At 36.4% G+C, this 144,179-nt stretch overlaps 7 protein-coding genes and 3 pseudogenes across 7 annotated transcripts; 5 read left to right on the top strand and 5 right to left on the bottom strand.

Moving 5' to 3' along the window:
• Positions 1-25,113: 25,113 nt before the first annotated feature.
• On the bottom strand, positions 25,114-27,439 carry LOC116128604 (pentatricopeptide repeat-containing protein At1g12775, mitochondrial-like). Its single transcript, XM_031414352.1, has 2 exons — positions 25,819-27,439; positions 25,114-25,201 (listed from the first exon to the last, which is right to left on the bottom strand). Exon 1 carries the CDS (start codon positions 27,347-27,349, stop codon positions 26,507-26,509), a length of 843 nt encoding a protein of 280 aa, XP_031270212.1. The 5' UTR covers positions 27,350-27,439; the 3' UTR covers positions 25,114-25,201; positions 25,819-26,506.
• An 8,920-nt stretch (positions 27,440-36,359) lies between these two features.
• LOC116128486 (pentatricopeptide repeat-containing protein At1g12775, mitochondrial-like) lies at positions 36,360-43,119 on the bottom strand. The gene is made up of 8 exons (XM_031414202.1): positions 43,062-43,119; positions 42,812-42,984; positions 41,138-41,335; positions 37,674-37,732; positions 37,439-37,538; positions 37,207-37,310; positions 36,575-36,716; positions 36,360-36,488 (listed from the first exon to the last, which is right to left on the bottom strand). Exons 1-8 carry the CDS (start codon positions 43,117-43,119, stop codon positions 36,360-36,362), a joined length of 963 nt encoding a protein of 320 aa, XP_031270062.1.
• Positions 43,120-48,048: 4,929 nt separating this feature from the next.
• On the top strand, positions 48,049-51,042 carry LOC116128626 (12-oxophytodienoate reductase 1-like). Its single transcript, XM_031414380.1, has 5 exons — positions 48,049-48,212; positions 49,137-49,277; positions 49,393-49,523; positions 50,012-50,188; positions 50,272-51,042. Exons 1-5 carry the CDS (start codon positions 48,142-48,144, stop codon positions 50,862-50,864), a joined length of 1,113 nt encoding a protein of 370 aa, XP_031270240.1. The 5' UTR covers positions 48,049-48,141; the 3' UTR covers positions 50,865-51,042.
• Positions 51,043-52,430: 1,388 nt separating this feature from the next.
• On the top strand, positions 52,431-53,143 carry LOC116128485 (annotated as a pseudogene).
• A 2,321-nt stretch (positions 53,144-55,464) lies between these two features.
• Positions 55,465-58,548, top strand: LOC116128621 (putative 12-oxophytodienoate reductase 11). Its single transcript, XM_031414372.1, has 5 exons — positions 55,465-55,606; positions 56,234-56,374; positions 56,465-56,595; positions 57,449-57,625; positions 57,799-58,548. The coding sequence occupies exons 1-5, from the start codon at positions 55,530-55,532 to the stop codon at positions 58,389-58,391; spliced, it is 1,119 nt and encodes a 372-aa protein (XP_031270232.1). The 5' UTR covers positions 55,465-55,529; the 3' UTR covers positions 58,392-58,548.
• Positions 58,549-60,990: 2,442 nt separating this feature from the next.
• Positions 60,991-82,476, top strand: LOC116128484 (annotated as a pseudogene).
• Positions 82,477-82,744: 268 nt separating this feature from the next.
• LOC116128643 lies at positions 82,745-84,690 on the top strand (annotated as a pseudogene).
• Positions 84,691-97,225: 12,535 nt separating this feature from the next.
• Positions 97,226-98,764, bottom strand: LOC116128483 (LRR receptor-like serine/threonine-protein kinase FLS2). The gene has a single exon (XM_031414201.1). It carries the CDS (start codon positions 98,762-98,764, stop codon positions 97,226-97,228), a length of 1,539 nt encoding a protein of 512 aa, XP_031270061.1.
• A 22,916-nt stretch (positions 98,765-121,680) lies between these two features.
• Positions 121,681-122,210, bottom strand: LOC116128482 (probable inactive leucine-rich repeat receptor kinase XIAO). The gene is made up of 2 exons (XM_031414200.1): positions 121,990-122,210; positions 121,681-121,888 (listed from the first exon to the last, which is right to left on the bottom strand). The coding sequence occupies exons 1-2, from the start codon at positions 122,208-122,210 to the stop codon at positions 121,681-121,683; spliced, it is 429 nt and encodes a 142-aa protein (XP_031270060.1).
• A 1,999-nt stretch (positions 122,211-124,209) lies between these two features.
• LOC116128481 (receptor-like protein EIX1) lies at positions 124,210-127,308 on the bottom strand. The gene has a single exon (XM_031414199.1). It carries the CDS (start codon positions 127,306-127,308, stop codon positions 124,210-124,212), a length of 3,099 nt encoding a protein of 1,032 aa, XP_031270059.1.
• Positions 127,309-144,179: the final 16,871 nt, after the last annotated feature.

The following is a 144,179-nucleotide window of genomic DNA, read 5'->3' as shown; positions in this document are numbered from 1 at the left end:
ATATGAAAATTCGGATTTAATGGGCTTAGGGGGTTTGGTAACCCTGCTTCTGTATTTCGACCATAACTTGAGTTATAAAAATCGAAATGAGATGATTCTTGAAGCATTAGAAAGCTAAGACACAGACCTATAACTTTTATGTTTATGCCAAGAGCCAATTCGTTTGAGAAAAGGATGGAAAATGGCCTGAAGCATAAACTGGTTATTAAAGTTTAAGATTTAACATAATCAATTCTTATGATTATGAATTGATTATTAATGTATTATTGTAATTATGCCATGTACTAATGTTTACCCATTAGTTAGATGATCTTTGAAAGATATACATGGTCATGATGTCAATGCAAGATTAATGTTTTGAAATGGCATGAAGATGCAATGTAATACATGTTTTAAGATGATGTATGTGAGCAAGAGGTAATGTAAATGGATTGATAATCCATAGATGAATTAAAAGTATTAAGCTCACCAAAATATGTATTTACATGCCATAAGATGTTAAAGATGCATATAGACATGATAGAGATGCATATAGACATGATGGGAAACGCGTAAGCATATCCTCGTATACCGGTTGAGGATAGATGAATATATGCTTTAGATGTTAAATAACGCGTAAGCACGCCTCTTGATGATATGAGCTCTAGATGATATGAAGTGCTTAAGACGCTAAGAAAAGTCCGATCGGCTACACGTTAAATGCTTCATATGCAATTAGTTGCACTACATGAGTTATGATGTTATTTACATCATGAGATGATTTATACTCATGTTAGATGATATTTAGATGTTATGTCATGACATGTAATGTGTGTATACTATGTTTACATACTTATTTGTATGTGTATGCATTGATGTTTACATAGCCATGGGATAAAATGATAAAAGACATATGAAATAGAAAGGAAAAAAAAAAAGGAAAATATCCCTAGATGTAAAAGATAAGTGGTGTGTTAACAAATATGTTTAAATGAGGGTCAAATAGCACATTTAGAATGCAATGCGATTAGCGCTCACCCTTTCATTGTTGATTGCTTTGCAGGTAGACCAGAAGCGAAGGATGCTAGAGATAGCGGGGCTACACGTGAGGGGAGATGATTTATTGTCATCTTGATGTTTTTATCTTGATGTAAATAATGTACATGATAAATGTTTGTGAAACACCTTTGGAAGCTTCCACCCTATAAATATGTTTTGATTGTGTAATTTCCGAATAAATTCTTAAAGTTTCTGAATTATAAGTTTGGATCCTGCGTGAAATTTTATATGCATGTTTTGGATATTATTATTATAATCCTTACATAGTTTTTTTCTAAATACAACTTGTTTTCCAGACATGTATCCCTGAGATTCTCATTGAGGGATATTCAGAGGATACCTGACTGGAGGGGGGTTTTTACACGAGCGTTCATGATTATTGGGCCGTTCATTTTAAATGGACTTCCATCCATATGAAAATAACAATGGACTCCCGTCCTATTAAATGGACAAGAGTCCATTTACTATGGACGTCCGTCCATAATATGTATGGGATTCTATTTATTATGGATGGGTGTCCACCTATAATGGACACTCGTCTATAGTTTAAAATATAAATTTTATAAAACAAAAATCATGGACGTCTATCCATATATTATGGACGGGCATCCATATTCAATGGATGAGCATTTTGGAAAAAGATTTAGATACAGTCAAAGCTACTGAGATATTTATTTGGTGAATGATTTTTCTTAATCTATGGTCCATATGTATATGTACCTGATATTATTTTTATTCATAAAAAGGTCAATGGAAAGCTAGCTGCTGCAGAAGAAGCTATTGCACTCTCATTATGGACAACCGCAACCATTTGTCGAGTATTCTCAATTGAAAGTGTAAAGACCTATCTAATCACAATTATTTTGGCTTTAGTTGCCCTTTTTCTTTATATTTTGAGACTGATGTGTTGCATCTTTATTCAGAAGAAATGGGAAACGTTTTCATATTGAGAATTGAATATGGATGCCCGTCTATAATATATAGATGGGCGTCTATGATTTTTATTATATAAAATTCATATTTTAAAATATGGATGGATTCTAAGTTGCATGCTCGTCCATAGTAAAGGACTCTCGTCCATATAATAGACAAGATTCAATTGTAATTTTCGTATGGACGAAAGTCCATTTAAATTGAACGATCACCAATATCTTGGATGTTCGTCTATATTTGATGGATGACCGTTTACTCGCGGAATAGTTTTAGCATGCTATGTGGCTGTGTTTGACTTAGGTGACATGTCGGTCGATGTAACAATTTCTGTGTAGTTGTCTATAGCGTTATTGTAGTATTAAAGAATGGTTTGATATTTTAGTTTAGAATTTTAGCTATTTATTATATAATTATTTGATTAGATTTAAATATTACATGTGTAGTATAACGGGACGGAGATTTTGTAGGTACAATGTGAGGGGGGACGGCTAGGAAGGGGGTCAATATTTCCTGCAAGGCAGGGATGATGTTCATCATCACCCCTGTAGTGGGGACAGGTAAAAATTCATCTAACGGTGATGGGGACAGAGAATTCGAAATCAGCCCAGCCCCGTTGCCCTCTCTGAACCCCACCACAATCCCTAAATTAAATCCCCACATCCTCAGCACGAATAGAGGCAGCCTACAGGTACCGAACGAGTAGGACCTTTGTCATCCTTAGCAAAATCTACAATATAAACATATTTTAAAATCTGGACGGGAGGACAACCCGCTCTGCGTCCGGGTCACAAGTCAACGGTTTCAACTGGTTGGACCGGTGACATCATCATGCTAATGTCAGCACTACAAAAAAAAAAAAAAAACCTGTTTTTTTTTAGATTTTAAGATTTCCATTTTTTTTAATAAAATAATAAACACTTAATTATGCCCAACATGATTCAAAGTTCAAATTCAATAACAATCCCAATATAATTTAAGTATTTAACAAACACTCCAAAGTCCAATCCAACATGATTTGTGTTCATCCATTACATATTAAATGACAAAATCATAATAATTAATAACAAATATTTGGTGCAAGTGTTTTTACTTTGATCCGTCCCATGCTGATTGAGCTTCACACACTAGCATCAAAATTCATCATCCATCATCACCATCATAACCATCACCATCATCTACATAAATTTCAGTAAAAAAAATAGAAATAATAAGTTAAACTTGTATTTAATTTAAAATAGATACTAAGTTGCTTAAATATTTGAAACCAACCTTTTAAACCATCGGTTAAATCATAAAAAAAAACCCAACAAATGTTGACAGGTCTTTTTTAATCTTTATCTACCTGTCACACAAGAAATAACAACAATTTAGTATATTGACATATTAAACACCAACATATTATGGTGCATTCAAGGATTGAATCTAATTATGCAAATTGCATTGAAAAGAAAGGACAACATGATAAAAGCACAAGGTCATAAATTAGCCAAATAAAAAGGCTGTAAAATTACACATAACATTCTAGAAAAAATTTCTTAATATGACTCTTAATCTCAGTTTATTGAGCTTTAAGGAATTTCAAAAATTATTCTATGATTTATTCTGTTAATTTAATAATGAATCATAAACTTAACATGTGTTGAGTAAAATCTACCATGAGTAATATGGGCTTTAACTTGGTGATTGATTAAAAATAAAATAAAAGTTTAGCCTTTAGGCATTGACAATATGATGTGTTTTTTACATTATATAGGTTGTTGTGTTCAAAAAATCTGATTTCTGTAAAGGAATGATTGAACCTAGGTTGTCATCGTCAATGGAGCATCGGATCTATCAATTGATGAAATGTTTTAAGATTGCCATCTGTAAGCTCTTCCATTGTTTAAGATAATGTATTCCTCAAATTGTGAGTAACAGCATTGGCATCATTGTTTTAAAACCCAACCGAAGAGTAACCTCTTTCATTGCCCAGGTCCAGGTGAACCGGTCCAATCGATGGGACCGGCCGTTAGACGATGATGTCAGCGACAATTTTATTTTAAAAAATTACATTTAATCCCTTAAACTTAATATACTACAAAATATCCTAAAAAGTTTAGTCCCTCAATTTTTATTTATTTCAAAAATACCCAATAAAATTACCAATAAATCCCTAAACTTTTGACATTCTTCAAAACATGCCTATACCTTATAATTTTGAAATATGCAAAAATCCCCCTAAGACTTGAACCGGACTAGAAGTTGTCGGTCCTGGTCCAACCGACCGGTTCGGTCGGTTTTTAAACAGAGATTGCATTAGTCAAATGCCTATTCTCATCCGCATATTTAATTCAAGATAGGCATGACTGTGAAACAATCTGATAAGCTATAAATTATTTCTATATCCTCATCATAACAAAAATAGATACATCAACTAGATCTACAAAAATGGAAAGGGTCGTGACTCATGAAAAACTTACACTTTCTGAATGGAGTTGTGTGTTGCGATTTCTAGCGGGAATTAGTTGTCATCTCGTCGTCGTCGATTTCCAGTGAGGAATGGAGCTTCATCGTCGATTTCTGATGAGGAGGAAGCGCCGTCGTCGATTTCAGAGAGTAGAGTTGCGATTGACACAATGGTTGTGATTTCAAACTTCAGAGAGTGGAGTTCATTGAGATTGAGTGGCGATTTGAGTGGGTAGCTTAGATTCAGATTTTGAGAGATTTTCGATAGAGTAACTGAGAAAGTAGAGAAACTGGAAAGAGTTAGGGATTTTTTCTCTCTTTTGAAACATTGGTAAAGTTGTCCGGTTGGACTGGCGGTTCGCACATTTTCCCGATTCAATGGTGGTTCATAGGCGGGTTATTGAATATGACCGGTTTATATTTACTCGAATCGGACATGTGACTGGGTCCCAGTCCAACGGTGGATCGGCCGGTCCAGTCCAGTTTTTAAAACCATGCATAAAATATAAAAACACAAAGGTATATACAAATTTCAGTTTCCAAACAAAAACCCACTCTCCTCCTGTACCTTCCCACAACAAACTAAAGTTTAAAAGAAAAGATCAATTTTTCATCTTGTGGAAATCTTTAATGAGATAGCATTGAGATTTTCACACCATATTAATTATTAAGATGGCTTTGTCTACAAAATTTTAAGTTCTAAATTAAACTTTGTAGCCATAATATCTCTACACTTACATGAGTTAGGCTTTGATACTCAGTTTGAGTTGACGATCTAAAATGTTATTGGTTGCTTTTCCAACTCCAAAATCTCAAGTTCCTCTCAAATATACACAATATCCAGAGTTGACCTTTATCATCAAGGTCAATTGCCTACTTACATCTGACTAAAAGACCATGATCATAGATCGGTTAGATCTCTAAATTTCTTTTAATTGCCTCCAATTTATACAATGGTTTTGCATTAATAGGCAAACTTTATTGATACAATGAGATATCTAAGTCCCGGTTATAATACATAATCAACAATCTTACGTCAAGAAAGCTTTTTTCAATAGGCTAACCTACACAAGATGCCAGTTTCAGCGAAAGCAGATTGAAATCATTTGATCGTAGAGGCTTTTTTTGATAGGGTTCACAGAATAATGGCCAGAGAAGTAAATACAAAGGGACGAAGCAGGCGGAGTCAGAGAATTTTTGGACACCATTGATGCAGTTGGCGCTTATATTTTTCAGCACAGCCGTTGGAAGTTCCAGGATGGGTGTGAACGAGGAAAGAATTCTGTATGATTTGAATGGTGAAAGGTAGCTAAGGCTTATTTTTGTGTTAAAATCCGATGATCACACTCTTCAATGCACTGCCATTGCATTTCCACGAAGATTGCTAGTTATTTTGCATTCAGCGAAGATTGCATAGTTTTTGCATTTCCATGGGCACAGAAATGCTCTTTAAATCATTCACTCTTTACATTGATATTAAAGTTATACAATAAGAACACAATCCGAATCGTATCTTCACATTTTTCATCATATCCTTTTTTTTTTTCCGAAGCCTTCTATCTCCACCGGATGGGAATAGACGGCAAACAAAACAGTATCGTGTAGGAAATTACATGCACTGTCCCAAAAATATGAAGAATAGGAACAACGCTTGTATCATCGATTTACTCATTTACATTATTTAACGGCTTTCTCAGCAGCATCCATCTTCTGCTGTTATTAGTGTATAAAAACTTTCCTGCAGAACCATTAGGAAAATGAAGCTTTCATAACAGAACCTTTAGTTCAGAAGTGTTATATCAGATCAAAATTCTCATTCAAAAGAGGTTTCATATCATCTCAATTCCACATTTACCTCAAGTATCTCTTTGCCTGGTCAACATTGGTGCCTTCAAGTCGAACTCCCACTGGTATTTTTAGGGCGATCTTGTGTACAAGACCAAACAAAAAATGCTATTATTGTAACTCCTGGAGACAATTGAAATATTCAACGCTGGACATCACCAACAATTTCCGTTGTTCTTTCCATTTTCACATTAGTGGAGAAAATAGCCCTCTTCCACTTATTCCAAAGTTAGCATTCATAGAAAAAGTTTGGAATAAAAAGGTGAAAATTGTAAGCATTATCTAGAAGATGAGTAAGGACTGAGAATACAAATTCAGGTGCTGAAAAGGGGAGATAGTTTAAAGGGTTAGAACCTAAAATAGTCCAGTACAATTTCATGCATTTAAAATGGTAACAATTGGTTTACTAAAATCCAAATAATTTAATCCACTCTCACCTGTTTGCAGATTACAATTCTGCTCACAATTACATCACACCCTTCATTATTCCTCCAATTGTTTACCAAAATTGCTTAGATTTTCTCCATGGAGTTAATAACAAATGCCTCAGCTACCTGTTCCACATAATTTGTGAATAAAAATGAAACCCAGATGACAAAAAAATAAAATAAAAACACATTACTATGGATGGTCAGACAAGCCTGCTTGCTCAAAATCATTGACAGAGCGGATAGTAACACAATACAAGCAGTCAAAACAAGTATTGAATCATTACTCCTGCGTCAAGAGAATTGTACCATTGCTATCCAGCACATCACCATACATTAAGTTTATGCTCACTTCCTTAATGCGCCCTCCACAAAGAGTTAACAATTTCTTTCACTAGTTCAATAGCATCATTTCATCAGCAGCCTGGGTGCTACATATCTACAGCCTTTAGCATTATCTTCATCAGTGGTTCTTCTGAAGACATCAATGGCACCTATCAGAACAAAGATGTGTCAGCTACATAACATATAGTACCTCAAGGGTCATGCTAAGTCACTAAAGATGAAGACACACCCAAGACGAAGATGAAACTGAGTATCATTAATCTAACCTAATATCATATCAGAATTAATTACATTCAGAGTTAATACACTACTTTGGGTTCACGGCTACTGTGAAACATGTTATCCAACAAGAAAACTACATACACTCAACAGAACAAGTACCTAAATGCTTCAAGAATTCTGATATTTCAAAATAAAAAAGAGACTGCCACCAGCATCAACAGACAAGCATACTAGTGAAATGAATGAACATATTATTTAATATACCACCCCTCTCATGGTTTATGGATTGGAGGAGAACACAGTGGATACAAAAACGAATGAAAAATTCACCATCGGCCATTCATCTCGCAAATTTACTCTGATTAAAAGGATTGATATGTGGATGCAGTCGATAAAACAGCACGATTTAATTTATCCCATCAGGTTTTTTAGTTAGACCTATCTCTAAATAACTTCACATATTGGACTTCTTCATTAAAGGATTCATTAAATCAATTACCATATGATGATGACACACACACCTTTACATGGAAACATTGATAACTGACAAGGCTCCCGTCATAAGTTGTACCCCCTGGAAATACATTTACTTGACAATCAACATCCTGTTGGTCTCGGGTAGAGAATGACGGAAGCAAATTTAAGAATTCCTGATAATCTTCATCCTTTCCCAGTTGATCTACAATTATTGAAGCTATGGATGCATCTGGCTTCAGATTCTCTCATTCATTTTGTGAAGAAGTTCAACCACTTTTGAATTCTCATTATTCGCAAGAAACCAGACATAAGCGTACCAATATTGACTCATTTGGAGCACAACCATTTTGCTCCATATTTGACAACAATTACTTGCCATTTCCATGTTCCCCTCTTACAAAGCCCATCCATCAGAATGTTATATGTCACAACATCTGGAACAAAGCCTTTATTTCGCAATCTTGAACAGTTCCCAAGCAATTTGAGTCTCCCTGTTTACACACAACCCATCAATGAGACAGTTGAAAGTTGTGATGTTAGGTGAATGTTCATTTTTTAAAGTATGAAACAGTTCAACAGCCTCCAAAACACAACCATTTTTGCAAAATCCATCAATGAGAAATTATACTAATTATATCGGGATGAACATTACTGCGTTGCATCTCACCAATAGTTTCCTTGCATGTCGGACGTTACCAATCATAAAAAGGCCAGTCAGCAAGGTGCTATAAAACAAACTGTTGGCCAAACTGCCTTTGAAGTCATTTCCCTATAAAGACTCATAGCTTCATCAACTTTTTTATTCTTGCAATACCAATTGATCAGAGTATTGTAGCTAACTACATCAGGCATGCATCCCTTATTCAACATCAAGCAAACAACTCTTTAGCATCATCAATTGTATTTGCCAAGCAAAAACCATCCATCAAAATATTGCAGCTAAAACATCAGGCTTACACCCCTTACTTGCCATAGAACCAAATAGCTTTCTTGCATCGTCAATTCTACTCCAAGCAATAACCCCCAAAATTGTGTTATAAGTGATTGTGTTGGGATGAACACCTCTAGTATCATCAGTTGGAGCACTCTATTGGCTTCGTCCTCTTTCCATTCTACAAAGATCATCCATTACCACACTAATGTCTTCATTGAGGTTGTACACCTCATTCCAAATCTCCATAACAAAGTTTTCGCCTCCTCCCCATTAGATGTATTACACAACCCATAAATTAGAGACTGTAAGTAACCACGTCTGGGTAATGCCACTAGTTTTCATTTCTGAAACGTCCTTTTGCCTGTCTATTAACCCATATTTGCAAAGACCACAATAATATAGTATAACAAACAAGATTAGGCTTACAAATGACACCAAATTCACCATTCCCATTAACCATTTCTTCAAATAACTGAAGGGCATCAGTGATATTGCCTGTTCGACAATACCCAGTAATCAAAGTCCCAAATGTAATTACGTCAGGCGTACAACCAAAAGAACCCATTTTCCTAAGCAACTCAATCGCCTTCTTAATCTTACCCTCCATACAAAGACCATTAATGAGACAAGTAAAAGTCACAGCATCTGGGTAAAAACCCCTCCTAAAAATACTCCCAAAAACAACAAAACCACCGGAAACCCTACCTCTTTTACATAAGCAATTAATAACAGTGTTCAAAATAATCAAATCAGGCAACAACCTAGCTGAAACGAACCTCGAGTACAGCAAAAGAAGTTGATCATAATGTTTTTTCTTAGCGAGTGCAGTAAAGAAAACACGGAATGATGAGATAGGAGTTGTTGGGTGCACATGAATCATGTAATCGAAGAAATAAAGAGCTTCATCAAGAGAGAAGTTACCAGATCTGCAGTTTACATGGAGGAAATTATGAAGTTGAGGATGGTGTTTAAAAGTAGAGGTGTGTTTGGGTGATTTTGTGAGTTGATTTTGGGAAACTGAAACTGAAAATGAAGATGAAAATCTAAGTTTTAAAGCTGATTTTGAAGAAACAAGTGAAGTTTTAAGAAACATTTTCGACTGAATTTGTGAGTTACTGATTGGATAAGCAAATCCTTGATGCTCATACGGTTATGCCCTATGTGCTGTTAATATAAAAACGTTTTATTAAAATAATTATTCATAATATATTTTTCATATAAATATATATTTAACTTCAAAAGGAAAAGAAAACAATAATTTAAATTTTAAACTTATTATAATCTTTAATTTAAGAATTTTAATAACTAAAGGAAGAAATGTGTGAAAAAAAATATATATATATTGTTTGGCACATTATTTGAGAAATATTAGTATATTTTTATCCTTTTAGTCCTTTTAAGTTTATTAATTTAATTAAATACCCCCAGAAAAAAATTAAAAATTAATAAAAACACCCCCACCCACCCATACTTGCCAGATTCCGGCAACCACCATCGGTGGTAGTCGGAATCTATCATAACGGCCTAGATCACGACTAGAACTGGTCGATAATTCACTGATCTGACCTTTTTCGACCAGATCTGGCCGTCTGCGACGGCCAAAGATTGACTTTTGCAATCGTCGACGGCTAGATAGGGTTTAGGGTTTGAAAAATATAAGAATCAATTAACATATGTGTGTACTGAAGGATTTTTTAGAGGGATATCCAACTCATTTGACTATTGAAGTACCTGATTTGCCCCCTACAATTTCTTTCATTTTTTAATTATTTTAGACAAAAAACTTAAGAAAAATATCTTTAAGAAATAATCTTAAATATACTTAGTTGTGTGTTAAAGTTAATAGACAAAATTAACGTTATGGGGCTACCCTCTTATTTTTCATAGTAGTGGGTGGCATAAAATTAACAAAACTATGGGAGTTTACTTGAAAGTTGAAATATCCCTCCTGAACATGAAGAAAGAAGATGGAAGAAGAAAGAAGGTGTTGATGAATAAAAGTTAAAATAGAGATGGTCATCTTCATATTATTAATTTAGGGGGCTAAAAGTTTCACTCATTATTATAATAAAGTTTTTTAAGAGTAAAAAAGGTTTGGTACAGGTCAAATACTAGACGTTGTACATTAGTTTGGTACTAGAAATAAAATGAATATCTAAGTCCGGTTATAATAACATAATCAACAATCTACGTCAAAAAACGCTTTTTTCAATAGGCTAACCTACACAAGATGCCAGTTTCCAGCCAAAGCAGATTGAAATCATATTGATCGTAGAGGCGTTTTGATAGGGTTCACAGGAATAATGGCCAGAGAAGTAAATACAGGGACGAAGAGGAGGAGTCAGAGGAATTTTGGACACCATTGATGCAGTTGGCGCTTATATTTTCAGCACAGCCGTTGGAAGTTCCAGGATGGGTGTGAACGAGGAGAGATTCTGTATGATTTGAATGGTGAAAGGTAGCTGAAGGCTTATTTTTGTGTGAAAATCCGATGATCACACTTTCATGCACTGCCTATTGCATTTCCAGAAGATTGCTAGTATTTGTGCATTTCACGAAGATTGCATAGTTATTTGCATTTCCATGGGCACAGAAATGCTCTTTAAAAATATTCACTTCTTACATTGATATTAAAGTTATACAATAAGACACAAATCCGAATCTGTATCTTCACTTTTTCATTTCATAATCCTTTTTTTTCCGAAGCCTTCTATCTCCACCGGATGGATAGACGGCAAACAAAACAGTACGTGTAGGAAATTACATGCACTGTCCCAAAAATATAAGAATAGGAAAACGCTTGTATCATCGATTTACTCATTTGACAATTGATTTAACTGCTTTCTCAGCAGCATCCAGATCTTCTGCTGTTATTAGTGTATAAAAACTTTCCTGCAGAACCATTGGAAAATGAAGCTTTCATAACAGAACCTTTATTTCATGAAGTGTTATATCAGATCAAAATTCTCATTCAAAAGGTTTCATATCAGTCAAATTCCACATTTACCTCAAGTATCTCTTTGCTGGTCAACATTGGTGCCTTCAAGTCGAACTCCCACTGGTATTTTTTAGGGCGATCTTGTGTACAAGACCAAACAAAAATAATGCTATTATTGTAACTCCTGAGACAATTGAAATATTCAACGCTGGACATCACCAACAATTTCCGTTGGTTCTTTCCATTTTCACATTAGTGGAGAAAATAGGCCATCCTTCCACTTATTCCAAAGTTAGCATTCATAGAAAAAGTTTGGAATAAAAAGGTGAAAATTGTAAGCATTTTCTAGAAGATGAGTAAAGGACTGAGAATACAAATCAGGTGCTGAAAAGGGGAGATAGTTTAAAGGGTTAGAACCTAAAATAAGTCCAGTACAATTTCATGCATTTAAAATGGAACAATTGGTTTACATAAAATCCAAATATTTAATCCACTGCTCACCTGTTTAGCAGTATTGCAATTCTGCTCACATTACATCCACCCTTCATTTTCCTCCAAATATGTTTACCAAATTGCTTAGATTTTCTCCATGGAAGTTAATAACAAATGCCTCACTACCTGTTCCACATAATTTGTGAATAAAAATGAAACCCAGATGACAAAAAAATAAAAATAAAAACACATTACTAGTGGATGGTCAACAAGCCTGCTTGCTCAAAATCATTGACAGAGCGGAAAGTAACACAATACAAGCAGTCAAAACAGATTATTGAATCATTACCTGCCTGCGTCAAGAGAATTGTACCATTGCTAATCCAGCACTATTCACCATACAATTAAGTTTTTGCTCACTTCCATTAATGCGCCCTCACAAAAGAGTTAACAATTTCTTTCACTAGTTCAATAGCATCATTTCTATCAGCAGCCTGGGTGCTACATTACTACGCCTTTAGCATACTTCATCAGTGTTCTTCTGAAACATCAATAGGCACCTATCAGAAACAAAGATGTGTCAGCTACATAACATATAGTACCTCAAGGGTCATGCTAAGTCACTAAAGATGAAGACACACCCAAGACGAAGATGAAACTGAGTATCATTACTCTAACCTAATATCATATCAGAATTAATTACATTCAGAAGTTAATACACTACTTTGGTGTTCACGGCTACTGTGAAACATGTTATCCAACAAGAAAACTACATCACTCACAGAACAAGTACCTAAATGCTTCAAGAATTCTGATATTATCAAAATAAAAAAAGAGACTGCCACCAGCATCAACAGCAAGCATACTAGTGAATGAATATGAACATATTATTTAATATACCACCCCTCTCATGGTTTTTGGATTGAGGAGAACACAGTGGATACAAAAACGAATGAAATTCACCATCGGCCATTCATCTCGCAAATTTACTCTGATTAAAAGGATGGATATGTGGATTGCAGTCGATAAAACAGCACGATTAATTTATCCCATCAGGTTTTTAGTTAGACCTATCTCTAAATAACTTCACATATTGGACTTCTTCATAAAGGATTCATATAAATCAATTACCAATATGATGATGACACACACACTTTACATGGAAACATTGATAACTGACAAGGCTCCGTCATAAGTTGTACTCCCCTGGAATACATTTACTTGCAATCAACATCCTGTTGGTTCTCGGGTAGAGAATGACGGAAGCAATTTAAGAATTCCTGATAATCTTCATCCTTTCCCAGTTGATCTACAATTATTTTGAGCTGGATGCATCTGGCTTCAATTTCTCTCTATTCTTTTTGTGAAGAATTCAACCACTTTTGAATTCTCATTATCTGCAAGAAACCAGACATAAGCGTACCAAATATACTACATTTGGAGCACAACCATTTTGCTCCATATTTGACAAAACAATTACTTGCCATTTCCATGTTCCCTCTTTACAAAGCCCTCCATCAGAATGTTATATGTCACAACATCTGGAACAAAGCCTTTATTTCGCAATCTGGAAACAGTTCCCAAGCATTTTGAGTCTCCCTGTTTTACACAACCCATCAATGAGACAGTTGAAAGTTTGATGTTAGGTTGAATGTTTCCATTTTTTAAAGTATGAACAGTTCACAGCCTCCAAAACACAACATTTTTGCAAAATCCATCAATGAAATATTATACGTATTATATCGGGATGAACATATCTGCGTTCATCTCACCAAATAGTTTCCTTGCATGTCGACGTTACCAATCTAAAGGCCAGTCACAGTGCTATAAGTAACAACTGTTGGCCAAACTGCCTTTGAAGTCATTTCCCTATAAAGACTCATAGCTTCATCAACTTTTTTATCTTGCAATACCAATTGATCAGAGTATTGTAGCTAACTACATCAGCTGCATCTTATTCACATCAAAGCAACAACCTCTTTAGCATCATCATTGTATTTGCCAAGCAAAACCTCCATCAAAATATTGCACTAAAAACATCAGGCTTACACCCCTTACTTGCCATAGAACCAAATAGCTTTCTTGCATCGTCAATTCTACCTTCCAAGCAATAACCACCCAAAATTGTGTTATAAGTGATTGTGTTGGGATGAACACCTCTAGTAACATCAGTTGGAGCACTCTATTGGCTTCGTCCATCTTTCCATTCTACAAAGATCATCCATTACCACACTAATGTCACTTCATAGGTTGTACACCTTCTCCAACATCTCCATAAACAAGTTTTCGCCTCCTCCCCATTAGATGTATTACACAAACCATAAATTAAGAGCTGTAAGTACCACGTCTGGGTTAATGCCACTAGTTTTCATTTCTGAAACATCCTTTTGCCTTGTCTATTAACCCATATTTGCAAAGACCATCAATAATACTAGCAGCTTTAAGGAATTTCAAAAATTATTCTATGATTTATTCTGTTATTAATTTTAATAATGAATCATTAATTTAACATGTGTTTGAGTAAAATCTACCATGAGTAATATGGTCTTTAACTTGGTTGATTGATTTAAAAAATAAAATAAAAGTTTAGCCTTTAGGCATTTGACAATATGATGTGTTTTACATTCATTATAGGTTGTTGTGTTCAAAAAATCTGATTCTGGTTAAAGAAATGATTGAACCTAGGTTGTCATCGTCAATGGAGCAATCGGATCTATCAAGTGAATGAAATTGTTTTAAGATTGCCATCTGTAAGCTCTTCCAATTGTTTAAGATAATGTATTCCTCAAATTGTGAGTAACAGCATTGGCATCATTGTTTTAAAACCCGAACCGAAGAGTAACCTCTTTCATTGCCCAGGTCACAGGTGAACCGGTCCAATCGATGGGACCGGCCGGTTAGACCGATGATGTCAGCGACAATTTTATTTTTAAAAAATTACATATTAATCCCTTAAACTTTAATATACTACAAAAATATCCCTAAAAAGTTATTAGTCCCTCAAATTTTTATTTATTTCAAAAATACCCAATAAAATTACCAATAAATCCCTAAACTTTTGACATATCTTCAAAACATGCCTATAACCCTTATAATTTTGAAATATTGCAAAAATCCCCCTAAGACTTGAACCGGACTAGAGAAGTTGTCGGGTCCTGGTCCAACCGACCGGTTCGGTCCGGTTTTTAAAACAGAGATTGGCATCAGTCAAATGCCTATTCTCATCCGCATAATTAATTCAAGATAGGCATGACTAGTGAAACAATCTAGATAAGCTATAAATTATTTCCTAACTCATCATCATATAACAAAAACTTAGATACATCAACTAGATCTACAAAATTGGAAAGGGTCGTGACTCATGAAAAACTTACACTTTCTGAAATGGAGCTGTGTTGTTGTCGATTTCTAGCGAGGAATTGAGTTGTCATCGTCATTGTCATCGATTTCCAGTGAGGAATAAAGCTGTCATCGTCGATTTCTGATGAGGGAGGAAGGCGCCGTCGTCGATTTCAGAGAGTAGAGCTGCGATTGACACAATGGTTGTGATTTCAAACTTCAGAGAGTGGAGTTCATTGAGATTGAGTGGCGATTTGAGTGGTTAGCTTAGATTTCAGATTTTGAGAGGATTTTGCATAGAGTAACTGAGAAAGTAGAGAAACTGGAAAGAGTTAGGGATTTTTTCTCCTTTTGAAACATTGGTAAAGTTGTCCGGTTGGACTGGCGGTTCGCACTATTTTCCCGATTCAATGGTGGTTCATAGCGGGTTATTGAATATGACCGGGTTTTATATTGACTCGAACCAGACATGTGACTGGGTCCCAGTCCAACCGGTTGGATCGGTCGGTCCAGTCCAGTTTTTAAAACCATGCATATAAATATAAAAACACAAAGGTATATATAAATTTCAGTTTCCAAACAAAAACCCACTTCCTCCTGTACCTTCCCACCAACAAACTAAAGTTTAAAAGAAAAGATCAAATTTTTCATGCTTGTGGAATATCTTTAATGAGATAGCATTGAGATTTTCACACCATATTAATTATTAAGGATGGCTTTGTCTACAAAATTTTAAGTTCTATAATTAAACTTTGTAGCCATAATATCTCTACACTTACATGAGTTAGGCTTTGATACTCAGTTTGAGTTGACGATCTTAAAATGTTATTGGTTGCTTTTTCAAACTCCAAAATCTCAAGTTTCCTCTCAAATATACACAATATCCAGAAGTTGGCCTTTTATCATCAAGGTCAATTGCCTACTTAGCATCTGACTAAAAGACCATGATCAATAGTATCGGTTAGATATCTAAATATTCTTTTAATTGCCTTCCAATTTATATACAATGGTTTTGCATTAATAGGCAAACTTTATTGATACAATGAGATATAAATTTGTGACAAAACAACCCCACCCACCACATTTGCCAGATTTGGCCACCACCCGCGGCAGGTGGTCGGAATCTGGTATAATGGTGTACTACCGGCTAGATTGGCCAATAGTCACCAACTATCATTACTAGCCAAATCCCAGGTGGATCTGGCCGAAAAGGCTAGATCTTTGGCTGTAGCTGGTCTTCAACGACAACACAAGATATTGCCATCAACGACCAGATCTGGCCGTAGATCTGCCTTCTCCAACCAGACCTTGTGGATCTGGCTAAAAAGGTCATCTCGGCACACGATTGCCAATCCACCAGTCGCATCGATACGGCGACTCGACCCCACTCCGACGATGGTGGTCGGCTATCAGTATTTATGGATGATGGGGTGTTTCTGTAATTTTATGTTTTTATTAGGGGTTTTTAGTAAATCACCAAACCTAGGGGTGTTTTATTTATTTTAAATCTTATCTCGATATATTCTCACCCAACTCTAAAAATTCAAAAATACTATCATCCCAAATATTAAAACAAAGCACCCTTATTATTAGTTTCTAAACTGAATTTCTTCAAGTAACCCTAACACAGTAACAGTTGACGGGAGTATCTACTCCATTGTTGTTTTATTATATTGTTTGATCTTATCTTCCAACCCATTAAAACAAAATTAAAATATAATTTCCAACATAAAGGTTCAAATTATATTTTAGAAAAAGAAATAAATAAAGATTTAGGGTTTGAAAAAGATAGGAATCAATTAACATATGGGTGTACTAAAAGATAATTACTACTTTAAAAAAATATATATTATTAAAGCTTAAAAAAAAACTGGTGAGCATAAATAACACCACCCATTTTAAGGTTGCCCTTGGTTGGAGAATAGTTGACATTACTCAATAATGTCATATTATACTACTTATATTACCATGTTTAGTTGTCAAATAATAAAAAATTTCGATAATCTTTCAAAACCAATAGTAATTATTTTTTGTTATCTAAGTGGTAATCTGAATACCACCATTTTCTTAGGTATTCTGAGATTACTTGGTAATTTAATTTTACTACAATATTACCCCTAACTATTAAAAATTTTGGACATTAATGCCTTTGTTCTTAACATAATTTACAAGAATATTCATAGACTATTTTATCCTTATACACAAGAGTTTTAGCACATTATTACCCTTAAACTTGAACTAAATTACCCAAGAAAGATGGTTGGATTTGGCCACCAGTGTCGACCACAACCGCCAGCCGCCACCCCTGGCAGCTGACCGACATCGTCGGAACTTATGTTTGAAAAGTAACTTGACCTGGCCTACGGTGGGTTAGTGGTTTTGGCTGGTCGGGCCTAACCCGGCCCGCCAACAAAGGCGGGTCGGGCCTAACCTAGCTCGCCAACAACCCGGCCTGTCCAGGGTTGCATGCGGGTCGGGTTCGACCCGACCCACCTTATAGGCAGTCTGGATTGAACCCTCCTTAATCCGGGCCGGGTTAAGGTTGACCTGCCTAACCCAACCCATTTGTTCCACCTCTAGTCAGAACAGCACCCAACCAACTAGATCTGGCAGGTTGTGCGTCGATCTAGTCGTTTCTGGCTAGATCGATGGCTGGAAACGGCCAAATCTATTCTCGCCATTAATGACCATAGATTTGACCGTTAGCAACCAGAATGGATCTGACCATTTGCGACTAGAATGGATCTCGTTGTTTCTCGCTAGATCCACGGCTCTAGCCGTTTTTGGCTAGATCCACGCCATTTGACTATGTCTGACTATCAATCTAGCCAGAAACAGTCAAATCAACGCACGGCCAGCCATATCCAGTCGATCATGCACCGTTCAGGCCACGGCCAACCGCGACCGCCGACCGATAGTGACTTTGGTGGGTGGTGGTGTTTTTGTTAAAATTTAAACTTTTATTGTGGTTGGGGTATTTTAGCAAAATCTCAAATATAGGGGGTTAAAAAAATATTCTAATTAATTTAATAATATTAAAAAAGAAGGGTAATTCAGTAATCCATATAACAGACCCATCAATTTATTCCTCCCACAATTTATTCCAATCTAACCAAACACATTTAATATAACATTCTCAATAATCTTAAAGGTAATTTATCTTCTCATTAATTTAACGTTTTCATTAAAACAACATTCCCTAAATCAAACGCACTACAAATGCTTAATCAAATTGTCATTTTGAGTTTTTGGTGAGTCAAAATTAGCCACAAAATTACGTGCACTTTCCCGAAGTTGGCCTGGTTCATGAATATAATTGAGCCCCCTTGTTTATATTTAAAAGGAAGGTCGGCAATCAATCATAGTTATTTACCAAAAAAGTAATGTTAATATTACATTTACAAAACAACTCTATGATATAGAATTTTATGTTTATTCCAACTATACTATTGGAATAACTTTTTTTTTTTTTTTTATAATAAGTAAAATTTAATTTTTTTGTTTTATAACAAGTGTAAATATTAATATTAATTCCCCACATCTTCATCACAAATAAAGGTGGTCCTACATGTACCCAAACGTGTGGGACATTTTGTCATCCTTACCCAAATCTACATAAAATTTTTAAAAATAAAAATAAAAACACAAGGGTATATACAAGTTTCAGTTTCCAAACAAAAACCCACTTTCTCCCACACCTTCCCACCAGAAAACTAAAAAAGAACCCAATCCAAACCCTCGTTTAAAAGAGAAGATAAATTTGGTTCTTGCTTGTGGAATATCTTTAATGAAATAGCATTGAGATTATCATACCATATTAAGGGAGGCTTTGTCACAGAATTTTAAGTTCTGTGATTAAACTTTGTAGCCATAATATGTCAACACTTACATGAGTTAAGATCTGATATTGGGTCTGTTTGGTTTAATATTTTTCCCTATTCTATTGATACTATTTCCAAAATGTACGTTTGTTTCCTTATTCTGAAAATACTATTATATTTTTTTCAACTTTTTAAACCCTCTAAGTTTATTAATTTAACCAAATACCCCTCGAAAAAAAGTTTAAAATTTGACAAAAACACCCCCACCCACCCACATTTGCCAGATTTTGGCCACCACCGCGGGCAGGTGGTCGGAATCTGGTATAATGGTGTACTACCGGCTAGATTTGGCCAATAGTGCACCAATCTATCATTTACTAGCCAAATCCACGGTGGATCTGGCCGGAAAAGGCTAGATCTTTGGCTGTAGCTGGTCTTCAACGACAACCAAGATATTGCCATCAACGACCAGATCTGGCCGTAGATCTAGCCTTCTCCAACCAGATCCATTGTGGATCTGGCTAAAAAAGGTCATCTCGGCACACGATTGCCAAATCCAACCAGTCGTGCATCGATACGGCGACTTCGACCACCATCCGACGATGGTGGTCGGCTATCAGTATTTAATGGATGAGTGGGGGTGTTTCTGTAATTTTAATGTTTTTATTATAGGGGTTTTTAGTAAATCACCAAACCTAGGGGGTGTTTTTATTAATTTTAAAATCTTATCTCGATATATTCTCACCCAACTCTAAAAATATCAAAAATACTATCCCAAATATTAAAACAAATGCACCCTTATTATTAGTTGCTTTTTCAAACTCCAAGATCTCAAGTTTTCTCTCAAATATACACAATATCTAGAAGTTGACCTTTTATCATCAAGATCAATTGCCTACTTGGCTTTTAACGATAGACCATGATCAATGGTATCTATTAGATATCTAAATATTCTTGTAATTGCCTTCCAATGTATATACAATGTTTTTGTAGTAATTGGCAAACTTTACTAATACAATGAGATATATCTAAATCCTAGTTATAATTTATGTTTTAAAACTCGAATCAGATCGATTGGTCCAACCGGTTTGATTGAGAACCAACCTTAAATCCAGTCTGGTTGCCCCTAAAGTCTGGTCATTGTATTTAACCTGGATTGAGCCGATTATGAATTGGTGGAATAGTATCAAACCATCAGTCGGTAGCTAAACCAAGTCAATTAAAAGCATAATCCCTAAAAACAAAACAATCTCACATCTTCCAATTATGCTCTGCATCCTTCAATCTCCAATTCTGCATCTTCGTTCTTCATTCTTCACTCTAAAGAAGATCGAATCCAAATCCAAAATCTCTAACAAAGCCAACAACCGAAGAAATGGAATAAAGCTTGAAATTTTGTCACATACTTTAATCTCACCTTATTCAATCTCAAGGTAGAGCCAGATCTCACCTTCTTCTTCATCAAAATCCAATTAAAATCTCAGTCAAATCTCATTTGTCTCTATAAACTTCCGCATACAACAACTTAAAAAATAGAATAAAGCCTGAAATTCTGTCAGCCAAGAAAATAGACCTTACATGCTTGGATCTCACTGAAATTTTTTGGAGAAATGATTTTTTTTTTTATGCAAACACAATTGTTTTCACTTTCTATTAAAAAAAAAAAAATTTCGAACCTCCTCTGTTTCTATTTTAACCTTTAATATATTCTAAAAAGTGTTAAAGTTTAAATAACCCTTATCACCAAATCTTCAATATATGACATGTCATACCACTGCCATTAATGAATTTTCTATCAATCACTTTTCTTTGAAAACATCTCCGTTTTTTATCATATGCGCTTATAAAATATGTATTTACGTATTTTATAAAGGTCTGTAGAATTATTCACGAATTATTGGAGTATTGATGAAAGAAAAAAAATAATTGAAACGACGTCATTTTAGTGGGGAAGAAGAAGTCAGTGGTAAGGCCTGAGAGGAGAGATTGGAAAATGGGGGAATAAAAAAAACTAACCCGCTCAAAGACATCCACTTTTCCGCCCATTCCTCACACCTGACACCTTTACATTTTAAACTCAAAAGTAATATGGAGATTTCACGTTTTCACCTACCTCTTTTGTATTCATTTTGGGATGAATAATTTTCTTGAATTAAATAGTAATTTGCTTAGTTATGATATTGAGTCAAAACACATTTCATATTTTAAATTATTTCCATGCTATCTAATAAATTAGATTGGATTAATAAAATTAAAATAATAATTTATTATGAAAAAAAAAAACTGTCATATATTATAGGTATAAAATAATAGTTAAACTATTGCAACACTAATATTTTATATAGATTTGTGAGACAAAATTTTAGTTTTTGATTTAAATAATTTAATGGATTAATGGGAAGTTAAAATTGNGAGTATCTTTAATGAAATAGCATTGAGATTATCATACCATATTAAGGGAGGCTTTGTCACAAAATTTTAAGTTCTGTGATTAAACTTTGTAGCCAGAATATGTCAACACTTACATGAGTTAAGATCTGATATTGGGTCTGTTTGGTTTAATATTTTTCCCTATTCTATTGATACTATTTCCAAAATGTACATTTGTTTCTTTATTCTGAAAATACTATTATATTTTTTTCAACTATTTTAAACTCTCTAAGATTATTAATTTAACTAAACACCCCTCGAAAAAAAGTTTAAAATTTGACAAAAACACCTCCACCCACCCACATTTACCAGATTTTGGCCACCACCGCCGGCAGGTGGTCGGAATCTGGTATAATGGTGCACTACCACCTGGATTTGGCCAATAGTGCACCGATCTATCATTTACTAGCCAGATCCATAGTGGATCTGGCCGAAAAATTCTAGATCTTTGGCTGTAGCTAGTCTTCAACAACAACCAAAATATTGCCATCAACGACCAGATTTGGTCGTAGATCTAGCCTTTTCCAACCAGATCCATTGTGGATCTGGCTGGAAAAGGTCATCTTGGCACACGACTGCCAGATCCAACCAGTCGTGCGCCGATACGGCGACTTCGACCACCCTTCGATGGTGGTGGTTGGCTATCGGTATTTAATGGATGAGTGGGGGTATTTTTGTAATTTTTAATGTTTTTATTACAGGGGTGTTTAGTAAATCACCAAACCTAGGGGTGTTTTTGTTAATTTTTAAATCCTACCTCGTTATTCTCACCAAATTCTAAAAATATCAAAAATACTATCCCAAATATTAAAACAAACGCACCCTTATTATTAGTTGCTTTTTCAAACTCCAAGATCTCAAGTTTTCTCTCAAATATACACAATATCTAGAAGTTGACCTTTTATCATCAAGATCAATTGCCTACTTGGCTTTTAACGATAGACCATGATCAATGGCATCTATTAGATATCTAAATATTCTTGTAATTGCCTTCCAATGTATATACAATGTTTTTGTAGTAATTGGCAAACTTTATTAATACAATGAGATATATCTAAATCCTAGTTATAATTTATGTTTTAAAACCCGAATCAGATCGATTGGTCCAACCGGTTTGACCGAGAACCAACTTTAAATCCAGTCTGGTTGCCCCTAAAGCCTGGTCATTGTATTTAACCTGGATTGAGCCGGTTATGGATTGGTGGAATAGTACCAAACCGTCGGTCCACCTGACTCGATAGCTAAACCAAGTCAATTAAAAGTATAATCCCTAAAAACAAAACAATCTCACATCTTCCAATTATGCTCTGCATCCTTCAATCTCCAATTCTGCATCTTCAATCTTTATTGTTCACTCTAAAGAAGATCGAATCCAAATCCAAAATCTCCAACAAAGCCAACAACCGCAGAAATGGAATAAAGCTTGAAATTTTGTCACATACTTTAATCTCACCTTATTCAATCTCAACGTAGAGCCAGATCTCACCTTCTTCTGCATCAAAATCCAATTAAAATCTCGGTCAAATCTCATTTGTCTCTATAAACTTCCGCATACAACAACTTAAAAAATAGAATAAAGCCTGAAATTCTGTCAGCCAAGAAAATAGACCTTACATGCTTGGATCTCACTAAAATTTTTTCGAGAAATGATTTTTTCATGCAAACACAATTGTTTTCACTTTCTATTAAAAAAAAAAATTTCGAACCTCCTCTGTTTCTATTTTAACCTTTAATATATTCTAAAAAGTGTTAAAATTTAAATAACCCTTATCACCAAATCTTCAATATATGACATGTCATATCACTGCCATTAATGAATTTTCTATCAATCACTTTTCTTTGAAAACATCTCCGTTTTTTAACTTATGACCTTGGTGACTTGGTCTATTTCTTTGAAAACATCATTCTTTTTAACCTTATTACCCTTGGTTTATGACGTCTCTGATCCAATCAGCCTGTCCAACCAACTAGTCGAACCAAGATCCGATCAATTGACCGGGTCTTTTAAAACAATGATTATAATAACAGAATGCAAAGCTCCAACTATGTTGTGTAAAGAAAAACTTTTTTCAATAGGCTAACCGCTAAACTACACAAGATGCCTGTTTCAAGCAAATGCATATTGAAATCTTATTGTTCGTAGAGGCAGTTTGTAAGAGTTTTGATAAGGTTCACAGGAAAAACGGCCAGAGAAGGAAATACAAAGGGACCAAGGAGCAAGAGTTAGATGAGTTTTTGAACACCATTGATGCAGTTGGAGCTTATATTTTTCAACACATCAGTTGGGAAGTCGCAGGATGGGTGTGAATGAGGAAGAGAATGCTGTAAGATTTGAATGGCTAAAGATGGGTAGCTGAAGGCTTATTTGTGCGTGAGAATCCAATGATCACACTATTCAATCCACTGCCTATTGCATTTCCACGAAGATTGCACAAACACAAACCATTGGCACAAAAATGCTCTTGAAAATCATTCACCTCTTTACATTGATATTAAAGTTATACAATAAGAATACAAAATCCGACTCTGTATCTTCACTTTTTCATTTCATAATCCTTTTTTTCCGAAGCCTTCTATCTCCACAGGATGGAAATAGATGGCAAACAAAACAGTCTCGTGTAGGAAATTACATGCACTTTCCCAAAAGTATGAAGAATAGGAACAACAGGCTTGTATCATCGATTTACTCATTTGACAATTGGTTTAACTGCTTTCTCAGCAGCAGCATCCAGATCTTCTGCTGTTATTTCCTGCAGACAATTGAAATATTCAATGCTGGCCATCACCAACAATTTTCTGTTGTTCTTTCCATTTTCACATTAATGGAGAAAATAGGCCATCCTTCCACTTATTCCAAAGTTAGCATTCACAGAAAAAGTTTGGAATAAAAAGGCGAAAATTGTAAGCATTATTATAGAAGATGAGTAAATGACTGAAAGTACAAATTCAGGTGCTGAAAAGGGGAGATAGTTTAAAGGGTAGAACCTAAAACAAGCCCAGTACAATTTCATGCATTTAAAATGGTAAGAATTGGTTTACATAAAATCCAAAACAATTTAATGCACTGCTCAACTGTTTAGCAGTATTGACAATTCCGCTCGCAATTACATCACCCTTCATTATTCCTCCAAATATGTTTACCAAAATTGGTTAAATTTTCTCCATGGAAGTTAATATTAAATGCCTCAGCCACCTGTTCCACATAATTATTGAATAAAAAATGAATCCCAGATGGCACAAAGAAAAAATAAATACATTACTACTGGATGGTCAGACCAGCCCGCTTATTCAAAATCATTGACAGAGCGGAATACTAACACAATACAAGCAGTAAAACAGAGTATTGAATCATTACCTGCCTACGTCTAGAGAATTGTACCATTGCTAATCCAGCACTATTAACCATACAATTAAGTTTATGCTCACTTCCATTAATGTGCCCTTACAAAAGAATTACCACAATTTCTTTTACTAGTTCAATAGTATCATTTCTATCGTGGCCTTGGGTGCTACACCATCTACAACCTTTAGCACCATCTTCATCAATGGTTGTTTTGAAAACATCAATACGCACCTATCAGAAACAAAGATGTGTCAGCTATATAACAATGTTGCAACTCAATGGTCATGCTAAATCACAAAAGATGAAGACGACAATTTACACCAAAGATGAAGATGAAATTGAGTATCATTACTCTAACCTAATATCATATCAGAATTAATTACATTCAGAAGTTAATACACTGCTTGGTGTTCACGGCTACTGTGAAACATGTTAATCCAACAAGAAAAACTACAAACACTCAACATAAAAGGTACCTAAAGGCTTCAAGACTTCTAATATTATCAAAATAAATAAAAGAGATTTTCACCAACATCAACAGACTAGCATCCTGGTGAATTGAATACTAAACATATTATTTAGTATACCACCCTCTCATGGTTTTTGGGATTGAGGAGCACACTAGAGTGGACACAATTACGAATGAAAAATTCACCATCGCCCATTCATCTCACAGATTAACTCTAATTAAGAGGATTGAAATGTGAATTGCAGTCAATAAAACAACATGATTTAATTTATCCCATCAGGTTTTTAGTAAGACCTATCTCCAAAATAACTTCACATATTTGACTTCTTCATTAAAGGATTCACATAAATACAATTACCACTATGATGATGGCACAAACCTTTACATGGAAACTTTGACATCTGACAAGGCTCTCGTCATAAGTTGTACTCCCCTGGAGATACAATTACTCGACAATCAACGTCCTGTTGGTTCTTGGCTAGAGAATGACAGAAGCAACTTTAAGAATTTGAGATAATTTTCATCCTTTCCCAGTAAATCTACAATTATTGAAGCTATGGATGCATCTAGCTTCAGATTTCTCTCATTCATTTTGTGAAGAAGTTCAACCACTTTTGAAGTCTCATTATTCTGCAAGAAACCAGACATAAGTGTACCAAATATGAGTACATCTGGAGCACAACCGTTTTGCTCCATATCTGATAACAAATTACTTGCCATTTCTATGTTCCCTTCTTTACAAAGTCCATGCATCAGAATGTTATTGTCACAACATCTGGAACAAAGCCTTTATTTCGCAATCTGTGAAACAGTTCCCAAGCAATTTTGAGTCTCCCTGTTTTACACAACCCATCAATGAGACAACTGAAAGTTTTTATGTCAGGTTGAATGTTTCCATTTTTTAAAGTATCAAACAGTTCAACAGCCTCCAAAACACAACCATTTTTGCAAAATCCATCAATGAGAATATTATACGTAATTAAATCGGGATGATCATTATTGCGTTGCATCTCACCAAATAGTTTCCTTGCATGTCCGACATTACCAATCATAAAAAGGCCAGTCAGCTAGGTGCTATAAGTAACAACTGTTGGCCTAACTGCCTTTGAAGTCATTTCCCTATAAAGACTCATAGCTTCATCAACTTTACGATTTTTACTATACCAATTGATCAGAGTATTGTAGGTAACTACATTAGGTAAGCATCCCTTATTCAACATCGAAGCAAACAACTCTTTAGCATCATCAATTTTATTTGCCAAGCAAAAACCGTCCATCAAAATATTGTAGCTAAAAACATCAGGCTTACGCCCCTTACTCGCCATAGAATCAAATAGCTTTCTTGCATCATCAATTCTACCTTCCAAGCAATAACCATTCAAAATTGTGTTACAAGTTATTGTGTTGGGATGAATACCTCTATTAATCATCAGTTGGAGCAATCCATTGGCTTCATCCATCTTTCCATTCTTACAAAGATCATCCATTACCACACTAAATGTCACTTCATTAGGTTGTACACCTTCATCCAACATCTCCATAAACAAAGTTTTCGGCTCCTCCCCATTAGATGTATTACACAGACCATAAATTAGAGATCTGTAAGTAACAACTTTTGGGTTAATGCCCCTAGTCTTCATTTCTGAAAACAGTTCTTTTGCCTTGTCTATTAACCCATATTTGCAAAGACCATCAATGATACTATTATAACAAACAAGATTAGGCTTACAAATGACACCAAATTCACCATTCCCATTAACCATTTCTTCAAATAACTGAAGGGCATCAGTGATATTGCCTGTTCGACACAACTCAGTAATCAAAGTCCCAAATGTAATTACGTTAGGCGTACAACCAAAAGAACCCATTTTCCTAAGCAACTCAATCACCTTCTTAATCTTACCTTCCATACAAAGACCATTAATGAGACAATTAAAAGTCACAGCATCTGGGTAAAAAGCCCTCCTAAAAATACTCCCAAAAATAACAAAACCATCATAAACCCTACCTCTTTTTCATAAGTTATTTATTACATTGTTCAAAATAATTAAATCAGTCAATATCCTAGCTGATACGAACCTCGAGTACAGCTAAAGTAGTTGATCATATTGTTTTTTCTTAGCGAGTGCAGTAAAGAAAACACGGAATGATGAGATAGTAGTTGTTGGGTGCATATGAATCATGTAATCGAAGAAATAAAGAGCTTCATCAAGGGAGAAGTTACCAAATTTGCAGTTTACATGGAGGAAATTATGAAGTTGAGGATGGTGTTTAAAAGTAGAGGTGTGTTTGGGTGATTTTGTGAGTTGATTTTGGGAAACTGAAACTGAAAATGAAGATGAAAATCTAAGTTTTAAAGCTGATTTTGAAGAAACAAGTGAAGTTTTAAGAAACATTTTCGACTGAATTTGTGAGTTATTGATTGGATAAGCAAATCCTTGATGCATATACGGTTGTGCCCTATGTGAATCATAATATATTTTTCATATAAATATATATTTAACTTCAAAAGGAAAAGAAAAAAATAATTTAAATTTTAAACTTATTATAATCTTTAATTTAAGAATTTTAATAACTAAAGGAAGAAATGTGTGAAAAAAAAAAGATAAAAATATTGTTTGGCAAATTATTTGATAAATATTAGTATATTTTATTCTTTTAGTCCCTTTAAGTTTATTAATTTCATTAAATATCCCTAGAAAAAAAATTTAAAAATTAACAAAAACATCCACACCCACCCATACTTGCCAAATTCCAACAACCTCGGTAATAGTCGGAATCTATCATAACGGCCTAGATCACGATTGGAATTAGTCGGTAATTCACCGATCTAACCTTTTTCGGTCAGATATGACCGTCTGCGATGGCCAAAGATTGACTTTTGCGGCCGTCGATGGTCAGATAGGGTTTAGGGTTTGAAAAATATAAGAATCAATTAACATATGAGTGTACTGAAGGATTTTTTAGGGGGATATCCAACTCATTTGACTATTGAAATATCTGATTTGCCCCCTACAATTTCTTTCATTTTTTAATTATTTTAGACAAAAAACTTAAGAAAAATATCTTTAAGAAATAATTTTAAATATACTTAGTTGTGTGTTAAAGTTAATAGACAAAATTAACGTTATGGGGCTACCCTCTTATTTTTCATAGTAGTGGGTGGCATAAAATCAACAAAACTATGGGAGTTTACTTGAAAGTTGAAATATCCCTCCTGAACATGAAGAAAGAAGATGGAAGAAGAAAGAAGGTGTTGATGAATAAAAGTTAAAATAGAGATGGTCATCTTCATATTATTAATTTAGGGGGCTAAAAGTTTCACTCATTATTATAATAAAGTTTTTTAAGAGTAAAAAAGGTTTGGTACAGGTCAAATACTAGACGTTGTACATTAGTTTGGTACTACTAGAAATAATGATATAATTATAACGTTTTACATAAAAAGAAAAAGAAGAATAAACCAAAATAAAAAATCATAATTAATGGATCAATAATTGATTACAATTTGATAAGCAAATCCTTAATTGTCACATTGGTAGGATGGCTTGTGCCCTATGCTGTTAATATAAATATATAATCTTGTATGAATATTTTTAATTTAAGAATTTCATAAAGTAACGAAGAAATGAAGAAAAAAAGAGAAAAGAGGGTATAAGATAAAAAAACAATTTTTAAAATTAATATATATTGTTAGATTATTTTAACTTTTTTTTTCTTCGACATATCTTTGTTAACTTCGTCATCTCCATTTTTTCACTTGCATTAAGTATCTATTTTTCTTCTTCTCTTCTTCTTCTTCTTTTTTTTTTTTTTTTTTTTTTTCTTTGTTCTCTGTTTGGTAAAATCTAAATCCTGCATTCGTTCGTAGTCTATTTCCCTTCAGTTCCGTTCATACTTCTCCTTCAATTTCTTACAGAGTACTTTTTCTATCAACTTTAACTTCCATGAGAACTAAAAAAAAAAAAAATAAAATAGTAAAAAAAAGTTAAAGACTTTCCACCAAGCATATCTATCGACAATGGATAAGTATTAAATAATATTCTTCTCTTCTTTTTGTTTTCATTTTCTCTTATACACATTAAAATCCTCCATAATCATAATAATGGGATCAAACTAATTTATCAATATAAAGAAGTTACAATTTAATAGAGGTGTAGCTACAAAATTATATTTTGATTTCTTATTTTAAATTCACGTTTTAGTAATATGTATTAGGATTTCAATTCATTATTTTAGAGCGTTGCTACAATTAGACAATAAGAGAAATGAAGTAATCTTGAGGATGATTGTACAAAAGTACAAACAGTTTTGTGCCAATAAACTCTAAACAATGTTTGAGAAGTTAATAAATTGACAACTTTCTAAGACGGGAATTAAAAAATTATAACTTATTATAATGTGAAATTTATTCTTATTTATAACTATCCCAAGTTTAGATTAGAATTTTTTTATTACTATGTAGAGATTATTCTTATATGAAGTATCACAATAAAAAAAATTTCTGTATTATAACCTAATGAGCATTTATCGTAGTTTAAATTTACAAGTTTAAACAGGAGTTAAACTGAATTTCTTCAAGTAACCCTAACACAGTAACAGTTGACGGGAGTATCTACTCCATTGTTGTTTTATTATATTGTTTGATCTTATCTTCCAACCCATTAAACAAAATTAAAATATAATTTCCAACATAAAGTTTCAATTATATTTTAGAAAAATTAAAAAAAAAAAATTTAGGGTTTGAAAAAGATAAGAATCAATTAACATATGGGTGTACTAAAAGATAATTACCACTTTAAAAAAATATATATTATTAAAGCTTAAGAAAAACTGTGGGCATAAATAACACCACCCATTTTAAGGTTGCGCTTGGTTCGGGGGTAGTTGACATTACTCAGTAATGTCATTTTATATTACTTATATTATCATATTTAGTTGTCAGAATAAAAATTCTGATAATCTTTCAAAACCAATAGATATTATTTTTTGTTATTAGTGGTAATCTGAATACCACCATTTTCTTAGGTATTCTAAGATTACTGGTAATTTAATTTTACTACAATAGTACCCCTAACTATTAAAATTTTGGACAGTAATGCCTTTGTTCTTAACATAATTTACAAGAATATTCATAGACTATTTTATCCTTATACACAAGAGTTTTAGACCCTTGAACTTGAACTAAATTACCCAAGAAAGATGGCTGGATTTGGCCACCAGTGTGGGCCACAACCGCCAGCCGCCACCCCTGGCAGCTGACCGACATCGTCGGAACTAATGTTCGAAAAGTAACCCGACCCGCGGCCTCGGCGGGTTAGTGGTTTTGGCTGGTCGGGCCTAACCGCGCGCCCGCCAACAAAGGCGGGTTGGGCCTAACCCAGCCCGCCAACAACCCGGCCCGTTGGGGGTTGCATGCGGGTCGGTTCAACCCCGCCCACCTTATAGGCAATCCGGATTGAACCCTCTTTAATCTGGGCCAGGTTAGGTTCCACCTCTAGTCCAAACGGCACCCAACCGTAGATCTGGCCGGTTGTATGTCAATCTAGTCGTTTCTGGCTAGATCGATGGCTGGAAACGACCAAATCTATTCTCGCCGTTAACAACCATAGATTTGGCCGTTAGTGACCAAAATGGATCTAACCATTTGCGACCAGAATGGATCTCGTTGTTTTTGGCCAGATCCACGGCTCTAGCCGTTTTTGGCTAGATCCACGCCATTTGACTATGTCTGACTATCGACCTAGCCAGAAACAGCCAAATCAACGCATGGCCAGCCTATCCAGTCGATCATGCACCGTTCAGGCCACGCTAACCGCGACCGATAGTGACTTTGTGGGGTGGTGGTGTTTTGTTAAAATTTAAACTTTTATTGTGGTTGGGGTATTTTAGCAAAATCCAAATATAGGGAGTTAAAAAAATATTCTAATTAATTTAATAATATTAAAAAGAAGGGTAATTCAGTAATCCATATAACAGACCCTCAATTTATTCCTCCCACAATTTATTCCAAACTAACCAACACATTTAATATAACATTCTCAATAATCTTAAAGGTAATTTATCTTCTCATTAATTTAACGTTTTCATTAATACAATTTCCCTAAATCAAACGCACTCCAAATGCTTAATCAAATTGTCATTTTGAGTTTTTGGTGAGTCAAAATTGGCCACAAAATTACGTCACTTTCCCGAAGTTGGCCTGGTTCATGAATAATTGAGCCCCTTGTTTATATTTAAAAGTAAGGTCGGCAATCAATCATAGTTATTTACCAAAAAAGTAATGTCAATGTTATTTTACAAAACAACTCTATGATATAGAATTTTATGTTTATTCCAACTATACTATTGGAATAACTTTTTTTTTTTTTTTTTTTTTTTTTTTTTTTTTTATAACAATAAAATTTATTTTTTTGTTTTATAACAAGTGTAAATATTATATTAATTCCCCACATCTTCATCACAAATAAAGGTGTTCCTACATGTACCCAAACGTGTGGGACATTTTGTCATCCTTACCCAAATCTACATATAATTTTGAAAAATAAAATAAAAACACAAGGGTATATACAAGTTTCAGTTTCCAAACAAAAACCCACTTTCTCCCACACCTTCCACCAGAAAACAAAAAAAAAACCCAATCCAAACCCTCGTTTAAAAGAGAAGATAAATTTGGTTCTTGCTTGTGGAGTATCTTTAATGAAATAGCATTGAGATTATCATACCATATTAAGGGAGGCTTTGTCACAAATTTTAAGTCTGTGATTAAACTTTGTAGCCAGAATATGTCACACTTACATGAGTTAAGATCTGATATGGTCTGTTTGGTTAATATTTTTCCCTATTCTATTGATACTATTTCCAAAATGTACATTTGTTTCTTTATTCTGAAAATACTATTATATTTTTCAACTATTTTAAACTCTCTAAGATTATTAATTTAACTAAACACCCCTCGAAAAAAAGTTTAAAATTTGACAAAAACACTCCACCCACCCACATTTACCAGATTTTGGCCACCACCGCGGCAGGTGGTCGGAATCTGGTATAATGGTGCACTACCACCTGGATTTGGCCAATAGTGCACCGATCTATCATTTACTAGCCAGATCCATAGTGGATCTGGCCGAAAAATTCTAGATCTTTGGCTGTAGCTAGTCTTCAACAACAACCAATATTGCCATCAACGACCAGATTGGTCGTAGATCTAGCCTTTTCCAACCAGATCCATTGTGGATCGCTGGAAAAGTCATCTTGGCACACGACTGCCAGATCCAACCAGTCGTGCGCCGATACGGCACTTCGACCACCCCTTCGATGGTGGTGGTTGGCTATCGGTATTTAATGGATGAGTGGGGTATTTTTGTAATTTTAATGTTTTTATTACAGGGGTGTTTAGTAAATCACCAAACCTAGGGTGTTTTTGTTAATTTTTAAATCCTACACTCGTTATTCTCCAAATTCTAAAAATATCAAAAATACTATCCCAAATATTAAAACAAACGCACCCTTATTATTAGTTGCTTTTTCAAACTCCAAGATCTCAAGTTTCTCTCAAATATACACAATATCTAGAATTGACCTTTTATCATCAGATCAATTGCCTACTTGGCTTTTAACGATAGACCATGATCAATGGCATCTATTAGATATCTAAATATCTTGTAATTGCCTTCCAATGTAATACAATGTTTTTGTAGTAATTGGCAAACTTTATTAATACAATGAGATATATCTAAATCCTAGTTTATAATTTATGTTTTAAAACCCGAATCAGATCGATTGGTCCAACCGGTTTGACCGAGAACCAACTTTAAATCCAGTCTGGTTGCCCCTAAGCCTGGTCATTGTATTTAACCTGGATTGAGCGGTTATGGATTGGTGGAATAGTACCAAACCGTCGGTCCACTGACTCGATAGCTAAACCAAGTCAATTAAAAGTATAATCCCTAAAAACAAAACAATCTCACATCTTCCAATTATGCTCTGCATCCTTCAATCTCCATTCTGCATCTTCAATCTTTATGTTCACTCTAAAGAAGATCGAATCCAAATCCAAAATCTCCAACAAGCCACAACCGCAGAAATGGAATAAAGCTTGAAATTTTGTCACATACTTTAATCTCACCTATTATCATCTCAACGAGAGAGCCAGATCTCACCTCTCTGCATCAAAATCCAATTAAATCTCGGTCAAAATCTCATTTGTCTCTATAAACTTCCGCATACAACAACTTAAAAAATAGAATAAAGCCTGAAATTCTGTCAGCCAAGAAAATAGACCTTACATGCTGGATTCACTAAAATTTTTTCGAGAAATGATTTTTTCATGCAAACACTTGTTTTCACTTTCTATTAAAAAAAAAAATTTCGAACCTCCTCTTTTCTATTTTAACCTTAATATATTCTAAAAAGTGTTAAAATTTAAATAACCCTTATCACCAAATCTTCAATATATGAATGTCATACATATGCCATATGAATTTTCTATCAATCACTTTTCTTTGAAAACATCTCCGTTTTTTAACTTATGACCTTGGTGACTTGGTCTATTTCTTTGAAAACATCAATCTTTTAACCTTATTACCCTTGGTTTATGACGTCTCTGATCCAATCAGCCTGTCCAACCAACTAGTCGAACCAAGATCCGATCAATTGACCGGGTCTTTTAAAATAATGATTATAATAACAGAATGCAAAGCTCCAACTATGTTATGTAAAGAAAAACTTTTTCAATAGGCTAACCGCTAAACTACACAGATGCCTGTTTCAAGCAAATGCATATTGAAATCTTATGTTCGTAGAGGCAGTTGTAAGAGTTTGATAAGGTTCACAGGAAAAACGGCCAGAGAAGGAAATACAAAGGGACCAAGGAGCAGAGTTGATGAGTTTTTGAACACCATTGATGCAGTTGGAGCTATATTTTTCAACACATCAGTTGGGAAGTCGCAGGATGGGTGTGAATGAGGAAGAGAAGCTGTAAGATTTGAATGGCTAAAGATGGGTAGCTAAGGCTTATTTGTGCGTGAGAATCCAATGATCACACTATTCAATCCACTGCCTATTGCATTTCCACGAAGATTGCACAAACACAACCATTGGCACAAAAATGCTCTTGAAAATCATTCACCTCTTTACATTGATATTAAAGTTATACAATAAGAATACAAATCCGACTCTGTATCTTCACTTTTTCATTTCATAATCCTTTTTTTCCGAAGCCTTCTATCTCCACTGGATGGAAAAGATGGCAAACAAAACAGTCTCGTGTAGGAAATTACATGCACTTCCCAAAAGTATGAAGAAAGGAACAACAGGCTTGTATCATCGATTTACTCATTTGACAATTGGTTTAACTGCTTTCTCAGCAGCAGCATCCAGATCTTCTCGCTGTATATTTCCTGCAGACAATTGAAATATTCAATGCTGGCCATCACCAACAATTTTCTGTTGTTCTTTCCATTTTCACATTATGGGAGAAATAGGCCATCCTTCCACTTATTCCAAGTTAGCATTCACAGAAAAAGTTTGGAATAAAAGGCGAAAATGTAACTATTATAGAGAGATGAGTAAATGACTGAAGTACAAATTCAGGTGCTGAAAAGGGGAGATAGTTTAAAGGGTAGAACCTAAAACAACCCAGTACAATTCATGCATTTAAAATGGTAAGAATTGGTTACATAAAATCCAAAACAATTTAATGCACTGCTCAACTGTTTAGCAGTATTGACAATTCCGCTCGCAATTACATCACCCTTCATTATTCCTCCAAATATGTTTACCAAATTGGTTAAATTTTCTCCATGGAAGTTAATATAAATGCCTCAGCCACCTGTTCCACATAATTATTGAATAAAAAATGAACCCAGATGGCACAAAGAAAAAATAAATACATTACTACTGGATGGTCAGACCAGCCCTCTTATTCAAAATCATTGACAGAGCGGAATACTAACACAATACAACAGTAAAACAGAGTATTAATCATTACCTGCCTACGTCTAGAGAATTGTACCATTGCTAATCCAGCACTATTACCATACAATTAAGTTTATGCTCACTTCCATTAATGCCCTTACAAAAGATTACCACAATTTCTTTACTAGTTCAATAGTATCATTCTATCGTGCCTTGGGTGCTACACCATCTACACCTTTAGCACATCTTCATCAAGGTTGTTTTGAAAACATCATACGCACCTATCAGAAACAAAGATGTGTCAGCTATATAACAATGTTGCACTCAATGGTCATGCTAAATCACAAAAGATGAAGACGACAATTACACCAAGATGAAGATGAAATTGAGTATCATTACTCTAACCTAATATCATATCAGAATTAATTACATTCAGAAGTTAATACACTGCTTGGTGTTCACGGCTACTGTGAAACATGTTAATCCAACAAGAAAAACTACAAAACTCAACATAAAAGGTACCTAAAGGCTCAAGACTCTAATATTCAAAATAATAAAAGAGATTTTCACCAACATCAACAGACAGCATCTGTGAATTGAATACTGAACATATTATTTAGTATACCCACCCTCTCATGGTTTTTGGGATTGAGAAGCAACACTAGAGTGGACACAATCAATGAAAAATTCACCATCGCCCATTCATCTCAAGATTAACTCTAATTAAGAGGATTGAAATGTGAATTGCAGTCAATAAAACAACATGATTTAATTTACCCATCAGGTTTTTAGTAAGACCTATCTCCAAAATAACTTCACATATTGACTTCTTCATTAAAGGATTCACATAAATACAATTACCACTATGATGAGCAACAAACCTTTACATGGAAACTTTGACATCTGACAAGGCTCTCGTCATAAGTTGTACTCCCCTGGAGATACAATTACTCGACAATCAACGTCCTGTTGGTTCTTGGCTAGAGAATGACAGAAGCAACTTTAAGAATTTGAGATAATTTTCATCCTTCCCAGTAAATCTACAATTATTGAAGCTATGGATGCATCTAGCTTCAGATTTCTCTCATTCATTTTGTGAAGAAGTTCAACCACTTTTGAAGTCTCATTATTCTGCAAGAAACCAGACATAAGTGTACCAAATATGAGTACATCTGGAGCACAACCGTTTTGCTCCATATTGATAACAAATTACTTGCCATTTCTATTTCCCTCTTTACAAAGTCCATCATCAGAATGTTATTGCACAACATCTGGAACAAAGCCTTATTTCGCAATCTGTGAAACAGTTCCCAAGCAATTTTGAGTCTCCCTGTTTTACACAACCCATCAATGAGACAACTGAAAGTTTTTATGTCAGGTTGAATGTTTCCATTTTTTAAAGTATCAAACAGTTCAACAGCCTCCAAAACACAACCATTTTGCAAAATCCATCAATGAGAATATTATACGTAATTAAATCGGGATGATCATTATTGCGTTGCATCTCACCAAATAGTTTCCTTGCATGTCGACATTACCAATCATAAAAAGCCAGTCAGCAAGGTGCTATAAGTAACAACTGTTGGCCTAACTGCCTTTGAAGTCATTTCCCTATAAAGACTCATAGCTTCATCAACTTTACTATTCTTACTATACCAATTGATCAGAGTATTGTAGGTAACTACATTAGGTAAGCATCCTTATTCAACATCGAAGCAAACAACTCTTTAGCATCATCAATTTTATTTGCCAAGCAAAAACCGTCCATCAAAATATTGTAGCTAAAACATCAGGCTTACGCCCTTACTCGCCATAGAATCAAATAGCTTTCTTGCATCATCAATTCTACCTTCCAAGCAATAACCATTCAAATTGGTTCAAGTTATTGTTGGGATGAACACCTCTATTAATCATCAGTTGGAGCAATCCATTGGCTTCATCCATCTTTCCATTCTACAAAGATCATCCATTACCACACTAATGTCACTACATTAGGTTGTACACCTTCATCCAACATCTCCATAAACAAAGCTTTCGCCTCCTCCCCATTAGATGTGTTACAACGACCATAAATTAGAGACCTGTAAGAACAACTTTTGGATTAATGCCCTAGTCTTCATTTCTGAAAACAGTTCTTTTGCCTTGTCTATTAACCCATATTTGCAAAGACCATCAATGATACTATATAACAAACAGATTAGGCTTACAAATGACACCAATTCACCATTCCCATTAACCATTTCTTCAATAACTGAAGGGCATCAGTGATATTGCCTGTTCGACACAACCAGTAATCAAAGTCCCAAATGTAATTACGTTAGGCGTACAACAAAAGAACCCATTTTCCTAAGCAACTCAATCACCTTTAATCTTACCTTCCATACAAAGACCATTAATGAGACAATTAAAAGTCACAGCATCTGGGTAAAAAGCCCTCCTAAAAATACTCCCAAAAATAACAAAACCATCATAAACCCTACCTCTTTTGCATAAGATATTGATGACAATGTTCAAATAATAAAATCAGACAATAGCCCACCGCGATACGAACCTCGAGTACAGCGAAAGGAGTTGATCATAGTGTTGTTTCTTAGCGAGTGCAGTAAAGAAAACACGGAATGAGATAGCAGGAGTGGGTGCATATGAATCATGTAATCGAAGAAATAAAGAGCTTCCTCAAGGGAGAAGTTACCAAATTTGCAGTTTACATGGAGGAAATTATGAAGTTGAGGATGGTGTTTAAAAGTAAGGTGTGTGTTGGGTGATTTTGTGAGTTGATTTTGGGAAACTGAAAATGAAGATGAAAATCTAAGTTTTAAAGCGATTTTGAAGAAACAACGAAGTTTTAACAAACATTTTCGACTGAATTTGAGAGGGGATTTGAGAATTGTGAAGGGGAGGAGTTGTTGATTGGTTAAGCCATCCTTCCTTGATTGCCAAATTGGTAGGGCGGCTTGTATATTAAAAACGTTTTATTAAAATATAATTCATAATATAATTTTCATATAAATATATACAGTATTTTACTTCAAAAGGAAAAGAAAACAATAACCCATAAGATAATTTAAACAATAATAATTATTCATAAATATACTTTAAATCCCACCGAATCTCTTTCCAAATCATTTATCATCCGCACAAAGTAGTGTTATGCCAAATTGAAGATGCAAATAACCTTGGGAATCATCAGATGTTGCAAGGTGAGTTAGGTGACTAGTCTTTTTTATCTTCGATTTGTTTTTGTGTAACTACTAACTGCACTATGCTCAATAATATGCAGGACTCTTTATATGATCCATATTTTTTATTATAAATAATTTATCTATAAAATAAAAATTTATATACTCTTTATTTTTTAAATATAAATTAAAGAATAAGTTAACTCTTCATATTTAGAGAGTAAAATTTTACTTTTTATCCTAATTTTTATTAATAAATTATAAGTTTTTAGATATTTTATGTATTAATTTTTTCTCCTATTAAATATCTTTCTTGAAAAAACAAAAAACATTTTTCCTTCCCACAATGGTCTTTAAAATAAAGAGGACAATCTGATTTGAATAAAAAAATTATTCTTTAAGAAATTTTGGATTATTTGAAAGTTAGATTACCTTGAAAATTACTGAGAATCTTTAAGAAAATGTTGGGCGATAGTTGCCAGCGGCAGGTGGGTAGGGGTGGTGGGCTGGTGGCGTGAGTGGGCTACAATTTGTTTTGAATTCAAGGGTAATTTTGTCAAAAAAATTAATTAATTAGGGTGAAATAATAAAAGTCATATTCATGTAAATAAATTTAAAAATAAGGGCATTATTATCCTAAAAATAACCTTGGGAATCATCCGATGTAGTAAGGTGACTAGCCTTTTTATCTTCCGTTTGTGTCGATTTGTGTTTGTGTTTGTGTTTGTCTAACTACAACTACACAACTATATATATATATATATTAAGTGCATTTTCAAATGATTTTTTATATGATTCAGATTCTTTATTATAAATAGTTTATCCATAAAACAAGAGTCTACATACTCTTTAATTTTTAAATATAAATTAAAAAGTGAGTTTGACTTTTCACATCTAGAGAGTAAAATTTCATTCTCTATTCTAATTTTAATTAATAAATTACAAGTTTCTTTATATTTTATTTATTAATTTTCTCTTTTATTAAGTACCTTTCTTAAAGGAAAAAAAAAAAAAAAAAAAGTTTTTCCTTCCTACAATGTTCTTTAAAATAAAGAGGACAATTTGATTTGAATAAAAAAATTATTTTTTATATTTAGAAATTAATGAAATGTTTTTCATTTATACATAGATGTTCTTTAAAATAAAAAACACTATCGAATATATTATGATGTGTTTCCTTTTAAAAGTTTTAGTTTTGAACTTTAAATTTTTACTGGTTAATCGTTATCCCATTTGGGGGGCGTGGTTCATGAAATGTTAGATTACTGAAAAGTTAGATTACCTTGAAGATTATTAGGAATCTTTAGGAAAATGTGTTTGATTAATTGGTGGGTATGTTATATTAATATGTTTGGTTGAGATGAATAAATTGGTAGGTATGTTGTTTAAATTACTGAATTATCTTTTAATTAAATATTATTATTATATTATTTTTTAACATTGATTATTATTTGGATTACCATAACCCCTCTGCATTTAAAAACTTAGCAAAAACAACCCCATAATAAAAGTTTGGAAAATTAACAAAGCACCCCCACCAACCCAGCCACTACTAGCCGCCGACAACCACCGCAGGCTGCCGACAGCTGACAACCTAACGGCGCATGGAAGGCAGGAAATAGATCTAGCTAGAAATGTCCAGACGTGACAAATCTGGCTGTCGACGGCCATAGACGTGGCCGTTAACGGCCATCGATCTGGCCATTTTCGGCCAGATATCTGGTCGAAAATGACCATATCAGCACACGACGACCATTTTCGGCCTTCCATGCACCGTTTCGGCTGCGGCGACGGTTGGCCGCAGTGGTGGTTGCCGGCGGTAGGTGGGTGGGGGTGGCGGCTTGGGATGAACTGCAATTTGTTTTGAATTCAAGGGTAATTTTGTCCAAAAAGTTAATTAATTGGGATGAAATAGTAAAAGTTATATTCATGTAAATAAATTTAAAAATAAGGACATTATTGTTCTAAAATTTTATTAATAAGGGATAGAATTGTAACAAAAAAAAAGATTGTCCTCGTAATCTTAGAATACCTAAGAAAATTAAGGTAATTAGATTACCTCCAATATTACCAACAGTAACTACTATTGGTATTTGAAGATTACCAGAATTTTATATTATTTGACAACCAACTTGACAACCAAACGTGATAATAAAGTAATATAAGATGACATAACTCTAGTAATCTCATATTACCCCGAACCAAACGCCCCCTTATACATTAATTGATAGATTGATTTCCCAGTACTGATTCTGATTAATTATGTACTTTCTTTTAGAGGTTGTTCACAGGGCTGCAAATAAAGGTGCAGTTGAGCTGAGTCGCCGAGAGAAGCTTGAGACTTGAGAGGTTTGGGTGCCGATTCAAGCAAGGCTCGTGAGCCTCCACAAGCTCCAAAGGGTATAGGTGCAATTTTTTCAAGTATGAGGGGTATAATTTTTACCATTTCGCATATAGATTTTTTTTTATTTTCAAAAACCTAACTTCTTCTTCATCCAACACTTCTCCTTCTCTTTTCTTCTTCTCTTTCCTTCTCCTTCCCTTTAGCTCTTCTGCCTTGGATTTGTCTTCTCCAATGCCTCTAGCTAACTCATCACAAACCTGCTCCAATATTTCTTTCGCCCTCTTCTCAATCTCCAGTTCTTTTGTTGTTGTTGACAATGATGATTTCGTCTCCGCCAATTCTTTTCCAAGCTTCTTGTTTAATCTCTCTGTTTGTCGCCTAAGCTTCTTCTCCACTTCAAGCTCTTCTGCTATGCATGTTATGGCATGGCGAATCCTGTCTGGTGAGCTTGCAAGCTGTGGCGAGTGAGCTCGCGTAATGAAACCAGATTAGTGAGCCCCACTAACAATAATTTCTTCTTCTTTTCTTTTTTTCTTCTTTTATTTTTTGGTAAAATCTAAATCCTGCATTCGTGTTCATAGTCTATTTCCCCTTCAGTTTTGTTCATAGTCAACTTCTCTTCCAATTTCTTACACACAATATTTTTATTCCATTCAACTTCAACTTATATGATAATTAGAAACATAGTAGAGAGTTTAACCATAGTTTAAACGTGAGTTAAACTGAATTTTTTAAAATAACCCTAAGACCAGGACAGTTGATGGGAGTATCCATTGTTGTTTTATTATATTATTTGATTATGTTTGTTTTAATATTTTTCAATATCTTATTCTTACTATTTCCAAAAACACGTTTGTTTCCTTGTCCTGAAAATACTATTATATTTTATTCAACTATTTTTAAACTTCTAAATTTATTAATTTAACTAAATATCCAAAAAAAATTTAGAAATTGACAAAAACACCTCCACCCACCCGCATTTGCCATATTCTGACTACCATCGCCGAAAGGTGGCCGAAATCTGGTATAATGGCGCACTACCGGCTGGATCTGGCCAGTAGTGTGCCAATATAGCCTTTTTCGACCAGATCCACCGTGGATTTGACTGGAAAATGCCAAATCTACGACCAAAGATAGTCGTCAATGATGGCCAAGATATAACCGTCATTGACAACCAAACGTAGCCAGATCTGACCGTCAATGGCTAGATCTAGCCGTAGATCTGACATTTTTCGGCCAGATCTACGGTGGATCTGGCTGTTGTTGACGACCAAACATAGCTAGATCTAGCCGTCAATGACTAGATCTAGTTGTACATCTATCCTTTTTCGGCCAGATTCACAGTGGATCTGGTTGGAAAAGGCCACCTCGGTACATGATCGACCAAATCTAGTCAGTCGTATGTCGATACGGTGACTCTGACCACCCTCCAACGGCAGTGGACGATTGCTGGTATTCAATAGGTGGTGGGGGTGTTTTTTTAATTTTTAATATTTTTATTACAGGGTTATTTAATAAATTCACAAACCTAGAAGGTGTTTTTGGTAATTTTCATATCCTACCTTGTTATTTCCTCATGGGCATTATTGGTGGTGGCTAAGGCTGTGCAAATCTGGATATCCGATCCGAATAGGGCTTTTTCTGATCCGATCTGAATTTTCGGATCAAGCTATTTGTTGATCCAAATCCGATCCGAGTTATGTGGATATCCGGTTTTCCGGATATCCAATTATTCAGATCGGATAATCGGATATCCGAATTTTATCCGAATTTTAAGATTTCCTTATTAAAATCAAATAATTCAATCCTTCATTGGGCGTTCAATGAACTACAAACATAAGCAGTTAGAATGTGTCACATTTCATAGGAACAACATCAAAGTGAACAATAATAATAATCTAAGATGCAAACAGTTTCAATGAACTACAAACAATAAGCATCACTGCAGCACAAGGAAAACCAAAGGGCAAAAATGCTCCTGTGGCATTTACATCAAAAAGACAGCAAGAGAAAAACAAGGGACTTTTTAAGTAAATGCTAGATTGACCATAAGTCTTGTCCTTTGCCACCCCACGTAGAAAGACCAAGGTGCTCCAATTCATCACTACACAAAAGGAAAAATATTATGTCAAACAATGAAAAATAACAACAATAATATTGCTTTGAAACAAGTAAACCCACCTCTGCATCTGCATCTCTCCCCACCAACTTTGGTATTGCCATTCACACCTCTGGGCATCTTCTGTTACAGTAACAAATAAGAGGAATTAGACGAAGATCTTAATCAAACTAACAAACCCCTGAGCTGGTATAAGAGATTAACCATCCATTGATTCTGAATCTCTAAATTCCTCAATGCCTAGCTTATACTATAACAAACCATCCCTACACATCTCTGAACCAACTCCCACATATTCTAGTCACCGTCTCCCATAAAATCTTTCTGCATACTTAGATGAAACTAATCCTTCAGTAATGACAGCCTTTTGGTACACACTAGTCATTAGGTAAATAACAGTAAACTTAACTAAATTGGGTTAGTAAATAAAATGGGTATTTTTCTTTTTCTTTTTTTTTTTTGCTTTTGTCACCATTCTTAAGTTTTATGGTCTTGTGTGATTACATTTTCTAGAACCAGATTAGCTTTTGATAGTAAAAATGGGTATTTTCATTTTTCATTTTTCTTTAATATATGCAGCAGCTCATTCGCCCAAGGTCCTAACACATGCGAGAGAAATCTCAGATGCTTGGCTTTGAAACACCTGGGTCTTGTAACATTGAAGGGTTTGATTATAAATCTTTCTCAGGGCAAAATACTGAGTTCATGCCTGTTCAGGACAAATTATCTTCACCTCCAATACTCATAAATTAAAACACTTCTATTTTTCCAATCAAACAAACAGCCCACCAATGGCTGGATTTACCACATCAACAATCAACACATTACATAATCAACATCAAATAACCATCAACAACATAACATAACAACATTTTTTATTCAACAATATAATTGAATTGTATGTGAGAAAAGAATCATATTCTTGGTAAAACTAATTAAACAATAAAAATCATATTGTACCTTTTGGGAGGCTGCAATACAAAATGACATAGAAAGGTCTTAGTAACAATCATCTAGATGAACACAAGAATTTTCCATTGCCAAAGATGAAATCCCTACAAAAAGTTGGACAAAAACACAATATGAGTAATGATACCAAATATATTCAACACGAAAGATATAAGTTATAACTAAATATTAATTATTTGAAAATAAAGCAAAATTTTGACCTGACTCAATTTCCAATATTTCATCCAAGCTCTCCTCATTGACAAACGGTGTACGCGTAGCCCGAATCCAATCTTGTGTATAAATAAGAGCTTCCACTGTCTTAGGAGTAAGAGAACTACGAAAGAATCTAATATCGACCCCCAGTACTAAAAGCTGACTCCGATGCAACAGAAATAGGCATAGCCAAAACATCTCGTGCTATCAAAGAGAGAATTTGATATCTTGGTGAATTCACTTCCCCCAAGTCAAGATATCAAAGTTCTCGTTTCATCATCTTCACATGCTTTATTTAAATATTTTTCCAACTCAGATTAGGCTCCAAAGCATGTTGTCTAGCCTTTTCATCTTTAAAAATGCCTTCATGATGACTTGAGGAGCAACATTTGCATCAGTCAAATAAATGTTTTTGCAAGTTTAGTTTGTTGACTTGATTGCACACTGGGAGAAGCCTTAGCCAAACTATATTCCTTAAAATAGAGCAAACAAAGTGTCATGCACTTTTGTTTTGAGTTATTGGCTTTTTCAGCATCTACAACATCAATAGCCCAATATACATATTTTAACTTTTTGTTGGGATCCAATACTCCTGCAATGAATAGCATTATGTTGATATTATCAACCTTCCCCAATATTTGTCATGTTTTCCTCTCATTTTCGCTACCATCAAACGTAAGCTCGGATCATCATTGTACACCATATCAAAATCTTCAAGCTAATGCCATATATCTCCTCCATGTGTACATTAGTGGTAACATAAAGGGAACCTGACACACGTAGAGTTGCATCATAAAAAACTTTCAAAAAAGGTAATGAGTATCGAGCATATTCCAATCAAATTGTGTAGGCAACCCTTTGACTTTTCCCGCTAGTAAGCTTTCTCTATACTTATATCTTGGATCTAACAAGTAAATGCTTTCCTAAATTTTAAAGCAACATCCAACCTCAAGGAAGTGGAGTTCCACCTGTTTCTACATCAAGAACTAAAAGACTTTTTATTTCAATTTTTTCTTGCTCCACACACTCCTAAACCTATGTAATCTCGCTGGAGAAGACCTCCCATATCTCAACTGCAGAACGAATTCTAAATATTGAGTCATCCATATTTTAACCCCTCTTTGATAGTTAAACTCAATAAATGTGCACAACATCTCATGTGAAGAAAAGAACCATTCAACAAACTTCCATTCCAACGTTCTAACCGTTTTTTAAGATAAGCTATCCCAACAGTTAGAACTTGCATTGTCAACCGTCACGGTGAACACTTAGAAATACCCCAATCAATCAAACATCTTTCAATTGACTTTCCAATAATTAAACCTTATGGTCGTAATCGGCAAAAAGTTCAAAATTCTTTGTTATTCCACTCATCATCAATAAAGTGAGCGTAAGACACATGTAATTAAGATTTTGAAAGATGTCCAGTTATCAGTGGTTAGACAAACACTATGAGAGTATTTACTAAAATAGTTTTTCAACTTTTGTCTCTCACAACTAAATACTCAAACAATCCCTAGCCACAGTAGTACGAGAGGGAACTTGAAACCTCGTTGTGTTACACTCATCATGTATCGGAACCCTCATGCTCCACTGCCTAAACGGTAATCATCAATAATTATCATTTTATCTACAGCCTGTCTACTACATATCTTGATCGAATCCAAGTTATAATGGAATGGGGTGTGGAGGGGGAAGTAGGTGCAACACCACTAGCAAAGTCACCTGAGAGTTGTTGAAAAACTAAAGTTTTTTGTCTCTTGTCCGCTAAATTAAAGGGTATTTATTACACGGTTTAAGTGATTACGTAGACACAGTAGTACCACTTTTACTTGCACAACCAAGACTAGTCCACATAATTACATGAAGCCGTCATTTTCTCCTTATTCTCACTATCATTTTTAGAGAAATGGTTCCACACATCAGAAGCATTTTTCCTGTACTATAGTAGTAGAACTTACACGTTTGGTGCTCGTGGTGGTGGTGGTAGTGGTAGTGTTCCTGGTAGAGACACGACATTTTCAGGAGTAGGACTCACATTGTCACTTGTCACCGTGTCGATGTATGAACGGCATTTGAAGTCCCACAAGTAGTACTATTATTTTCACAGGTAGATGACATCTACATTATCAATACAAAAGAATATATCATAAGACATTTGAATCACGTAGACACGCAAATTAGACAAGACTTAATAAGTTTCACAATATATAATGCAAATGGTAATATATCAATTCTGTAGGGCAATTTGGGTTTTAAGTCTTGTGATATCTCCATCTAACTTAGTTGTTCTTAAAAGAAATCAGTATGAATATAAATGCATAAAGAACTGAGCTGTTCTTAATAATTTGGCTAGCAGTTAGAAGTAGTAGAACGTTGTCTTGAAAGGGTAGGTTGATCTTAACCATTTTGTAGATATAACTTATCAAACAATCAACAATATGCTGAAATTATTAAATTAACGTAATTGACATTTGACATGCATAAATAAACGTCCATGATGCTTCCAACTGAAGGGTGGTCAAAATTTACTTAAGCCAGCGCCATGCATTGACAATATTCATCACTGTAATGTTCAGATTACACAATCCAACCCAAATTAACCACAACAGGTGGTTAGAAACACAAATCAAACAAACAAAATCAAACCAGTCACTAAGTTTGAATCAAATCCAGCCACCAACAATCTTTGGAAACACACATAAAACCAAACCCAATCGGCACAGTTTGAATCAAACCCAGCCTCCATCAACCTTGTAATTCAAAACGCAGATCAATAATTCAATACTAATGAACAATAGAAGGTTTGTAACCGGGACAAAGAGAGAAGGCACCATATTACTGTGCCATTAACATCAAACTTAAATCAACATCAAAACAAAAACACCCATCAAATTGTACCATTAAGTCATTAACAAACCATCACCAACAATAATAAAGAAATAAGCACCACGAAATCGCACCAGGCTATTACAGCGTGGTGGCAGTCGCCCTAGGCTGTGACAACAATCGATTTGGGGCTTCAATCGTTAGAGAGACTGAGATCTGAGAGTGTTCGAGCGAGAGAGAGTGAGACACCAAGAGAGTTGAGAGTGTTAGAGCGAGAGAGAGTGAGACACCAAGAGAGTGGCTGACTGACTGTGTGTCTGTCTGTGCGTATTCGAGCGAGAGAGACCGAGTGAGTCAGAGAGTTGAGCGAGAGAGACAGAGTGAGATTGAGATGAGATCTGGTGATTCTAGTCTGAGAGAGTGAAAGGCTTAAGGCTGTGCGTGTTTGAGGCTTTCAGCGAGAGAGGCAGTGAGAGATTGAGACGACAGACGAGATCTGGTCTGAGAGAGTGAAACTGTGACTCCGTGAGAGGCTGTGCGACTGTGCATGAGAGCGAGACTGCGTGTTCGTGATCGAGCGAGAAAGACACTGAGACAGAGAGTGAGTATTTTTCGTTGGAGACTTGGAGTATAGACTATAGACAGACTGTTAGTGACTTAGTGTTACTGTGTTATGGTGAATTTAATTTTGAAAACTCAAAACGACGTAGTTTAGCAAAATCCGGATCGGATACGGATATCCGATTTTTTAATAATCTCGATCCGGTATCTGATCCGAATATTCAAATTTTGCTAAATTCTAATCCGTATCCGATCTAAATTTTCGGATATCCAAATTTTTTAGAACGGATTAGGATCGGATATCGGACATCGGATTTTTTTGCAATGCCCTAGTTGTGGCTGGCGGCTGGTCAATTAACAAAGGAAGTTACGTAATTCCTCGCGTCAGAAATTTTTCTGGGAACCCCACCACTGTCAGGTGCATGATTCATCTTCGCATTTTCGTATTTTTTATCACGCTTATTGCTCTTCTTCTTTGTCTCCTAACATCATCACTCTATAAATACTCTCCTTCACCACACTCATTTTCACAACTCAAAACAATTCAACACTCTTCTTTCTAAAACGGGAATTAAGCTCAATTCAAACATGTCTGAAGAAAGTCCTCGTATTCCTCTTCTCACCCCTTACAAGATGGGTCCTTTCAATCTTTCTCATAGGTGGGCCCATTTTCTAACTTTGGAATCTTACATTGTGCACCCTTTTTTACTCCATTTTCTGTTGGTTTTCGTTGATGGGTTTTGATTTTTATGATGTTCTGACTTCTGGGTTATTAAGCTTTTGCTTTGTTGGGTTCTTAACTTCTTATATATTGGCAAAAGCAGGGAAGGAGCCACTAAGTGCTGAGTGGGGTCTCATGCCCCCACTGACTCATAATGGTTTTGTTTAATGGGTTTGGATTAATATGATGTCCTGACTTCTGGGTAAGCTTTTGATTTGTTGTTTGGATTATATAGTGGCAAAAGCAGAGAAGGGGCCACTAAGTGCTGAGTGGTTGAGTGGGGGCTCATGCAACCCACTGACCTTTGAAAATTCTGTTATTTTCCTTCTATTTTGTCTTTGTAAGAGAAGCCCTCTCTCTTCCATGAAAGTAGATAAGTCTTTGTGGCACCCAATTTTCCATGTTTTGATTTTTGTTTTTTCTTCAACCTCTAATATATTTTAAGCTTTGATTTTTTTCTTTTTCTCTTATGATTGCATATCAGAGTACATCAATAAAAAAAAACTACTATATTTTCTATCTTATGACTAAATTCTTCATCTACTCAAAATATGAGTATTAATTGATGCCTCAAGTTTTTAATTTTATGGTCAATTTATTTTTCTAATTTGCCCCCACTGAAACAAAATCTTGGCTCTGATACTGGGCACTAGGATCACTTAACAAATATGTAGAGATAGTCTAACTTACATTGAGATGTCATTATTTACAAAAATGATCTTTTATGCATGTTAAATTTGGTAAATCGTGTATATTTGAGAATTGTTTTGCAATTTTATGACTTTGTTTGGGTTAGAGAGTTCAGTTTTAATTTTTTGTTGGATCTAATTGAGCTTTGTGGTTGATTTTGTGTGTGTTTCAGAGTTGTTTTGGCACCATTGACTAGACAGAGGTCTTACGGTAATGTTCCTCAGCCTCATGCCATCTTATATTACTCTCAGAGAACCACTAAAGGTGGTTTTCTCATAACTGAAGCCACTGGTGTTTCTGACACTGCTCAAGGGTAATTAATTTTGTTTATACATGTATTAGATTAAAAGGGTACTTACATTTGAGGTTTCAATGTGAATTTTCTGGATTAAAATTTGATAATCTCTTTTGTTTGTTTGATTTTTTAGGTATCCACATACGCCTGGTATTTGGACAAAGGAGCAAGTTGAAGCATGGAAGCCAATTGTGGATGCTGTTCATGCCAAAGGTGGTATCTTCTTTTGCCAGCTTTGGCATGTGGGAAGAGTTTCAAATAAAGGTTTGTTCTATTTCTCTGTCTTTTGTGTATTGTAATGGTTGAATGATACATGGGTTTATCAAATTTTGTAAGAGCTCAATTGCTACTCTTGATTTGTTTACAATAATGAAGTCATGAGTTCAGATCAAGGGGGACGCACTGTGAGCTCCACTGTTTGAGGTTGGACGTTACATGTTTTCAATTCCCTGAAACATTTCGTCGCGTATTATGTCTTTTCTTGTGTCAGGGTTTATCTTCATACTGAGTTATGTAGTCGCATTACTGAGAAAATTGGGTGGCATAACACCTCTAAGCAGCAAAATGTGAGAACTGAAATGTTAAGAGCATAAGTTAATTCAGGTTAATGGAATCCTCAACCTAAGAACTGAAATAGATGTACAGATCAGATGCATACTTCTTAGCTTTTCATTTCAGTTTTTAGTGTTATGTTTCAATTGTACTTGTTTTGATCAGATCTTTTATTAGTTCTTCCTGTCTTGTCTATGCAGATTTCCAGCCTAATGGTCAAGCTCCAATCTCCAGTTCGGACAAGCCATTGACGCCTCAAATTCGATCTAATGGCATTGACGTTGCACAGTTCACACGTCCAAGGCGACTAAGCACGGATGAAATCCCCCAAATTGTGAATGATTTCAGGCTTGCTGCAAGGAATGCTATTGAGGCTGGTAATCCTTCTTCCACAATGAAAACATAAATTTTTTTCTAGTCTAGATATTCAGGTTGCTAATGTCGTGCGCATGTTGTATAGGTTTTGATGGAGTCGAGATCCATGGTGCTCATGGTTACCTAATTGAGCAGTTTATGAAAGATCAAGTGAATGACCGGATAGACCAGTACAGTGGATCTCTCAAGAACCGTTGTCGGTTTGCTCTAGAGATAGTTGAAGCTGTTGCAAATGAGATAGGAGCAGAGAAAGTTGGGATAAGGCTATCTCCCTTTGCAGACTTCATGGAATCAGGGGACTCAAATCCAAAAGTATTAGGTCTCTACATTGCAGAGTCCTTAAACAAGTATGACATTCTCTATTGCCACATGGTTGAACCCAGAATGAGAGCAGTTTTAGAAAAATGTGAATGTCCTCACAGTTTACTGCCCATGAGAAAGGCTTTCAAAGGTATTTTTCTCGTCGCCGGTGGTTTTGACAGGGAAGATGGAATCAAGGCTATAGCTGAGGGTGGTGCGGATCTTGTCGTTTATGGTCGTTGGTTCTTGGCTAACCCTGATTTGCCTAAGAGATTTGAGCTCAATGCCCCTCTCAATAAGTACCATAGAGATACATTCTATACAGATGATCCTGTTATCGGTTACACAGATTATCCATTCCTTGAAAGGATTGCTTAGGTTTTTAATGAAGTTAGAGAATTTGAACTTGTTTTATTTTTCATTGTGATTTGTATTTTAATTCTACTTTATTTCTTGTACCTTTTGAGTGTTATTATTGTGCATTGTATAAGTTCAGAAAATCACCCAGTTGGTAATAAAATTATAAGGCCAAGGGCAACTTTTTTTTTGGGGCATATATTTATAGCTACAGTTATTTTGATGCTTATAAAGTAAATTTACAAACAACTATATGATATAGAATTATATATTTTCTCATATTTTACTATTTAATCTTTCATTTAAATGGTTTTACTACTGCACTGAGTACTAACCAATAGTGTTCACTTTATGAAATGTTTACTTCACTCTACTTTCAGGGGAATGGGCAACGAATGGCCCTTTCTTGTTTACTTCAACAGGTTAATACTTAATAGAGAAATGGCATTCACCCTAAAATTTTAATTTGGGTGGAATGCCCATTCTAAAATTTTAAGGGCATTTGTTGGGTCAAAATGCCCACTTTGCCCCGTTTCAAATTTTTTTTTTTTTTTTTTTCTACCGTTTGAAATATTTTATTTAAACTTTAATTATTTTTTTATTAACTTAAAATATTAAAAAAATTAAATTATTATTTTGCCTCACCATTACAACTAGGACAATTGTCAGTTGCTTATAGCCATTGTTGGCATGATTGTTGTCAAAATCACCGTTGACGTGTTGAGAGACTAGCTATTAACGATCTATCGATTAACGCAAGTGTTGGCCATCAAAGACCGCCAGATTAAAGTGATGCACGGCTATTGACCTATTGGTCATCATGCATGATGTCATTCTGTAGGTGTTCCATGATTAAAATACCAAATCATCAACCATTGGACTTGCACGCATTGACAATGACATCGATAACGTGAAAGAATGTCGTTGTCTAACAATGTTAACCAATTTTTAAATTTTTTAGTTTTTATTTAGATTAAAAAAGAATAATTTTATCTTTGTTAAATAAAATTAAAAAAAATATCATATTAGTTTTATTTATAGTATTTTATGAAATATTTTAAAGAGAAATGTTAGATGTACACATAATCTTTGTATAAAGTGATGTGACAACTGTCATATTATAAGTTTCATATCAATATTTTTTTTCTTTTCATAAATAGGTGTTGTGATAATTGCTACACTATTTTGTACAAAGACTTTTTGTAAGAGTTTTTATACATTTAACATTCTTCTATTTTAAATTATGAGATGAATTTTGTTTGAGGAATTTTTAATGGATTTCATCATGTGATAAAATGTACAAGTTAAACATATATATACAGTACAATCATTTATATTAAAGGGTATTTTCGTCCAAAAATACTATTTATTTATAAAATAAACAATATAATCACATTTTATTCTTTCGTGTATTTACTTTCCCATCTCCATCCTCGTTCTTATTATGGTGTGACATTATCATTGGGTAGAACTTTCCAGAATTGAACGAAATATTCAAGAAATTAACGGGAATTGGTAATCAAATTGTCCATATTATCCAATACGTAAAGTACTTGCGTTGGCCGTTGAGCAGTTTTGACTTTTCATATGGGTCCCTGTTGCCCCTTTTTGTTCTGAGAACATAAAGTCGTAACGGCTAACGTCAGTGACAGTCACTGCTCACAATTCCCACTATACCCCTCTGTACGTTCCCCAGTTTACGGCCTGGTTCATGACTCAGGGCCCCTCATTAATATTTTCACGCGGNTAAAATATCAAGTGAATGATTAGACAAACCAATATGGTGGATCCTAGAGAACTCTGCTCTCGAAAAAGTTGAAGCCATTTGAAATGAAATTGGGTCCGAAAAAGTTGGCATAAGGCTCTCTCCTTTCGCGGACTACATGGACTCAAATCCAAAAGCATTGAGCCTGTTCATGGCAAACTTCTTAAACAAATTTGGGATCTTTTACTGCCACATGGTTGAGCCCAGAACGCTGAAATCCGGGGAAAAATGTGAACATTATGAGAGTTTGAAGCCGGTGAGAAAGGCCTTCAATGGTAGTTTTATTGTGGCTGGAGGATATGATAGGGAAGAAGGAAATAAGGTTGCGGGTGATGGAAATGGTGATCTTGTTGCTTATGGGCGTTTGTTCTTGCCTAATCCTGATTTGTCGAGGAGATTTGAGCTTGATGTGCCTCTTAATAAATGAAATGAAGATACTTTTTATACCGATGATCCTATTATCGGTTACATAAATTATCCATTTCTTAAAACAATTTCCTATGAACATTGTGTAGTAAAAAATAATATAATATAAGTTTTAGTAGTGAGTTTTCTTGTGGGTGGGGTGTCAGGGGTGGCTCTTCCGGACCTAACCTAGTAAAATTTTTTGAAAAGAAAATTATGATTTTTTAGAAATTTAAATTATATTTAAAATTTTGAATTGTAACCATTTGCAAATAAAATCTTATAATCTTAATAAGTAATTCTAATTTTTCTAAAACTTCTCAAACACTTTTTATCCTCTCTTATCTTCTTTTTTCTCCTATCTTTTCTATTCTTCTCAAATTTTCAATTGTATTTATTTTCTTAATAATGTTGTAATAAATTCAATTTATCATATGGGTATCATAAGTTGACAAAAAATACTTGCAACTTTTTTTTCGTTCCTCCTCCCCATTCACTCCTCCAAGTGCCACCTTTGGGTTTTGGCGTCTGATCTTGTCGGCTTCAGAACCAGAGAGGGCGGCCGCGAATTGACCACCACTTGACCGAATTCTGATTGAATACCAATCGAACAACAATTAATTTTTTTTTTTTTTAGATTTACAATAATGATAGGTTCATAACTTTTTCTCATAAAGTTTTTTTATAACCTCGACGTAACAGTTGAGTTGGTGTTATCAAGTTAGCTCCACCATATCGAAGGTACAAAATAATTTTTACTAGAATAAAAAAACGGTTGTTTCTTTATAGGAAACGATAGTTCTTTATGAAAGAATGATCGTTACTCATGGAAAGAATGATCGTTCCTTATGAAAAAATAACTAAATGTTCCTTCTGAATAGTGTATTGGCTGCCTTAGATGTAGTGAAAGCCAACTTAAGAGTGCTAATTTGCTGCCACGTTAGAATTGGAAAAGAAAGTTATGAAAGTAAGTTATAAACATAACATTTTTGGTAGAGTTAAATAAATTTCTATTATTTTTTTCATTGGAAATATTGAATTGGTTTTGTGTTATTGTTGTTAATGATGAGGATTGAAAGCGTTGGTGGTAGGGATTTTGTGTTTTTATATAATCACGTCATTTTGTTTCGTATATTTCCATCCCTGTCTCCGTACTCAATTCTTATGAAATTAGTTATGTTGTGACATTATTAATGCGCAGGAGCAATGTTTTGAAACCCAGACCGGACCAGTCGGTCTGACCGATCCGAGCAGGTTTTGCCAATGATTCTGGTTCATTAAGTATTAAAATCCGTATTTTTATTTAAATCGTTTCTGATCGTTACTGGACCAGCAAAATAGTGTCAGACCGCCTGTCTAACCAGATCAGATGAAAATCTGGTCCAACAAATGTGTGACTGTTTTGAAAGGCAAAATCCCTGCCTTTTTTGCTTGAGCCTTCGCTTCTTTAATCTTCATTTGTTTCTTTTTTCGGCTTCCAATCCAACTTTGTTCATCTTCTCTTTCACCTTTATTCATCTTTGGTTAGATTCGAGCTTAGAAAGTGAAAGAAAAAAAGGATGGAGAAGATCTGAAGAAACAGAAGAAGAAAGAGAGAGAGAGGAAAAAAAAAAAAAAGATGAAGATGCGGAAGAAATAAGAGAAGAGGAGGTGAGAAAAGAGGAGAGAATATGAAAGAAGTAAAAAAGAGAGGGAAGATGAAGTGACCAGTGAGTGAGAAGAAAAAAGAAAAGATGACGTAACATTTGACATGTGAGAAATATATATATTAAGAAGAAAGAGAGGACGGAGAGAAAGAGAGAGGAAAAAAAAGTATGAAAGAGAAGATAGAATTGACATATGAAAAATATATATAGACTGTATATTTTGGATGATATCATCGTCTGACCCAACGAAACCGGTCACTTGACGGTGTCACTTTCTAGTTCAGATTTCAGAACATTGCATAAGAGAACATTCCAGAAGGCAACGAAAATTCTATGAGAGAATTGCTAATCAATTTGTTCATATTCATCCCATGTGTAAAGTACAGGTGTTGAACAGTTTGAATTTGGAGTTGAATTCAGCTGTTCTCAGAACATAAAATCGTAACGGCTAACGTCAGTCAGTGCTCCAATTGCAAGTTCCTTAATAAGTGTCAACATCGTTTACAATAATATCTTTTACTTTCAATTAAACAAAGATTTCCTTAATACCACATTGCATTTACATAGGTGAACTAAATAGATAGATTATTCATAATCGTCGTTTTGCATTATAAAAATTGATTACTTCGCCGTTTTGGGGAAGTAGTCGGCACTTGGCAGTCGGTCAAGATTCACAAACTGACTCACGTAATTCAATATGTCATCAAATTCTTGCAAAATTCCCTTCATATTATAATTTCATTTAATTTTAATTTCCACACTGATGGCTTTTCTTCGTCTCCCATCACCTATAAATTCTCTCCTTCACCTCACTCATTTCCACAATTTCAACAATTCCGAACTTATTTTTGTAAAACGGGACGCTCAAACATGTCTGAAGAAAAACAAACTCCACGTATTCCTCTTCTCACCCCTTACAAGATGGGTCCTTTCAATCTTTCTCATAGGTGGGCATTTTCTTACTTTGGAATCTTGCAGTTTTCACCCTATTTACTTTATATTTCTGATGGTTTTGTATGATGGGTTTTTATTAACTTGATGTTCTGGGTAGTGGGTAGGCTTTTGTTTTGACTGTTTTACTGAAGAATAATGGTTGTGGAAAATCCCTGTTTTGTCTCTTCAATTAATTTGTATTTTAAGAGTGTTTGGTTGCTGAGAAAGTGCTGGGAAAATCAGAACAAGAAACAAAAGAGGAAATCTGAAATTGAGTAGAAATGTCTACATATTTGATTTATATATTAAGACTTTTGATTGTTTTGAAAAACATGTGTGTGTGTGTTTTTTTATAAAAGTAAAATTCATTGTTTTTCATTTATGTGTAATTATATCCGTTTATACAGTGGCACAAGCTGAATCATCAGGTTAGTTGTCACTTTTCTGTTTATAAAAATACATTTCCTGAAGAAATGATCCTCTATGAATGTTGAATATGGTTGATTGGTTACAAAATTGGTGATAGAAGTGGTGTATTTGAGAATTGTTATGCAATTCTATGACTTTGTTTGGGTTAGAGAGTGCAGTTTATTTGTTGGGAATAATTGAACTTTCTGGTTGATTTTGCATTTATATTTCAGAGTTGTTTTGGCGCCATTGACTAGACAGAGGTCTCACGGCAATGTTCCTCAGCCTCATGCCATCTTATATTACTCTCAGAGAACAACTAAAGGTGGTCTTCTCATCGCAGAAGCCACTGGTGTTTCCGACACTGCTCAAGGGTAATTTTGTTTTATAGATGTATAAGATTAAAACGGTAGCACCATTTGAGGTGGAAATTTGATAAGCTCTTTTGTTTCTTGATTTCTTAGATATCCAAATACGCCTGGTATATGGACAAAGGAGCAAGTTGAAGCATGGAAACCAATTGTGGATGCTGTTCATGCTAAAGGTGGGATCTTCTTTTGTCAGATTTGGCATGTGGGAAGGGTTTCAAATAGAGGTGTGTTCTATGTCTTTGCCTTTTGTGTATTGTAAGTTGTAACGATGGAATCATTCCTGGGTTAATATTGCAGACTCTTTAATGTTTTCCGTTTCATATTCCGTTGCATACATTCAGATTGGATGAATCAAGTTTTGTTAGAACCTTTACTGCCATTGTGCAACTCCTGTGTTCACTGTCTTTTGTAATGTATATTTTGCATCATTATATACATTATATTAACTCCCTGAAGCATTTCATTGCTTATTACACCCATCCTCGTCTCTTTTGCCTATGTATTCACTTTTAAGTCTTTCCTTGTAATTTTATATACAATGGATATACTTAAATTGCTATACTATAAAAGTTAGGGTTTGTCACTATCCTGAGTTATGTAGTTGTTTTAGTCAGGAACTTGGGTAGTATATTACCCCTTGCCTCTTATCATGTAAACATGACTAAAAGAACCTATAATTAAGTGGTGAACTGTGATAAATAAATATAGCCTCAAACTGAAGCTTCATTATTTTTTCATGTTTGATCATAGAGATCTTATTTTTGAGTTACTGACAATATGTGGAAGAGTGAAAGAAAAGATTAATGTTTTTTCTTTGCTATTGATCTAAAATTTAGTTTGTTGTTGAGGGGAAGATATTTATGGATGTACAATCAGCTATGCTGAGGTTAAACAATTGAATTGCAGTAACTTGTGTTATGCAACGCAAGGCCAGCAACGGAATTGAAGAGACTGAGTTCTTACCTTCTCATTTGGTTTTTAATGTTTTGTTCCATGTTGACACTCTTGATCTTATGGAAAACCAATACTGGTTTTCATCAGATCTTTATTAGTTCTCCCATTCTCTTGCCTATACAGGTTTTCAGCCAAATGGTCAAGCTCCAATCTCCAGTACGGACAAGCCATTGACGCCTCAAATTCGAGCTAATGGCGTTGATGTTGCACAGTTCACGCCTCCGAGGCGGCTACGGACAGATGAGATCCCTCAAATTGTGAATGATTTCAGGGTTGCTGCAAGGAATGCTATTGAAGCTGGTAATTCTTTTTCTAAAACCAAAATGTAAATTGTGAGAATTAATTTTCTTTTCCAAACCAAGTAAATGGAAGAATTGATGAGCTATCATCACTTTAATTTTCTATATGGGCTTGTAGTAAACCACATCTAGTCTTATGATTCAGGTTGCTAATTTTGTGTATATGTTGTACAGGTTTCGATGGAGTTGAGATTCATGGTGCTCATGGTTACCTGATTGACCAGTTTTTGAAGGATCAAGTGAATGATCGGACAGACCAATATGGTGGATCCCTTGAGAACCGTTGCCGATTTGCTCTAGAGATAGTTGAAGCTGTTGCTAATGAGATAGGAGCGGAGAGAGTTGGGATAAGGCTATCTCCTTTTGCCGACTACGCGCAAGCAGGGGACTCAAATCCAGAAGCATTGGGTGTCTACATGGCAGAGTCCTTGAATAAGTATAATATTGTCTACTGCCACATGGTTGAACCTAGAATGAAATCAGTTGGAGAAAAATGCGAAAGTCCTCACAGTTTACTGCCCATGAGAAAGGCTTTCAACGGTACTTTCCTCGTTGCAGGTGGTTACGACAGGGAAGATGGAATCAAGGCTATAGCAGAAGGTCATGCAGATCTTGTTGTTTATGGTCGCTGGTTCATATCTAATCCTGATTTACCAAAGAGATTTGAACTCAATGCCCCTCTAAACCCATACAACAGAGATACATTTTATACAGATGATCCTGTTATAGGTTACACAGATTATCCATTCCTTGAAATTACTTCTTAGACCTTTAAGTTATAGAAGTCGTACTTGTTTGTACTATTCATTGTGCTTAATATTGTAATTCACTGTATTTTTTTTACCATAGTGTTATTTTTCTGCACTCTATAAGTGTAGAAAACTACCCTGTTCTAGTAATATATCATGGCAATAATTCTCTTCACGTGATTATTGTACAACAACAAAGCTATTGACACGATTACTTTGCATCGAAAATGTGTACTGGCTTATGTGTACCCTTGACTCACACCAGCAGTCCAGACGTCTGATTTTTCTATAAATATTTTTCTAGTGAACGGTCGTCCATCAAATATGGACGGCTGTTCACTTACATGGACTCCCGTCTATATTATATGGACGGGCGTCCATTTACTACGGACAGACATTCCTGTTTAAAGGACGCCCGTCCATAAGTAACATGAAATAATTTTTTTTTATAAAAATTAGGGACGGCCGTTCATTCGTTATGGATGTCGTCCCTTCATATTGGATGGGCGCCCGCAAATAAGGGATGCCCGTCCTTAACCAAAATATGAAAATAAAAAAAATAAAAAAAAAACTTTGGGAATGGTCATCCATAAATTTTGGAGGGCCGTCCCTTACGTTTGGACGCCCATCCATACTTTAAAAAAAAAAAAAAATTCTAAACAAAAGTCTTCTTCTTCGTCTTCATTCCCCATCTCCTCTCTTCTTCTTCGTCTTTGTTTTATGAGATAGGCGTGTCAAATTCAAAGGCTCTAAAGCCCAGAAAACTATAGAAGCAAAGAAGGGAAAACAATTTCTCTTTTAAGGTACATACCTTAAATTTCGAATCAATTTCTCCGTAGTTTTATTGTAATTGAATTATCGCTTTGTAGCATTTACATAATTGTAATTTTAGATCAAAGTTTGGTACTAAAACACCATCAAAGAGCTTTAACGCCATCAAAATGGAGGGGAACAACGACACTGTACCGATGATTGTAGTTTACGTTACTGTACCTAACAAAGAAGCAGGTATTATTTCCTTATTCTGTTTGGCAGCACGTCATCGTTTTTTAATTTTCTATTCTTCAACGGAATTGAGCTGAATATTTCATTTAAAAATTTGTTCAGGAAAGAAGCTGGCTGAAAGCATAGTGAAAGAGAGGCTTGCAGCATGTGTAAACCGGGTAACAGGCACGTGAATCAGTCTTTTAATTTATACTTTAAGGCCATTACATTTTCTCTTGCTGGAATGTAGCCTTGTGAAAGACTTGTTTTGTGGGTAGCTTGGATTAAGAATAGTTAAAGTTTAAGATATATTAAAATTTATTCATATCTAGTTCACTGCCAAGTTGCTCTTCTGGAAATATTTAAAATGAGTTCCTTTTCCTTCCCTCTCGCTAAACATGGTGTATGAAGATGGTGATCAGAAATTTGCAGCATCTACCGAAATTACACCAGCTCTTTGTAAATTCATCTGAATATTAATAAATAAATGGACTCATCATGTTGAGCTTTTATGAAAAAGAGTTATCTTTTAACTGTATTGTTGGGTAAATAGGTGCAATGTTTAAGCTCTCCTTGTTTTGTCTCTGTAGTTTTCTGGGCTTTAAAGCCTTTGGATTTGGCACGCCTATCTCATAAAACAAAGACGAAGAAGAAGAGAGGAGATGGGGAATGAAGACGAAGAAGAAGACTTTTGTTTAGAATTTTTTTTTTTTTTTTTTAAAGTATGGACGGGTGTCCATTTCTAGTGGACACATGTCCAAACGTAAGGGACGGGGACCCCCGTCCAAATGTAAGGTGTCCCCAAAGGTTTTTTTTTTTAATTTTTTTTTTCATATTTTGGTTAAGGATGAACGTCCAAAATAAAGGACGGCCGTCCATAACGGATAAACGACCGTCTCTAATTTTTATAAAAAAAATTTATTCCATTTTACTTATGGACGCCCATTCGTAGTAAATGGACGCTCGTCCATATAATATAGATGAGAGTCCATGTAAGTGAACGGCTGTCCATATTTGATAGACAGCTGTTCACTAGAAAAATATTTATAAAAAATCAAGCGTCTGGATTACGGGTTTGAGTCAGGGGTACACGTAGGCCGGTATAAATCTTTGGTGCAAAATAATCGGTGTCCGTAGCTTTGTTGATTGTACAATTCTATCGAATTCAATTCAAAGTTTTCAATTCTGTCTTCAATGCGGCATCTCGCGTTACCCTTTTGGCCTTAAACTAGAAATGATTAGGCGATTGTGAAGATTGACAAACGGTGCCACGTGATTCAAAACGTCATACGATTCTTGCAAAAGCCGCACTTTCATTGTCTCCTTTCATTCTATAAACACGCTTTTTACTCAACTCATTTTCACAGTTTAAAGAAATCCAAACTGATATTTTCCTAAACCAAACACAAACTCAACAGGCTTAACCAGGGGCGGATCCAAAGTGTATCATGGCCCACCCTCAATTTTTAAAAAACAAAAATTAAATACATTATTCCATTTAGTTTGACTTTGACCCATCCTTAATTTTTATTGTCAAATATTAAAAAATTGTGTCCCACTCTCAATTTTAGAACTAAAAATTTTTGTTTAGCCCACCCTAATAAAGATTTCTGATCCGCCCCTGGGCTTAGCAATGTCTGAAGAAGCTCCAGTTATTCCTCTCCTCACCCCGTACAAGATGGGTAGTTTCAATCTTTCTTATAGGTACTTTTTCCAACTTTAAACTTTTGCAGTTTACACCCTTTCTTGTTTATACTTTAATCTCTGATGGATTTGGATGAATAGGCTTTATTTCATTCGCCCCAATAAATAGCCCAGAGAACGTTGAAAGTAAACAAAAGAGGATTTATTATTAAAAATGACCCAAAAAAAAAAAAATGAATATGTCTAGTGGCACGATATTTGTTAAAATCTTGATAGAATGAAAGGGCAATTGTAGTTGTCATGTCATGGACTCGTGTGATATAAAGAATGTAGTTGGAAGAGAATTGTACAGCAAATGTTGGATTGCGAACATGTAACGGGAAGACGTGAAGGTGAAATTGTGGAGTATTGATTACAAGAAGTGGGGCTTGAAATAATGAACATTTCCAAGATAATCATAACGGATATAGACATTATACCTTTCTTTATCATATTTAAGTAAATCTACGAATATTAGACACTTGATCTGTCAAAATTCTAACTCACCTTGCGTAAAAACCTTGAAATTAATCTCAAGATTCTAAAAATCCACTGTTTTTGTGCTCATAAATCTAAAATCAACCGACAAAGCAAGTGTTGGCGCCAACAATATCATACGCCACTACCCCCACCTTATTAAACCCACTCGTAAAATTATCATTTCCGACTTTCTCTCCAATTTTTGATGCTTTTATTTTGAGCAAAAGTTAATTAGCAAAATCTTGATAATAATATTATTATCCAAGAGATTTGAACTCAATGCCCCTCGAAACCTATACAACTGAGATACATTTTATACAAATGATCCTGTCATCGGTTACACAGATTATCCATTTCTTGAAACCACTTCTTAGACCTTTAAGTTACAGATATTGAACTTGCTTTTATCATTTGTTGTGGTTTCCATTGTAATTCACTGTATTTTCTTTTACCATAGTGTTACTTTTCTGCACTCTATATGTATAGAAAACTACCCTGTTCTAGTAATATATCATGGCAATAATTCTCTTCATGTGATTATTGTACAATTCTATCGAATTCAATTCAAAATTTTCAATTCTGCCTTCAATCCGATTCGAATTTTTCAGGTTCCGGCATGTCGCGTGACCCTTTTGGGCTTAACTAGAAATGATTCAGCGGTTGTACAAAGGCTCCACTTTCATTCTATAAACACGCATTCAACTCAGCTTGACTCAGTTTCACAGTTCAAAGAAATCCAAACTGATTGTTGATGCGTGATTTTGACACCAACTAATTGACACGTGCGTAACGTTGATTGGTCAAGAGACACATGTGATCATGGATGAAATGTAGAGTAAATGTAACAATGAGAGCTTTTTAAAGTAGTTCGGATGCTAAGGTAGCAAATCCTACGTCCATTGATAGTTGTATTAGAATCGTGGGTCAGGTCGCAACAGCGGACTGACTTACAAATGATTAGGGAAAAGTAAATACAAAGATACAAGAGAGAGAAAGCAAGTTCAGAGTGTAGAAAGGCCGAATCCCCTCAATGAAAGGGTTTTTCCTTTTTATAGTGAGATGAATGCAGATAATCATCATTAAATCCGTGGGTTGGTGCGAATGTCAGGACTAAATCCGGCTTTATGTCAAATTGCCCACCTTCCAAGCTGATGTCACGTGATTTGGAGCAGGGAATGGACACGTGGGAGCTCCACGGCGTCTTGCAGGCCTGACGTGCACTTACCGTTCTGACGGGAGTAGGTCACCCCCCCATCATGTGATTTCCCACGTCAGCCCTTGATTTCCCAGGCATAACACTGATATTTTCTTAAACCAAACACAAACTCAGCAGGCTCAAAAATGTTTGAAGAAGCTCCAGTTATTCCTCTTCTCACCCTGTACAAGATGGGTAGTTGCAATCTTTTTTATAGGTACATTTTCAAACTTTAAACTTTGGCAGTTTACACCGTTTCTTGTTTTTACTTTAATCTCTGATGGGTTTGGATTAATAGGCTTTATTTCATTCGCTCCGATAATAGCTAAGCGTTTTGTAATCTTCGGAGAGTATAAGATACCTCTTTAAAATTATCGAAAATTCCCTAAAAATATTATAAAACCCCTTAAAAAATATCAAAAAGCTCTTTATAAATATCAGAACCCCCCAATCAGGGAGATTTTTTATGCTTTTTGAAAATTGCTATGGTACTTGTAGACAACTATCTCTCAAGGGTTGATTAAAATAAAGCCACACTAGCACGATTGTTCTGGGTAATTAAGCTCTTGTTTTGTCGGGTTCTTTGATTGGTTTAGTGAAGATGGTATTTGTGAAAAGTCCCTGTTTCATCTCTTCAATTAAGAGTGTTTGGCTTTTGAGAAAGTGTTAAGAAAATGAGAATTAAAAAAAAAATAAAAAATAGAGAAACTAAAATTCATTGTTTTCTGAAATATTAAATTGAGAATCTGAAATTGGGAAGAGACTAGGAGAATATTAAATCCACATAAAAAGACTGTTTGTTTTATATGCATTAGAAAATGTATTTTTTATTTTACAGTTAAAATTCATTGTTTTCTGAAATAAGTTTTTTCTTTCAAAAGAGCACGTGTTAAGTACTTCTATAAAAATCACTTAAAAAAAATTGAAATCACACTGATCAGCTGAGGTTTCTTTTTATTAAAAGGAAAACTTTCACTAAACCCCTTAAACCAAAATACTAAACCCATGAGCTCTGATAATAGCTGATAATTCCCTACTGTTATTACATTTATTAAATGTAAATATAAAGTAATTTTATAAAATATAAGTAATAGAATATAAATACGTCATTTATGGAATAATATCATAGCATTTTATATTTATCTCTTGATAAAAAGACTTTGTATATAAAATTTAAAGAGTTTATTGTGATGAGTATAATTGAACTTTATGATTCATTTGATATGTATGTTTCAGAGTTGTTTTAGCACCATTGACGAGACAGAGGTCTTACGACTAGGGGTGGGATAATCCGGTTGACCGAACCGGATTATCAAAACCGAAAACCGAACCGGTTTTTTGGTTTGGAGAAAATCCAAACCAAAAATCGGACCGGTTTCGGTTAAAAACTGAATGTAAACCAAACCGAATATTCGGTTCGGTTACCTGTTAACCGGTTTCAAACCGGTTTTTAAATTAATCTTTAATCCTTAAAATTCTTCAATGTTTGATTTAAGTCCCAAATTTCTTCCTTTTCACACATTTTTCTACAAACAATATGTTGAGGTGATATACAGCTGCTTGAAAATTCTTGAGTTTCCTCTGAATTTAAACATGAAAATTAACCTTTTGTTGTCAGTAAATCTTCTTTGTGAATAATCTCATAAGTGTCGGCATTAAACATATAATATGAAATGTTCACTAAAAGCAGTAGTGTGTACTTGATTTTAGTCTAATGTTGTAACTTTGAGTTACTATTTGCTTGCCATCAACAATCATCCCAACAATTAATCAAAGAAAAATTAACGAAACAAAAATGAATATTATAAAACATAGAGAAAGTACTTGATTCTAGTTCCAACACAACACAAATTCAGAGAATTGAAAAGATAAACTTCAGCTAGCATCCAGGGTGGGTCTGCTCACGGTCTAGTCTCTTCAGGGTGGCGTGACTGGAGAGTGATCTGTGGACTGTGAAGAACTAAAGATCGCCAGATCGGAGCTTTCAACGCTGCTGGTGATGGCGGAGGAGCTGTTGAGGCAGATGAAGTCGTAGAGGAAGGAGGACTTGAAGGCGAATGTGAGGGTGGTGGAGATCTTTGCTATCCACAGGAACACGTGGCAGGCAGAGGAGAGGCGGCTGCTGCAACAGATCGACGCCGCGAATGAGGAGATGCCGAATCTGAGATCGAAGATTGAGGAAATGGAGAAGGAGAAGGCGGAATCGAAGAGGAGAATAGAGGAACTTGAGGAGATGATTGGGTTTATGTCTAGAAGAACAGGGTGCGAGTTTGAAGAAGAAGAAGATCAATTTGGTAGGTGTAGACTGTGGAAGACTGGAACTGCCGAACTGGAACTTTGGAAGTGACGAAGTGTGGAGAATGGAGATTTTTGTCTTTAGATTTGGAGGCGGAGAAAGACGAACTGTGAAGAGAAAATAGAGAGGAGTGTTAATTTTTTTTTTGCTTTTATATTTAGGGTAAAACCGGTTTAAAAACCGATTTAAAATATTTTTCAAACCGAAAACCAAACCGGTTTTCCGATTTTTTGCATTTTATAAACCGAAAACCAAACCGGTTTGTAAAAAAACCTAATTTTCGGTTCGGTTTCGGTTCGGTTTCAGATTATTTATCCCACCCCTACTTACGACAATGTTCCTCAACCTCATGCCATCTTATTTTACTCTCAGGGTATGTTTGGTTCAGAAAATATTGTATTACTGAGAATGTTATATTAAGGGGAAGATAGATTACTTTGAAAGATTACTGGAAATGTTATCTTAATGTGTTTGGTTGGGAGGAATAAATTGGTGGATATGTTATTTAAATTACTGAATTGCCTTCTTTCTAAATATAATTATTTAGACTATTAATTAACCCCCTACATTTAAAATTTTAGCTAAAACACCTCATAATAAAAGTTTAAAAATCAATAAAGACACCCCTACCCACCCAGCCACTATCGGTCAAGGGCCACCATCACTGTCTATCATCCGTCGAAAACCAAACAGTGCATGGCTGGCCGGATTTAGCCAGTTGTGCATCGATATGGTCATTTCCGGCCAGATAAATCTGGCCGAAAATGGCCAGATCTATTCTGACCATTTTTGGCTAGATTTATCGATCTGACTGTTAATCTGGCCGGAAATGGCCAGATCTATTCTGGCCGTTTTTGGCTAGATTTATTGATATGGCTGTTAATGGCTAGATAGATGGCCATTAACGGCCACAGATCTGGCCGTTTCCAACCAAATTTAACGATCTGGCCATAAACGGCCAAATCGAAAAATCTGATCGAAAATGGCCAAATCAATTCTGGCCATTTTTGGCTAGAGATCTAGCCGAAATGGCCATGTCAACACATGACTGGTCAGATCCAACCGTCCGTGCGCCGTTTGGTTGTTGTGGCCAGCCTGCCCGCGGTGGTAGTTTTGGTGGGCTGGAATTTGTTTTAAATACAAGGACATTAATGTCCAAAGGCTTAATTAATTAGTGGTAAAATTGTGATGGCAGGTTCAGGTAAATTAATTTAAAAATAAGGGTATTTTTGTCTAAAAAATTTATTAATAAGGGGTAAAATTATAACAAAAATAAGATTACCAAATAATCTTGAAATACCTAAGAAAATGGAGGTAATCAGATTACCTCCTATATTACCAACATTAATTACTATTGGTTTTAGAAGATTACTGGAATGTTATATTACTTGACAACCAAATGTGATAATTAATCAAGTAATATAAGATGACATTGCCTCAGTAATTCTCTATTACCTCCAACCATAAGATGATATTACCTCAGTAATCCCCTGTTACCTCCAACCAAACACACCCTCAGAGAACAACTAAAGGTGGTCTTCTCATAGCTGAAGTCACTGATGTTTTTGACACTGTTCAAGGGTAATTTTGTTTATACATATGTATTAGAGTAAAAGGTTGGCAACATTTGAATATTCAATGTCTACCTTCTGGGTTGAAATTTGATAAGCTCTTTAATTTGTTTCTTTGATATTTTAGTTATCGACATACTCCTGGAATATGCACACAGGGACAAGTTGAAGCATGGAAACCAATTGTGGATTGTAAAAGAGAAACGAAAATGTATAAGTGCTAGTTGTTAAGCCACAATTATAGGACTGTTAACTTTCTATTAAAAGACTGTTAAGTCTGTTACAATCTATTATGCTTATGCTAGTATATAAAATAACGCTATGGCTACTTTACTCTTAACGAAATACACATCAAATAAAGGAATTTTCCAAATTTTTCTACCTCTTCTCTCTCTCGACCTTAATTGTTTCTTCTCATGGTATCAGACCTATTGGCAAACGTCAACAATGGATGAAATTCATGCATTGTCTTCTTCCATTAATAGCTTAGACAATAATTCAAGTTCCAATCGTGCAATTGAGTCCATTAATCTTGAAAATTCTCACACAATGTCCTTATCAACTCTTCTAGTGATTTCGCCCAAATTGACAAGAGAAAATCATCAATTTCGGAAATCGCATATTCTATTTGCTATTGGTTCTCAAGATTTAGAAGAACATCTTACTGGATTAAACTCTTGTCCAGCTCAGTTTATCAGAGTGCAGTCAGATAGTTTGAATTCAATGTTGACTACAAAACCTAATCCAGATTATGCTCTTCGGAAAAAGGTTGACAAGCTCTTAGTTAGTTGGTTACTTGCTTCATATTTATATCTATGTTCAGTTTGATCTCTAAATGTCAATATTCTACTGATATTTGGTTTAGTCTAGAAAAGGAATTTCTTACTGAGTCTAGGGCAAAAACACAGCATGTCAAGAGTTTATTACATAATACTAAGAATGACAGTTTGAATATGCATGATTACTTTGTGAAAATGAAAAGGTTTGCTAAAAGTTTATCAGCCAGTGGAGTAGTTGTCACAGATGAAGAACTACTGAATTACATCTTAGATGGACTTGAGTCTAAGTATGATGTTGCAGTTGTAAATATAATATAAACACTTGGTTAGAATCAAAGCTGGATCTTGATCTGTCTGTTCAAGAAGCTCAAATTATACTACAAAAGTTTGAACTCAAACAAAAAAGGCAAATGCAATGATGAAATTTGTTGTTAATGCTAAATTTCATGGGAGTTCTGTCAAAATTGAAAACTTTTCATCTGATGCAGTGAATAAGAAAACACAATCTGAACAATCTTAGTTTGTTACTAGTCAAACTCAATTCAACTCTCTCCAACACCTATTGTGCAATCTGTAAATTTTATGTCTTCACACTCTACCACTTAACAAAATCAATTGATGAATTCTGCACTTCATAATCAGTTTTATCCTCAACCTTTTCCTGGAGGTTTCTATAATGGTCGAGGAAGAGGCAGAAGTGGAAACAAAACCAGATTTATATGTCAAGTTTGTGGAAAAACTGGCCATCTTGCATTGAATTGCTACCATCGGTTTGATGTGCATTTCACTGCAACAGAAACAACTTTATGGCTCCAGGCTACTCTTCCTCACAAGAATCTTTTCGAAGACCTCAATATTCCAGGGGAATTCCTTAACAATATTCCCATGGACAACCTCCAATGATGCAAATGTGTAATGACTTCTTTCTACTAGTATACTTTATAACATATACAATGAAAACATACATAAACATATGAAAATAGTTGGGCCCAAATTTTTCTTTACTTATAAAATATAATTCTTTACATATACTAAAATAACAAGTATAAAAACTTAGTAACGGTGGACAGTAATGCCAATTCTCTTCGCTTGTCGACTTCCTTCCGATCGTTGCTCACCTATTTTTTGCCAAACATAGAAAAACAACGGGGTGAGCACAAAAATGCTCAGTAAGTAAATCCCTTATCTCTTCTCCTTCTTTGGTTTTTTCCTTACTTAATTCTCTGCTTCTTTCTTTCATTCTTAGTTCTTTCTCCTTTCTTTCTCGGTTTCTAATTCTTGCTGTTCTTTCTTTCTTCCTAATTCTCGCTGTTCTTCCGTTCTCTCTGTTCTTTCTTTCTTCCTATTCTTTCTATTCTTTCTAACCATGATGGGATACATGGTAATATGCATGAATGAAATGCATGTGCAATAATGCATAAAAATGCATTTTCTTTCTTCTTTCTATTTCTTATTCTTTTCTTTCTTGTCTTGCTTGCTCAAGCTTCTCTTTTCTTTCTTGTTTTTCTTTTCTTTTCTTTGCTTGTTCAAGCTTTCTCATTCTTTCTTATTCTTATTCTCTTATTCTTTCTTTTCTTGTTCTTATTCTCTTATTCTTTCTTATTCTTTCTTTTCTTATTCTTTGCCAATCGATCTTGGTTGATGCGTGGATTTGGAACCTTGGCCGTGTGAGTGAGTATAGTCCTCATCTACATGCACTCTTGCGGACCGTACAAATTCTTCTTTCTTCTTAGGCCACTCAATTAAGGTGGCATGCATGCAGAAAATTCTTCTTATCCACATACACTCTTACGGGTCGTACAATTCTTCTTCTTCTTATGCCACTCAATTAAGGTGGCGTGTATGTGAGAATTTCTTCTTAACACTCACAGTTCCCCATCACACCAACCTATTCTTTTCTCTTCTTCACCACTTTTTCTTTCTTTAATTCTTTAATGCTTATTCTTTCTTTCTCTTTACTCTTAAAGTGTTTTATTCTAAAAATTCTTCATTCTTTCTTAAATTATTACACATATACAAATATATGCATGTGGATGGCTCATTCTTAAAATTCTTACTTAAATGCACTCATGAAATGCAAATATGCAATGTTGCATAAAATTAAGGTTTCTACTCATACTCATGCTTCTCTTAGGCATTTCATCAAACAATAAATGTGTATATACAAACCCTAATTTAATTATCATTCTATTTGTTTCTTAAGCCATCCAAATTGAGGGAAAAACTCTCTTGTACCATCATCATACCTGCACGGCAAAAACACTCCCAAAAGTTTTCTCCAATTCTTCCAATTTCAACCCATCACATACACTTCTCATACTCAAATATATCCAACAACAAGCATAAATAATCATCAATCTCATCTCAATTTATCAATAATCTTAACATATGCACGCTTAAAAGAAATCTCTACTCACTTGATTTCTTAAACTTTAATTTAAGTTGGATTTTGAGTGGAATTTACTTACCTTATACTTGAGTAATCTCTACTAAGCTCTCTACTCTTTTTGGATTCAAATCTTCTCTTAACCCTAAGCATAAACTTCATAAGAACTCAACTTTTACATAAATAAATCATAGATAAAGAGTAAGAATTCTCACCTCTTGTTGCCTAGGATCAAAACCCTATTAAAATCCACTCAAAAACCCTCAAAATCCTTGGAGAATTGAGTGAACAATTGAGAGAAAATGGATAACGAGAGTGGCGGTGGAATGAGAGAAATAAGGGTTTCAAACCCTTAACATTTTATTTTATAAACACACTTTCTCATTTTGCCCTTACTCTTTCTTAGAAATTCCATCTATGTCCCTTAGTCAATTACTATAATGCCCTCATTTTTATTGCATTTTACATTAAATTCTCTCTCTTTTCACTCCCCACTTTTTCAACTAATTTTGAGTGAAAAGACCATTTTACCCTTAATGCAAGTTTTAAGGCATTTTCTTCATATTCTCTTAAAATAATTCTAACAAAAATCAACTAAGGGCTATAAAACATAATTTAAATCATGTACCTCCATGTTGGGTGTTACAATTCTCCCCCCCTTAAAAGAATTTCGTCCTTGAAATTCAAACGAACAGCTCCGGGTAACGGTTCTGCATGTCTTGCTCTGTCTCCCATATAGCTTCTTCAACTTTATGATTTCTCCAGAGGACTTTTATTAAAGGGATATTTTTGTTCCAGAGCTCTTTAATTTTTTTGTCCAAAATCTGCACTGGATGCTCCTCATAAACAAGATTCTCTTCCAAGTCTACGTCCTCTATACTCAGAATATGGGAGGGATTACTTATATACTTTCGAAGCATCGAGACATGAAATACATTATGAACTTTGTCCATATTGGGTGGTAGTGCTAATCTGTAGGCCACATTTCCTACTCGCTGTAACACCTCAAATGGACCAATGAATCTCGGTGCTAACTTTCCTTTACCGCATCACCCGTTTGTAGGGGAAACTTTCAAAAAAACTTTGTCACCCACTTCAAACTCAACTTCTTTTCTTTTCAGATCAACATAGCTTTTCTGCTTATCTTGGGCTTGTTTCATTCTGCTTCTGATTAGCTTTACATCTTCTATCATTTTCTGAGTCATTTATGGACCAAGAGCTATATTCAACTCATCTCTCTCACCCATCTCATCTCAATGCAGTGGAGATCTACACCGTCTACCATACAAAGCCTCATAAGGAGCCATCTTAATTATAGACTGGTAGCTATTATTATAAGCAAACTCCACAAAGGGTAACATCTCATGCCAGGATACTTTATAATCCATACAGCATGCTCTCAACATATCCTCAAGCACTTGATTTGTTCTCTTTGTCTGGCCATCTGTTTGAGGATGATAAGCAGTACTAAAAGCCAACATGGTATCCAAGTTCTTCTGTAAACTCATCCAGAAAGCTGAGACAAATCTGGAATCTCTGTCTGATACTATTGTCTTGGGTACACCATGAAGTCTCACTATCTCTTTAATATACATCTGGGCCAATTGATCCGAAGTGGTACTCTCCTTTACCTTGTGTCTCTCACAACATCTTAGTAGCATTTCACACTTAGCAAGCTCAGCCTTCTGCAACAAATTTTACATCAGTAGCATTTCATACTCAACAAGCTCAACCTTCTGCAACAAATTTTACACCAACTGATCCTGCTTGGTACATAGACTCAGGAGCAACAGATCATGTAACCTCAAACCTGAATCAACTGAATATTTGTAAGAACTACCATGGTGAGGAGCAGCTCTAAGTTGGCAGTGGTGAGTATTTCTCTATTTCCCGCAGTGGACATTCAATTTTCCCTAGCAATTTACATTCCAAATGCTTGCATCTTAAGAATATACTTTGTGTTCCCAAAATCACTAAAAATATCCTTAGTATCTCTAGGTTTACAAAAGACAATAATGTTATTGTAGAGTTTGATGCTAATTGCTATATTGTCACGGACAAATCAACAAGAGCCATGTTGCTACAAGGGGGCCTTAAAAGAGGTCTCTATCAGCTAAACATTCCATCTAAGCCCTATAATTCTCCTTGCTTGCCTACTTTGTCTTCTTTCTATCCATCGCAGAACTATGCAGTTACTGCACAAGCTCTATGGTCTCCTGATGAATCCTTATCCAGGTTGCAAAATTCTGTTGAGTCTGTTTATACAAAGACTCAAGCAATTAGTACTTCGAACAATAATTAGTCTATCATCGGTTCTAATAACAATCAAACTGTTACTAGCTCACATTGTACTATCCCTTTTATCAATAAAACTCTGATTTCTTATTCTTCCAATGTAAATTCTGGTCTTGTAACTTCTGATTCTATTCATAATCTTAATTCTATTAAATGTGAATTTGATGTCTCAAATGCTAATTGCTTAATAGTGGACAAGCATTCCCACCAATACATAAGTTGGCATAAAAGATTTGGACCAGCCCCTGTTTCTTTGGTAGAAGGCTTCAAATTTTATGTCCAATTTTTAGATGATTTTAGTAGGTACACATGGTTGTTCCCTCTTAGGACAAAAGCTGAGGTTAAGTCCATTTTTATTAAGTTTCATCAACTTGCTGAAAGACAATTTGGCACCAAATTAAAATGTCTTTAATCTGACCAAAAAGGAGAGTACAAATCTCTTCTCCCTTATCTTCATGATACTGGTATCTAGTACAGACACTTGTGTGCTTATTTCCACCAACAAAATGGTAGGAGTAAGAGAAAACATAAACACATAGTAGAAACAAGACTCACCTTGCTTGCTCATGCCTCCATGCCTCTAAAATATTGGTGGTTAGCCTTTGAAACATTAGCCTTTCTCATTAACAGGATGCCTATTAAGGTTCTTCAAAATGATACACCTTATTTCAAACTTTTCAAAACAGTTCCTTCCTATGATAGCCTTAAATTTTTTGGATGTACTTTTTTTCTTTTCTGCGAAATTTCAATAGCCATAAGTTTGACTTCCACTCTTCCAAGTGTGTCTTTGTAGGCTACAGTTTAGTACACAAGGGGTACAAATGTCTTAGAGTTGATGGTGAGATCTTCATTACCCCGACTGTTAAATTCAATCAGATAGAATTTCCTTTTTCAATTGGTACCTTTGATGATAATTCAAGTGTGTCTACTCTTAGTCCTGACCCTCAAACCAATAATTCCTCTATTTTACCTTGTGTCATTGTTCACAATGCTTTTTCTCCTATTGCATCTACTCCACAAATAACAGCTAGCTCTAAATCTTAAGCTCCTTTGCACAATACAACAGTTGGTACTCATTCTAAAGCAATAAACATTAATTCTTCCCCATTGACTTCCCATGTTACCTTACTTGAACCACATAGATAAATTGAACCAGAAAGCCTTTCTCCTACATCCAGTACACATACTAGCTTATCTAAACCACTTAGCTCAAGAACCAAACAGATCCCACTCTACATTCAACCCACATACCAACTTACCTAACCCATATAACTCAACTAAACCAGCAACTTTTCTCCTACATTCAGCACACATACTAGCTTACCTGAACCATTTAGCTCAACAGAACCAAATAGATCTCACTCTACATTCAGCCCCATACTAGCTTCCCTGAACCAAATTATCCTGCATCCAATACAGATACTGGCTTCCCTGAACCAAAATGCCCTCACTCACTTCAATTTCACCAAAAAGTCCTCATCCAATATCAAAACTTCCAACAGTCAATTCAGATTACTTACCAGCCTGCTCACTTAAAGTTGATCTTAACCCATCAAAGTTCTCTGATGTTCTCACCAAATCTGTTGGCAATACAAATTTGTTGCTTGGGATGTGCAACAAATTGATGTGAACAATGTCTTTCTCAATGACACCTTAAATGAGACAGTATATATGAAGCAACCAATAGGATTTGAATCAGCTGTTCAGCCCTCTTTTGTATGCAAATTGAACAAAGCTTTATATGGACTCAAATAGGCTCCTAGAGCCTGGTTTGATAAGCTGAAAACTGGCATTCAAGATAAAGATTCAAAAATTCAGTGTTCGATTCTAGCCTATTCATTCTCAAGTTGCAAACTGGTTTCATTTATGTTATAGTGTATGTGGATGATATCCTCATAACAGGGTCATATTTAATCTACATTGGTCAATTGGTGAAGAATTTAAATGACCAATTTGCACTCAAGACTTTAGGCTCTCTAAAGTACTTCTTAGGATTGGAAGCAACCAGGTCACATTTTGGCATTCATCTCAGATAGTCCAAATATGCTTCTGACCTGCTTATTAAGACCAAAATGATTGAAGCTAATCCTTGCTCCACACCTATGGCCATCGGTACCAAACTAAGTAGCAATGACAGTGAACTTTTTGATAATCCAAGCTTGTACAAAAGCACCATAAGAGCCTTACAATACCTGACCCTTACTCGCCTAGATATTAGCTTCATTGTTAATTGCCTTAGTCAATTCTACAAGCCCTTACTGATTTACAGTGGCAAGCTCATAAAAGGGTACTCAAGTACATCAAAGGGACTTTAAATTTTGGGCTACAATTTAAACCAGCAAGCTCCTTGCATGTGGAATGATATGCTGATGCAGATTGGGGTAGCAATGTTGAAGATAGAAAGTCAACTAGTGGGTATTGTGTTTACTTGGGCCTTAACTTGATTCAATGGAGTTCAAGAAAGTAAAAGGCTGTTGTTTTATCCTCAACTGAGGTGGAATACAGAGCCTTGGCACAAACTGCTACACAAGTGGCTTGGCTGCAAAGCATGTTTACTAAACTAGGGATCACACCTCATACAACTCCTGTTATTTGGTGTGACAATGATAGTGCAGGAGCCTTAGCTTCAAATCCCCTTTTTCATGCAAGAACTAAACATATAGAAATAGATGCTCACTACATTAGAGAACAAGTCCTGGACAAAAGTCTTGTTGTCCAATAGGTGCCCTCAAAGCTTTCAATTGCTGATTTACTGACCAAACCCCTGTCTGTTGCACAGTTTTCTAAGTTAAGACAGAAGCTGAATGTTGCTGCCCATGATTCCTCTTCTTGATATGCATATGGCTGCCCTTGATTTCTCTTCTTAATATGAAGTGTTTCTTTTGTTTTTGGTCTGTCAAAATGCAATGCAGGTTATTGACCTTGTGCAATAAAGATTACTAATCTTGGTATGGTATGCTTTTGGTTTGTTGCTGGAGTTATGCTTTCTGGTCTGTCAAAGTGCATTGCAAAATTCTAACCTTATGCAATGAAGGTTACTGAATTGGTATGCTGGAGACTTTGTCATCATTCAGAGTTGGATAACTAATGCTGCCAGATGAACACAGCCGAAAATTGCATCTTGCTTAAGATTAAAGTAGCAGCGTAAATAATATTCTGAAATCTGCTCTGGATTCAGTCTTTTTTTATCTGTGCTCATTTCATTTCCTTTGAGAAAGTATGAAGTTCGACATGTACAACTACTCAGCTCCTCAGCCTTGTTTTCAACATGATTCATTTTTCTTTTATGGCACATTGCAAACTACAAAATACATTGATGTCCTGCATTGATGCCAGGATCTATTGCTATACTGAGAACCTCCTAAAGGTGTTGCTATACTGCACTGAGTTACTACTGGAAGTATTGACTAAAAGATGCGAGTGTGAAAGTATTAAATTTTCCCAATTTGGTTTGTAGGGAAGTGGTGACCAAAAAGTGATGCAGATGCAAAAGTGTCAAGATCAAATGTGAAAGCACTAAAAATCCCCAGTTTAGTTTGAGGGGAAGTGTTGACCAAAGAGGATGTAAATACAAAACTGTCAAGTAGTAGGTGCACACTAAACTTTACCTAAGTGATGTCGTTTTACTTTACAAAGGAATGCTAGTTTGTTATGTTAGCTTGAATTGTACAAAAAGGGAAAAATGATTCCCTTGTCGGTTAGTTTAGTTAAAAACAGAAGTAAAATCCAATTTTTCTTGCTCTTCTTCATGTTTCTCTGAATTTTTGATACTGTTTCACAACTATCACTGTAGCTACTTTACTCTTAATGAAATACAAATCAAATAGAGGAGTTTTCCAAATGTTTCTTCCTCTTGTCTCTCTCAACCTTAACTGTTTCTTTTCATGGATGTTGTTCATGCCAAAGGTGGGATCTTCTTTTGTCAACTTTGGCATGTAGGAAGAGTTTCAAATAAAGGTTTATTCATTGTAATCATTGAATCACAAGATTAATGTTATAGACTTCTTTTGTAATTTGGGGTTTTTCAAGGTCGAGTGTAGAAATTTTATATTAGATTTATGGAAAGCAGATAATGGAAAGATTTTTATTCTATTTTGTTAGTAATCTCTTGTTCTACAATTTTGGGGTGTTAAAAAAGGTACAAGAACCGAACCAAACCGGTAACCGAACCAAATTCCAATTATCTGAAAAACTGGTTCGATTTCAGTTCAAAAAAATTAAAAAACCAAATTTTTGGTTCAGTTACCGGTTTGGGAGAATGTGGAAAATGGTTAACCAAAACTAGGTTTACTAACCGGTTTATTATAAAAATATTAAATTAAAAAAAATATATAAAATATTAAATTAAAACCGGTTCAAAACCAGTTAACCGATTTGTACTAACCGGTTTTTTAGTTAATCGGTTTGGTTTCAGTTCAAGCAAATTCTTGAACTGAAAAACCGGTTCAGCTCACAAAATCGGTTAACCGGTTCGGTTAACTGGTTTTGAAAAACCCTACTACAATTTACTTTGTTACAAAGTGGAGAAAGATTTAATTGCATGTAACTTGAGAGAATAAGTTAGTACAGGAAAGAGATGCTTACTTCTTACCTTTTCATTTCGGATTTTTAATGGTATATTTCTTTTTTATAGGCTTTAGATTATAGATCTTTATGAGTTCTCCCTCTCTTGTCTATTCAGAATTTCAGCCCAATGGTCAAGCTCCAATCTCCTTGGGATTTCATGTAATCATCTTGCTACTCAGGATTCTTCGTGAACTAATAGTCAAGCCATTGACATGTCAAATTCGATCCAATGACATTAACGTTACACAATTTGCACCTCCAAGGTGACTAAAGACATATGAAATCCCTCAAATTGTGAATAATTCCAGGCTTGCTGCAAGGAATGCTATTGAGGCCGGTAATTCTTTTTCTAAAATTAAAACATAAGTTTTTTTGCATAATACTACAACCAATTAAATCAAAGAATGATCATTTATCATCCCACATTTAGTCTTTAGATTCAGGTTGGTAACGTTGTGTACATTTCGATAGGTTTCGATGGAGTTGAGACTCATGGCGCACATGGTTACATTTTTGACCAATTTATGAAGGATCAATTGAATGATCGGATAGACTAGTATGGTGGATCCCTGAAGAACCGTTGTCGGTGTGCTTTGGAGATAGTTAAAGCTGTTGCAAACGAGATAGGAGCAGAGAAAGTTCATAGTAGGCTTTCTCCCTTTGCTGAATATAATGAATCCGGGGACTCGTATCCAAAAGCATTAGGTCTGTACATGGTAGAGTCCTTGAATAAGTATGGTATTCTCTACTGTCATATAATTGAGCCCAAAATGAAAAAAAATGGGAGAAAAATATGAATGTCCTTGTTGGTTTTGCAAGAGAATACAAGAGAGAAAATTGATGAAAAAGAGACAAAATGAAGGCTGAAAAAATGCTCTGTTTTGCATTCAAAAAACAAGTATAATTTACACAAGAACCTGCCACTGTTTCACCTAAAGTTTTGCAAATTTAAAATTTGAACAAGGCACATTCAACTAATGCACGTACAAACCTATCAAATACATCACTTAATCAAACCTAATTCACCTAAACACATCACTGAAATCATTCTAAACAGTAACCAAAAAACTGCTTCTCCATGCATAGTGGAAGTTCAAACGGCAACAACAAAACATGCAATTTGAATTTTCTATCAACTTTATCATTTCCAACATGATATCACAATCTTCAACACTCCACCTTGATATCATTGCTGGAAACACCAAGTCTGAGCCTTAGATATTTAAACTTGGCTTTGGATAAAGCCTTGGTCATAATATATGCAACTTGTTCTTCACCCCGGCAATGCATCAGCTCAATTTCTCCATCTTGTTCTGCTTCCCTTACAGCATGAAACTTTATCTTTCGACCATGAAGAACTAGTTCTTTAGCCATAGCTACTGCCGATTTATTGTCACAAAAGACCACAATAGGCCTCCTCTAGTCTACTTTAAATCATTCAGAATTTTCCTAACCAAATGGCTTGGTTCACGGTAGCAGCAGTAGAAATGTATTTTGCTTCAACTGTGGACTGAGTTGTAGTTTTCTTTTTTTTGGACAGCCAACAAATAGCACCTGAATTCAAGAAAAATACATAGCCGGAAGTAATTCTCATATCATAAATGGATCCAGCCCAATCACTGTATGAGTCTGCAACAAGCTGAAAATTTTTAGACCTCTTGAACCACACACCAAATTCAAGATTGCCTTTAATATATCTCAACACCCTCTTTGTTGCCCTGAGATGCATTTCACTCGGTTGGCACATGAACCTGGAGAGAAGACTTGTTGCAAACATTAAATCAGGCCTGGTTGCTGTTAAGTATAGCAAATAACTTATTAAACTTCTATACAAACCCTCATCTACCTTCACAGTCCCATCTTCTCTGTTTAGTTTCTGATTTGCAACCAGTGGAGTATCCACTGATTTGTACTTATCCATGCCAAACCTTTTAAGAACTTCATTAGCATACTTCTTCTGATTGACAAAAATCCCACATGAAACGTGACTAATTTCCATACCAAGGAAGTAAGACATTTCTCCGAGGTCTATCATTTCAAATTCACAATGCATGGCTTCTTTAAACTCATTCAACTGACTTGGACTACTTCTGGTGATGAGAAGATCATCTACATAGAGTGAGACAATAATCAATTCTCCTTCCAACTCTCTCACATATAAGGTGTGCTCATTGGGGCTCCTAAAATAACCCAAGTTGGTCAAATAATCATTGATCCTACTGTACTAGGCTCTTGGAGCTTGCTTTAGGCCATACAAAGTCTTCCTTAAAAGATATACTTTGTTCTCTTGACCTTTGACTTGGTACCTTTCCGGTTGCTCAATATAAATCTCTTCATTGAGCCAACCATTCAAGAATGCAGGCTTGACATCCAATTGAGAGATTTTCCACCCAAATTGTGCCGCCAAAGCAAGTAGCAACCTAATTGTATAATGTCTAACCACGAGTGCAAATGTATCTTCAAAATCAACTCCATATTGTTAAGCAAATCCCTTAAAAACTAGCCTAGCTTTATGCTTATGAACTGAACCATCCAGATTAAGTTTCCTCTTGAAAATCCACTTGACTTGAATCACTTTTCTATCCTCTGGTCTATCCACTAGTTTCCAGGTTTGACTTTTCTCTATCATTGCTAACTACTCTTGCATAGCAACTCTCCAAGCTTTTGATGTTGCTGCTTCAGATAAGCTTGTTGGTTCAAGTGCAGCCATGTTGCACCTCTAATACACCTTAGCCAAAGATCTGGTAACTCTAACTAGGAAATTCTCTTCAGCTTCACTTTCATCTTCTTCAAAAACTTGACCACTAGCAGCTTCAGTCAGCCGTGGTCTTGCCTCTTCATCAACTTTGTTCTCCTCCCAATTCCAAACACCATTCTCATCAACCTTAACATCTTTAGTAATATGTATCTTCTTAGTTTCTAGAATGTACACTCTATAGGCCTTGGATTGATTGCTATATCCAATGAGTATCCTTATAATTGATTTGTCATCTAGCTTACTCCTTTTGACTGTTGGAACAAGAACATAACAAATACTTCCAAAGACCCTTAGATAGTCCATGGCTGGCTTGACTCCATACCATGCTTCAGTGGGGAGCCTATTAAGTAGATAGATTGAGGTATTAACAACCTCTGCCCAGAAACACTTCAACAACCATACATCTCGCCATTTCTATAACATTCGTATTCCTTCTCTCACTTACTCCATTTTGTTGTGGAGTATAAGGACTGTTGTATTGGTGCTTAATCAATGCGTCTATACAAATTGCTTTAAACTCCTTTGAAATGTACTCACTCCCATTGTCACTCCTCACTATTTTAATACTCAAACCAGTTTGGTTTTCAACTTGCAGCTTAAACCTCCCAAAAACTCCAGCCACTTCATTCTTTTGCTTCAAGAAGTACACCCAACACATTCTAGACCAATCATCAATGAACAAGACAAAGTACTTGCTCCCATTCAATGAAAGTGTTTGCATAGGTTCACATACATATGTGTGGATAAGTCGGAGTTTCTCTATAGCTCTCCAAGCTTGATTTACGAGAAAGAGTTATCCGCTTAGCTTGCCAAGTTGACATGCAGGGCATATAGACTTGATTTCATCAATTTCGGGCATGTTCTGAACCAGCTGTTTGGTCTAAATTTCTTTAAGGCCATGGTAGTGAAAATGGCCAAATCTTTTATTCCATATTTATGATTCATCTACCTTAGCATTATGAGCCTTAAATTCTGATTTTTTCCAGTCAATGAGGAAGCTCTTTCCCATCATTCTAACCTCCATAAGTTCACAACCCTCACTATCTAAAATTTTGCAAGATTGATCCTGAAAATGGAGGACATATTTTCTCTCTAACATTTGTCCTACACTAAGCAAACTTTGGCTTATTTTAGGAACATAAAGAACATTAATCAGCTCAGTACCTGATTGAGTTTGCACAGCCACATCACCTCTGCCCTTGACATCTACAAACTCTCTATTCCCTATCTTAACCTTGGACTGATATGCCTTGTCCAAGCTGATGAAGCTTTGCAAATTCGAAGTCATGTGGTTGGTGCAACCGCTATCAATCAACCAGGTCTCATTGTAAAGTGAAGTTGTGCAGCAGGATGCCATAAACAATTGCTCAGCTTCTTGGCCTTGCTGCTGGTCTTCGACCATTTGAGCTTACTACTGGGAAGGTTCTACTTTGTTTTTGCAGACTCTCTCTATGTGGCCAAATTGCTTGCAGGCCCTGCATTGGATTCCTGCCCTGAACCAACACATTTTCTCTGAGTGTCCCTTCTTCTTACAGTGAGAACACGGTGGATACTCTTTCATCCCACCTGATTTGTTCCATTGATTGTTTGCCCTTTCCTTCCCCTTCTTGTCTCCAACGTTCCTCTTATTGCCTCCTTGCACAAACTTCCTTTTGTGAGTTGCAATCATAGCATCTTCACTTGCATCTTCTTGTCTTAAAAGTCTCCTCTACTCTTGAGCTTGTAAGAAATGGCCTAGCTCAGTGAGAGTGATTTGAGACAAGTCATTAGAGTCCTCAAGAGAAGAGATTTTGGGCTCAAATTTTTTGGGTAAGCTCACCAACACTTTCTCTACTATTCTTCTACCTGTCAATCCACCCCAGGCAGCCTAATTTTGTTAACCACACTCATCAACCTGTCAACATACTCATTCACCTTCTCGAATTCTTACATTCTTAGCATTTCAAATTCCCTTCTCAAGTTCAACACTTGCATGCCTCTTGTTGTGTCACTTCCCATAAACTCTTCTCTCAACTTATCCCATGCTTCCTTTTGTGTTTCATACGCCATAATCCTTGTGAAAACAAGGTCAGTTACGGTTGCATGGATGTGAGATAGGGCTCTCGGTGCCTTGGCAACTTCTTCTTCATGTATCCTAATTTGATTCAGGGTGGGATTTGGTCCCAACTGAGGTGTTTGACGATTTTCCTCCACATATTGCCACAGCCTTGTCCACAAAGGAATGCCTTCGTCTTGACAGGCTACATGTGGTATTGTTCGCCATTGAAGACTAGAGGAGTAAGAGAAGCCGTAGGTTATGCCATTAAAACAAATTATTTGGAGTTTGACAGTGAAGATGTCGTAACAAGGGTTGAAAGGTTGAATAAGGAAGATGAGTGTATCAAGCCCTTTAAGATCAGTATGAGCTCTGATACCAATTGTTGGTTTTGCAAGAGAATACAAGAGAGAAAACCGATGAAAGAGAGACAAAACGAAGGTTGAAAACAATGCTCTATTTTGCATTCAAAAAACAGGGATAATTTATACAAGAATCCGCCACTGTTTCACCTAAAGTTTTGCAAATTTAAAATTTGAACAAGGCACATTCACTAATGTCCGTACAAACCTATCAAAAACATCACTTAATCAAACCTAATTCACCTAAACACATCACTGAAATCATTCTAAACGATAACCAAAAAACTGCTTCTCCATGCACAGTGGAAGTTCAAACGGCAGCGGCAAAACATGCAATTCGAATTTTCTGTCAACTTTATCATTTCTAGCATGATATCACAATCTCCAACAGTCCTTACTGTTTACTGCCCATGAGAAAGGCTTTCAATGGTACTTTTCTCACCGCAGGTGGTTACGACAGGAAAGATGAAACCGATGCTATAGCCAAGGGTCGTGCGAATGTTGTTTATGGTCGTTGGTTCTTAGCTTATCCTGATTTGTCAAAGAGATTTGAGCTCAATGCTCCTCTCAATGATCATAACAAAGAGACATTTTATATAAATAATCCCGTTACCGGTTACACAGATTATCCATTTCTTGAAACCACTCAGCTTTTAATAAATGAGAATTCAAAGTTGTTTAATCATTCATTGTTGTATTTTCTCTTACCTTGAGTTTGTTATTTTCTTGAACTGTATATGTTTAGAAAACAACTCTATGTTGATAATAAAATTCTAAGGCCAAGGGTTTTACAATGGCAATAATCCTCTTTAGATGATTGTGTTTGTGTCAATTTCATAATCTATTAGTAGTTTATTTATAACTTTTTTGTTTTGTTTTAAATATTAAAAGTTTTCTAAAACCAAACCACTACTGGAACAGCAATAGCATCCTTCAAGTTTGACTTTGAAACTTGTCTGAATCAAACAGGAAGCTCCGAACATGTCTGAAGAAACTCCAGTTATTCCTCTTCTCACCCCAAATAAGATGGGAAGTTTCAACCTTTCTAATGGGTGAACTTTCTAACTTTAAACTTTTACATTTTACACCCTTTTAACTTGTTTTCTGCTGGTTTTGTTTGATGGGTATGAATTAAAATGAATGGTGTTCTGGATAAGCTTTTTGTTTGTTAATTTAGTTTTTAGCTTCTTATGATTGTGGGGTTTTAGTTGTATTTGCTCCAGTTAGTCTATTGTTGTGTCTAATTGAACTTTATGCTTGATTTTGCATGCATGTTTAAGAGTGGTTTTAGCATCACTGATGACAAAAGTCTTTCAACAATGTTCCTCAACCTCATGCTATCTTATATTACTTACAGAGAACCAGTAACAGTAGTTTTCTCATAAGCAAAGGAACTTGTGTTTCTGATACCGCTCGATGGCAATTTTACCTCCACACTGCTATGTACTTGATTAAGAAGGAAACAACATACATTTTAGTTTCTGATCTCTACTTTTTGGCTTCAGGTTTAATGTGAAATTTTCTGGGTTGAAATTTGATAAGCTCTTTAGTTTCTTCGATATATATAAGGTATCCGAATATGCCTGGTATTTGGACAAAAGAGCAAGTTGAAGCATGGAAACCAATTGTGGATGCTGTTCACGCCAATGGTGGGATCTTCTTTTGTCAGCTTTGGCATGTGGGAAGGTTTTCAAACGAAGGTGTGTTTTATGTCATTTTAGTTTTGTATCTTGCAAGTTTTTTACATTGTAATGATTGAATCGCAAACTGGATTTTACTCATCGTATGAATGAGATTCTTCATGCTGATGTTAGACAATAGATTTTTTGTGTGATGATAATTAAAAATTAATACTTAAAGCATACGGTAGGCACATTGAAACTGCAGACGGTTGTTCATAGACATATTATAGTAACAGAAAATATGAGGGAAAGAGAGAAAGGAGAGGTTATTGTTCTTTTTGTTCGTAATAAACTATTGAGTGAAGAGACACATTTATGAAGTATACAATCGGCTGTGGTGAGATTACGCTACCGAATTGCAGTGAACTTGTTTTATGCAACACCAGGAAACCAAGGGTTTTTAAAAGACTACATTAGTTGAGGTTAATGTAATCCTCAACCCGAGGGAGAACACATGCTGTTCTTTTCGGTTTCTAATGTCATATTTCATGTCACACTTGATTTTCAAGGAAATTGTTACTTTTTTTATTTTTATTTTGATCTGTATGAGTTCTCCCTCCCTTCTCTATGCAGATTTTCAGCCAAATGGTCAAGCTCCAATCTCCAGTACTGATAAGCCATTGATGCATCGAATTCAAGCTAGTGGCATTGAAATTGCACATTTCACACCTCCAAGGCGGCTAGGGACGGATGAAGTTCCACAAATTGTCAATGATTTCAGGCTTGCTGCAAGGAATGCTATTGAGGGTGATATTCTTTTTTCTAAAATTAAAGATGGATTGCAGGCTTCCTTTTCAGAAAACAGTTAGGCACATTGGACTATATTAGATAGAAATCACCCTTAAAATCCGACTTGTAAGGAAAGAGTTGCCAACTGCTTAGAACACCCAATCTTAGTTCAATACTAATATGAGATTCAATTGGGTTATTATAATTCGCTAATGTTGTGTATTTGCTGTGTAGGTTTAGATGGAGTTGAGAGTCACAGGGCACATGGTTACCTAATTGACCAGTTTATGAAGGATCAAATAAATGATTGGACAGACCAATATGGTGGATCTCTAGAAAACCATTGTGGATTTGCTCTAGAGATTGTTGAAGCTGTTTGCTAATGAGATAGGAGCATAGAAAATTGGGATAAGGCTATCTCCCTTCGCTGACTTTTTGGAATCAGCTCACTCTAACCCGAAAGCATTAGACCTCTACATGGTAGTCCTTTAATAAGTATGGTATTCTCTATTGCCACATGGTCGAACCCAGAACGAATATATAATGAAAGAGAATTGATTATCCATTTCTTGAAACCACATCTTAAGCTTTTAATGAAAGAGAGTTCGAAGTTGTTTAGATTTTTATTTTGATTCCACTACATTTTCTCTTACAATATATTGTTACTTTTTGAACTGCATAGGTTTATAAAACTAACCCTGTTCTGATAATAAAATTATAAAGTCAGGTGCTACTTTGTCTGTATATATCATGGCAGTATTTCATTAATTTATAATATTAAATTTATAATGTGTTGTGGTTTTAATATTACTAAGCGAAACCCTGTATCGCAATACAACAATGCAAGAGAAATCAAACTTCAAAGGTCTTTTAAAATTATTAAAATCATCTATAAAATTATCAAAAATCTTTTATAAATGGAGTATGCTTAAAAACTGAGAAAAGTTTAGATCAAGTTAATATTTCTACAAGGGGAAGTTCAAATACCAGCACAGCAGTCCAAACATGTGTGGAGAAACTGCAGTTATTTCTCTTCTTACTCCATACAAGATGGGTCGTTTCAACCAACATCAGAGGTGCTTTTTTCTAACTTTTAAGTTTTACATTTTACCCCCTTTTTACTTATTTGTTGATATTGTTTGTAATGGCTATGGCCTATGAATCAATATGATGTTCTGGTGAAGCTTTTGGTTTGTTAGTTGGGTTTTTAGCTTCTTATAATGGTGTGCTTTTAGTGGTTGTAAAGAAAGGGGTTTCTGAATGTCCCAGTTTGATCTCTTTAATTAATTTTTATGTCAAGAGTGTTTGGTTGTCAAGAAAGTGCTAAGAAAATGAGGAGAAAAAAACAATAGAGAGAATCTGAAACTGAGAAGAGACAGTTATGAATCTGTATGTAATTATTTATGATTGTAATGTGGAAATAATTAACTCAGAAATTTTGTGTTTGGTAAACTTCATTTTTGAAGTTGCTGTGATTTTCAACAGCTTTGTGTGTGTGTGTGTCTATATATATATATATATATAAAGCCTAATTGATGTGTTGACTGGTGGGTAAATCCACCCTGGAGTCGATTATTGACGACTATCATTGGAGCAAGTTCGACGACACCACCAATACAAAAACAATTAGCATCAGCTGATCAACTTATCAGGGCAGTTTGAGTTCTTTGGGATAGTTGGCAAACACAATGCACTGAATAATGTATTTTCTGCTAAAATGCGTTGCTTTTTTGTGGGTTTCACAAAGGAAAATTCGTAACTCAACTTTATGGTTGATTTTATATGCATGTTTCAGAGTGGTTCTGGCACCATTGACTAGACAGAAGTCTTTCAGCAATTTTCCTCAACCTTATGCCATCTTATATTACTCACAGAGAACCAGTAAAAGTGGTTTTCTCATAAGTGAAGCAACTTGTATTTCTGATACCGCTCAAGGTTAATTTTATCTCTACACTACCATGTACTTGACTCGGAGACTATATACATTTTAGTTTCTGATGTATATTTTCTGGGTTGAAATTATATTCGCTTTTTTGTTTCTTCGATATATAAGGTATCCGAATACACCCGGTATGTGGACAAAAGAGCAAGTTGAAGCATGGAAACAAATTGTGGATGCTGTTCATGCGAAAGGTGGGATCTTCTTTTGTCAACTTTGGCATGTGGGAAGGGTTTCCAATAGAGGTGAGTGTGTTCATTTGTTGATTGTTAATCCTCCACCCAAGAGTTAAATAAGACTGTTATTTTCGATTTCTAATGTTATGTTTCATGTGTCACACTTGATTTTCCAGGGAAATTAATGCTCGTTATATTTGGATCTTTTAGCAGTTTNGGCTGTTAAAATGAAGGCCTTCCTCTGGGGTCAGGGATTGTAGAAGTACATGGAAGAAAACAGGCAGCCACCTTCATTAGGACAGAATCCCACCCTGAATCAAATAAGATTGCATGAGGAAGAAATAGCCAAAGCACCAAGAGCTCTCTCTCACATTCATGCAGTAGTGACTGACCTTGTATTCACAAGGATCATGGTGTATGAGACTCCAAAGGAATCATGGGCAGCACCACAATAAGGAACATGCAAGTGCTTAATCTAAGGAGAGAATTTGAGATGCAAAGGATGCAAGAATCATAAAGAGTCAAGGATTATGTTGACAGATTAATGAGTGTTGTCAACAAAATAAGGCTGATGGGAGTGGAGTTGACAGATAGAAGAGTGGTGGAAAAGGTTTTGGTGAGCTTGCCGGAGAGATTTGAGTCCAAAATCTCTTCCCTTGAGGACTCTAAGGAAATGACTCAGATCACTTTGACTGAGCTTGTTCATGCTCTCCAAGCTCAAGAGCAAAGAAGACTTTTGAGGCAAGAAGACACAAGTGAGGGAGCAATGGTAGCAAACCATAAAGGCAAGCCAATACAAGGACAAAATAGGAGGTATGTTAGGGATAAAAAGGGGAAAGAAAAGAGTAGCAATCAGTGGGAGAAATCAGGTGGAGTGAAGGAGTTTCCAGCTTGCACTTAGTATAAAAAGAAAGGACATTCAAAGAGGAGGTGCTGGTTCAGACCAGGGATACAATGCAGAAGTTCCAAACAATTTGGGCACATAGGGAAGGTCTGCAAGAACAAGAGAAGCTAGCCAACACAGCAATCTCAGGTTAGAGAAGACCAACAGCACTGTCAGGAGGCTGAACAACTTTTTGTGGCTACCTGTTACACAGCACAAACCAGCAATGAAGCTTGGCTAATTGACAATGGTTGTACCAACCATATGGCTGCAAACCTGCAAAGTTTCATTAACCTAGACAACTCATATTGTTCCAGAGTTAAAATAGGAAATGGTGATTTCATGGAGGTCAAAGGCATAAGAGATGTTGCTGTTCAAACCTTGTCAGGTATCAAAATCATTTCTCATGTATTGTATGTGCCTAAGATTAGCCAAAACTTATTAAGTGTTGGGCAAATGTTAGAGAAGGGTTATTCTCTACATTTCCAAAATCAAGCATGCACCATATTAGATCCTGAAGGCATTGAATTAATGTGTGTAAAAATGCAAGGAAAAAGCTTCCCGATTGAGTGGAAAAATTCCAGCAACTTAGCTTTATCATCTAGACTAGAAGAGTCTGAAATCTAGCACAAAAGACTTGGCCGCTTCCATTACAATGGGCTCAAAGAGTTAAAGGATAAGAATATGGTTTAAGACTTACCTGAGATTGAAGAGAAGAGTACCATCTGCAGTGCTTGCCAACTTGGTAAGCTAAGTAGGCCACCATTTCCCTCGGATCAGGCCTAGAGAGCAACAACAAAACTCCAGCTGATCCATATTGATGTTTGTGGGCCTATGTAGACTGAATCAATGCGTGGGAGCAAGTACTTTGTGCTCTTCATAGATGACTTCACACGGATGACATGGGTATACTTTTTGAAGTAGAAAAATGAGGTACCTGTTGTATTCAGAAATTTCAAACTGCTGGTAGAGAATCAAGTTGGAACAAAGATCAAATCCATAATAAGTGATAATGGAACTGAATATACATCAAGAGAATTCAGTTCAATTTGTCAGGAGGCTGGAATTAGGCACCAGTTTACGACACCTTACACCCCACAGCAGAATGGGGTCAGTGAAAGAAGAAATAAAACCATCATGGAGATGGCTAGGTGTATGATGGCAGAGAAGCAGTTTCCTAAGAGGTTATGGGCCAAGGTTGTCAATACAGGAGTCTAACTCCTAAACAGACTGCCCAACTAAAGCAGTCAAGGGGCAAACTCCAGCTGAGGCTTGGAATGGAATTAAACCAGCAGTGAGTTACTTGAAAGTGTTTGGGAGTGTGTGTTATGTTATGGTTCTAGCAGGGAAGAGGACAAAGCTTGATGATAAATCTGAGATTGGTATATTCATTGGCTACAGTAATCAATCAAAAGGGTACAGAGTATACATTCCTGAGTCAAAGAGAATTATGATAACAAGGGATGTAAAGGTAGATGAAAATGCAGTGTGCAATTGGGAGAATGAGAAGATTGATGCTAACTGCAAAGTGTAACAGCCAACCGAAAACTTACTTGAAGAAGCTAAAACAAAAGAGGATGAAAAACCACCAGTTAGAAGGACCAGAACCTTGACTGGTGTATATGCAAGGTGTAATGTGGCAGTGCTTGAACCAAGAAATTATGCTGAAGCTGCTAAGTCAGAAGCTTGGAGGAATGAAATGCAGGAGGAGATATTTATGATTGAAAAAAACAATACCTAGAGGCTTGTTGACAGACCTGAAAATAGAAAAATAATTGAGGTAAAGTGGATTTACAAGCTGAAGGTTAATCCTGATAGTACAGTCCATAAACACAAGGCAAGACTTGTGGCAAAAGGCTTTGCACAATAGCAAGGGGTGGATTACTCTGAGATATTTACTCCGGTGACTGGACATGACATTATTAGATTGATCCTTGCTATAGCAGTCCAATTTGGTTGGAAAGTCTTCCTACTAGATGTTAAGTCAGCATTTCTGAATGGTTGTTTGGGTGAGGAAATTTTTGTAGAACAACCTGAAGGTTATCAAGTAAAGGGTGAAGAGTGAAGAAGGCAAAGTGTATTTGCTGGAGAAGGCCTTATATGGCCTAAAGTAGGCACCTAGAGCCTGGTGCAGCTGCATAAATGATCACCTAAGTAGTCTAGGATGTGTTAGAAGTCCTAATAAACATACTCTTTATGTTAAGGAGGCTAAAGGTGACTTAATTGTGATATCCTTGTATGTAGATGATCTGCTGATTCCAGGGAGCAATCCAGACCAGCTGAGTCAGTTTAAAAGGTCCATGCAACCTGAATTTGAGATGATAGATTTGCGGGAGATGACATACTTTCTTGGTATGGAGATTGTTCAGTCTAGAAATGGAATCTTTGTGTGCCAGGAAAGGTCAAATGAGGTGCTTATAAAGTTTGGCATGGAAAATTCCAAACTTGCAAACACTCTTTTGGTTTCAAATTTGAAGCTGAGTAAGAATGATGGTGAGAAAAGAGTGGATGAGGGGCTGTTTAGAAGTCTGGTTGGATGCTTGCTATATTTAACAGCTACACGACCAGACCCTATGTTTGCAACCAGTTATCTCTCCAGGTTCATGAGTTGTCCAAGTGAATTGCATTATAAGGCACCCAAGAGGGTGTTAAGGCATTTGGTTCAGGAGGGCTGAAAATTTGGTGTTGCTGGGCTATACTGACAGTGATTGGGGAGGATCACTTGATGACGTGAAAAGCACATCAGGTTATGTATTTTATATCAATTCTGCTGCAATTAGCTGGCTGTCAAAGAAGCAAGATATTGTGGCACAGTCCACAATAGAGGCAGAATATATTTTTGCTGCAGCAGCTATAAACCAAGTTGTTTAGCTTAGGAAAGTGTTGGCAGATTTGAAGCAGAATCAGGGAAGTCCAACTCCAATTTCGTGTGACAACCAGTCAGCTGTTGCCAAAAACCAGTTCTTCACAACAGCACCAAAAAAATCAAGATAAAATTCCATGCTGTAAGGGAGGATGAATACAATGGAGAAGTTACTTTAATTCACTGTCAAGGTGAGGACCAAAATGCAGACATTATCACCAAAGCATTGCCTAAAGCCAAGTTTGAGGAACTTAGACTCAAACTTGGTGTTTCTAGCAAAGGTATCAAGGAGGAGTATTGATGCAGTGATACTTTGCTGGAAATGCATCATCATTGCAGGTTCAGTTGGAATTGTTTTTGGAGCCTGTTGAAGTTAGTTTGCTACAGTGATCCAACGTGCATTGCTGTAACATTTTAGTGTATTGTAGTTGAATGGCTTAAGTGTAATTAAGTCAGTATTATGTTGTGTTTTGTGTATGAAATATTAGTTGTTAAGATTTGAATTTAAATTTGTAAATGTCTGCTGTAGTTGTTGAATCAGCCGAGAGTTGTTAAGCTAATGTATATATTGATCAAGTTGAATGAAAATCTGTAACTTTTGCACACAAGCTTGATAACTCTTCTTTCTTTTCTTTGCATTCTCTGGTTGAAAACCATAAGTTGTTGGTGTTTTAGTAATGCCGGATTGTCTAAGAAAAAAGAGAAACTGAAGAAAGCTTAATCAACATTTCATTAGCCAACAAATATTGAATATAACATACTTTTAGCTTANTAATGGTAGTTCAAATTGTAGTATTTTAAAGATTATTTTATACTGAGAAGTTGTTGTAATAGTGTTGTATTATGTCCATATATTTCTCTGTTTATGAATGAAAAACGCAGTCTGTTTTGCATCAGTTTTTCTCTTCTGTTTTAGCTATCTCTCATGCACGAATAACCTTCTTTCTCTTAGCTTTAGAACCTTGAAAAACCTATAGGATTGTCTAAGAAAAGAGAGAAATACTGAAGAAGGTTCAAATCATGTTTTCATTAGCTAACAACTACATAGTATAACATTTGTTTTTGGCTTACTATTACAACCACTATCCAGCAAACCTTTTACATAATGCAAGGTAATCCACACAAATCCAACAACCATGCTACACTTTGGAGACACAAATCCTCAAATCAAGCTGGATTTACCTAAACAAATTTTGATACAAAAGTTGACAAACTGGTCCTAAACTATTGCCTTCAGTACAGCACCATGCACACCATTTTGTTTGCATCAAAAAACCATCTTCAAGCTTCAGTTCCAGCACACTGCACTTCCAGCATAGCATCAACCTTTAACACTCCTCCTTGATGCTTTTGCTGGAAACACCAAGTTTTAGCCTTAAGTCTTCAAACTTGGATTTGGACAAAGCTTTAGTCATAATGTCTGCAACTTGATCTTCTCCTCTACAGTGCACTAAACTCACTTCACCACATTGTTCAGCTTCCCTCACTGCATGATACTTTATCTTGATATGCTTAGTTCTGCTGTGGTGTATAGGGTTTTTGGCCATAGCTACAGCTAATGGTTATCACACAAGATCAATGTAGAACCTCCTTGAACTTGTTGCAAATCATCCAGCATCTTCCTAAGCCATACAGCTTGATTTACAGCAGCTGTAGCAGAGACATATTCTGCTTCAGCAGTAGACTGTGCCACAGTCTCTTGCTTCCTTGATAACCAGCAAATTGCACCTTGGTTCAGGTAAAATACATAACAAAGGTACTCTTTACATCATCCAGGGATCCACCCCAGTCACTATTAATATACCCCAACAGTTTCAGACTTTCGGATTTCCTAAACCAAATGCCTAACATGGTGGTTCCTCTCACATACCTCAACACTCTTTTAGCATCCTTAAAATGCAGCTCACTTGGGTTGCTCATGAACCTGGAAAGGTAGCTTGCAGTGAACATAAGGTCAGGTCTGGTGGTTGTGAGATACAACAAACATCCTACCAAACTCCTGTATTTTCCCTCATCCACTCTCTCTGCACCATCAAGTTTACTCAATTTCAATTGGGAACTAGTGGGGTATCTATTGGTTTATAGTTCTCCATTCCAAACTTCATGAGAATCTTGGTTGCATACCTCTGTTGGCACACAAAAATCCCACCTGCAGACTGACTTATTTCCATGCCTATAAAGTAATTCTTCAACCCCAAATCTGTCATTTCAAATTCAGTTTGCATGGCTAACTTAAACTGGTCCAACTCTTTAGGATTACTTCCAGTTACCAACAAATCATCAACATATAGAGAGACTACAACCAATCCACTTTCAGTTTTCCTAATGTAGAGTGTGTGTTCATTTGGACTTCTAATATAACCAAGGCTACATAAATGGTCATTTATCCGGCTGTACCAAGCTCCAGGGGCCTGCTTCAGACCATATAAAGCTTTCCTCAGCAAGTCCACTTGATCTTCTTTTCCCTCAACCTTATAACCTTCAGGTTGCTCCACATAAATCTCCTCTAAAATCCATCCATTCAGGAATGCCGATTTGACATCAAGCTAGAAAAATTTCCAGTCAAATTGGGCTGCAAGTGCTAGCAATAACCTGATAGTGTCTTGCCTGGCTACCGGGGAAAATGTATCAGAAAAATCAATGCCTGGTTGTTGTGCAAAACCTTTGACCACCAGCTTTGCTTTGTGCTTGTGGATTGACCCATCAGGATTGGTTTTCAGCTTGAAAATCCATTTCACATGGATTACTTTTCTCTTTTTTGGTCTTGGTACCAACTTTCAGGCATGGTTCTTCTCAATCATGCTGAGCTCCTCCTGCATTGCAGCGTTCCACGATTTAGACTTTACTGCTTCATAGTAATTTCTAGGTTCCACCACAGCCATATTGCACTTTCGTATACATCAGCCAGAGATCTAGTCCCTCTTACTGTATGTTCATCATCATCATTAGAATCTACTTCTCGAATCAGCCCCTCTCTTATCTCTTCCTGTCTTGACTTAGCTTGCTCATCTATCTTCTTCTCTTCCCAGTTCCAAACTGCACTTTCATCAATCTTTATATCCCTTGAAATCACAATTTTTCATGACTTAGAGATGTACACTCTATAACCTTTAGAATTGCTGCTGTAGCCTATAAAAATCCTAACCTCAGCCTTGTCATCCAGCTTGGTTATTTTGCTTGCTGGAATCATGACATAACCAATGCTTCCAAATATCTTCAAGCTTCCCACTGCTGGTTTAACTCCACTCCATGCCTCAAACAGAGTTTGGTTCTTCACTGCCTTGGTTGGCAATCTGTTCAGGAGAAAAGCTCCTGTGTTAACAGCCTCAGCCCATAACATTTTAGGAAGATTCTTCTCTGCCATCATATATCTTGCCATCTCCATGATGGTTCTGTTTCTCCTCTCACAAACACACCATTCTGCTGAGGAGTGTAAGGGACTGTAAAGTGATGTTGAATTCCAGCTTCATTATAGATTGAGCTGAATTCATTTGAGGTGTATTCTGTCCTATTGTCACTCCTTATGGTCTTGATCAATGTTCCAGCTTGATTCTCCATTAGCAACTTGAATTTTTTGAACACAGCAGCCACCTCAATTTTTTGCTTCAGAAAATACACCTAGGCCATCCTAGAATAATCATCAATGAAGAGTACAAAATACCTACTACCATTTAGTGAGTCAGTTTTCATAGGACCACACACATCAGTGTGGATTAGTTGCAGCTTGGTACTTGCTCTCCAGGCTTGATCTGAAGGGCATGATGGCCTGCTAAGTTTGCCAAGTTGGCAGGTTGTGCATAAATTCTTTTTCTCCTCTATTTTGGGTAGGTCTAGCACCATGTCTCTTGTCTTGAGTTCTTTGATTCCCAAGTAATGAAAGTGGCCAAACCTTTTATGCTACAATTCAGATTCTTCAGCCCTACTAGTAAGTGCTAAGTTCACTGATTTTTTTCCATTCTAGCAGGAAGCTTTTTCCCAGCATCCTAACATTCATTAACTCATTTCCTCACAGTCTATTACAATGCAAGAATGGTTTTGAAAATGTAAAGTGTAATTCTTCTCTAACATTTGCCCTATGCTTAACAAATTTTGAGTAATTTCTGGTACAAATAAGACACTTGAAATAACCTTAGTGCCTGTTTGTGTTTGGATTGCAACATCTCCAATTCCCTTGGCTTCCACATAATCACCATTTCCAATCTTGACTCTGGAGCTGTAGGTTCTGTTAGTCTGATAAAATTCTCTAAATTTGCTACCATGTGGTTGGTACAACCACTATCTATCAGCCACACATCACCACTAGTCTGAATTGAGTAGCATGAAGCTACAAACAATTGCTCAGATTCATTGCCCTGCTGTTGATCCTCTGTAGTTTGAGCTTGCTATGATGGTTGTGCACTTTTGTTCTTGCACACCTTTTCAATGTGACCAAACTGTTTGCACCCTCTACACTAGATCCCAGGCCTAAACTAGCACCTATTCTCTGGATATCCTTTCTTTTTGTAGTGAGAACATGATGGATAACTCCTTCCTCCACTCAGTTTTCCCTACTGTCCACTGGTTCTCTCTTTTCATCTCTTGTCTCTGGCATACTTTCTATTGCTTCCCTGCATATTCTTTCCCTTTTGAACAGCCATCATAGCACCTTCATTGGAGTCCTCTTGTCTCATCAACCTTCTTTGTTCTTAAGCCTGCAGTGCATGGACTAATTCGGTAAGGCTGATTTGTGAGAGATCATTTGAATCTTCTAGGGAAGATATCTTGGATTCAAATCTTTCGGCTAAGCTAACTAGCACCTTTTCAACAATCATCTTGTCACTCAACTCAACTCCCAACAATCTGATCTTATTCACCACACTCATAAGCCTATCCACATACTCTTTTACTTTCTCCATCTCCTGCATTCTTAACATTTCAAACTCTCTCCGCAAGTTTATCACTTGCATATTTCTTGTTGTATCACTTCCCATGAACTCCTCCCTTAGCCTATCCCATGCTTCTTTTGCTGTTTCACATGCCATTATCTTTGTAAACACTAGGTCTGTTACAGTAGAGTGTATATGAGATAAGGCCCTTGGAGCTTTTGACACTTCCTCTTCATACATCCTTATCTGATTCAGAGTGGGGTTTGGACCAACTGTTTCTCCCCTTCCACATGCTGCCAAAGCCCCTGCCCTTTTAGATAAGCTTTCATTCTAATGGCCCAAATATGGTATTGGTCCCCATTAAACACTGGTGGTGAGAGAGAAGCTGACTGAGCTGCCATGGAAAACAGGTTGTAGTTTTAGGACAGAGTTGTTCTTCAAGAAGGTTGAAGTTTGATGGTGATTCAAAGGTTGGTTTTTGAGTTTCTTAGATGGTGGTGTGTTAATCCAGCTCTGATACCATGTTGGTATTTAGCTATGCCAGATTGTCTAAGAAAAGAGAGAAATACTGAAGAAGGTTCAAATCATGTTTTCATTAGCTAACAACTACATAATATAACATTTTTTTTTGGCTTACTATTACAACCACTATCCAGCAAACCTTTTACATAATGCAAGGTAATCCACACAAATCTAACAACCATGCTACACTTTGGAGACACAAAGCCTCAAATCAAGCTGGATTTACTTAAACAAATTTTGATACAAAAGTTGACAAACTGGTCCTAAACTATTGCCTTTAGTAGGGGTAGAAAAAACCGGTTAACCGAACCGGTTTATCCTATATTTGAATCGAATTGGATTCTGGTTTAGATAAAAAACCTAACCGAAACTAAATCGGTTTTTTTATTTAAACCGGTTTGTAACCGAACCGAAAATTCGGTTCAGTTAACCGGTTTTAAACCAGTTTTTTAAAATGGTCTGGACCAATTGGCCCAATTCAATAAAACCTTCCAATTTGGCCAAATTTACTATAGTTTGCCACTCACCCATTCCAAATGGTCTTTGATCGGACAAATAAAAGGGAGACCATATTTTTCCAAGAATTTTTCGGATTGGAGGTTGAGATGGTGAAACCAAAGACCAATAAAAGGAAGACCATAGGATTTTTTTCGGATTGGAGGTTGAGTGGTAGGTTGAGATGGTGAAACCATGGTTGATGGTGCTTATACAGATGACTTATGGTTTTGATGATGAAGTTTTATTTGGAGTATAGAACATTGGAACTGAAGTTGCAGAGAAGAAAAAGATAGAAATGGTGGATGCGTATTTGGCTATTTGTAGAGAGAGTGAGAGAGAGGAAGAGGGAGAGTGAGAGGAAGTTAATAAAAGAGAAAGCTTGAAAATGAGAAGGAGAGAGACGTATTTAGTAAAAGTGAAAGATGAAGATTGAAGAGATCGAGGGAGAGAGAGAGAGGCATTGAATAAGAGAAAAAAGTGTAGAAATCGAGAAAAAGAGAGTGGTATAATACCGATAAAGAGAGAAGGATTTAATGAAAGAAATTTTTTTTTTTTTTTTTTAAAATCGGTTTAACAATCCGGTTTCGGTTAACCGGTTTATGTTTTTAAAAAAACTGAAACCGAACCGAATATTCGGTTTACCCATTATTGTAAACCGAAACCGAACCGAATCCCTTAAAAAACCTAATTTTTGGTCCGATTTTTCGGTTCGGTTCGGTTTTCGGTTTTTTTTTTTCCACCCCTAGCCTTCAGTACAGCACCATGCACACCATTTTGTTTGCGTCAAAAAACCATCTTCAAGCTTCAGTTCCAGCACAGCATCAACCTTTAACATGTTTTCTCAGTAGCGCATTTGATTGTGCTATAATTTAGTGTTTGTATATTGTAATCAAAGCCCTGTTAGTGTTATATTTTAGCTGGTGACTAAAATTTAATACAACGTATACATTTTACAGAGGTTATGGCTCCAGTTTTGCTAGGTTTCTTATGTGATTGTTGTTTCAAATATAGAGGGCACTTTGAATTAATTTGGGATGCTATGTTGATATATTATATCATTTGGGATGCATTGAAAATGAAGAAAAATATAGATATACTCTTTTAATATCTAACAAAGTTCAACTGAAAATACTTGGACGGATTCTCGGCTTCAAATTATTTGATTTCTAGTATTTTCCTGTTTTCTGAAACGTTGGATTATTGCCATTGCTATCAAATCCACAGTCCTCCAGTATTTCTTCCTCCAGTTTTCCTTCAACAAAGAAAGAACAGTGAAAAACCCACCGGAGCCAGCTCCATAGCCAACTACAGCTGCATAAAACATCTCCTGCCTAGAATCCTCAACATCAACACTCGTTTCTGAACCTGAAGAATCATTGTCATGACATTTGATATCGATGGCACTCCACACAAGAACTCATTTCCGGTATAGGCTGATCCATCTATGTTCACTGTGTCAAAGTGTTGCCCTGTTGGAATTCTACCACTGAAATTGTTGTAGGATAAGTTAAAAGCAGAGAGATAGTCTAGAAATGTGATTGCTGTAGGAATATTCCCACTCAGGTTGTTGAAACTCAGGTCCAGGGACTCCAAACCAGACATTTCATTAATGGTGATTGGGATCTCACCAGAGAGCTGATTGTGTGAGAGATTGAGCATATAGAGTCCCTTTAGAAGGCCTATTTCTGAAGGAATGTGTCCTGTAAGAGAGTTGGCAGAGAAATCTATGCCATTGAGATACGTCCGGACGACCTCATGTTTTTGAAACAATCCCTTACTCACCATGTCTAGCTCTACTCCTGTATACATGGATGAGATGACATAACCGAGGAGATTTCCATCCTGAGGTCGAGTTCTCATCATCTTGAAACCATTTAGTCTTTCAGGGATGGAACCTGAAAGCTTGTTGCTTGACAAGTCTACATATTGTAGCTTTTCCAGCTTGTTTATCTCTGGAGGAATTGAACCATTGAAGAAATTAGATTCCAGGACGAGAATTCGGAGGTTTTGGAGGTCTCCAATGGATGGAGGTATCTTTCCTTGGAATCTATTATACCCCAGCTTAAGAACACCCAAATCCTGAAGTTTCAGAATGAATCCTGGAAATAGGCCTCCAAAATGACTTCCTGTAATGTCAAGATAACTCAAACTTTTTGCACCCTCCAAGCCATCAGGAAATTCTCCACCAAGGTTGTTCCCTCCAAGGTTCAAAAAAATGAGAGAAGTGCAATTTCCCAAACTGGTGGGAACTGTTCCTTCCAGACTGTTGTTAGAAAGATCAATGAGCATCAACTTCTTGTTTGAATGACAGAAAGATGAGGGTATCTGACCATGAAGTTTGTTTCTAGAGAGTGATAAATATTTAACTTCCCCAGTTCCAAGCTCTAATGGTATGTAGCCTGTGAAATTGTTCCCCGAAAAGTCTACAGCTTCGACATTCTCAAGCAGGGGAGGAATGGATCCCCGAAGTTGATTGCTTGCTAAATTCAATGTTGTTGGTCCCTCAAATGAGTGTAACTCAATGTGGGGTGGGAGAACTCCTTGGAGTTGATTGAAAGACAGATCCAAGTAACCGAGTTTTGGTAGATTAAATAGCCAAGAGGGAATTGATCCTGACAAGTTGTTGTAGGATAAAGTCAAGAATCTAACCCGGGTCAGATTCGATATGAAATCCGGGATAGTTCCTCCCAAAAGACATGCATTTAAGTCCAGGTACTGAGGTTCAAAGCTTGGTGGAAATGGATTTTGGTCTACTTTCACCATCAACCCACTAAATCCTAAACCTATCCTTTCTAGATTCGAGCTCTTGATCAACGATGCAAACGACTCGATCATTCCATTCATGTTGTTGGAACTGATTATAAGATACTTCAGCTGGGAAAGCTGACTGATGCAGCCTGGTAAGTTTCCTGTGAAATGGTTTCCTGCCAAAGAAAGATGCTGGAGGGAAGATATGTTACAGATTGAACTGGGAATGGATCCTTGCAAAGAATTCTGCTTGATTTAGAGTAACCTCAGGTTTTTCAATTTGGAAATATCCGACCAAAGATGGCCTGTTATGTTGTTGAAATCCAGTGCTAAAATTTCCAACTTTGAGAGGTTCATCAGAGGAGGAGGTATTGGCCCCTGGAGGAAACAATTGGAAGCTTTGAATAGAGTCAAAGTAGTGGTGTTGGCAAAAGAAGTTGGAAATGATCCAACAACTTGAGTTGATGAGATATGAAGAGCTAATAATCGAGGCCAAGGAGCTGCAAACATGGAATGCAAATCAATGATAATCTCAGAGTTGTTTCCCACATAAAGTTCTGTCAGTTGAGGAAGATAAGGGATTGGACCCTGTAGATGTGACTTGGTGAGATAGAGCCTGGAAAGAGAAGTGAGATTGGCTAATTCTCCAGGAATCGGGATGCGAAAAAATTGAAGTCCATCATCAGTCCAGAGAGATTGGTGAGGTTGAGAAGCTGCTTTGCAGGAAATTTTCCGGAAATCCTGCAATTCGACAGCTGAAGACGCTGGAGATTGGACAGAAAAGATAAAGGATTAGCCCACTGGTTTGAGTTTGTAGCCTTAGAAAGATCCACACCTCTCAAACTTAGTACTCTAAGATTATGAAACCCCTGTAAGAAATCTAAAGATGGCAAAGAAAGGTGGCCTGCATATATGTAACCATATTCAGCACCAGTGTAAATCTGAAGTGAGGATGACAAGTTGTAACCAATAGTGGAAAAGTCATTTGCCACATAAGAACATGAAACATCAAGGTGTGTAAGCAAAGTAAGGTTGGAGAATTGGGTTGTAATGGAGCCACTAAACATTGCATTGGAAAGATTCAGGTAAGTGAGTTTAGTGAGATTGGAAAAACCTGAGGGGATGTTTGTGTACATTAAGTTTCAAGTTTCATTGTTGTGTTGTGGTGTAACTGAATAGAAATTGAATAGTTGACACTTTTAAAGTCTTCTTTATATTTTTTATATATATTTTTTTTATGATTCAAAAATCCAAGTTTAAAATTGAACCTTTATCAAGCCCTACGGCTTTTGGAAAGTGAGAAATAATGGACTTTTGCGATGTAGGTAACTATGACTAAGTAGTTCAAATCCCATATTTTGTGAGAGTAGGCCATAGCTCTGACTGTTCGGAGAACCTTTAGGATAACACGTAATTTTTTTATGAATATATTATTTCAGGATTGAGATAAGAACATTTGACTAGGTTAAATTTGGATTCGGGTGAGGCATTATTATAAGTTTCTATTGGGTTAAGTATACTAAATTCAAAGACAGTTACTGGTTTTGTTTTTAAACATGCAGAGTGATGCACACAAAGGCATGCAAAGAGGTGACTTTTGAATGAAAAAAAAAAAAAAAAACAAAAACAAAAACAAAATTGGAGCTTCTTCAGGTTATGTCATGGATTATCATTATACCTATCCTATTCTTATCTCCAAGCTTTTACCATTTCAATTAGTGAGTGAAAATTACAGACTGATGGACATGGTCAAATGAATAATAAATATTTTAATATATAAGAAATTAATGTTTATTGAATTTCTTTTATTTTCTTCCATTTCCACCCATCCAAACACCCTGAATCCACTAATTTCAGTTCAAGATACCATTAAAATCTTCAATGGTAAAATTAATTTACTATAAATTTTTAAAACATTATTTCGATGACTTTAGTTTCATCTGTTTAATAACATTACAAATAGTTATGAAAAATATATATTTAACATTATGTTATTATTATTTTTCTTTGTAATTAGACCATGTCAAATTCAGATTTTGCAAGCAACTGTTACTGTCATAACTAATAAATGTATCTTAACATAACATTTTTTTTAGGTATATCCAAGTGTATGCCAATCAGTGATGCAAGAATCGAGGTCAAAAACATTAAACAAGTTCATAAAAAAAAAAAAAATCTAGTCAATAATTATGAATTTTATAATATTTATAAACGAGCATGATAATGACATTCTATTTATTAAAATCCCTTACCGAGTAAAAAACGAAAAATGACAAAAAAAAAAAAAAAAAAAGTTATGTACCTAATTCGATATTTTACGTCATTTTTGTAACAAAATAAGAGTCGTTTAAACGCGTTATCTAACTTAACTTAGCGAATAAGGTAAAGTTAGCATGATAACCAAATACTTAATAACTTATTTAACTATCCATGGTAAATAACAATGGTGACAACTGACAACTCCATTGATGGTTTCTTAATGTTTGCCTTTTATGATTGTAGAAAAAAGGATAAGTGCTCAATTGTGGGAAAATTTACCCAACTTAGTATTCTATTAATATAATGGTAGTCATTGAATAGAACTCACTTTTAAAAAATGATTTACACACAAGAATATTTAAATGTTATAAATATATGGCTAGTTTTAAGAGGTTTGAAGTTTAAGTCTCTCTTTATGTGTTAACAGGGATAGTTATTGGACACATAAACTGATCCAAACACCTTCGATTATAAAAAAGAGAGAGAGAGAAAAAAAAAAAAATAACAACAACAACGAATGAGGGCACTCTCAAAAACCAGCTTACAAGGCGACTAGGGGAGATGCCAAGTGTTTATTAGCCCAATGATGGAGCTTTTGCATAGCAAAGTGGGACTCAATTGAGTTGTTCAAAGAACCTTGTTTCTTTGTAAGGGTTTGGACATACATAATTATCTCACTAATTCTAATAATTCCCAAAATATTAAGTTTTATTTAATTTTTTTTAAAGGATATAAACGTAAAACCATATTACTTACTATTTATACCCTTAATAAAACATATAAAAAATTTGCTCTTTAACATATAATCTTTCCTTTCTATCCACAAAGATTTTCTTTCTATTCCCACAAATCTGGAATCGTATATTAAAACAAGCTAGATTATACTTGATAATAATAAATTAATAAGTCTAGTATTTTCAAAAGTTAATATGTATCCCGACTATTTTTATCTCCACACTTTTTATAAAGGGTTATTATCAACCAAAGGTTCAGATGACACTTTAATAAAAGAACTTAGGGTGTGTTTGGTTCATGAAATGTTGTATTACCGAAAAGATAGATTGCCAAAGAATCTTTAGAGAAATGTGTTTGGTTGGTTGGAATAAATTGGTGGGTATGTTATAATAATATTTTGATTGGGAGGATAAATGAGTGTGTATGTTATATAGATTACTAAATTACACTCTTTTTTAAATAATAATATAATATTATTTCTATTATTTTTTAACCCCCTATATTTGAAATTTTGCTAAAACACCCTAGCCATATAAAACTGTAATTTGTAGCAAAATCACCCCCACCCATCCTAAGCCACTGTCTACAGCCATCATAATGGCGCACGACCTGCCAGATCTGGCTGGTCATGCGCCGGTAAGGCCTAATTTGCATGGATCAAAGATCCATGGCTAAAAACGGCTAGATATGGCCGTTTCACCGCCAAAGATGTGGTCGTGAAACAGAGGCCATTTTATGGCCAAAGATATGGCCTTTTCATGATCAGATCTAATCGTTTTCAGTCATGGATCACAAATCTAAGGCCAAAAATGTCCTTATTGGCACACGACTAGCAAGATTACGTCGGTCTTGCCCCGATATGAAAACTTTCACCGACGGCAGTCGTGGCTAGCAGCTGGCGGTGGTCTTGGGTGGTTGGGGATATTTTGTTAATTTTTAAACTTTTTTGTGGGTAGGGTGTTTTAGCTATATTTTCAAATGTAGGGGGTTGGGTAATTGTTATTTGATAAACATATGAGGGCAAATGTGTCCTAAATGATAAAAGATTAAGGGCAAAATGAGGTCAAAATTAAGATTACCTCGGTAATCTTAATTAACATCCCTTATGATTACCCCCAATATTACCAACAGTAAACACTATTTGCAATAAAAGATTACTTAATATTTTATTACTTGACAACCAAACGAGGGAATCTTGAAAATTAAACAAAGATTATAGGATTAATCTTATATCACCCTAAACCAAATGCAACCTTATAAGTATAGAATATAAATATTAGAAAAGACAATGAGAGGACACTTAACAGTGCAAAACCCATAAGAACTTGGATATAACAAGTTACGATATTCAGTGTGTTACCGGGTTGATAAAGACCCTCTCATCCTTACGTTCATAACATTGGATATCATTATATTTTCTTAAGTTATACAAGAAGATTGATCCACATTCCTCATCCTCAACAGAAATTTTTGTCAATATCAAGACGAGAGTACTTTTTGTTTTAAATGGGCACCAGGAAAGAGCAATAAGTAGCTTCCTTCTCTAGCAACCAATTTCATGATGCAAGAATCACATGGCTGGTAACTCCCTCAACATCACCTCAGTACTTTTCCATTGTAGTTTTTGTTGTTTCTCTGTGATACTTACAGTCAAAAGTTGGAACCCCAGTTGAAGAATTACTGCGAATTTATTCTTTGAATTGTACAAAGTTTTTCTGGGCCAAGCCCATAAGAACTTGCACACTTACAGAAAACACACTAAATTTTGTACTAAGCGTAGGCACTTATCATGTAATTTTTTCAGAACATTTTCTATGTATTTATGAACTATATTTTGTAGGTTTTGAACCTGGAGAATCCTAAGGAAAAGCACTGCTACGAAGTTGGCACACACTGAAAATACTGCATACAGGAATTGTCATGTTTCATTGAACAAAATGCAAAATAATATACATGGTTTGCACTGCTGTTACACCTACTCTGCAATAGGCTTACAATCAAAATAAAACAGCCATACTTTACTAACTACTACAACCACATCACATTACAAAACACCTAACTAGCTGATTTACAACTGAATTCACCTAAATTAACATTACATTGATTAAAAGATTAAGATCCAAAGAGTTACAGTAGAACCTAAAAACTACAGTAGACATTTAAACTTTGCCACCAACCTTGCAGCTTCAGATTCCAAAAAGTTGACATGCTACATGCAGTTTCCAGCATAATATCAGCTTGATCAACACTCCTCCTTGATATTTATGTTGAAACTCCAAGTTTAAGTCTAAATTCTTCAAACTTGGATTTATTCAATCCCTTGGTCATAATATCAGCAACTTGGCTCTCTCCCAAGCAATGAACCAAACTGATTTCTCTGTTTTGCTTAGCCTCTCTCACAAAATGGTATTTGATCTTAATGTGTTTAGTTCGACCATGGAGAATAAGATTCTTAGCTATTGCAACAGCTGACATGTTATCACAATAAATGGTAGTAGACTTACCTTGGTTCAGCCTCAAATCTCCTAGGATCTTTCTCAACCAGACTGCTTGGTTTGTAGCAGCTGTGGCAGAAATGTATTCTATCTCAGCAGTAGATTAAGCTAATGTGTCTTGTTTTTAGAAAGCCAACTGAAGGCACCATGATTGACAAAGAAGACATATCCAGAAGTGCTTCTCATGTCATCAACTGACCCTGCCCAGTCACTGTCTGAATAGCCAATTAAGCTAATTTTTTTAGCTCTTCTGAACAAAATTCCTAACTTAGTAGTGCCCTTGATGTATCGTAGCACCCTCTTTGCAGCCTTGTAATGTATCTCACTTGGCTTGCTCATAAATATGGATATGAGGCTAGTGGTGTACATTAAATCAGGCCTGGTTGCTGTCAAGTACAGCAAGCATCATATCAAGCTTCTATAGACTCCTTCATCCACCCTCTTGGCACCATCTTCTTTGCTCAACCTTTGGCTAGGAATCAGTGGAATATCAACTGATTTACAATTGTCTATATTGAACTTCATTAGCACTTCATTTGCATACTTTTTTTGACACACAAATATACCATTTAAGCTTTGGTATATTTCCATGCCAAGAAAGTAGCTCATTTCACCAAAATCAGTCATATCAAATTCCATCTCCATTGCCCTTTTGAATTCTTCCAACTGATCAAGCTTGCCTCCAGTCACCAGGAGGTCATCAACATAAAGAGAGACTATCATCACTTTAGGGTGTGCCCATTTGGACTTCTAACATATCCTAGCTTACACAAATAGTCATTAATTCTGCTATACTAGGCTTTAAGGGCCTGTTTGAGACCATATATTCTTAAGAAGATAAACCTTCTCATTTCCCTTAACTTCATACCCCTTCGGTTGCTCAATGTAGATTTCCGTATCAAGCCATCCATTTAGGAATGGAGACTTTACATCAATTTGGAAGATTTTCCAATTGAATTGAGCTGCCATTGCCAAGAGAAGCCGAATGGTGTCATGTCTTGGCAAAGTGCAAAGGTTTCTGAAAAAATCAACCCCAAATTATTGTGCAAAGCCTTTAACAACAAGCCTTGCTTTGAGTTTATTCACTGATCCATCAGGGTTCAGCTTCCTTTTAAATATCCATTTGACTTGTATTACTTTTGTCAGTGTATGCCCTAGGAACCAATCGTGTTGTCGGTTTCAGGACATTATATCTTGTAAATGTATTATAAATAAAAGAAAGTGTTGTTATTTCACATGTTGATTTTTTGCTTCATTTATGTTATATTATATTTAATATTGCATGTGAAATGTTTGGATGATATAGATCGTCAGAAGATCAAATCATTCAAGAATTCCATACGCAAGTAATGTTAATTGGGCAATAACGTTGCATAGTAGGCATGTTGAATGTCTCCATTGAATATCATGTGATAGTATTAGTGTGGGTGATATTAAGAGGTATGTCACTAAGGCATTAGCATGGATAAACGGTTAGTGAACTGTTTATCGAATACGACCAATTATGATGAATCACATGGATGTGGTAAATGATGCATCGTAGGATTGTGCTAATGTATGGTTGGATTCAACATAGGATGCATATGGTTCATATGATGTATAAGCACGAAACTAGTCATGTCTTGTGTAATAAGCCATTTTGGTCATATGTTATTCATGTGCGAGTACAAGTGATGGTCAGGATGGGACTCGTTAACTCAAAATAGTCCAATCTCGAGTTCCCAGATGAATGTCAATAAACATTGGAAAAGGAAATCTCTGGCCAGAGTATAATGAATGTCAAATGAAAAGTAGTTTCATGTTGACGAGTTCCATTGTATCGATTGACAATTCGATTAAAGATTAAGTTAAAGGTTTTGACATACCATGAACCATTCTTAATAGGGATTAGATAACTGAGGGATTTGACTGCACGGTACATATGATCAGAATAGGTTTATTGGAGTTTACACTTTATTGTGGTTTAAGGGTTATGAAACATTGCTAGACGTCTACCATAATCAGTGGGAGTTTCGATTATAAAGAGTTATAACGAAACATATCAAAATCCGATATTGAGCCTACGGCTAGATCACAGTCAACCAAAATGGTCACACATAAAGCTAAGCTCAAGGAGAGAGAGTAATACATATCATTAATCAGATTAACAATGTTCGAATGTAAATAGTTGCACTCGAATTTTTATATTCGTGAGAAATGATTATCCATGGATAGCTAGCACTAACCAAGGGTAATAAGGATTTATTAAATATTATTATCGAATCGGATTCAATAATGGGGACCAAAGTGCATTGGTTTTATTCTAAAGAGTTAGAATATTTAATAGGATTAAAATTTGGGCTAATTATGAATTAACCATAAAACCAAGGACTTGACATAAATGCTCTTTTCCAAGATTAATTTTAAATTGTTTGAGAACTTCCCAAGACAATTTAAAATTACACTTTGTGCCCATGGTATATAAACCAAGTGTTATACCATTTTCATAGAATTGAAAGAATTGAAACAAAAATCACTCTCTCATTTTCTCTCTCACTCTCTCAGTTCTCTTCTCCTTGACTTGTGTAGATCACATTTTGAGGTTATCAAGTCCACTTGAAGAACTAAGACTCCAAGAAAGAGGATTTAAGTGTTGAATAGCAAAGGAGTTGGTAATTTTCTATCATTTTCTTACATTAATATGTTAATGTTTTAATGGTTTGTTTTCTACCTTATGTTCATCATTTTCTCTCCATTTCCATGTCCAAAATGCATGAAACACAACAACTTTCCTATCAAATGGCCTGTCAACCAACTCCCAAGTTTGAGTTTTCTTAATCACATTTATCTTCTCTTGCATTGTAGCCTTCCAGGACCTAGTGCCCCAGACTAGCATTTCATCCACTTCTTCGGGATTCAATTCCGCATTCTGATTTTCTGGATCTGTGTCATGTTGGCTACTAGTGCTTCTCTCCACTTGCCTTTTTTCCCAATTCCAAGTACCTCCTTTATCAAAATTAACATCCCTACTAATCACAGTCCTTTTGGTGCTTGGATTGTAAATTCGGTAGGCCTTAGACTGGCTGTTATATCCAATCATGATGCCTACTTCAGCCTTCTCATCCAATTTGGTCTTTTTGTTTGCTAGAACAAAAACATAACACACACTTCCAAATACCTTCAAGTGATCCACGTTTGGCTTGACACCATACCAGGCTTTAAGAAAGTCTTGTTATCTAGAGCTTTGGTTGGTAACCGATTAAGGAGATAGATCCCAGTGTTGATAACTTTTGCCCAAAAATTTTTTGGCAAATTTTCTCAATCATCTTGCCATCTCCATCATTGTTCTATTCTTCCTCTCGCTCACTCCATTTTGTTGTGGAGTATATGGACTGCTAAACTGATGACATATTCCAGCCCCTTTGCATGCTTCTTCAAACTCATTGGAAGTGTACTCACCACCATTGTCACTTCTCAATAACTTGAGTGTCAAACCTGTTTGGTTTTCTACCTGCAATTTGAACCTTTTAAACACGGAAGCTACCTCACTTTTTTGGTTCAAGAAATGCACCCATGTCATCCTAGAGTAATCGTCTATGAAAAGGATGAAGTATCTACTCCCACTTAAAGAAGTTTGCTGCATTGGACCACACACATCAGTGTGCACAAGCTAGAGCTTTTCACTTGCTCTCCAAGCTTTATTTGCAGGGAATGGAGGCCTGTTGAGCTTGCCAATTTGGCAGGTTTTGCACAATCCTTCACCTTGGTCAATTTCGGGTAGGTTATGGACAAGGTTTTTGTGTTTGAGTTCCTTGAGGGCATGATAATGAAAGTGTCCAAATCTCCTATGCCACAACTTTGAATCATCTATCTTAGCTAAGTGGTTTTGAAAAACAAGTTTTCACCATTCTATAGGAAAGCTTTTTCCCTGCATCCTAACCTTCATCAATTCAGTCCCATCAATTTCTAAATAACACAAGTGAGGTCTTTGAAATGCAGAGAATAATTTTTCTCTAACATTTGTCCTACGCTAAGTAGGCTCAAACTGATTTTAGGCACAAAAAAAACATTAGCTATGAGTTTAGCACCTGTTTTGGTTTGGACAACAATATCACCTTTGCCTTTCATCTCCAGTAGCTCACTATTTCCCACATTCACCTTAGATTGATAGCCCTTATTAAGGTTCATGAAATTGCTGGCATTTGGGGTCATATGGTTGTTGCAGCCACTGTTAATCAACCATACATCAGGGCTGCTTGCAACCATGCATTCAAAGACCACAAACAACTACTATGTACTCTCTTATGTCTGCTGGAACTGTTGGGAACTTTCCACTGCTTGAGCTTGCTGGTCCAGCTGATTCCCTTTGTTCTTACACACTCTTTTAATGTGCCCAAATTGTTTACAAGACCTGTATTGTATGTCAGGCCTGAACTAACATCTGTTTTCAGAGTGGTTCTTTTTCTTGCAATGAGGACAAGGAACAAAAGTTCTTGCACCCACATTCTTTCCTCCTTGATTGTTCACCTTTTCTTTTCCCTTCTTCTCTCCAGCATACCTCATGCTTTCACCTTGAAATCCCTTCTTTTTTTGGCTTGCAAACATAGCCCCTTCACCCAAATTTTCCTACCTTAGCAACCTCCTTTGTTCTTGTGCTTGAAGGGAATGCACAAGTTTAGCTAGGCTGATCTGGGACAAGTCTTTGGAGTCTTCAAGTAAGGAGATTTTTGCTTCAAATCTTTCAGGTAGACTGACCAAAACCTTCTCCACAATCCTCTGATCAGTCAACTCTTCACCAAGTAGCTTAATCTTGTTCACCACATTCATCAATCTATCCACATACTCCTTGACATTTTCATTTTCTTGCATTTTGAGCATTTCAAACTCTTTTCTCAAGTTTAGGATCTGCATGTTTCTAGTTTGACTACTTCCCCCAAACTCCTCCTTGAGCTTGTCCCAAGCTTCTTTTGGAGTATCACATGCCATTATCCTAGAGAAAACCTGGTCGGTCACTACAGAATGGATGAAAGAGAGTGCTCTTGGAGCCTTTGCTACCTCCTCTTCATGTATCCTAATCTGATTCAGTGTTGTGTTTGCTCCAAGTTGAGGGATTTGTCTCTCTTCCTCCACATATTGCCACAAGGAATGGCCTCTCAAGTAGGTTTTCATTTTGACAGCCCAAACATTGTACTGCTCACCATTGAAGATAGGTGGAGAAAGAGGTGTTGGATTTGTTGCCATGAAGGAGATCTTAAAGGAGTTGAGCTGTGTTTGTAGAGTTAAGGTTTTGGTTTGAAAACTCACGGTAGCTCTAATACTAAATGTAAGTTTTGAGGCTGGAGAATCCTACGGAAAAGCACTACTATGAAGTTGGCACACACTGAAAATACTGCATACGGGAATTGTCATGTTTCATTGAACAAATTGCAAAGTAATATACATGTTTTGCACTGCTGTTACACCTATGCTACAGTAGGCTTACAATCAAAATAAAACAGCCATACTTTCTAACTACTACAACCACATCACATTACAAAACACCTAGCTAGCTGATTTACAGCTAAATTCACCTAAATTAACATTACATTGATTAAAAGATTCAGTTCCAAAGAGTTACAGCACTAAAAACTACACCAGACATTTAAACTTTGCCGCCAACCTTGCAGCATCAGATTCCAAAAAATTGACATGCTACATGCAATTTCTAGCATAATGTTAGCTTGATCAACATATTCCTTTAATAGATCTAACAAAGAGATTGTAATTTATGATTATTTGGACATGTGCTAATGTTATAGTATTTTGGTATATTCAGATGGCTAACATAAAACTAGTGTTGTAAGCATTTAAGATTGTTATTTTAAGCCTGTTTTCTCAAGCATTGTATGATTCTCAATGCAATCTGATCAATGGCCTTCCAATAGTTCTTCATCCAGTTTTTTTTCATCAAATAAAGAAACCCCAAAAAGCCCCACAAGCCAACACCATAGCTGATAATTACAATTGCGTAAAACATCTTTTCCCACCTACAGGGAGCCTCAACTTGATCACTTTCTGAACTTGAGGAACCGTTGTTACCAGTACAATTGATTCTAGTAACACCTCTACACAAGAACTTGTTTCCTATATATGTTGATTCATCTATATCCACTGTGTCAAAGTGCTGCCCTCCTGGAATTTTCCCATTCAAATTATTGTAGGACAAATTAAAAGTTGAAACATAGTCTAGCAAAGTGATTGCTATAGGAATCTCCCCACTCAAGTTGTTGAAGCTAAGGTCTAGTGACTCCAAGCCAGACATATCACCGATGGTTTTTGGGATCTCACCATAAAGCTGATTGTGTGGGAGGTTGAGCATGTAGAGTCCTTTCAAAGGCCTATTTGTGTTGGAATGTTTCCTGTAAGAGAATTGCCTGAGAGATCTATGTCAGACGTATAGGTCCTTTAAGTAAACAATTCCATGCTCGGAGAGAACGTAATGAAGTTGTGTTTGAAACGAACGTTGGTATTGATCCAGTAACTTGAGTAGACGAGATATCAAGCTGTTATGCCTCAAAAGTCAAGCCTATGTCAGCACAATTAATGTCTCTTTGTACCAGCTACCAAGCCCATATCTCTAAAGATATTCTCACCAACTTTATCTCATTTCAAAGAGATGAATGGACGAGAGCCTTCCATGTGTCAAGGCAACTTGCAAAACACTAATTACATTGAGTCAGAAGTGTATAAATGGGGACTCCTCTTCCCGAAGAGGGAGGAGAAGGCTGGGCTGAGATTGGAGCTTCATTTCTTTCTCTATAAAAACACTGTATTTCTTCATCTTTATATGCCTTACGGGCAAAATCATAGAAATAGTCAGAGATCAATAAAATAACAGTGGATGTAGGAGTCGCTTGTTGCATCCGAACCACTATAAAAACTCCCTTTTGCCAATCTTTCATTTATATTTTCTGCAAAATATATAATTTCAGCTCCATATTCAAATCTCATGGATCCATCACGTGTGATTCCTAAGTCCGTTTAGCGCTTTCATGTGTGACTCATTAGCATCCAAAATCAAGCGTCAACAGTTTGGTGGCCCATGCAGGTCTGATTCTCAAACCTGCATCCAAGTTCCTTGATGGCGTGCTCAGATCTCAAACTTGCGTCAGAATTCTCCAATTGTGTGGCCAGATCGCCGATCACACACGTTAGAATTCTCCAAACGCGTGGCCAGATCGCACGCGTCAGAGTTCTCCGATCGCGTGGCCAGATCGTAGATCGTACGGGTTAAAATTCTCCGATCGCATGCATCAGAATTCTCCAAACGCGTGGCCAGATCGCAGATCGCATGCATCAGAGTTCTCCGATCGCGTGGCCAGATCGCAGATCGCACGCCTATGCCGTCTTGATCCTCGGCTTCTGATTGCTGATCTTTAGCTTCAAATCGCGTGTTCAGATCGCTGATCACACGCTAAGATCGCTGATCTCTTGTGCTCTTAGGTAGAACTCGTTACGTGCCCAGGTCGTGCTCGTTATGTGTTAAGGTTGAGCCCAGGTCGTGCTCGTTACGTGCTCAGGTCGAGACCATATCATGTTAGTTACGTGCCCAGGTCGAGCCCAGGTCGTGCTAGTTAAGTGCCCAGGTCGAGCCCAAGTCGTGCTCGTTACACGCCTAGGTCGAGCCCAGGTCGTGCTCGTTATGTGCTCAGGTCGAGCCTAGGTCGTGCCTAGGTTGAGCCCAGGTCGTGCTCATTACGTGTTCAGGTCGTGTTCGTTCAGGTCGAGCCTAGGTCGTGCTCAGGTCGAGCCCATGTCGTGCTCGTTATGTGTCCAGATCAAGCCTAGATCGTGCTCGTTACGTGCTTAGGTCGAGACCAGGTCGTGCTAGTTATGTGGCCAGATCAAGCCTAGGTCGTGCTCGTTGTGTGCTCAGGTCGAGCCTAGATTGAGCTCGTTATGATCTCAGATTAAGTTCGTTTTGCTCAGATTGAGGTCTTTTTGCCTGCTCCTAACAGATTTCAGGTCGTTTTCCTACCAGATTTCAGGTCGTTCTCTTACCAGATTTCAGGTCGTTTTCCTAACAGATTTCAGGTCGAGCTCTTACCAGATTTCAGGTCATTTTCCTAACAGATTTCAGGTCGAGTCCTACCAGATTTCAGGTCGTTTTCCTACCAGATTTCAGGTCGTTTTCCTAACAGATTTCAAGTCGAGCTCTTATCAGATTTCAGGTCGTTTTCCTACCAGATTTCAGGTCGAGCTCCTACCAGATTTCAGGTCGTTTTCCTAACAGATTTCAGGTCGAGCTCCTACCAGATTTCAGGTCATTTTCCTACCAGATTTTAGGTCGTTTTCCTAACAGATTTCAGGTCGAGCTCCTACCAAATTTCAGATTTCAGTTCGAGACTACAGCCATTCAGATCAAAGACTTTAGTTTCTGAAGCGCGATTACGCACTTCAAAAATTGGGGGGCTTCTGTTATGCCTCAAAAGTCAAGCCTATGTCAGCACAATTAATGTCTCTTTGTACCAGCTACCAAGCCCATATCTCTAAAGATATTCTCACCAACTTTATCTCATTTCAAAGAGATGAATGGACGAGAGCCTTCCATGTGTCAAGGCAACTTGCAAAACACTAATTACATTGAGTCAGAAGTGTATAAATGGGGACTCCTCTTCCCGAAGAGGGAGGAGAAGGCTGGGCTGAGATTGGAGCTTCATTTCTTTCTCTATAAAAACACTGTATTTCTTCATCTTTATATGCCTTACGGGCAAAATCATAGAAATAGTCAGAGATCAATAAAATAATAGTGGATGTAGGAGTCGCTTGTTGCATCCGAACCACTATAAAAACTCCCTCTTGCCAATCTTTCATTTATATTTTCTAAAAAATATATAATCTCAACTCCATATTCAAATCTCATGGATCCATCACGTGTGATGCCTAAGTCCGCTTAGCGCTTCTCACGTGCGAGTCGTTGGCGTCCAAAATCAAGCGTCAACACAAGCTATTCTAACATAGGCCAAGGAGCTGCAAACATTGAATGCAAATCAAAGCTGATATCGGAATTGTTGCCTACATGAAGTTCCTTCACTTGAGAAAGGTAAGGGATAGGACCTTGTTGGTGTGAGTTAGTAAAAACAAGTACCAAAAGGGAAGTGAGATTTGATAACTAAGATGGAATAGGAGACTAAAAGGAATTTAAATCCATGACAAGTACAAAAAGTCTGGTTAGGTTGAGAAACTGCTTTGTAGTAATTTTGCCAAAAATCCTGCAATTAGACAACACCAAAGATTTGAGAGAGATGATAAAGGATTAGCCCATTGAGTTGACTGAGATACTTTGAAAGATCAACACCACTCAATTTTAGTTCTCTGAGACTATTCAACCCCTGCAAGAAATTCAAACTTGACAGAGAAAGATTGTCTCCATACAGGTAACTATAGTGAGCACAAAATAAAGTTGTAGTAATGATTATAAGCAATCGACGGGAAGTTGGTTACGCTATAAGAACATAAAATATCAAGCCATCTAAGCAAAGTAAGGTTGGAAAGTTGAGTTGTAATGAAACCACTAAACTTTGCATTGGAAAGATCTAGGTAAGTCAGTCTTGTGAGATCGGCAAAACAAAACCAGTGGGAATGTTTGACACATGAAGTTGTTGAAGCTGAGGTCAAGATAGGAAAGATTGGTGAGGGAAAAGATGGTACCATTAAGGGCAGTAGATATGGATTTGGAGGTGGAAACAAGCTTTGAGTTCACACTGATTATGAAGTTATCAGAGTCTAGATTCGCATTCTGGAGATCAATAGCAATAACATGAAGTGAGTCTGCACAACAAACTCCATGCCAAGTGCAGCAGTTTTGGTCTAGCCATGAAGACAACTGGTTTGAAGGGTCAAAAAGATGTGATTTAAAGCTTAACAAAGCCGCTCTTTCTTCATCAAAGCAATAGGTTATGAATGAAAATTCAGAGAGCAGAAGCAGTGTCAGGGAAACAAAGATCACAAGTTTCATGATTCTGGTATGGTGCAACTCTACCAAATTGAGCATAAATACTGAAAAACCAGTTGAAACTTGCACACATAAAAAACCAGTAATTATCCCCCTTTTCATGTCTTGTGTGAACCCAGATAAAATTCTTTGATATGTGAGGCATTATTATAGTTTACTATTCCGTTTAGCATTCAAATTTCAAAGACAATAATTGGTTCTTTAAACTATGGCAAATGGTTTTTTCAAAGCCTTTGATGGCCATACCTTACCTAATCTCTTTCCTTTTAAATATTTCAATTAGTTTCGGAGAAAATTATATGAACTAGGTTGACTCTGTAAAATAAATAAACATAAAGAGATATTTTAATTCTTGTTGAAGCTTACTGACATTGACATGTGTAATAAAAATAAATTTTGTCAAGGAAAGACTGATTTTTTGACAAATTTTTGGGTGTCATTAGTAAATAGATTAAATAATGTCACAATATTTCTCTTTTGGTTGATTGATCTTTTATTCACATATAATATTTATTCCTAAACACACTCATATTACTCCCCTAATATTTTACAACATTCTACTACAATCATTTCTGTTATTTCTAATCTTGTTTTTTTTTATGCATTGGATGATTCCAAAAGCAATCCGATCAATGGCTCTCCAATAAGTGTTCCTCCAATTTTCCTTCATCAGACAAAGAATCCCGAAAAACCTCCAGAAACCAACTCCATAGCCAATAATTATAAATATGTAAAACATCTTCTGAACTTGAGGAACTACTGTTTCCAGTACAGTTGATTCCAAGAGGGTCGCCGCACAATAACTTGTTTCCAATATATGCAGATCCATCGAAAGGAATGTTTCCTAACGGACAGTTATATGAGAAATCGATGCCAGTATGAAATGTGCGAACCTCTACAGTGTTGTAGCAATCTCTTGCTCACCATGTTTAGCTTTACGGCAATGAACATGGCTGAGATGACATAGCCAAGAATATTGCCATCTTGAGGTCGAGTTCTCAACATATTCAGACCATTTAATTTTTTCAAGAATGGGACTAGAAATTTTGTTGTTCGAGAAGTCGACATACTGTAGTCTCTCTAGCTTGTTTATCTCCGGCGGCATTGATTTGTTAAACAAATTCGATTCCAGGACAAGAATATGTTCTGAACGATTCCAATTGACTGGGGGATCCTTCCTTGTAATTTGTCATATCCCAGCTTCAGGACCACCAAATTCTGATTTTTGAGAATAAAACTTGGGAAAGTGCCATTAGAATAATTGTCTGTAAGGTCAAGATAACTTAAATTTGTCGCCCCTTTGAGTTCATTGGGAATGTCTCCACTGAATTTATTCCCTCCAAGGTTCAGAAAAATGAGAGAGGAGCAATCTCCTAAATTGGTGGGAAGTGTTCCTTCCAGACTATTATTTGAAAGATCAAGTAGCTCAACTCGTTACCTGAATGGCAGAAGGGGATCGGGCCATCAAGTTTGTTTCATGACAACGATAAATATCTAATCTTTCCCTCTCTAATCTGTCTTGGTATGTAGCCTATGAAATTGTTTCCAGAAAAATCTATAACCTCTGTGTTCTCAAGCAGGGGAGGAATAGGCCCTTGAAGCTAATTGTTTGCTAAATTTGTTGTCGTTGGTTCGAAGTATGAATGTGTTAGTTTTTCAAGGTTCAATTTGCTAAGAGAAAGAGGGATTTTCGTGCATGAGAGAAAGCGAAGACAATGAGAGTGAAAACTAATTTCACAAGGCTGTATTTTTCATTCATAAACAAAGAGATATATGGACATAATTCACCACTGTTACAACAACTCTTCAGTGAGAATAATTTAAATATAATACAATCTAAACTACTCTTAACTAACACAAATTTCATTGAGATATCCTGACCTTAATCACAGGTTGTCCTCACCTAAAAACATCACATATTACATTTTTCAAATTACAAAAATACAACACTTGACAGTCAGCCCTTGTTTAGTTCAAACTTGGCGCCAATCTTCAAAACTGAATTGAAAAAAGGTTTCCAGCAGAATATCATTTACTTCAACAGAATGTAGCTTAATATGTGGAGGGAGAACTCCTTGGAGGTTATTGAAAGAGAGATCCAGGTAACCAAGATTTGGCAGATTAAATAGCCAAGGTGGAATTGTTCATGGTAAGTTGTTATGAGATAACATCAAAATTGTAAGCTGGGTCAGATTAGATATGAAACCCGGGATGGTTCCACTCAAATGACATGACTTAGTTCCAAGGTCTGTGGTTGAAAGTTGGGTGGAAGCTGTTGGTGGCCTAGTCAATCTGCTATCCCCCAGCATGATTATATTTAGACTTGAGTTCTTGAGCAAAGATGTCAGTGAGGGATTGTTCCGTTCATCTTGTTCGAATTAACGACAAGAAACCTGAGGCAGGGAAGCTGGCTGATGCAACTAGGAGGTTTCCTGTGAGAGAGTTTTGTGCCAAAGCAAGATTCTACAGAGAGGATATGTTACAAAAGGAACTGGGAATGGATCCTTCCAAAGAATTCTGCATCATAGAGATTTAGGCGTTTCAAATTGGATACAGAGGGTGAAATCGAGTAATGCTACAATTACCGAAAGGAGCGCACCGAATTCATGCACTGAATAACGTGACGCAATCATGCCAGTCAATTAATATTAATTCATAATTAATCGACGGTCAGGATTATGCCACGTCATTCAGTTCATAAATTCGATGCACTCCTTTCGATGATTGTATTATTTTTCGGGTGAAATCTGGCTTGTTATGTAGTTAAAATCTGTTAAATTCTGATATTTAGTTGGAAATGTAGCAGTTTGTAAAGCCTTTTTTTGAATTTGTTCTTGCGCCAAAGTGTGTTGCAATTTGCCGTCTGATTATTTTGTGAGGCAGCCTTGTTTGATTCATTTTGTAATGGTTTAGGTGTGTACTACCAGGTTATATGGGACGTGTCCATAATGTTTGTTGTATGTTGGTCTTACTGTATGGCTTCAGATTAATGTTGCATAAAATATCCCTGCAAAGTGGTTTTTAACAGTGGATATTTTGCTTTATTAGTTATGGTGTAAAACTCAGTTGGTAATGCAGAAAAACTTCTCTCTATTTTTATGTTGTTCACCTTCTTTTCTTAGCATTCTCCGGCATTAGCAACAACAAAATGGTATCAAAGCTTGGTTACTTGAGCTAAAAAACTTGAAACTTTTTCTTCCTCTTGATCAGCTTATCTATTTCTCTAGAAAAACTAACCTGCATCAGACCTTCCTTCTTGAATCAATGGCCACTCAGACAACTTCTCTTTTACCTCTCGTCTTTAATGGTGAGCATTACCATATATGGGCTGTCAAAATGAAGGCATATCTGTGAGGTCAAGGACTCTGGCGATATGTAGAAGAGGAGAAACAACCCCCTCAGTTGGGACCATATCCCACACTCAACCAAATCCGACTACATGAAGAAGAAGTTTCAAAGGCTCCAAAAGCCTTGTCCCACATTCAGTTAGCTTTCACAAACCTTGTTTTTACAAGGATCATGGCATGTGAAACAGCAAAGGAATCATGGGACAAGTTAAGAGAGGAGTCCATAGGGAGTGACACTACAACAAACATTCAGGTGTTGAATTTGAGAAGGCAATTTGAGACATTAAGAAAGCAGGAGGCTAAGAAAGTGAAGGAATGTGTTGATAGGTTGATGAATATAGTCAACAAAATCAGGTTGCTTAGAGTGGAGATGACAGATAAAAGAATAGTGGAGAATGTGATAGTAAGCTTACCTGAAAGGTTTGAAGCAAAAATCTCTTCTTTGGAGGACTCAAAAGACCTGACTTAGATCACTTTGACTGAGCTAGTCCATGCTTTGCAGGCACAAGAGCAGAGAAGGCTCATGAGGCTAGAGGATATGCGAGTAAGGGAGCAATGTTAGCAGCTCACAAAGGCAAGTTTGCACAAGGAAACAACAAAAGGTTTGCGCGAGATAAGAAGGAAAAAGAAAGGTCCAATGCTCAGTGGAACAAGGCTAGTAGATGAAGAATTTTCCAGCTCATTCTCACTATAAGAAGAAGGGACATGCAAAGAATAGATGTTGGTTTAGGCCAAGAACACAGTGTAGGGCCTGCAAACAATTTGGCCACATCGAAAGAGTCTGCAAAAACAAGGGAGAGCAGTCCCAATAGCAAGCTTAAACGGTTCATGAACAACATCCAGACAGGAGACAGAGTAGTTATTTGTGGCCTTATCCAATTTGATCCAAGCATATGATGAAACCTAGTTAATTGACAATGGATGTACGCATACATGATACTAGATTTGCAGAGTTTTGTGAACCTGGATCATTCACATCGGTCAAGGGTCAAAGTGGGAAATGGAGAATTTGTGGAAGCAAAAGGGAAAAAAGATGTTGCTATCCAAACACCAACAGGTATGAAGCTAATCTCTAATGTACTTTATGCACCTGATATCAGTCAAAGTCTCCATAGTGTGGGACAGATGCTGGAAAAGGATTATGCATTGCATTTTCAAAATCAATCTTGCATAATCCTGGATAGTGAGGGAAGTAAGAGGTTGAGAATAATAATGGTAGGAAAGAGTTTTCCAATCATGTGGAAAATTCTCCACACAAAGCATGTACTGCTAGAGAAGAGGAAACTGAGATATGGCATAAGAGATTAGGCCATGTACATTATAGAAGTCTAAGAGAGATTCAATCCAAAAACTTAATTTAGAATTTGCCAATTGTTGAAGAACCAAAAGGAGTTTGCCAAGCATGTCAATTAGGCAAGATGAGCAGAAAACCTTTTCCGGTGAATCAAGCCTGGAGAGCCTTTAAAAAACTTCAGCTTGTTCACTCGGATGTGTATGGCTCTATGCAAACCTTATCCCTAAGTGGAAGTAGATATTTTGTATTGTTCATAGATGATTGGTCCCAGATGTGTTGAGTTTATTTTCTAAGGCAGAAAAGTGAGGTGGCTAGAGCATTCAAGAAATTCAAGCAGCTAGTGGAAAATCAAATAGGAAAGACTATCAAAACCTTGAGAAGTGGCAATGGTACTGAATACACTTCTCAAGAGTTTGAAATGATTTACAAGGAGGCTGGAATCAGGCATCAATTCAGCAACCCTTATACTCTATAGCAGATTGGAGTTAGTGAGAGGAAAAACATGATTGTTATGGAGATGGCAAGATATATGATGGCTGAGAAAATCTTTCGAAATTCTTCTAGGTCGAGGCTGTCAATACAGGGGTGTACTTGCTCAACAGACTTCCTACAAGAGCCTTGATCAGTCAAACACCATTTGAAGCCTGGACTGGAGTCAAGCTAGCAGTGGATAATATGAAAGTTTTCAAAAGCATATGTTATGTTCTGGTGGCAACTGCAAAAAGAACAAAGTTGGAAGATAAAGCTTTGACAAGAATTTTTATTGGCTATAGCAGCCAATCTAAAGCTTATAGAATATACATTCCTGACTCAAAGAAAATCCTTGTTTCCAAGGATGTTACAGTTGATGAGAGTGGAGTCTGGAATTGGGAGGAAGATGAGGTTGATGTAGAAACAAGACCCCAATTGAGTGAAACTCCAGTTGATGAGGTTGAGGAAGATCCAGGGGATGAATCAGATGAAGAATTTTCTGTCAGAGGAACAAGATCTCTAGCTGATGTGTATGACAGATGTAATGTGGCACAAATGAAACCTTCAAGCTACTTAAAAGCAATAATGTCAGAAGCCTGGAGGATTGCCATGAAGGAGGAGCTAGCTATGATTGAAAAGAATCAGACCTGGAAGCTTGTAGACAGACCAGAAAATAGGAAAGTGATCTAAGTAAAATGGATTTTCAAGAAAAAGCTAAATCCAGATGGTTCAGTTCTTAAGCATAAGGCCAGGCTAGTTGTTAAAGGATTTGCTCAGCAATATGGAACAGATTTCCTGGAGACACTGACACTAGTTGCTTGGTATGATACCATCAGATTGCTGCTTGTTGTGGTAGCTCAATTTTCCTGGAAAATTCATCAATTGGATGTTAAATCTGTTTTTTTGAATGGTTGGTTGAATGAGAAGATTATATTGAACAACTAAACGGGAATCAAATTCAATGAGAAGAAGGAAAAGTCTATCTGCTGAAGAAGGCTTTATATGGCCTAAAACAGGCACCAAGGGCTTGGTATAGCACGATTAATGACCACCTGTTCAGTTTAGACTTTGTGAGGAGTCCAAATGAGCACACTCTATACATTAGAGAAGCCAAAGATGATGTGATGATCATTTCTCTGTATGTGGATGATCTTCTAGTGATTGGAAGCGAACATGCTCAAGTGGAGGAATCCAAAAAATCCATGCACAGTGAGTTTGAAATGACAGACTTAGGGGAAATGTCATACTTTCTTGGGATGGAGATTGATTGAGATGCAGATGGTATTTTTGTGAATCCAAGGAAGTATGCAAGTGAAGTCCTTAAGAAGTTTTGCATGGAGAATTGTAAACCAGTAGACCTACCACTGGTTCCAAATATGAAGTTATCAAAGAGTAATTAAGCTGAGAAGGTTGATAAAGGATTGTATAGGAGCTTGATTGGGTGCCTACTATACTTGACAGCAACCAAACCAAACATAATGTATGCCACTAATTTGCTGTCCAGATTTATGAGTCAACCAACCCAGACTCATTTCAAGATTGCAAAAATTGTGCTGAGATATGTGAAGGGCGGCACTGACTTTGGGGTGTAGGTTAAGAGATCAAAAGACTTCAAATTGGTTGGTTTTTCTGATAATGACTGGGCTGGTTCAACAGATGACATGAGGAGCATTTCAGGGTATGCATTTTTTTTGAATTGTGGTGCAATTTGCTGGCTTTCCATAAAGCAAGAAACCGTGGCTCAATCCACAACAGAAGCAAAGTATAGTTCAGCTGTTGCTGTGAATCAAGTCATTTGGTTTAGAAAGATTCTTGAAGATTTGAAGCTGAAGCAGGTTAAGCCTACTGCCATCATGTGTGACAACCAATTTGCTACAACAATGGCCAAAAATCTAGTGCATCATGGACGTACAAAGCATATAAAAATTAACTTTCATGTAGTGAGAGAGGTTGAACAGAATGGTGAAGTGGAACTGATGCACTGTAGGGGTGAATTACAAGTGGTTGACATTATGACTAAAGCTATTTCCAAAGCCAAGTTTGAAGAATTCAGATTCAGACTTGGTGTTTCCAGCCAACTATCAAGGAGGAGTGTTAAATTCTGATATTTAACTAGAAATGTAGCAGTTTGTCAAGCCCTCTTTTGAATCTGTTCTGGCACCAAAGTGTGTTGCAATCTGCCATCTGATTATTTTGTGAGGCAGCCTTGTTTGATTCATTTGTAATGGTTTAGGTGTGTATTGCCAGGTTATATGGGATGTGTCCATAATGTTTGTTGTAGGTTGGTCTTAATGTATGGCTTTAGATTAATGTTGCATAAAATATTCTTTTAAAGTGGTGGTTAACAGTGGATATTTTGCTTTATTAGTTATGGTGTAAAACTCAGTTGGTAATGCAGAAAAACTTCTCTCTATTTTTATGTTGTTCACCTTCTTTTCTTAGCATTCTCTACCATTAGCAACAACAAAATCAAGCTCTAACCTTTCTAACTTTGAAAGGTTCATCATGGAAGCCGGTAATGGCCCCCGAAGTAGGCAATTTTGAGCTCTGAAATAGCGTAATAAGGTGGTGTTGGCAAAAGAGGTGGGCAATGGTTCTTGAACTTGTGTAGCTGAGATATCAAGAATTTCTAGTTGAGGCCAAGTGCTGTAAACATGGAATGCAAATCAACTATGACATCAGAGTTGTTTCCTGCAAAAAGTTTTGTCAGTTGAGGAAGGAAAGGAATTGGACTTCGTAGATTTTACTTGGTGAGATCGAGCACAAAAAGAGAGGTAAGATTTGATAAGTAAGATGGAATCGGAGATGAAAGCGAATTGAAATCCATTGCCAGGACAGAAAGACTAGTTAGGTTGAGAAGCTGCTGTGTAGGAATTTTTCCGAAAATCCTGCAGTTGGACAGCTGAAGCCCCTGGAGATTGGAGAGAAATGATAAAGGGTTAGCCCATTTGGTTGACTGAGATGCCATTGACATATCAACACCGCTCAATGCAAGTTGTTCAAGATTATGTAACCCCTGTATGAAATTCAGACTCGACAAAGAAAGACTGCCCCTTTCTAGGTAACTATAATAAGCATCGGATTGAATTTGAAGTGAAGAAGACAAGTTAAGAGAAATTGATGAGTAGTCAATCACTTAATAAGAACATGAAATATCAAACTGTGTAAGCGAAATAAAGTTGGAAAACTGGGTTGTAGTGGGGCCACTAAACATTGCATTTGAAAGATTCAGGTAAGTCAATCTAGTGAGATTGGCAGAAGCAGGGGGAATCTTTGTGTACATGAAGTTGTTGAAGTTGAGGTCAAGATAAGTAAGATGGGAGAGGGAAAAGAGTGAACGAGAGATTGTACCATTGAGGGCAGTAGAAATGGAGCTAGAGGTGGAAACAAGCTCTGAATGAACGAAATAGAGACAGCTGTAAGAATAAAATAACAATAAAACAAATCACGGACAATAAACAAAGAGAAAATAATACGTGCGATTTACCCTGCTTCACCCAATATGGACTACGTCCAGCCAAGTCAATATTATTGTAATACTTCCTTACCTTTCTCATTTACAATGAATGAATTGTCCTATGATAGCTATCACACTCATAACAAGAGAAAAATATGTTTATATACTGGGTTTAAAATGACAAAACCTAGTTTTACAAGGATTTTTATTCCTAAGTCTAAACCCAATAAAGAATTAATGACTTAAAGAAATCCTACAATAGTTATACATGGAAAAGTTCCTATTCCTAAGTCCAAACCCAATAAGGAATTATTGACTTAAAGAAATCCTACATCGGTTATACATGGAAGAAGCCCAAACCGCCTATGGGCCGGAGGCGTTGCCCTCGCACCCGCTGACCGGGCAGCAGGACCCCCCCGAATGCGTCTCTGTAACCCATTAATGTTGAAGTAGTCGACAACTCCAAAACTAAATTCATATTGATTATGAACTAGTATGCATCTGGATTAGGGTTTCGAAGATCAATAGCAGTAACATGAAGTGATTCTGAACAATTAATTCCATGCCAAGTGCAGCAGTTTTGGCCTTGCCATGACGACAACAAGTTTGAAGGGTCTGCAAGATGTGATTTGAAGCTTAACAAAGCTGCTCTTTCCTGATCACAGCAACAGGTTATGAATGGAAGATTAGAGATCAGGGGAAACAATAACAAGGAACATGGATCAGAAGGTTCATGGTTCTAGTATACACATGTCCTTATTATTGCAGATTTAATTGCTGATTTATAACTATTGATTGGCATCTGTTAAACACTTGGATGAAATTCCTGGAAGTTTCATTTGAAGTAATTTAATGAGATGAAATCAGACATCTGGCTATGGCATCTTATCATCTAAAGTCAATGAAACTTCTTTTTCATTTCTTTTTCAGGCAGATTGTAAGATTAACATCAGAGAGGCCTACTTCAGGGCGGCACATACAATATTAGAATGTCTTTTTCAAAGCATGTCATGCCTATATCTATCCCTTTTGAATAATTCAACACATTAAAACAAATATTATAAAGTAAAAGAATGAGCTATAATCTGAATCTTTTGACATGGGTATAAAGAAATATATATCGAGGATAGTCTTACGCGTTATTAGTTAAAAGTAATAAGAACAAGACACATTTATTAACAGAGAAATAGAAGTGTTCGTCACAAGATAAGAAAAAAAATATCAGCTGTAGAAATTGAAAAGACAAATTAATTATAATAACAAATCCTGGAAAATTATATGGCACTGCCTTCAGGTTTTTCCTTATATCACATAAACCTCCGTAGTTTGGAAAACATTAAAAAAGAAAAAGTAAATTAAAAAATAACTATCCTTTCTCTTTTTAACGAGTAATTAAATTAACAGATCTTACATAAATACTTTACAATATTCAACAGCTAAGATAACAGTACTGGTGTAAACATCTGAGAATGCATCTATGCGAAATTATTACTAGTCCTTTTCTGTTATTTTAATCCTGTTTTCGCATGCGTTGGATGATTCCAAATGCAATCCGATCGATGGTCCTCCAGTAAATGTTCCTCCAGTTGTCCTTCATCAAATAAAGAATCCCAAAAAAACCCCAGAAGCCAACTCCATAGCCAAAAATTACAACTGCATAAAACAACTTTTCCCACCAGGCATCTTCAACTTCAACACTTTCTGAAGTTGAGGAATTGCTTTTACCAGTACAACTGATTCCAAGGGGATCTCCACATAGCAACTCATTGCCAATATATGCCGATCCATCTATGCTCAGAGTTTCGAAATGCTGCCCCGATGGAATTTTCCCACTCAAATTGTTGTAGGACAAGTTGAGCATCGAAAGATAATCCAGCAACGTGATTTCTGCCGGAATCTCCCCACTTAAATTGTTGAAGCTCAGGTCCAGTGACTCCAAAACAGACATATTTCCAATGCTCTTTGGGATCTCACCATAGAGACAATTATGTGAGAGGTTGACCATAGGGAGACCCTCTAAAGTTCCTATTTCAATTGGAATATTTCCTGTCAGACAGTTGTACGAGAGATCAATGCCACTGTGATATGAGCGGACGATTACATAGTGTTGTAACAATCCCTTCATCGTCACAGTTAGCTCTACTGCAGCGAACATGGATGAAATGACAAAACCAAGAATAGAGCCATCCTGAGGTCGGGTTTTCAACATTTTCAAACCATTCAGGTTTTCAGGGATGGGACCTGAAAGTTTGTTACTCGAAAAGTCAACATATTGCAGCTTCTCCAGCTTGGTTATCTCCCAAGGAATTGATCCTTTGAAGAAATTCGATTCTAGCACAAGAATATGGAGGTTCTGGAGAGCTCCAATGAACTGTGGGATCCTTCCCTGAAATCTATTAAACCCCAGCTTGAGAACTTCCAAACTCTGAAATTTCTGAATAAAACCTGGAAAACTACCATTAAAAAGGTTGTCAGTAAGGTCAAGGTAATTCAAATTTTTTGCCCCCTCTAGTTCACTTGGAATCTCTCCAATGAGGTTGTTCCCTCCAAGGTTCAGAAAAATGAGAGAGGTGCAATTTCCTAAACTTTTAGGAACTGTCCCACTCAGACTATTGTTTGAAAGATCAAGTAGCATCAATACATTACCAGAATGACAGAAAGGTGAAGGGATCTGACTATAAAGTTTGTTCCCGGATAATGATAAATATTTAATTTTTGCAACTCCGAGTTGTAATGGTATGTGGCCAGTGAAACTGTTCCCAGACAAGTCTATAACTTCTACATTCTTAATCAGGGAAGGGATATTTCCCTTGAGCTGGTTGTTTGCTAAATTTAATGTCGTCGGTGCCATGAATGACTGTAATTTAATATGAGGTGGGACAACTCCTTGGAGGTTATTGAAAGAGAGATCCAGGTATCCGAGATTTGGTAGATTAAATAGCCAGGGTGGAATTTTTCCTGATAAGTTGTTATAGGCTAAACTTAACATTTCTAACTGAGTCATACTAGAAATGAAATCTGGGATGGTTCCTCCTGAAAGACATACACTTAGGTCCAAAAACTGAGGCCGGAAGTTGGGTGGAAGGAGAGGTTGATCTTCTTTCACTGTCAGCCCACTATCACCCATCATAATCATAATTGGATTTGCGTTCTTGAACAATGATGACAACGACCGGATTGTTCCATTCATTTTATTCTGACTGATTAGAAAAAACTCAAGTCTGGAAAGCTGGCTGATGCAACCTGGTAAATTTCCACTAAGAAAGTTGTCCGACAAAGAGAGATACTCCAGAGAGTTCATGTTACAGATTGAGGTGGGTATGGTTCCTTCCAAAGAATTCTGCATCGTATTCAACGTATTAAGGCATCTCAGATTGGATATCAAAGGCGAGATGTGACCTGTTATGTTATTAAAAGCAAGCGATAATGTTTCTAATTTTGAAAGGTTCATGAAGGAAGCAGGTATGGGCCCCTGAAGTAAACAATTCCATGCTTGGAAATGGCGTAATGAAGTGGTGTTGGCCAAAGAGGAAGGTAATGATCCATTAACTAGAGTACTTGAGATATCAAGAATTTCTAGTTTAGGCCAAGGAGCTGCAAACATGGAATGCAAATCGATGGTAACTTCAGAATTGTTGCGCACATAAAGTTTTTTTAGTTGAGGAAGGTAAGGGATCGGACCTTGTATGTTTGAGTTTGTGAAGTCAAGTTCTGAAAGGGAACTAAGATTAACAAACTCGCGTGGAATTGGAGATGACAGAGAATTGAAATCCATTACCAATCCAGAAAGACTGGTCAGGTTGAGAAGTTGCTTTGCAGGTAGTTTACCGAAAATCCTGCAGTTGGACAGCTCAAGTTTCTGGAGATTCGAGAGATACATTAAAGGCTCAGCCCATTTTGTTGACTGAGATGTCTTTTTAAGATCAACACCACTCAATTTAAGTTCTCTGAGATTATGCAACCCCAGTAAGAAATTCAAACTTGACAAAGAGAGATTCCCCCCTATAAGGTAACTATAATAAGCACCAGATCGAACTTGAACTGTTGAAGACAAGTAAGGAGAAAGAGGAAAGTAGTCTGGCACCCGATAAGAACATGAAATATCTAGCCATCTAAGGGAGGAAGTAAGGTTTAAAAATTGGTTTGTGATGGAACCACTGAACATTGCATTTGAGAGATTCAGGTAATTTAGTCTAGTGAGATTGGCTAAACCAGTGGGAATATTTGAGTACATGAAGTTGTTGAAGCTGAGGTCAAGATAGCTAAGATAGGTAAGGGAAAAAAGAGAAGAAGAGAAGGAACCATTAAGGGCAGTAGCTTTGGAATTGGACATGGAAACAAGCTCCGAGTTCATATTAATTATGAACTTTTCCGAGTCTGGATTAGGGTTCCGGAGATCAATAGCAGCAACTTGAAGTGATTCCAAACAATGAATTCCATTCCAAGTGCAGCAGTTTTGGCCATGCCATGAATACAACCGATTTGAAGGGTCTGTAAGATGAGATTTGAAGCTTAACAATGCTTCCCTTTCATGATCATAGCAACATGTAATAAATGAAAATTTGAAGAGCAGAGTTAACAATAAGGAAAAAGGGATAACAAGTTTCATGGTTCTGGTATGGCCTAGCTAATTGCAGCTGATTTAACATAAAATTAGCAATAACTACTTAATTTATAACCACAATTTGGCAACAGTTAAACATTTGAAATCAGATAAATTTTCAGAGACATCATTATATCTTAGCTAAGAAAATTTGACTTGGTGAAATCTGACTTCTGGGTGAGACATTATTATAATTTTCAATTCTATTTAGTTTTCTAAGTTCAAAGATTAATACTGGTTTTTTTAACATGGAAAATGTAGATTTATGACTTGAAATGACAGACGGCTTCTTCAGGCAACAGTCAACACCCACAATGCTACAATGTCTCTTTCAAAGCATGTCATGGCTATATCTTATCTACTCTCTCTTTCCTAAACAAAATTTTTGGTTGGTTGGTCAAATTAAGGAACCATTAACACTGAAAATCAGTTATACAAAATAAAAATATTAGCGGTATCATCACTATTTGTGACATAAGTATAGACAAAATATTTATCATTGAGAATCTTACGTTTTATTTATTGGAAGTAATGAAACTCTTGACACGTTTATATATCAACAACAATAGCTAGCATAAATCTATTTTATACGCCAAAAAATGTCAACAGGAGAATTTTGATTAGAGAAATAGAAAATTATCACCCTTATTTGTTTGGGAAATTATCGCACACCTTCCTTGTGTTTAGCCTGAGGTCTGGAAAAATATTAACCAAAAAAAAAAAAAAAAAAGCTAACCTTCATTTCAGTAATTAACAATCAAATAAAAATCCCTTTTGTTCCCCCTGTTGGGTTTTGTCATTTCAGCATATGGTTTCTGTTCTCTAATTCTGCTTTGCTTCAATTTTCTTTAACAAATTAAAAAAAAATTGAAGATTTTCTTCTAAATCAACATCATTCAACACCCTAATTATGTTATTACTCGACCTAAACAACGTAACCTGGATCAAAATCTTCTTAATAATCTTTCATAATCTGATGATTTTAAGTTATTAGTTGCCCTAAATTCCCAATGTGCACTAAATTGAATCCAATTAGTTCAAAAACTATAATACAAAGAAAAACTTAAATATGATGTGAATCCAATTAATTCAAAAACTATAATACAAAGAAAAACTTAAATGTGATGTGTAAGGGAGCTACCTCTGTACTGAGAAAACTGAAACCCAGCCCAAGATCGTTGCTGGTTCTCTCCATTACAATCTGATTCGTGCTCAATTTCGTGCTGGAGAGCGTTTGACTGAGGATGAGAATGGACTTGGCTGCAAGATTTTGAGAAGAGTTGGGTTTGATGAAACCTCCTCAAGAGTTTTACCGCGCTTTTATTTTAAAAACTTATTTTATTTTATAATTGATTTTAAATTTAAAAAAAATAAAAATTAACAGTTGGCTTTTGGGTGAAATTTATTCAAGAAAATTCTAGAGTCTGTTTGATTCATTATTCTGATAGTTTTTAGAATAATATTTTGAAAAAAGTTAAATTGTGCGAGTATTACGATGTAGGATTTAAAAATTAACAAAAATACCTCCTATGTTTGTTTATTTACTAAACACCCTTATAATAAAATATTAAAAGTTAACAAAAACATCCCCAACCCACCCATTAAATACAGACAGCTGGCCACCACCGCCGGAGAGTGGTCGAAGTCGCTATATCGATGCATGATCGACTGGATCTTGCCGGTCGTGCGCTGATATGGCCTTTTTCGACCAAATCCACCGAAAAAGGCCAGATCTAGCCGCATTTGGTCGTCAACGACGGCCAAAGATACGACCATTATTAATAGTCAACGACGACCATATATTGGCCGTAGTTGACGACACGGCCAGATCTTTGGCTGTAGATCTGGCCAAAAAAGGCTAGATCGGTGCACTACCAGTCAGATTTAGTTGGTAGTGCGCCATTATACCAAATTCCAGCCAGCTTCCGGTAGTGGTGGCCTGAATCTGGTAAATATGGGTTGCTAAGGTGTTTTTGTAATTTCTAAAAAAATATTTGGGAGTGTTTAGTTAAATTAACAAATTTAGGGAGATTTAAAAGAAATTGAAAAATATATAATAATATTTTGAGAATAATGACATTTTACTGTTTAACTTTATTGAAAATACTAATAATAGTATTCCCAATAGCGTAACAAAAGGAGCCCTATTTATCTATTTTCATAGATATTATATATATATAATATATAGTGATAGACCAGGTTTTTTTATCCAATTGGGGCTACTTAAATAATTTAAAATTAATATGTTAAAAAGTTTATAATTTAAAAAATAATATTTGTTTATACGGTATTATATTATAGATACCGTGATTTCATTAATAATTATCAATCACATTAATTTAAAAATATATGTATTTTATATTTATCAAGTAATTTCAGAATATATATATTATAGTCATGACCATAGTTAATTGCCATTTTTCGTCAATTCAAAGCTTGATAATTACTATTATGTTTATTGACGAATGGTGTTACATCATATACCAATTATTATACATAAATTGATGTGTTATAACTCTTTAATTGCCATATTATTCATCCATATTTATTGAATTGATTTTTTATGTATACTTACCTATTTAATTTATATTACGTCACATATAACTTATTTGGTTGGGCTTCTTTACTAGCCAAAAGAGTTTTTTTAATCCTATAAACACTTTTGAATTTTATTTTGGTTGTTTGGTTGCATTTCAAAAATGCTTACACGGTCATTAAAAATTTTATAGCTTCTAAGAGAAGTTCAAAATTTGAACTTTTCGCATAAGCGCTTTTTGAGTTTATTAAAAATGTTGAAATTTAAAAAATATCTCTATTCAATCTTTTTAATTTCTCTTTATCTATTATTGTATATTAAAACCCTTTTTGATAAATTAATATTAGACAAATCTTTTACATTTTCCTAGCCAAATAACTGACAAAATTTTCATAAAAGCCCTACTCTAATAAACTCTTCTTCTTTAAGCTCTACTCAAAGAAGTCTTATTAAACAAACCATATATAAGAGTTTGTATGGAGAGTTATTGACTTATATCGATTAATCAGAGTCATAACTATTAGTTTCATTAAGCAGTTGTCCACAGGTATTTTAAACTCATCTTGTTTTCATGCCATACCATGGTAACGCCTTGTTTTACACATTCTATGCTTCTCTCATATGGACTAATTTTTCTCTGGACAAATGGTTTTCCTTACCAATAAAATTGATCTCTTTTATGATCATGGCTATTCTTAGGGATGGGCGTTTGACCGGCGGGGATTCCCCTAAACAGTCAAGGGTTGAGCTGGGCATGAAATTTCCCAACCCTGGGGACAGAGGTGGGCGTGCCCTAGCCCGCTTGCCTAGCCCCCTTCATAGATCTTATATTTAATTTTTTTAATGAGAAGATATTATGTTATTTTGATGCAATTTATATATTTTTATTTCAATTAGATGTCGTTATAATTTTAAATTGTAATGGACTTACTATAATAGCCTTACTAAAAACTTGTAGTCAGATTTAACCATTTAGATCTTGTTGATCTTATATTAATTTGAATAGTTGAAAATAACTAAACAAATTAATTAGAAGAAGAGGAATTATATACAAGAAGAAATTAATTACTTAAATTGACATTTAAAATCGTTGTAAATTAAAATTTACCAATTAATTAGAAGAATGAATAGAAACTTTATGTGGTATTCAAAGAATTCATATATTGCATTATAAAGATGGAGAGACACAATAAATTGTGTCACATAACAAGACACAATTAATAATTTACTAATGTTAAAAGAAAAACACATTTGTCAAGAAATTATCACTTTTCTAATTATCTTTTTCACATTATTAATTGATCAAATGTGATTATAATTGTAGGAACATTGAGTGAAACCATATACAAATGGGTAGTACTAGAGAAAATGACTAAATTAAATATAAAAAGCTAAATATGCATAGATAAAGTACTTGATATATATGTAAATGTAAAAATATATGTGTTATATTATTGATAGATAATAACATATTTTTTATTCAAATAACTTGTAAATGTTAAGTAATCATATTTTTTTTCACATAAAAGAGTGGAATAATTAATTTATGTTAGATTAAAGTACTTTTTAGTAAGTGATAAGTTTAACACATATCAATGAGGCTTAAATAACACTATTCCAATTTTTTTTTTTTTTAAAAAAAAAAGAACTGCTTTTTTAAAGGTTAGAGATAATTAAGGACTAGTTCTAAAAGAGTTAAATGGGCTAAATGAAAAAAAATTGGGCTTGGGGTAATCTGCACCTGAGATTCCTATCATATGGGTAATGGGCTGCAATCTATGGGCTGTTGACATGTTATTCCAGTTCGGGGGCTGGCCGGAACGGGGACGGGGGATGGGAGTCACCACATTCCCACAGCACAGGCTATTGGTTTTCAATTGAAACTTTATCCTTACAAAACCTATTTTATACTAGGAGACTGTGCTAGAGAACGAAAGTCAACCTTAAATAAATTATATTACAGCATACCGTGATCGTATAATTCATCAAATTTTCCTTAAAGGATGAGCTAGAAAAATTCAGACATAAACTAAAAACCACGGTTTCCTCACACAATTTCATTTTGCATGTACAAATAAGCAATTCCTAAATTTTTGGTAAGTAATCAAAGAAAAAATCTTTAATTGATATATCATTCATCCACATTCATTGAGTTGACTTTTTTAAACACTCATTGTTCATTTTGTATTACGTCATTTTATATATAAAAATTTGTAAATATTTGTCAATAAATTAAGGTCGTAATTGTCATTTTCACTAAGCAATTGCCCAAAAAGTCTATCAAACTCATCCTTGGTAACTAGACCTAGCAAAACGGGCGGGTGGGTCGGGTACGAGCTGGGTCTCACGGGTACGGGCTCAAAACGGGTCGATTTAAATGGGTCCAATATTTTGGACCCACACCCTACCCTATACGGGTATGGGTGGACCCGCCGGTGCCCATACTGTTCACACCAGTTTTAAATTTTTGTAGTTACACCCCCAAATCTTCCTAAAATATTCATTTTTAAGCAAAATTTGTCACCAACCAAACAGAAAAAAGAAACCCACGTTTTCTCCCAAGTTTTCTCACCAGCCAAACAGAAACCCAGAACCTAACAAAGAAAAAGATTAAAAAACTTTATTGATTTCCTTTCATTCCTCATCAACCAAATAAACCCACATAAAAAAATCTGAAAAAAGAAAAAATTTACAGAAGAAAAGCAATAGTTTGAGAATGAATTGACTCTGCAAACAGGCAAAATTGAATAGATCTGAGTATCCTCTTTTACTGTTTAGTTTTTGAAACTTCTACCGCAGATTCTCCACTCTTCAGTCTTCATCCCAACCAAAACATAACTTTGACTTTAATCACCTCACTTCCACCCACTTCCACTCCCTATGTCCCACATGCCACCTGCTACCCCTACCTCATCACTGATCACTGCCCCTGCCTCATCACTAATCACTGCCACAAATATCAACTTTTGAGTTCCGCCTCTCTCTTCACAGATATAATACAAGAGACTTATAAAAATACACCTCAGATTATACACAACTATCAAAGATGTCTGAAGGTAAAAGAACAAAGCCAGAGAAGAGGAAACTGGGGCAAAACGACGACGACGAATCTGGGTCACAAAAAAAGGCGCGAGAAGTTAACAGAGAAGGGAGGACTGTGACAGAGGAGAAGCGAAACGAAGACAGGAGAAATGGCGATGATGAGTTTGAGAGGAGAAACGGCGACGATGAGTTTGAGAGAGTTACGGATTTTGTGATTTGGGGCAAAAACATGGCCAAACCCAATTTAGAATTTAGGGTATCCCTGCAAAATGAAAAGGGTAAAAACAAACGGGTGCCCGCGGGTGTACCCGTTTAACCCGTTGAAAAACTGGTTGGGCCGGGTACAGGTAGAAGAAAAACGGGTCTAATATTAAAGACCCACACCCTATATTTTTTACCCAGGTTTAGGGTCGACCCGCGGATCCAAACCCATTTTGCCAGGTCTATTGGTAACACCTCTTTTTACAGATTTTATGTTTCCCTCTTATAGACATCGTAAATATAAATATTATTTCAACAAACCTTGATCTTATAATTCATTAATTTCTGCTTACAAGATGAGCCAAAAAAATTCAGACATAACATCAAAATTAGGGGTGGCAATATATGGTAGGGTTGAAATCCCTCATGAAATTACGAGTAATACTAGATGTACAAATTATTTACACAAACTCTTTCATACAAACTGATGTATCATTAAATAAATGGATGAATTTATATATGAAATCACCTCAATAAATGATAATTGTAACGCCCCACTTGAGGTATGTAGTTAAATTATTGTTGCATTGCTTGAATGTTTATTGATTTATTCTCATTTGAGTTTGCATGTTGTTATTTAGTTGGTTGGCCCTTAGTTGAATTTTGTTAAAGTTATTTTGAGAAAAAAACATGCATATCAATCATTTGATTGCTTGAACCTTAACTTAGGTTGGATTTACTTACCTTATGGGTAAATGGCTTCTCTAGCATTTCTCCTTCCCTTTTTGTATCTTGTCTTTTATCTATAACTTTAAACAATAATAACATAAGACTTTAACAAATCATAAACAAATTCTCATCTAAAGCAAGAATCCTTACCTTAGGATGCTTTAGATTAAATCTCTACTAAAAACTATCCCAAAAATCTTTAAAAATTCTTGGAAGATTGAGTGGAGGATTGAGAGAAATTAGGGAATGAGAATGGCGGTGGAGATGGTGAAGAATGAAGGACTTTCAACACTTAAACCCTTTTTAGCTCAACTTACATACAATCATTCCCATTTTGCCCTTGCTCTTTCTTAGAAATTTCATCTATGTCCCTTAGTCAATTACAATAATGCCCTCATTTTTATTACATTCTCCATAAAATTCTATCTCTTTTTACTCCCCAATTTTTTAACTAATTTGTAATTACCATGGGTGAATGATGTGGGAATAAGAGAGTGGTACGACATCGTTATATATATATAGTTAGCACGTACACCACCACTCTAAAATTGTTGGTTTATAATATGTTGTACGGTATCTCCGTGATATTCTCAATTTTTTCTATATGAATGTTGAAAAGTATCTAAATTTTGTCTATTTCTATCTGTGCAACAACCACACTACATGCATAATTATCATGGATGTGAGGCCAAAAAGAGCCTTTATCAAACATTAATTACGTAGAATTAGATCAAATCAATTATCTAAACTACATCTTCATATGCTTCCAGTTCCAATTAAGATGGGCTTAATTATTGACAAGTACGGCCCCCTTAATTTAGATGAGCTTTTCATTTCTGGATCTTGGTCCAAAGTGACTAGTACTTGGAGGTAAGGTTACATACATCCCCGGTAACACCAATGTAATAAAACTAAACGAGGGAAAAGCTTTTGCGTATCTGAAGCATGTATGATAAGTCGTTTTATTTTGAAAGACAAGTCGGTTCAAATGTCTCTATGAGCAATATATGGTATGTTTTAATAAGATGTTTATATATGTTATGCCTAAAAAATCAGGGCTGACGTAGGCTTATATCAGTGAAGACCAATCAGAGTTCAGGATGACATTGTGCCGCCTAGGCGCTGCCACGTCGTCCAAGGACAGAAGAAGTAAGGCTATCATCAGCTTGACAGGTAAAGTCTGGCTAGTGAGTGGCTAGGAGTCACCCACCTACTCAAGCCTTGTGCAATTTAAGGATATCTTCCATGCAACTAGCCAATGGGAAGCAGTGTAAGAACTGTACGACACCTGCCCACTGGCAGACTCGTAATCATTACCTGAAACCTCTTACTATAAATAGAGAGCTTTCGAGATTCTGATTCTGATAACATAAACACTCACTCTCCCTCTCCCTCTTTGTATTTCTATTTCTCTGATCGCTACTTGCGACCTGATTGTAATCTTTCATTTATAAAAAAGACAGTGGACATAGGATTCGCTTTGAGCATTCGTTCCACTTTAAAAATCGTCTCCCTTTTATTCATTTCTTTTCCATTCACATGTAATTTCTAAGTCCGCTTAGCACCTTACACGTGCGAATAGTTGGTATCAAAATCCAGCATCAACAGTTTGATGCTTAAAGTAGGGCTTGATTTAATATCTGCTTTTCATCAAGAATCTCTGATCAATCGATTTTGTTCGCTAGCAAATGGCCTGTGGTTTTGAAACCGAGAGAGCTAGCCCCAACAACGAAGAGGTCCCCCGGGTACAGGATGACACTTTTCTCGAAGTGCACTAATTCAGCATAATACCACGGCGGACATTCTTTCGAGCTCACAGCTCGACCCAGTTGTGATGGATTACCTGGAGAGGTTCAATAATACTCTCCAAACGGTTAACTGAATGTTAGATCGTTTGGATTAGGTCGTACCACCTGAGTTCGACAAGGCGATGCCACCGCCAAAAAGGCCTATAGGTCGCGCTAAAGCGTGAAAATGGGCAAAGGCCTATGCCACACGCACTACAACGCGTAAAGGCAAGGGAAAGTAGGTGGTAGATAATAGGCTTAAGGGCTCTAAGGTACCAGCAAATACCGGTCGCGAAGCAGGTAGAATACCTGTGGCTTTGCGACTTGGCGATATGTCGCATCACGAACCGTCCCATGCCACATCACATGGGCACCCCCACAAGAGTGTAAGGCCACAAGAGTGTAAGGCAGGGAAACCCCAAGCAATCGCTGGTCAGTTCTGACCACCGCGGAGGTCGGAATAATTCCCCAAACCATTCATTGCCTTCACACAGCTCCAGTCAGCATGTGTTAAGTTATGTTGGAACTTCTGGCCGAGGTGAGGAAGAGTTTGATCTGTGGTCTTTCCTCAACCATAATCATGAGGGTTGAACCCACGTTGCAGAAAGCAATCCTTAGGTAGCTCCGCTACCTCAGATTGAAGAGTTACAGCAAGCTCTAGATCAGCTTAGAGCTTAGTGAAATGAGCATGGGCAGATCATTGAGGCATCTCTCTTTTCTCCAGTAGTGTCAGCTGTTCCTCTCCTATCAAGGTTTAGAATGCTCGATATAGGAGCATTTGATGGAAATTCTGATCCGTAGGATCACCTCTATGAGTTTAACGACCTCATGGAGCTTCACCAAGTTTCCAACTTAGCCAAATGTTGTTGTTTGGCAATGACCCTAACTGCCCACGCCAAGCGTTGGTTTAGATCTCTTCCGCCAGGATCTATTAACTCATGGCAGCAGATGAGCTAGTTATTCTTGAGACACTTCCAGGCAAATAGGAAGTTCTCAATGCCGTTGAGCTATCTGAGCAATATATGGCAAGAGAAGAATGAATCCCTTCAGTCCTACATTGATAGGTTCCACAGGGAGCTGCACAAGGTGGGTAACACAGCTGAAGAATCTGTTTGGACTCTCATTATTGCAGGAGTTCACCTGCAGACCAACTTATGGAAAAAGCTACAATCCGAGGATGACATTTCCCTCAACCGCTTCTACGACCTTTCGAAGAAGTACCTCCGAATAGAGAATTTTGTGGCCGTTTTCAATCGCCACGACCCTGGTCCTTTGACCAGTGCTCCTGACTGGGGGAGGGTAGTAGAAAAGCTTATTGCAGATAGGCTAATCACGATCAGCGGAAGGGAAAGAAGAAGCGGTTTGAGCCCAAGAAATCTTATGCCTAGGTTCTTCATCACGATCGCGACAAGAATTAGTATACTCCTCTGAACGCGTTAGTATCGACTATTTTGGATAAGTCAGAAGAGGCCAGCCTGCTCAGAGAGCCAGCGCCCATGAACAATCCTCCTTCAGCAAGAAACAAGAAGAAGTATTGCCGTTATCATCAAAATAATGGGCACTACACTGATGAGTGTCGGGCTCTCAAGCAAACAATTGAATTCCTCATCAAGTAGGAGCACTTCAAGGAGTATGTTGATGGTCCGACTCCCATTCAAGAGAAGGACCATGGTCGTAAAGGTCTCTACTTTTTGGGGATCATCTTTGGAGGATAACATCTCATGTGGAATTCTCGAGGTGCCCAAGAATGGTATGCTCAAGAAGCTCCCCATGACCCCGAGAGTGTGATAAGCACAGCATCACAACCCACTAAGGTTCGTAGATAAGAAGAGATTACCTTCTCAGAGAAAGAGGCAGTGTGATTGCATCATCCCTATGAGAATGCACTCGTCATCGTGTCTGAAATAGGTTGGTGCGAAGTCCACAGAATATTGGTGGACAATGGTAGAGCTGTGAACATCCTATTTGAACGAGCTTTTGAGGAACTGCAATTGGACGAGGTAGATCTGAAGCTTGCCTCTATCCCTCTCTATTGTTTTACTAGGGATCATCTGATTCCCAAGGGAACGATCGCACTTCTCTTCACTTTGGGTGAGACCAACGAAATGACCAAGATGACAGAATTCTTAGTGGTAGACTGTCCGTCCGCTTTTAATGGCATTTTAGGACGACCTCTACTACGAAGTTTCAAGGTCGTCACCTCCATTTATCAACTGAAGATGAAGTTTCTCACTCCGATGGGGTGTGGGAAATGAAAGGGTCTTAGAGTGAATCTCGCGACTGCTATGTGAGAGCAGTGTAGATGGCATGCGAAGGGAAACAAAGCCGGTGGACATTCTTCAGCAGTCAAGTCCAGTGGAAGACTACATAGATTCTTGTGTTCAGGAGGAGTATTCCTACAGTGGGTTGGTTGGGTCTCTGTCTGAGGTATCTGTCGACTAGGATGAGTTGATGCAAGTGTTGAGAATCATGAGTAATCTCAGCCCTCAACTGACCGTAGATTTAATGAGCTTCCTCAGACATAATATTGTTTTTTCATGGACTCATGCTAATATGGTCAGGATTAGCCCGAATATAATATGTCATGCGCTCAACATCGATAGCGCGATCAGGCTGGTTCGCCAAAAGAGAAGAGCCATGGATCCGAAACGCTGTGCTACTCTTAAAGTTGAGGTGGATAAGCTCCTCTCAAATGGGTTCATTCGGGAAGCTCATTACCTGAGTTGGGTCGCCAATCCGATTTTGGTGAAGAAACCCAACGACAAGTGGCGAACTTGTGTTGATTTCTCTGATCTCAACAAATCTTGTCTGAAGGATAGTTTCCTTTTGCCCAGGATCAATCAGCTCATCAATGCCACCTCTGGGCATGAGTTGTTGAGCTTCATGGATGCCTACTTAGGGTATAATCAGATCCTGATGTATGAGCCTGACAAGGAAAATACCTCGTTCATCACAGATCGAGGACTATAATGTTATAAGGTCATGCCCTTCGATCTGAAGAACGTTGGGCAAACTACAAGTGTTTGGTTAACCGTATGTTTTCCGAGCAAACTGGGAAATCGATAGAAGTCTATGTCGATGACATGCTGGTTAAGTCGCATGCAGCTTCAGATCACATAGCACATCTCGCTGAGATGTTTGACATACTCCAAAGGTATAGAATGAAGCTTAATCCTATAAAGTGTTCGTTCGAAGTATCCTCAGGGAAATTCCTAGGGTATATGGTTAACCACGGAGGGATTGAGATCAACCCCAAAAAGGTCCGAACTCTCATAGTTATGAAAAGTCCCGCAAATCAAAAGCAAGTTCAGAACGGCTCTCAATCACTTCATATCGAGAGCAACAGATCATTGCTTACCGTTCTTTAATATACTCAAGACCAACAAGAAGTTTGAATGAACTCTAGAATGTGAACGAGCCTTCCAAAGCATAAAAGAACATCTCAGAAAGCCACCTCTTTTATCCAAGCCTCTTCCCAAGGAAATCTTATTTATCTACATGTCCGTCTCTCAGTATGCGATCAGCGCAGCTCTTATCCAAGAAGAAGGCAGAGTTCAGTGGCTAGTGCATTACACGAGCAGATGACTCCTTAATGATGAGACACGATATCCAAAGATGAAACAATTAGCTTATGCCCTGCTGATCACTTCCAGGAAGTTGTGACCTTATTTCCATGCTCATACAATCCATGTTTTGACCAGCTACCCACTCAGACAAGTTCTTTAGAAGACAAATGCTTCAGATAAGTTGCTTAAATGGGTTATGAAATTAAGCTAGTTCAATCTGTATTACAGACCAAAAACAGGAGTCAAATGGCAGGCTGTTGCTGATTTTATTTTAGAGCTCTCTTATCAGTAGATCGAGAACTCGAACAACCAACTAGCAAAGTTGTCTAGGAAACTATTCAGAATTTATCAACTTGAAGCCTCTATGTTGATGGGTCTTCGAACAGACTAACAGTCGAAGCTAGTCTTCTCCCCCTTAGTCCTGAAGGGACTTGGATTCATGGAATCCTTAGGTTCAGATTCAAAGCTACGAATAATGAGGTCGAATATGAAACGCTACTTGCTAGTCTGCGACTAACAAGAGAAATAGGGTCATAAATGATTGACATCAATAACGACTCCTAGCTGGTTGTTAATTAGATCCTGAGAGAATATCAAGCCAAAGAAGAGAACATGGTCAGTAATATGAGGAAACTTAAGGCCGCGCTCGAGCCTTTCAAGCATTATATGATCAATCAAATCCCGAGAGACAGAACTCTATCGTGGATGCTTTGGCAAAAATAGCCTCCTCGCTGGACTCTAACGTCTCGGACAACATTCCAGTTCAATACATCGAGGTTCCTAGCATTAGCTTGCTTAAGAAACCCGTAGCTACAATCGAATCTACTACCTCGATGACTCTAATTATTTTGTATCTCTAAGATGGGATGCTACCCAACAATAAAATTGAGGCAAGAATCCTGCAAACTAGAGCTGCTCGTTACACACTTATCGGGAATCAGCTGTACAAGCGAGGGTTTTGCACTTCCCTCCTTCGATGTGTAACCGATGATTAAGCAGACTACATCATAAGGGACATACATGAAGGGATATGTAGTAATCACACTGATAAACGATCTCTCGCCAATAAAATTGTTTGTCAGAGATATTATTGGCCTCTACTTCACAAGGACACCTTCAACTTTGTGAAGAAGTGTGATAAGTGCTAGAGATTCGCGAATGTTCCATGAGCTGCTTCCCACCAGCTAAGTATAATGACCAGTCCTTTGCCATTCTCTATATGAGGAATTGATCTCATCAGGCCTATGCCGACTAGTAAAGGGGGCGTCAAGTATGAAGTAGTTGCAGTGGATCATTTCACTAAGTGATTCGAAGCTGAGCCCTTGGCTGCGATCACTACTAAGAAGCTCAAAGACTTCGTCTTTAAAAATATTGTGTATTGCTATGAGATTCCTCATAGACTCATCTCTGATAATGGGAAACAGTTCGACAATGAGGAATTCAAGCAGTTTTGCAATGAGCTAAGGATTCGTAATAAGTTTGCCTTAGTAGCAAGACTGCAAGTCAATAGTCAGGTTGAAGCTATCAACAAGACTATTAAGCACACATTAAAGGCCAAGCTTGGCGCAGCCAAGGGCAATTGGGCCGATGACCTCCTAGAAGTCCTATGAGCATATAGGACAACTCCAAGAACCTCTACTTCAGAAACACCCTTCTCACTAATGTATGGCTGCGAGGTGATGATTCTAGTGGAAGTAGGAACTGGTTCACTTCAGAGGGAATTTTTTAACGAGGCAGACAATAAGTACTCTTGCATGCAAGTCTGGACTTGGTTGAAGAGCATTGCCGCAAAACTCAGTTAAGGATAGCTTCCTACAAGCAGCGGGCAAAAAGATTCTTCGACTCCAAGGTCAGGAAAAGAGACTTTCATGTTGGCGACCTGGTTTTGAAAGAAGTTCTTCTCGGTACAAGAGAACCGAGTGTAGGGGTATTGAGACCCAACTGGGAAGGTCTATACCATATCGCAAAGGTAATACGACCTGGGACGTATCACCTTAAAAGGCTTAACGATTCCGAAGTACCGCGAGCTTGAAATGCTAAGCATTTTCGCCCTTATTATCAGTAATTCCAAACTCGCTTATAGATTTGATAATTTCTTTTTACTTGTAAACTTTTCCTTCTTATAAGTATTATGAATAAGATTGTTCTGCTTCTTTTAAAAAAAAAAATTGTGTCGTGATCTTAAGTCTTTTTGTTAATAATCTTGTTCTTTATAACATTTTGCAAGTTCAATGGTCAGATAAATTATATTTGTTTTGTAAAGTGCTTAAGTTATAAAAGTACTATCACAAGTTACCAAAAGTTCCTTTTATATATTGAGAAAATATGTACAAGAGGTTACAAAAGTTAAAAGTTGGGAGAACTACAAGAACATAAAAGAGAGCTATCATTGTTCTTCATTTTCAAGCCCCCCAGGAGTGACCTCCCGATCCTCTGGATGATCATCAGCCTCCAGATTGTCTGCTCGATCTTCAAGAATGTTCGACTGATCATCTTCTGGAGGAGTTTCCTGTTCCTTCTACTACTCGGCCTCTTTAACTTGAAGCATGGAAACAAGGACGGATTGGTATTCATTCGGAAGGTCGAAGATGTCCATCTCTGGGTTCCTTGGTCGCATGCTATAAATGGCTTGTATTGCCCAATGAGTAGCCTTTCTCTCGAGCTTAAGGCTTTGTTGCTTTATCTGCTTGGTCAATGAAATAACTCGCCCCTGAGACAGCTCGAGGTCTGCCTCAATTGCCCTCTTCTGCTTCTCAGAGTTCTCCGACAGTTGAGCATGATTCTCCTTGTCGCCTTCGTGCAATCGGTGCTCACCTACAGCTCTTTCTCTCTCTCGCTTAACTCCTTGGTGAGTCTTGCCACCATCCGTTGGAGCTCTTTATTGTCCCTATCTCTCTTTTTGAGCTTGACCTTCTGAAAGTCTATAGCTCGAAGTGTAAAATCTCTCTCTGCTAGATACTGATTCGCTTAGATGCGAGCCACTTTAGCCTCTGCATCCATGGCCACAAGGTCGTGCTTCATCTTGGCATTCTCCTCCTTCAGCTCGTGGAGTCTGCCAATAAAGTCTATATTGATCTTCTGTTGGGCCACGATTAGGGCGAGTAGGGACTGCGTGGGAAAAAAAGACAAAAATTAGCTTCCTTTTCTAAAAATCATAAAAAAGTTAAGGAATCGGCTGGTATTAGAAAGCTCTCAAAGAGAACAGGTCGTTTTACCTTACTGTGCAACTGGAGCGCGATAGCCACTAGATCGATAGGTCGGGAAGCCACGAACTCCTCGAAGGCCGTGACAAATTGACACTCCAGTAGGGTGTTCATTACCGACTGCAAGTGCTCCAACAGTTGCTCTAGGGAATCCAGCACGAACGGTTATGGTCCCGAGGGGGCAGGTGCATCATTTACTTGTCGCTTGCCCACTCTCTTCTGGGCAATCGTGGTCACTCCTGCTCCCTTGCGTGAGCTGCTGAGGGCTATCGAAGTGCTAGGGGCTGAGTTCTTTCCAGTAGTACCCCGAGGCCCTTTGACTCTAACTCCGACTTTGTTTCCTTCTTGGCGGTTAGTTGTTTCATTTTCTTGTCTTATGGCCCATGGTTTTCTGTTTCGTGGCACGAGCAACCATGGGCCGAGGAGCTTCTTCGCATCGCTCCCTGGGCGATCGCCTTTCGGTATCGATCTGTATCCCTCTTGTGGGGATGGCACCAGGGGTCATTTCGGCTTGCTCAATCGGGTTGACTCGGGGGAACGCAAACCCCTTAGCCTTCGTCGGCAGCTTCAGAACCCTTGGTGGCATGATCGCTGCACACCATGAAAATGTGTTAGTAAAAAAAAAAAAAAGGGAGTCATCTTTGGTACAAGGTTGGATACGAAGATACTTACGAGCTGGAGTTTCTAAAGATGCCTCGAGGTTGAAAAAATCATACTTTCGTAGGTTGGTAGTGGTTACAATCAGTCTTACGTCGCGACTCTGATCAAGTAAACGACCAAATGCCTCAATGCAACTGAAATATGCTAGAGACGACAACCTAGTCATCTTGTTCTCTATGAAAAAGAAAAATTCCATTAGTCTTAACTACCAAAAGAGAGTTAAAGGAAATGATGGTTAGTTTGGAAAATAAAAGGAAAAAACCTACTCGGTTCTCTAAATTTACAAACGCCATTGTACTCGAAGAAGAAATATTTGGTGTCATAAGCCCCAACGTTGCTGGGGTAACCAAATATCCATCCTTCGATCGTAGATCGCTTTGAGAGGTCCTTGTCCTTGCTTTTCTTTAAGTAGTAAGTGCATGCGAGTTCCAACACTGTTAACTCACCGAATTCGTGTTCGCGGCATGCGATATACATAGCAATCGCTATCATATACGCATTGGGTGTTATTTGGAATGACGCGACCTCGAAGTGGTTGAGGATCAATCTAATAAAGGGGTGAAAAGGTATTGTCACCCCACATTTGAAGATAACTTCTGAGATCGTAGCTCTTCCCTCTAGAGGGTCCTGAGCGGTATGCGACCTATGCTAGTAGATGCTTATGTTGATCGCAAACTAGTCTACTGTCTATTAAATCTCATCCGCAGTGGCTGCTAATAGCACCACCTGTGCAAGACTCGTCGAGGTGCTTGTTAGAGTAGATGCCCTAGAGCCTATCAATTATTATATAATTGACTCGTTGTAATAATGTTCATTAATCAATAAAAGGCATTTTCTTCTATATCGCATAAATCATTATTATTGCAATATGTATAAATATATGTCCTTAGAACGGTAGAACCGTGACGAGGGTATCAAGTGTTTCAAATCTTGATAGTGAGAACCCTATGAGCACATATGGTGGCCATTCTAGAAACGTCCGTAGCCCCAGTATTATTCTGAACTAAGGGCACAGATAATACGGTAAGGCTATCATAGTGTTGAACGACCCTGTCGAAAGGCAGTGACTGATCTCACTTGTCAAGGTTGTTTGGTGACAACCTGGTGCAACACATGGGTGTTTGTTGTAGGCGATTACACCACAGCAAGTTCA

Source organism: Pistacia vera, unplaced genomic scaffold, assembly GCF_008641045.1.
Source record: "Pistacia vera cultivar Batoury unplaced genomic scaffold, PisVer_v2 Contig200, whole genome shotgun sequence".
In the NCBI taxonomy this organism is placed as follows: Eukaryota; Viridiplantae; Streptophyta; class Magnoliopsida; order Sapindales; family Anacardiaceae; genus Pistacia; species Pistacia vera.
This window is presented reverse-complemented; position numbering and strand designations above follow the sequence as displayed.

Coding starts and splice junctions, on each gene's coding strand:
- LOC116128604 (XM_031414352.1), bottom strand. CDS start 27,349: ATGGAAGGTAAGATTAAGAAGGTGATTGAGTTGCTTAGGAAAATGGGT.
- LOC116128626 (XM_031414380.1), top strand. CDS start 48,142: ATGTCTGAAGAAAGTCCTCGTATTCCTCTTCTCACCCCTTACAAGATG. Junction 49,278..49,392: donor GTTTCTGACACTGCTCAAGG/GTAATTAATTTT, acceptor TTGATTTTTTAG/GTATCCACATACGCCTGGTA. Junction 50,189..50,271: donor AAGGAATGCTATTGAGGCTG/GTAATCCTTCTT, acceptor CATGTTGTATAG/GTTTTGATGGAGTCGAGATC.
- LOC116128481 (XM_031414199.1), bottom strand. CDS start 127,308: ATGAAACTTGTTATCCCTTTTTCCTTATTGTTAACTCTGCTCTTCAAA.
- LOC116128482 (XM_031414200.1), bottom strand. CDS start 122,210: ATGGCATCTCAGTCAACCAAATGGGCTAACCCTTTATCATTTCTCTCC. Junction 121,889..121,989: donor TTTGTGCTCGATCTCACCAA/GTAAAATCTACG, acceptor CCATGTTTACAG/CACTTGGCCTCAACTAGAAA.
- LOC116128621 (XM_031414372.1), top strand. CDS start 55,530: ATGTCTGAAGAAAAACAAACTCCACGTATTCCTCTTCTCACCCCTTAC. Junction 56,596..57,448: donor GGGAAGGGTTTCAAATAGAG/GTGTGTTCTATG, acceptor TTGCCTATACAG/GTTTTCAGCCAAATGGTCAA. Junction 57,626..57,798: donor AAGGAATGCTATTGAAGCTG/GTAATTCTTTTT, acceptor TATGTTGTACAG/GTTTCGATGGAGTTGAGATT.
- LOC116128486 (XM_031414202.1), bottom strand. CDS start 43,119: ATGCCCAGAGGTGTGAATGGCAATACCAAAGTTGGTGGGGAGAGATGC. Junction 42,985..43,061: donor GGAGAGATGCAGATGCAGAG/GTGGGTTTACTT, acceptor CCTTTTGTGTAG/TGATGAATTGGAGCACCTTG. Junction 37,311..37,438: donor TCCAAAAGTTGTTCTTACAG/GTCTCTAATTTA, acceptor TGATCTTTGTAG/AATGGAAAGATGGATGAAGC.
- LOC116128483 (XM_031414201.1), bottom strand. CDS start 98,764: ATGAATGGAATGATCGAGTCGTTTGCATCGTTGATCAAGAGCTCGAAT.